Genomic DNA, 133,987 nt, shown 5'->3' with positions numbered 1-133,987 from the left:
TTCTATTCACTGAGACATGAACCGACCAAATTTCTCAGATGAAAGTAACAGCTGTTTGCTGTATACAACAAATAAATAGAAAATAGAAACAGAAAGCAGTCCATTGTATGTTTGGTAGCAATATTCTAGTCTTCTTTCTATTCTTGCATTCATGATAACCCTGAGGCCATGTTGGGTTACTGGGAAAGCAAGGTGGAAAGAACATACTAGTTCTGAACACAAATACTGCTAGTCCTGCGCAAACACAGTCAAATGGTCTATTACAATACCATCAAATGGTTGGCAATAGACATCTGATGGGGCTGCTGCCTTAACTCAATAGGTATCCCAGTCTAAAATAATCATCACTTGGCCAGGCCCCTGCTCATGAAAAAAGACAGCCACTGCACACTGCATCAGGGACTCATACCAAGGCAGGCCACTCCCCATGATGGGCAAAAGTGAACCAGGCTCTGAGGCCTAGAGTATCTCCTACTATGAGTTCCCTGACCAGACTAAGGGAAGTCAAATTACAATGTCCAGTACCCCCAAGCTCTGGGTTATAAGCCCAAGGTATACACACAAGCTTCTCCTAGAGTTGAGCCCTTAAGTTTAGCTGGATACAGTCCTGAGGAACCAAGCTACACCTCCCACCCTGGACAGGGGTAGCCAGAGTGAGAATGATTCCATGAACCCAACCGTAGAAACAGTTGCAAAAAAAAAAAAATTAGAGCTTTAGGAGAGTGGGGGGCCCTTGTACTAGAACTGTGCAAAGCCTGAACCTCCTTCCAGGAGAAGCCCTCGGAGGGGAATGAGAGCTGTCTCCAAAAGGGAGAGCTCTCCAACTGGAACTGGGAAAGCAACACAGGGCCGAGGACACCAGAGCTTGTACCACTAGGATTTCCAGCAACACCAGGGGTTCTGTCTCTTTCTGTAAGAAGCCATACACCATAATTTTCTGCTTCTCAAGATTGGAGTAGGCAAATATTTCTGTTGCTACTAATTGGATAATTCCCGGAATGGTGGAAGTCCCTCCAGAGCGTGAATCCCTTGTTACTGCCCTCTGATCTCCATGAAGGGGCTTGCTACTGCGTCACTTTCGCTGGCTGTGCCTGTGATGCCCCAGTCCTACGGATAGCTAAGGCAGCCTGTGGGGAGCCCCCTGGCCATCATCTGCAAGAAACTTCTAAAAGACATTAGGCCCACGGCAAAAGGGCTCCCCAATGTGGGACAGGTATATACTCATTTTTGAGAGTGAAGAGGTTTGGAAACAGGATAGCCAAGTCGGAAAGAACTGAGGTCCTCAAAACCGAAGGACCTGACTGGCTTCCCTCAAAGGTCTGATGCCAAGAGAGAAGTCCCTGGAGTTCCCATCACTTTCAGCAATTCTGGGCCCTCCAGACGCAAAAATGTGTGGCAGAAGGGGCCCCAGACCAAGCTGGACAATCTCAGAGTGGCTATAACAGAGGCAAAGACCAGAGAGCCCGGTGAAGTCCAGGAGTACTTACCAGGGGCAGGCGGGGCGCAGAAGATCGGGCGCGCCCGCTGAGAGAGCCGCGGAGGCCAGGAGCTGTCAGCTCTCTCATCTCTGGGACCTGGCCTCAGACTAGAGAAGGAAAGCCCCACCCCAGCACGCGAGCCGCCCCGCCCGTAGCGGCAGACGAAAGGGAAAAGCGGCAGGGGGCGCACGCACATCCTTGTCCCTGCCTGCCACGCGCCTTTGAATATTTAGGGTCACCGGATCTGAGCGACTGGATAGGGTGTCACCACTTGCTCTTCAGGTACCCGCGGTGTTTGTGCTTAAATGTGGTTTTACCCGGGCCTTTGGAGATCCCAGAGCAAGACTCCAGTTTGTGCACCAAATCCCACCTAGGCCTAAGTAGAAGTCCAGGGAGTCCTCCCTTTTACAGCGCTGTGGCTTGGGGCCCCTTGCCCCTGGGGCCAGAGAATGAGATCAGAATAGGTAACCAAGACCTAGCGTGTTCCTCCTTTCCCGCTCTACAGAGATGGTTGGAGAATAAAAATGATTAAAGATACGGTATGTTTATACTTTGCACAGCATAAAATATTAGTTTGCTACTTTCCGACACAGAATTTACCAGGAATGAGAAATATTAGGCACACTGAGGGCTTTGGGGGGACATTCTCCTCTGAAGCTTTTCAGGACACCACATGGTGGATAGGCCCAGCCCTAAACATACCTATTCTACTGCCCCACCAGTCCTAGGCATCACAACTCCTGCTAACAAGCACAAGGTGTCTCTCCTGGGGTCACTGAAGTTCTCCATGTGGGCAGTCTGCTCTCCATGTCCCACTCCTCACCAGTCCCTCCCACTTTCCACCTAGGCACCCAGTCCTGATTTTGACCCTGCCCTTGATGTTTCAAGCTCTTGGGAAGCACCCTAATGTCACTGTCCATTGCATAGGATTCCTCCAAAGTACCCTTGTTTGCTTCCTGTTCCTTAGGTTTGCACTGGCTGTTTGGTCAGAAGGCATTCTCTTCCCTAGAAAGGAACAAGGGACTAGTCCTGGGGTCTTAGAAAGAAAAGGTACCTTGCCTCTTCTGTGCACAGCTCTGAAACTGAACTAGTTTGTGAGTTTTGTCAGCGAATCTGGAAACATAAGGGTAGGCTCTATTCTATTCTCTATTCTGTAAACATTTCTGCCTGAGAGACAACAGAAGCTCAGGAATAATGGCTGGATAAATGCATTTATATTGGGTTTTTGCATCAAACAATGTGCACCTACATTGCCATATTTTTTGTTTGTTTTTGGTTTTGCTTGCTTACTTGTTTGTTTGTAGATAGAGTTTCTCAGTGTAACCCTGGTTTTCCTAGAACTCGGAGATCCACCTGCCTGTCTCCTGAGTCCTGTGATTAAAGGCATGTGCTGCCACCACCTAGTTCACTACTATGGTTTTTAAAAAATCATTAATTATATCTTGATCTGTTTTTTTAATGTAAACAATGCATAGAAAAATTTGGTCTGTTAGAACGGGTTATTGTAAATTTGTTTTAATTTTCATAGTTTGTGATTCTTGTGTATCTTTATTAACACACATGCAGTGCTTTTGGTAGTCTGGAGAAAACAGAACTACAGGTGTAATGAGGTGGTGATGGTATCCGAGAGGAGAGAGGTTCTGCTGTGCACAGCATGGTGATGGGGGGACTGACATCTATAGGTACCCTAAGAATTTGGGCTTTGCTGTTCCTTTCAGGACCTTTGGGTCTTTCTAGAAAGAGCTTGCACTCCCTCCTCCATTCTACCACTCAAGGCAAATCAGAGTCCCACCACACTTACCTTGTTCCTTCAGAAACACACTTTCACCATTGATTCCTGGACTGCAGGGCAGTGGAGGATTGCTCTACCCAGGCACAGCAAGAAACTTGGTCCTTGATACCTTCAGAGGTATAGATTTGTTCCTCATCTTTTCTCACAGTCTTGAGTCTCTGTAGAGATGAACATTCCAGAGGAAATACCATCTTTAAAACCTGAGGATCCAACAAACAAAGCACCCCATGTTAGGAGCCCCAACTCTTAAGGTATTTCACACTAAGATGGTTCTGGCTTCCTCAGCAGTGTTTCCTAAACTAGCCTGCACTTGCGACTTCCATTCATATGACTGTCTAGGGTCCCAGTATCCTTACAGATTGATCACCTGCCCATTACTGCAATGGTTAAAATTCAAATGACACCCAACACACACCCTTTCATTTGGACTATTTGCTGTCCTCTACTCAGAATGTGAGGGATTGAGTACTGCAGAGGGCTTGGGAACTATAAAGAATTCCAGGTACCAGAACCAGCCCTAGGAACTCTGCTCTGGATGTGGCAGTTCCAGAGTGTTGCTGCCACACCACCCAGATTATGGCCACTGAAAGGTACCTAAGCCATATCCAGCTCCTAGACCTGACAGAGACATCTGGAAGTGTAGAAGGATAAAACTGCTTTCTTTATAACTGAGCTTCTTTGGATATGACTTCAACTGCTCCTGGCCGCTCCCATTCATACCTTTCTGAACTGGGCAAAGAGGAGTGTGCTATACTCTTTGTGAAGGTTTGAATGAAACTGGCTGGCCCCCATAGACTCATATATTTGAACACTTGGTCCACTGATGGCAGAATAGTTTGGGAAGGTATGGCCTTGTCAGAAGGTATGCCACTTGGGGCTTTGAGGTTTCAAAAACACTATTAACAACTAGCTCTCTCCCTCTCTCTCCCTCCCTCCTCTCTCTCTCCCTCCCCCCTCTCTCTCTCCATCTCTCTCTCTCTCTCTCTGCCTTTACCTTCTGCAAGATATAAGCTCTCAGCTACTGCTCCAGTGTTATTATGCCATGCTTTATGCCATGATGATCATAGACTTACCTTCTGAAAACTGTAGCTATCCCCCAATTAAATGTTTTCATTTATAAGACAGCTTGGTCCTGGCATCCTTTCATAGCATTAGAAAAGTAATGATTCCTCTAAAATCAGGTCAGAACCCTGCATAGATGTGGGCTGCTCTCTTCACACAGGCACCTAGTGTCAAGCTTTTCCATTGTAACTGTCTTCTCCAACTTTTTTCTAAAGGACAGTAAAAAGTTCAGGTATTGCATAGAGAATCTCTGGAAAGTTCCTGCTACCCAGTGGCTGTCCCTTCTAACCAACTCATCTGCATTACAAACTGCCTCCAGCTAGATGCATACTATGTGGCTTCCCACTCTCTGGACATACTTCCTGTCATTGCAGTTCTTTGGAATTCTGGGACTGCAATCAGGGAGGTATAGACAAAAGGCTTCCCAGAAAAGATTATAGAAGTATCTGGAAGACAAAGCAATACAAAAGGTTCCACTGGCTATGACACTGAGTAAGTAAAATGTAGCTAAACTCTTAAGAACTTGGCTGTCCAGCATGGCAGTGTATATAACCTAAACTTCATGCACAAATCCATTCACTTTTCCCCCCTCTCTCGCTAATTCCCATGGATTATTCCTCCATCCATCTGATGAAAGGAGTCAGGTGAGTCAGAAACACATTCTGTCTCAATAACTGCTCTGAGAACTCCCAAACCTCTGCAAAACTTGACTAGATCTGGGGCAGTAGCTATGTGGCTACCTCTGGCAACCCTATTCATTTGCTCTAATCTTAAGATCCATTCCTGTGAGCTGAATCCAAGCTGTAGGCTGCAGCCGTGCCCCTATATACTAGTGTTATAATCCAGGTGAGGAAGGAGGGTTCCATACCTGATTGATAGATACCACATCTTGCTCATCCACATAACAGATACCAGATGAGAGACAGGACTTATTCAGGAATAGTTTTCTGGTATAGCAAAGATGTCTAGCGGCTCTACTCCAGTATGGCCTGACACCCTGCTCCAACATGACTTCTGATAACCTATGCTAGCATACTTTTGACATGGTTTCCACCTTGACCACTGGCATTACCTGGCTCTTGGAGCCTCTACCTACTTCTTGTTTTCTTAGAATGCTGTTTTCAAGGCTGAATGTTCCCCCTTCACAAACTTTTTCTGTCTTTATTGCTTTTACTGTAAAAGCTCCCCCAGCAGAAGCCTTATGAGAATTAGGCTTTGCCCCAGGGCAGGCTGACAACTGTATATTATAGACACAACACAGAGGCGGGAAAGTCAGAGGTTGAAGGGACATGTTGGAAGTGCAGACAAGAAAGCAGATTTTCTGTGATGTGTTTCCTTTCGCAGGCACTGCAGACTAAGCAGTGACTCTTTGCTTATTTTTCTAAGTCAGTCTTTACCCTCTCACATCTCAGAGCTCTTCAAGTGCTTCTCAGTGAATCTCCATGGTCCACCATGAACCATGTCTTAGCCTCACCCTATTGGAGGGAGCATTTCCCTCCAATGCTCACCCTGATTCTTAGCTATCTAACCTCTCCACTAGTCTACTATCTGAATCATAGGGTTTTCTTTTTCTGGTTTTATCACTGATTTTTTCTTGTGTATACTTGCCAGAAATTACCTAGGTAAAAAAGTAACAGGAAAGTCTATGGTTCATCTGACCACTTGGCCCAGGATAGAAAACAATTTCCTTGCATAGACCTTAGAGTAGATGTGGTGTTAATGCTGGGAAGATACAGCTGTTCCAAGTCTTGGTCTCCTGTGACCTCTTGGAAGCCTTGGGAGGTTTCCTACCCTGGGGATCAAAGTGCCCTAATTTGATAATTTTCTATAAGCTGCTCTGGGCACCCTGTTGGCCCATCTAAACCAGTCTCTCATTGAGTTCTAGAGGAAAAAATGCCCCCCTTTTTAGACCATTCCTGTCAGATGTTTTTCTACCTCTACAGCTACTTCCTATTCTGTGACTCTAGAGATTCTGTTTCAAGGATGACTATCTTTGTCCATCTCTCTGAGGTAACAAGTATAGATTAAATGGGCTTTAAGGTGTCTTTTCAGTTCCCAAATTACCTCTTCTACAAGTATACATTAAACTTTGCCAACTTGGAAAGGTAGTGTGTGTCAGTGAGGCTTGCACCATAAAGGTGTTGAGACTAAGCAATATGGAGTAGTTTATAATTCCCCACAAGGGAGTCCTAAGAATCCATCTTATGTGGAACTAGAGAAATATCATCATGAGTAAGGTAACCCAGACTCAAGCCGGGCAGTGGTGGCGTACACCTTTAATCCCAGCACTTCGGAGGCAGAGGCAGGTGTATTTCTGAGTTCGAGGCTAGCCTGATCTACAGAGTGAGTTCCAGGACAGCCAGGGCTACACAGAGAAACCCTGTCTCAAAAAAAAAAAAAAAAAAAAAAGTAACCCAGACCCAAAATGACATACATGGTATGTACTCACTTATAAGTAGATATTAGGTATAAAGTACAGGATACCCATAATATCCACAGACCCAAAGAAGCTAAGCAAGAAGGAAGGCCCAAGCGAGGATGCTTGCATCTCACTTAGAAGGAGGAATAAAATAGTCATAGACAGCAGATGGAGAAGAGGAACTGGATGAGACAGGGGATGGAGAGGGGAATGGAGGGGTCAAGATTAGGTGTGGGACCCAGAAGATTCCCCAGCATGTAATAAGGGCACATGCTCCACTATGTTCATAGCAGCCCTATTTGTAGTAGCCAGAAGCTGGAAACAATCCAGGTGTCCCTCAGCAGAGGAATGGATAAAAAAAATGTGGTATATTTACACAATGGAATACTATTCAGCCATTATAAACAATGAATTCATGAAATTCGTAGACAAATGGATGGAGCTGGAGAACATCATACTAAGTGAGGTAACCCAGTCTCAAAAGATCAGTCATGGTATGCACTCACTGATAAGTGGATAATAACCTAGAAACTTGGAATACCCAAGAAATAATCCACATATTAAATGATGTCCAAAAAGAACAGCGGAGTGGCCCCTGGTTCTGGAAAGACTCAATGCAACAGTATAGGGGAATACCAGAACAGGGAAGTGGGAAGGAGTTGATGGAGGAACAGGGGGAGGGAAGAGGGCTTATGGGACTTGCAGGGAGTGGGGACCCAGAAAATGGGAAATCATTTGAAATGTAAATAAAGAATACATCGAATAAAGAAAAAAAAGATTAGGTGTGGGGAGAGACATAAGAGAAGGCCAGAGGGACAGGAGAATGAATGGAAATCTGCAGTAGGTGGGGTGGGCGGGGGGGGGGGGGCGGAAGGCATCTCTAGTCCATGCCAGAGACCTGAGATAGAGGTGGTTTCCAGAAGTCAATGCAGGTGACCTTAGCTGAGATGCATAGCAGTGAGGATATGGAACCTGCAAAAGCCACCTCCTGTAGCCAGGTAGTATCCCCATTGGAGAGGTATAAGGACACCAATCTACCCACAAAACTTTCAACCCAAAATTTGTCCTGCTTACAAAAACTACATGAACAAAGATGGAGCAGAGTATGAGGGAATGGCCAACCAATAACCATCCCAACTTGAGACTCATCCCATGGACAAGCACCAGTCCCTGATACTATGAAATGATACTATGTCATGCTTGAAGACTGGAGCCTAGCAAACTGTCCTCTGAGAGGCCCCAACTAGCAGCTGACTGAAACAGATGCACAGACCCACAGCCTAACATTGGACGGAGTTCCAGGAGTCTTATGGAAGAGTTCGGGGAAGGATTAAAGGCCCTGAAGCAGATAGGAACTCCACAGGAAGAACAACAGAGTCAGCTAACCTGGACCTTTGGGGTCTCTCAGAGACTGAGTCATGAACCAAAGAGCATACATAAGCTGGTCTAAGGCCCTTAGTACATACAATCTTCATGTGGGTCCCCCAACAACTTGAGCAAGGGCTGTCCCTAAAGCTGTTGCTTGTCTGTAGAATTTATTTCCCTAACTGGATTGCCTTGTCCGGCCTCACTTGGAGAGGATATACCTGGACCTGCAGAGATTTGACTTACCAGGGCATGGGAATATGAAGGAGGACTTCCACCCTCTCATAGGAGAAGGGGTTGAAAGAGGGAGGAGGGATTGTGTGAGAGGGGACCTTGGCAGGGGCAGCAATTTGAATGTAAAATGAATGAATGAATGATGAATGAATGAATGAATGGGAACAAAAGAATTTGTAATTGTTTGTATATGCTTGGCCCAGGAAGTGGCACTATTAGGAGATGTGTGCTGAAATAAGTGTGTCACTGTGGGTGTGGGCTTAAGGCTCTCATCCTAGCTGCCTGAAAGTCAATCTTCCACTAGCAGCCTTCAGATGAAGATGTAGAACTCTTAGCTTCTCCAGCACCACGCCTGCCTAGATGCTGCCATGTTCCCGCCTTGATGAAATGGACTGACCCTCTGAACCTGTAAACCTGCCCCAATTAAGTGTTGTCCTTATAAGAGTTGCCTTGGTCATGGTGTTTGTTCACAGCAGTAAAACCCTAAGACAGAATCCATCCTAGGAAGGTGAAGTCTGTTTGTAGTGGAGTAATAGAATACTTGATATGTAAGAAATATGGAATATTCACGAAGGAAAGCTGTAGGTTAGTGTGTGCCACAAGCAACAGATCTAGAAGCACAGGGCTACCCAAAGCTCCTAGAGTACAAATAATGCCTAAAAGAGCTCCAGATGCTGAGCATGGACCTACAATACTTGGATTTGCACTGTTGTATTTTATTATGGATGTTCCAATTGTTAGAGACATAATGGCAGCTTCCTGAAACTTCTGATGGAGAATCAGATATCCATCAAATTCTACTGCTTTTTCCCCAGCTCACTTAGGCATAAGCTATATTCAAACATGGGAACAAGAAGCCTAGTAATATGGTACTGGGCCCTTAACCAGTATACTGTCAAGTTGTGGGAAGATGAGAAGATTGTAATAGGAAGCCCCACTCTTAGCTCCTTCTAGGGTGGCAGGGAAGCCTATGTTGCTTGGGTTATCTGAAGATGTGGAGCCACAAAAGAGAACCATGACAGAGGCATCCTGGGCACTGATCCCACAGCAGGTAGAACAAATCCCAAACTCATTAACCTGGAGGCCCCATTCCTCTTGGGGAAATACCCCCACATTCCCCTATCCTGAACCCACTTGTTTCCCATAGTACCTGCTCACATGTATAGGTGCAGGTAAGTCCCTACCTGGCTGAAAGACTAGGGGTGCCTTTGTTTGTGTGGTGTGTATGGATGTACACATAAGTATGTGGGGATGTGTGCCTATGTGTGTGCATGTGGAGACCAGAAGTTGAAATAAAGGTTCTTCCTCTGTTAATCTCCATTTTATACCATCTCTCCATGCATCTGAGTCTCACTGGTTGGCTGACTCAATGCTCAGTGAGCCTCAGGGATCTTCCTGGTTTTTCAGCATTTGGAGTCCCGCATCACCACATACAGCTTTTTATGTGAATGTTGGAAATCCAAATTCAGGTCCTCATGCTTTATTCACCGAGGCATCTCCCTAAGCTCAAGGGCCAGATCTTCTTGTCACCACAGGGGTCTCTGTCATCTGGAGGGATAGACAACCTTAACCATTTGTTTATGCAGGATCCTCTGAAGTTTGAAACTGGGTGACACCTTCAGCGTCTCAACCAGTTTCTTACCACACAAAGTTGTGAAGTGTTTAATCGTGTGTATATTGTTTATACGATGAGTCAGCATGGGGGAGGGTGCGTATCCTGGTCTCTCCTTCCTATGGCTGCCTCCTCCTTAGCAGGGTGTAGTTCACACCATGGCCAGCTCCTCAATCATACTTTCCTAATTGGCTATCTATTCACTACATGCTAACAACCAGTCCTGAATGAACAACAACAACAAAAGGAAACAGCAAAGGACACAAACTACAAGAAATTCTCTTGACACCCATCCTTCCCTAGGCCAACCCTAGGCAGGCCTTCTGTTGATTCTGCAAATGCCCTGAGATGGGCAGAGTCTGTTTCTGATGTGACTACACTGCCCTCGTGTGGCCAGGCTGAGCACAGATTATAAACATTCTTCTGCTCAATGGTTTTCCCAAGGCAGGCTTCTTAGCTTACTCTACTAAAGGTCAGGGGTCTGTTCTGGGCAGTTGGTGTTCTAGAGGCTCAGAGCACCACTTCTCTTAAGGTGGGAACCTGCCTTGTTAATAACCCTTCTACACCCCATGAGCCACCTCCTTCCCTGGCCTTTGAGAGAACAAGAAAGTCCCCACTCCACAAACAGCCCTCAGTCTACCATATCACTCTGCCGCCCTCAGTTGGAATCCTGACTCCAGGACATTTTCAATTTCTGAAGCAACCCAACCAAATCACACCCAGTTCAGGTCAAGAATCCAAGCCTAGGCCTTCCTAATGACAGCACTGGGCCCTGGCATGTACTCTACTTGTGGTTATGGCACAGCCACACCCAGATATGTGGTACAGATACTTCATTCTTGGGTGTGGCACACTCCCAGGAGTGTGGTACAAGCTCACACATGTACAATCAAGGCACTTCATTCTTATGTGAAGTACAGATACTCAAGCATATGGAGCAGGTACCCAGATGGACAGTGCCAGCTCTCAGGTATGTAGTGACTATATTCAGATATGTGATATAGAAGCTCAAGAGTGCAGTGCAAGTTTGGTGCAGGTTTTGAGGTGTGCAGTACAAGTATTTATACGAAGCAGATAAGTATGTTGTGTGATGTACACAAGTACTCAGATGTATACAGCAGTTCCTCAGGTGTGCATGGTGGGTGGGGGTACTCAGGACTATGGAGCAGGTTCAAAGGTGTATTGCTGGTACAGGTACTTTAAAAAATTATTTATTTTATGTATATGAATACACTGTAACTGTCTTCAAACATACCAGAAGAGGGAGGGCATCAGATCCCATTATTGTAAGTCACCATGTGGTTGCTACAAATTGAACTCAGGACCCTTGCAAGAGCAGTCAATGCTCTTAACCTCTGAGTCATCTCTCCAGCCCGGTGCGGGTACATAGTACAAGGGTGACATATTCAAGAATGCAGCACAGGCACTAAGGTATGCCATTGAAAGGCTCATGTGCAATGATACTCGGATTTGGTGTATGCATATATAAACAAGTGAGCACAGGAAGGACAAACACTGCAGTCCTGCAGACTGAGGCTGGAGGAGTATGGGTGCATACAGAGATAGGGGAAGCAGAGATGGAATGGTGGCTATAAATGGATGAGTCCAGGTAGCCTCTACACAAATGGAGGAATCATTTACCATTGAATTTATGAACTTCATTGCATATTGGTTGGCCTCACTGGACTAGGGTCATCTGCTAGTGTGGGTCGATGTCTGGTAGATAACTGACATGGATGGACCCATGGAGCACACCCAGAGACATCCATAAAGGGGCCACAAGGTCAATGCACAAGAGGCAACTCTGCCACCACAGAATATAGGCTTTCCCGCTGATCCCACAAACTAGAAACCACAGGAAACAAACCCTCAGTGGCATCCTTGGCCAGAAGAGGACCTTAATGGATCTGTTTCTCTTCCTTGACACTTACCCAGTTGTCTTCATACCCTGCCCCTCCTAAAGTACAACCTACTTCTTTCAACTTGAGCTGACAAGCAGGGGGCATGAAGGGGTTCCTATCGCCAGAGCTGTAACACGGTTTAGTTGTCCCTGTCCTGCTCGTCTGTTGGACAGGAGAGTACACGTGAGACAGTAACTTCAAGAAGAAGGGAATCAGAACAGTCCAAAGGTGAAATCATGTAAGAATTCTGAGTGCTTGTCAGAAAACAAAACTCTCCCAAGTTCACATAGCAGCTAAGCTGCAACAAAGGGTACATCTCTTCCATCTGTTTGGTTAAAAAAACAAAAACAAAAACAGCCAAAACCAGTCTGTATCATTACTTTATTGCTTATGTGATGTGACCTGTTTCTTCAATACACAGAACTGGTCCCGGAATGTGTTTTTGTGCTCCTCCCAGGTATGGCAGACAGGACTAAGTTTACTGTAGCTGTTGTTATTCATATGCCTTTATGGAAAAAACATGTTTTTGCCACATGTGGCTTGTCTTTATGACTGAACATCTTACTCATGTGATTCTTAACCCTCAGAACATAAATTTTTGATGCTTTAAAGTTGGCTATTGCATGAGACTTTAGTCTGCCTCATTTCTAGGCCCCACTCTCCCAGGTTCACATAGCAACTTGAGTAGTGTAACAGAGGGTACATTTCTTCCACCTGTTTGCTTAAAACAAAACAAAACAAAGCAAAAAACAGCCCAAACTAGGCAACCAGTCTGTATCATTACTTTATTGCTTATGTTACATATTCCAATGAATAAATTTTTTTTTAAAAAGTAAGGCACATGAAAAGCCTTCTGTGCAAGTTCCATATTATTTTCAAATTCTATTGGCTAATAAAAGCATTACAACTACAGAATTAGAGGCATCTAGAAAAGAACATGATAGTTTAAGAGCAAAATCCTGAACCATTATTAGGTTTCATGGCACAATTAGTCAGCAAACCCAAGGTTTGTATTATAACAGTGTAGCCACTACAGAATCACTGACCAGCTTATTCACATATGTACAGCCAGGTCCCCAAGTATTAACTATACAGCCAACGGGAAGGACAGCATCTCACTGCAGCTGCACCTGTTCTATAACAGGTAAGGGATTTGGCATCTTCAGTCTTTTGCATGCTGTGCTTGTTGTTCACAAGGCCTGGTTATACAATGCTGAAGACCATGGAGAGATACTGCTCATAAGACACCTGAATCCATCCATCCTGATCCGTGTCATAGCGTCTGAATATGTCTGTCAACCTCTGGGAGAAACAGATATTGAGAATTTACTGTACAGAACAGTGTTCTTAGATGAAAGGCATCGTGAAGACCCAATCTCAGAAGCACATGCATTTCCCACATCTCCTAAAGGGACACTGAAAATTGTATTCACACAGGAAAGAAAGCACAGGTTGGGTACTCTTAAGTAACTTTAGTCAGCACCATTATGAACAACAAATACCTCTATAGGCAAGAAAGTATACAGCATGTCTAGCCAACCTTATACCACCTAGGCCCTTCTTTACATTTCACAACCACCTCATGGACCTGGTCTAGGTGACTTAGGACAGAGACACTACAGTTTGTATTTTGAATATAGTCCAGAAGGGCCCATGTGTTGAAGGGCCCAGTGGAGGAAATGCCAACTTCATGCAGTGTGTGAGCATCATGCAGGGATCAGCCTCTATAGCCCACCTCTCCTCCAGCAGACTTTGGATCCAGACAGGTCAGAAGTCGAACAGCAAGACTGTTCCATTCCATTTATTTTGTTGTTTGTTTTATGTTTTTTGAGACAGGGTCCCACTGTGTAACCCTGGCCTGGAACTAGGTCTGCAGACCAGGCTGGCCTTGAATCCACAGAGATCTACTTGCCTCTACCGTTAGAATTATGGTAATTAAAGGCGTGGTGCTGCCATGCCCAGATTCCATGCATATTTTATAAGACTAGGTTACATACATGCCAGTTTTAGATAAACTTATGAATTCCATAATATGCTTTCAATAATTATTAAAAAAAAAAAGACACAAGAGAGTTCCATATGGTAACAGAAAACAACAGCCCCAGCACATCAAGCAAACCTTAACAGTGGGTGGTCTACCTCCATCAGACATGAGTGGTTATTATGAAAACGTGCTAGCATAGAAGTGCACACACCTGAATCTCAGCACTCAGGAAGTTGAGGCAAGACCATCCTAGGCTATAAGCAAGAGCCTGTCTAAATGCTCCCCACCTTCCACAAGACACTATTAGCATAAAACAAACTACTGTCATGTGGCCGCAAAACTGTGTTAATCAGTGGTAGACACAAGACACTACAGCCTGAATCTTAAATATCTGCTAAAAAGATAGATACTATGGTAGCCATGTGTTAGGAACCTTAAAACAAAACAAAACAAAACAAAACAAAACAAAACAAAAAAAAAACAAAGAATAATGAATTGCTAAGAGTGCTGTTTCAAGCCTGTAATCCCAGAACTTGAGAGGTGGAGGCAGAAGGACCAGGAGGTCAAGGCCACCCTGAGCTACATGGGGGGTGGGGGGGGGGGGAATCAAAGCCAGGCTGGGCTTTTTAGGGAAAAAGTCCAAACAACCAAAACCACATTTCTAAAGAAATTTTTACCTATAGCCTAAAGCTTTCTCTTTCCTTTAAGATTCTCTACCTCTCTATGACTTTCGGTCATTCTTCAGAGGTAATGATCCAAGAAACTGGCTGTCCACCCCATCCCACAGGACACATACCAACAAAGTATAGGGTATAAGGAATAGAGAGCTTCTTATGAACTTAATTAGGTTATTTAGGAGTCTGATAAAACTCCCAAATCTTTGCATATTCAAAAATGTAAGGATTAAAACTTTAGTTACAAACAAGAACTCTTAACTTGATAATAATTCAGACACAGTCTATAAGATTTCATATCCATCTCTTTTTGAAGTGTTCAGAGAACACTGTAAGCATCCCTAACCTCATGGGAACCCTTGAGTAGTGGCAGAGATAGTCTCTTTCAGAGACTTGGAGCTTGAATACTAATAAACCAATTCTCCAACAGCGTAAGAAACAAAAAAAAAAATTTTTAAGCAGAGTACTGTTATGTAGCCAGGCTTGCCTAGAACTCATGAAACTTATTGCTTCTGGCTCCTGGGAGCTAGGAATATAGTCTTATACCATACCAAGCTCTGAATAACTTGTTGTTGTTGTTTTTGAAGATTTATTTTTATTTTATGTGTATGAGTGTTTTGGCAGACTTTCTGCACACCATGGACACTCATTGCCAGTGAAGGAGAGAAGAGGCCATTGGATCCTTCAGACCTGGAGTTACAGATGGTTGGTTGTTAGGTGCCATGTGGGTACTGGGAATCAAACCTGGATTATCTAGAATAGCAGCTACTGCTTTTACTCCAGCCTCTCAGATTCATTTGTAAAGGAATCATGGAGTATTGTAATTAACAGTCAAATCAAAGGAGATGCACATTTATTGCCTTTCTTTGAATCAGAACAACACTCTAAGATTATTTTTCAAAATTCTACATTATATATCAAGATTTAATGCTGTCCACATCTCTCAAAGGTTCTGTAACCAACAAAAGTAATCTGAGCCTAGGATCAATATCTAAAACCTTCCATCTTAGAGAAGGGTTCTACTGAAGTATTAATGGTGAAAACATTTGCTTTCTATGTACTGAATCTATTTCAGAAAAAGGACTGGAGCATGAAAGTCTCATACAGGCCATTGTGAGCTAACAACTGTAAAGTCTGGTCATTAAACTGTTATCCTAATTGCTGCTTTTGTTTGAAAATTCCATAGCAAAAACTTAAAGATACATAGGGCTTATCAGCTTAACACATTTCCAAAGCTTAAACCTAAAGAACCTGGACCTCTATCTAAAAACAACAGTAGGGCCTACTTTGACAGGAACATGCACTGGGCAATAATGGCTGTCTATACACCCTTATCATGTTTAGAGAGCACAGGTCATCAGATGCTTGGTATGGCTGCTTGGCATAATCAAGGATCACAGTGAGAATCAGATATAGGTGGCTAATCATGGAGTAACAATGCATGCTCTTTCTAGTATATTGTATTTTGTTCGTTTTATATTGGAAGGTATATTTACTGTAGTGAATAAAAAAGTAAAGCATATGGTACACAGCTATAATTCCATTATTTTGAAGGGTGAGTTCAAAGCCAGCATAGGCTACATAGTGAATTTAAGGCCAGCCAGAGGTATAGAGACCTTGCGTCCCCAAATAAAAAGTATAGTATTTCAATTATTATCAAGGATTATGTACTATACATATTACTAGACTTACATATGACTGTCATCAAGGTTCACCATACCAGCTTTACCATAAAAATACAATGTCTTACTCTTAAAAGGTCATAACAGCTATGACAACAATAGGGAACAGGCACATTCCAGGTCATTATAATCTTATGGAACAAATACTAAAAGATTACTATTAGGCACGTTCCAAGGGTTTAAAATAAAACGTTTTGCTAGCACCAAAACTTAGACAGAAGGGAAGTTAAGTACTCACTCTATGATGGCTGATAGTTAATCTCTTTCTACCCCCACCTCCAACTCCCACTTCTGCATGTCACAGCAAACCCACATGAAGCTGCTTGGTCACCTGCAAGACGATGCAGCCCTGGATGAAGTCATCAAATGCGATCTGCCCTCGTCCTTGCCTGTCAAATTTTCGGATGAGGATGTCATGGAATTGATCAGAGAGCCGGTAGCCTTGGAAAGGAAAGATTAGAGTCAGATCAGAGACAAACTAGGGGAGGAAGATTAAAGTATGAATCACTGCCTAAACTCTCCTTTCTAAAACTCCAGAGTCTTAGATCAACAGTAATTAGGTGGAAATAAGAGGGGAAAAATGGTAAATATTTATTGAAAGGCACTCTGGAAACTAAGTATACTACCTAAGTACAATATTTTGAAATAAATATGTTGTCAGAACTGTGAAGTGATCCTAAACACCAGTAACAATGTGCAAGTCCTTTTGCTGTCTTGCTTCTTATGAGCTCACTGGCTTATGTTAGCTAACTGTACTCATTCTGCTTGTGCCCAAGAAAACACCCACAAGGCAGTTAAACTTGGTAATCTTGAACCTAGTAGAGACACCTCACTATGTCATATCTAGATATGAGTATTCTCAGTGACTTGCTAACCTTGGTTGTTCATCATTACACAATGCTCTGAAAGCTAAAATGTCATTAACAGTCCTAGTTACATGTGTCTCAACATAAACAAATTATTTTGTTTGGTGTCAGGGTTCTGAAAATATAGCTAATCAGTCTTATAAAGATTAGAATCAATAATGTGTCCCTAGTCATTATGATTCTAGGTTTCTGAGTGTGCTGTTAATTAGTCTCATGAAGTTCAGGATCAGTGACAAATCACTGGGCATTATAAGCCATTTCTAATTTACTGAATGAGTTTGAAAGGTCTTTAGCAGGGGATAATGGGATGAAGATGTGTGGACACACCAGACATACAAACATCACCAGAGGCCACGTTTAAGGAGGGCACCACTCATCTGCTTCCTTTCCTTACCACCTCTATGATCGTGGTAACCTTATTAATTCAGGAAACAAAATCGAGGAGACAAAATATTTTTCCTGGTTTTCAGTCTTGGTGAAAGCTTTGTAGATTGTGAGATTAACTGAATCTCACAGTTAATTACTGTATGAAACTTAATCATTATACTGATAATTGTTCAAATACAAAAACATGTTCATAGCACCTTCCAGAGTAATTGTGGGGAGAGAAGACAGGAACTTATATTCAGGAATCCTACACAAATGTGTGACATCAAAACTGCTACAGGAGCCCCCTTCCTTACAAATCAAACAGAAGATAGGATCCCCTCAGTTGAAGTCTGAAAGAGGGAGTATGTAGGAAACAGCTATCATGCCTCTCTTACACCTAACTTGTGAGATAGTAATGCCCTGGCTAAGCCCTGACTCTGCTGGAATAGAGCTTCAGGCCCAGGTGTAGACTAAGAAAGACAGGCACTGCAGGTCTCCTGCCAGGATAAGAAATGACAGATGAAATGAGAACAAATATATAAGATTTCCTGTCTGTGCATGGAAGCAATCCCATTGCTGCTAGAATCAATTTGCAATTTCTCTGACCACTGGCATTCTTGTAGGTAACACAAAGCGAAAGACAAAAGAATGCTACAAAAGAATGCTCAAAAGAAAATGCTACAAAAGAAAGCAGACTACAAAAGAATGCTCCATAGAGGGGCCAAAAATTGACAGCAAACTGATCTCCAGAGAGCTCCTTCAATACAAGGGCACACAAGAACAGCATTGCCAAAGAGCTTTGTGCTCAGCTCTGTGGCCTGGTTGGGACTGATTAGTGAGATATATATTAGATCTGGCCTGCTAACTGCAAGATTACACCTCAATTTGCATCCATCTAATAGGATAAGGCCACCCGGAGGCCTCCACTTTTGCACAAGTAGCAAGATCAGATCCTAATTTTCAACCAGGGGAATGTCTTGGACTTAATCATGATCATCTCAGGAAAGATAGAGCAGGTGGAATGCCCTCACAAGAGGGTTGAAGGTAGTACAAAGACATATCAACTCTCCAACTCTGCCAGGGATATTCTTCTGTAGTCCTAGAGGTGAGAATCTTACTGGAAATGGAAATAGAAATACTCTATGTCTACTTCCAATAGCCTTTGGTGAGAAGCAAAGTCCTTTTCTACCAAGAAACTAATAGAAGGTATGATACTACCAGAAAAATGATTCCACTGACACCACTGGTCCAGGCCACTGATCTATGGGCAGCAAGCACCTAGACAATCAAAAGTTCCACTACCAAAAGCAATATTCCCCTGTGCTTCTGGAGGAATCCCAATGGAGTCACAATCCAATTAAAATCAATGACCCCCCCCCCATAGATACAGGAATAATTTGCATAGTATTAATCTATGTTCCTCCAACCAGTAAATGGCCTAAAAAAGGTTGTGAGTGGGTCTTGCCTGATCCTAACTCAAGTAAAGCATTATTATTATTAAAAACCATTAACCTTGCAAATGAGTCAATGATAAGCAACCACATTTTTTACTTGCACATTATGGTAGAGGCTTCAGATTTGCCCTAAGCCTCCACCATAAAGGAGATATGCACATGCACCAAGATTGAACATGGCTAAAAATATAGGTAAGTGGAAATTTGTTATATTTTCATAAGTTTTTATCATTTAAAAAAAGAAAAAACAAACCGAAACTGCATAGTTGCCAAAGGCTAGATGGAAAAGGGGATGCTCAAAGAGAAGCAGGGTTTAGGGGTAAGGGATTGTTCATGCCAACTGTGCTGCCTAATAGAACAGTTGGCTTTACTGCAGGTGAAGTAAACAACAACTAACCAAAGCCACACCTAGGAAGGTGTAAGTGTCCATCCAGACCTCTGTACCTGGCTATAGAACTAGTAGCAAAGGTTTAAGTGACCAGAAGAATCATTAGACTCACCAGGTATCCTATCAGTCATAGGTACCACTGGGTTAGCCTGAAACATCACCAATGCTCTTATTCTCTACTAAGCACCTGTTTACCCAAAAGCAACAACCCATTGGAAGTCAGAATAGGAATTTTTACTTCTACAGCCAACTCCCTAATAGATGCCACCAAAAATATTCCAAATTAGTATGCAAACAGATATTTCCTTTTCCTGGACAGTTAAAGAGTAATGTCCTGTATCGGGACAAACAGGAAAAACCACAGCAGGACTTCACCTGGATAATACACAGAAATGTTTAGAAAGTGAGGGAGATGCTGGTACAGTCCAAGATATCCCACTGGCCCATAATCAGACACACTTTTCCACTGTTTTCCTTAGAAAATCCTGAAATGTCACTGGTCTGATCAGGACACAAAGGGTCTAACAACAAACCGAGAAGGGAGAGGACAGAAGAAAAGAGGTGGTCACTGTCAGGCTGGAAGAAGAAATAGCAGACTTTTAGAAGCCATATAAGTAGGAAATAACATACTTTAGGAAAGTAAAACTCAAGATATTCACAATACATTAGATTATAATTCACTTTTTAATAAAATTTTTCTGGAAGACATCTATTAGCAATCTTTTAAGCAATAAAACACAAAAGGATTTTGTAAGGGCAAAAGGACAGAGTACTTGTGTTGTGAATCTTGGTGTAACCATGACAAGTCATAGATGTGCTTCAAACAGTTCAGGAATTCCTTTGTAGGTAAAAAAAATTCCACTTTTCTTTCAGACTCAAGGCTAGTTCTGGGGGCCTATTATTACGTTCTGGACAGGTACTATGAATACTTGTGAGAAACACGGCACACTTTGCATGCCTAAACCCACACCAAACACACACGCACTAAATGCATTTGAGAATGGGCACACACACTTTCTAATTTCCCACTGAAGCAAAATTTGGAATCGATTAATACATTTTATTATTTATAGAATTAGTCTTACTGTTATTTTATCACTGTGTCCATGTAATTTGACAAACCACTACATGGTATGCTGCCAACTACCCCACATAATTATGTTTTCATTTTTCTACTTTAAATTGTTCCAGAAGCCACATTCTCAATTTTGCTCATGACACCATCTCATTTCACAAAAAAGTAGATGATTTGCATAGCCCTTATCTCATTTTGGATGAAACACTGTGTGAAAGACTCCATGTCACATATAAATCTTCATGACAAAAATAGAATCAAAATATGAACCTGTATAACATAAACAGAAATTTCACATGGACTGGGTTAAAAGAATCAATAAATGGAACATAGTAAAACAAAGCTTGAGGGATTCCTATATTCCAAAATGAAATATGCTATACAATCAAGACAAGTGAATTACCAAAACCTGAGAGTGCTTGTTTGAGCTCGTTCTTGTCAATCATCCCAGAGTTGTCCCTGTCGTAGGTCCGGAAGACATTCTGCCAGTCTGTGATATATTTCCACACACCTGTGAATTCACTGAAATTCACACCAGCCTTGTTTTCTCGGTCAAACATAGCTGAGATGAAGAAAAACAGCAGGCACATATTAAGTTCGCATGTTCAGCAGCAAAAGACAACCAACCATAGAACATTACTCATAGTTTCATGCCACCTCGAAGACCTTCAGGTGCTAGCATGGAACCAGCTGCCTAGTTAAAGGTTAGTTTGTTGAACAAATTACTATATTCCTAAAAGCCTACTTATCCCTATCTAGCTGTGGAGGGAGTGTGGACATTCATCTAATACTAGCCCCTAAGTAATGACCACCAGAACACCACTGTGTAGAAGGTAGACAGTTATGATAGAACATATTCTGAAACACAGAAACACTAAGTACTCTCATTTTATCAGAAGGAAAATGGAGTGCAAAGGTTAAGGCCCAATTTCCTAGCTCCAAGTCCTGAGCCAGAGTAAACCTTCTTACTGCCCAAGTATCACACCTCTAGAGGGAGACTTAGAAGAGTTCTCCTTGGTCAAGAAATACCTGTTTTAATTAGAAGATGTCCTAGTCTATTACGATATTAACTTTAGATTTTACTTTTAAGACCTCAATCACTCATAAGCCACCTTGACAAATTTACCTACATCAATCTTTTGGAGTGGATAGAGCACAATTAACCTATACCAACATACTGTGTGATATGCTGATGAGGTCATGAGATATAGTGTACTTCAAAAGGGCACAGGAAAGGTAAAATGGAAAAGGCTGGACATATGCCTTGTCTCCTGTGGTAGAAGGGACTTGGTCATAAGATTCCATATTAAAGGAAACCAGAAAAGGAAAAAGAAAGAAAAACTCTACCTCCCAGGAAGGAAACCTACAAATCAAAAGAACAGTAAACCTCTCCTAAGAATGTACTTGGAAGTACCATCATCTTTTTCATCTGAATCTTAACCCTTGTTTACACATGCAACCACATTGTGGTGGTTTAAATGAGAATGACCCTCACAGGCTCATTTGAACATGTGGTTCCCAAGTGACAGTGCTGGCCAGAAGAGATTTAAGAGGTGTGACTTTGAAATTTCAAAGTGGTCTTTCACTCTCTTTCCCCTTCAGGCTTGCAATTTAAGACCAGGCCTGCTACCTTTTGCCAGGCTTCCCACTACTATGGACTCTAACCCTGAAACTTCCGATACTGTAAGCCCAAATAGTGTCTTTCTTTCTTCACTTTAGTCAGGGTGTTTTATCATAGCAATGGAAAAGTGACTAACACACAGAAGGAACCAAAACTAACAACCCACATCTTGGTAAGAAAGAAATGATGGAAATCCTTCCTGGAGGGCCCACCTCCAGCTCCAACTCCAGCTCAGACCTTAGTACATGCATATTAAATTCAACCAAATACTAGCTCTCAAAGCAAATTAAAATGACTAAAACATGAAGGTAATCAGTTACATGCATGGAATTCAGCAGGAAGAATTATTAGATGCAGGCTGCCTTCTTACAAACTTTGAAATCATCCATAACACAAGATAAAGTAGATATAAATTAACACATGTAATTCTTAAATAAAAACATTCTTTAAAGTTTAAAAGGCTATTACATATAATAATTAAATAAAAGAATCACAAACACGAATTTTAAAAGATACTACCAAAATAACAAAATATGGCTTAAAGAAAACTGTCTGCGTGGATACTTACAAATGATTGACCTCACAGTCACTGGATTAAATGGTGTCCATGTTCCTGAAAACAAGTGACATAATCTCAATTAGACCAAAGAAGATTAAATTACAAGAAGCTCTAAGTGCCTGGTCTATTGTTAGTCCAGAAGACCCAGTGGCCTGCTCTGGAATAGAGTTTGCAAGCAGGGACCTGCTTCCTAGGAGTAAGCACCAGGAGATCTGGTTGCCTTAACCTGTATGAGCTCTGAGTAATTCTGGTCAGTACCTAGTCTGTACTGCCTAACCTATTTGTAATTACCAGAGGCTGGATGCTGCTTCTCTGTAGAGCTTCACTTGTGTGAATTTCTAGGGAGAACATATGTCAGACTGTGCTGGGGTCCAAAGACCACCTTCAGGCTTGGCCATGCTCTGGGACTGTTAATGACTGAATAATAATTTTACAGGTAATTATCTTGGGTAGATAGAGGTATGATTTCCTTCAGTTCTTTTTTTATCCTAAACTACAATTCTATTTGATAAAAATGTCTTCAAAAGAATTTTTTTTAAAAAAGAGAAAATAAGACTGTTTTCAAAGTACAACTAAAACATGCACCTCAAATCACTAATATATTCAGAAAGTCAAATCTAGTTCAAAAGCACTAAAAAGAGGTGAGCACAGTGACAGGTGCCTATAATTCCAGCATGAAATTAGGAGTTCAAAATCATCCTTAGCTAAGCAGGAAGTTTAAATAAAAGTCAGCCTGGGCTAACCAACCAACAAACGAAACAAAAAGGAGATTGAGAAAAATTAACTTTTAGTCTATAACCCAAGAAGTTTGTGACACATTATTTCATAACAGTAAGAGAAATCCTATGATAGCTGATCTTCATTGTCAACTTGACTGGAGTTAGAAACAATCACCTAGGAGATTAGTACAATATATCTTTATGTTTCCATACATATCTGGGTATTTCCAGATAGAATTAACTTGAGGGAAAGACCCACCCTGAATTCCATGGAGTGGGGTGCAGACAGAATAAAAAGGGAAGAGGAAAGCTAGAGGAACAGGGAACACCAGCATTCCTGTTTTAGGCTCGCTGGCTGCCAGGAAGTAAATGGTTCTGTTCCACCAGAGCTTCCCCTCTGGATGGACTGAACCCAAACTGTGACCTAAAACAAATTTTTCTTTTCATGAGTTGCTTCTAGAAGGTACTGTGGTCACAGAGATGAAAAAACAAATCCTGTTCTAGGCTCTACCTGTCTACTGACCATATTCTTCTATGTAAGTAAGTCTCACAGAGGCCCAGTGTACTCATAAACACTCGTAGCATGGTGTCAACTACACAGCAACAAAGAGGTCTTAGAGATGACTAAATTGAAGTTAGAAACCGTATTATTTTTAACTTCACGCTTCCCTTCCAAAAGCATATTAATTAAATTTCCTAAAATAGTTTAATCTTATTCCAAAATCAAAACAGAAAAACAACCCTAGAAGACTGATTAGAAGTAAAAATAGTTTAAAATCACATAAACACAGCAATTCTGAGAAAGGTAGTGAGAACTCATATGCAACTATTCAATGCTAACTGTCCCTGCACAGTACAGGGTGAGCCTTCTTCATGAAGCTTATGTCTAAAAGCCAGATTGAGCTAAAGTTTGAAAGTTATTCCCTCTGAAACTGAACGTAGCAATTTAGTTGCCATGGCTAACAGTATTAAAAGGTAAGAACTACAGCCTTATGAATGGGAGAGAGGAGAGAGGAGAGGAAAGAGGAGGGAGGAGGGAGGAGGGGAGAGGGAGAGGGAGAAGAAGAGGGAGAGAGGCACACAGAGCCCTCGTTTGTGTCACAATCACTTTGAAATTGGTGCCCAAGTTAAGTAGGAAAAACTCTTGGTTTATGCTCAGGGCATAAGAAATGGTCCCATGTGTGCAAGCAGACCTACAAGTTTTAATAATCTGTGTGTCCCAAAAGGCTTTAGTAACTATTTGTTTTTGTCTGTATTTTGGAAAAACCAAGATTATATTAACTGAATACATTTTTCTCTTTGCATTAGCTATTAAAAATTTTAAAGTCAGATTTATGATTTACTGGTAACCTTCCTTTCCTTTTTACCACCTTATTTTCGTTTCTCAGTTAACATGATTAAATTTTATTTAATTTTTGTATTCTAACTATTTGGAACACAGCAGGCAACACATGACAGACACCAGTATTTCTGTCCCGATATGAGGTGTTGTTGTCACTTCCTTTCACCCTGAAGCCTTTGCGCTTTTTTACCTTGTCTGTACCAGCTGTAGGTCACTAAACTTGTGAGCCAAACCACTAGACACCTATTTTCCTGCCTACATGCCTCTCTTCATTGGAAGATGTACCTCATACCACATGGGTGTGGCTTCCTCTACCTTCAAGCCAGACTTCTCTTTTTCCCTGATAACTCCAAAGTCTACCTCCATAATACTGTAATAATATAACACAGTAGCTAATTTATAGACCATCATTATACCATTAGGTGATAGGAAACCACCAAGATTTAAAGTGGCCCCTTGACAACAGCATCTTGTAGTCCCCACAGGTTAAGTAATAAAAATTGTGTCAACTCTATCACTTTTGTGTAAGGCAAAGGTCACTCTGAAAACACAAATGAACCAAGAATGTCTAGCATAAGGGAATGGCAGAAATGGAAAACACTTTCCTTTAATTTTGACACCAAGACTATGAGGCACTATCTAGCATCTCACTTGCCTTCTCCCTTCATCCAATCAAATTACAAGAAAATGTTCCCCATGAGAATAAAAATGAGCCTTTTAAATTTTCCATCATGTCTTGAAAGTAATCCCTTTCTAAGCTTATATAGAACACCTGAGGAAAAACAATCTCTAAATACAATAATTAGAGAAGAAAGCCACACCTAAAGAATTACAAATAACATTTAATAAGAAAAATATCTCATTTAATAAGAAAAAATATGTAAATATGGATGTACTCAGTTAGTAGGGTATTTGTCCACTGGACATATAGTTCTAGGTTCTATCCTCAGTACAGAATAAACCAGCACTAAGTGCTCAGGAGTTAGAGGCAGGAGGATCAGAAGTTTAAGGGTCATCCTTGAACTTGAGTACATAGAAGTTCAAGGCCAGTCTAGGACTCATGAGTTGGTCAAAAAACAAAAGGAGGGGTCAGGATGAGGAGGCTGGAGAGACAACTCAGCAGTTTAGTGCACTTGTTGCTGTTGCACAGGACCCAGGTTTGATCCTCAGCAACTACATGGTGGCTTACAACCATTTATAACTCCAGTTCGAGGGGATCAGATGCCCACTTCTATCTTCCACAGGCAGCAGGCAGACACTTGGTGAGCTCACATACATATAAGCAGGTCAAACATTCATACAAATAAAATAAATAAATCTCAAAATTAAATAAAAATTTTTAAAGAAAAAATATTGTTGCTGGGAGGTGGTGGTGCACGCCTTTAATCCCAGCACTTGGGAGGCAGAGGCAGGTGGATTTCTGAATTCCAGGCCAGCCTGGTCTACAGAGTGAGTTCCAGGACAGGCAGGGCTATACAGAGAAACCGGGTCTAAAAAAGCAAAACAAAACAAAAAAACAAACAAAAAAATTGTCTTTAATGGTACCACTAAATAACAATGACACCAGCAAGAACATGACTCCATGAAGAGCTCCATGCAAAAGTCACAATCCTCTCAATTCTCCTGGGACACAGTGTTCCTCACATTATACAAATATCTCTCCATGTTCCTGCTGACAGCATCTCCCATATCTCTATTTCCTAAATTGGCCCCAGAGTTTTAATGTTTATATTTATGTGTGTGTGTGTGTGTGTATGTATGTATGTATGTATATATATATATATATATATATATATATATATATATATATATATATATCATCTTATTTTATAATAAACATTATTATATAACAAAATATATAATGTAATCTTATTTTATAATAAACATATTAATATATTATATAACAAAATATATAATATACAATCTTATTTTATAATAAAAATAATCTTATTTTATATTAATTGGTGTGAGGGTGTCACATCCTCTGGAATTGGAGTTACACACAGTTGTGAACGGCCATGTGGGTGCTGGGAATTGAACAGAAGCCTTGACCTTAAAACTCTTGACTTTTAAGCCATCTTTCCAGGTCCCCCAACTCAGTGTATCCTTTTTTTAAGTTTTAGCAGTTCTTACAGCAAACATATTTCCACAAAAGTACCTAAAGACCATCTTGAAGCCTTTCAAAAACTAAACAATTACTTCTAAGTGTCACCTGGCAATTTGTCAGTGTCCCTGATGATCCTCTTCAAAACAGTTTTGCTAATACTGATAATAGGTCAAAGGCCTTCTAGATAAGTAAGGAACCTCTGTTGCACAGAGCTAACCTTCTTAACTCTCTGGCATGGCCTACACTGTAGCTCCCATTTCTCAGCAGTTTCTGAGGCTCACATACATTTGTTCTGGAGCTTGGCAACAATGATAATCAAGAAAATATGGACACAGTAGCTTAGAAACACCTTTACCTTATACTGGTAATGGCAGTTTAGTCTTAAGGACTACCTTGGGAATAATTCCAGGAAAGAAACTTACTGTGAACGAATCAGGCTTCAACTCACCATTGGATAATGCTTGCTGAAGCTCATTGTCTGAAATCACTCCACTCCTGTCTTTATCAACCCTACAAAATAAAAAAAGACCAGGTAAGTTGGTGATTAAAAGTAAAGGAAGCTGGGCGGTAGTGGCGCACGCCTGTAATCCCAGCACTCTGGGAGGCAGAGGCAGGCGGATTTCTGCGTTCGAGGCCAGCCTGGTCAACAGAGTGAGTTCCAGGACAGCCAGGGCTATACAGAGAAACCCTGTCTCGAAAAAAACCAAATCAAAAAAAAAAAATTAAAGAAAAAATAAAACATAGCCAAAGTATCATTTCCATCAATCTACACTAGATCTGGATCTTCCTCTTAGCTCAGCTGGAATGTCACACGCCCCCAGGTGTGCCAGAGATTAAGGAACGACCAGAAGCAGTATGAGGGGTTGAATCATCTTTTCTCTATTCCTTCTCAAGCTTTCTTTTAGCTCTTCAAGTCTGCTTAATTTATACCTGCACGGGTTCATGTTTTTCGTAACAGGTAACGATTCTCTAGGACGAATAAGTCATTCTTTGGCACGAGTTAATAGAGAGACAACAAGTCACTCAGAAGGACGACCAGGGACAGAAGACATGCAATAGGAGGCAGCTCTTTTCACTGATGCGGTTTTCCTGACTTAAGATTTGTCCTGTTTCTAACGCCAAGCACCCCTGACCCTGTAGGGCGACTGATCCGCGCCCTCCGGCCCTGGGCAAAGTAACTGCCAACATGACCCTGAACCTTGTGCTATTGTAGAAGAGAGGAAGTCGGGATGGAGTAGAGTAAAAAGGACTGGGAAGGAGGTGGGGGGGGGGGGGGATGGAGGGTGGGGAGAGGAAGAACGGGAGGATAGGCCCTGGAAACTGAGGACCGACCCTAGGGCCGAAGGAGCTGGGCGGCGCTGGGCTTACCGCTGGAAGACGTTCCACAGGAAGCTCTGGTCTGGCAGTGCAGCTCCAGCAGCAGGGCCAGGGCCAGCACCTGGGCCTGGGCGGTAGGAGTAGGCAGCCATGGGCTGATGCACAGCAGTAACGCGGCCCAGCTCCACAAGCTAAGCTTCCGCCTCAGTTAGGGGCAGGACCAGGAGCCCACAACTTCCTGGGAACAACGGAAGCGCGTGCTTTTGAGTCACTTGGCAGGCGTGGTCAGTTGCCACGCAACGTCTGGATGACTGGGGCCGGGGCTGAGGGGGAGGTTAGTCTGAGCTCCGCCTCCTACTCAGGTAGCTGCGCCTTGGGTGTCCCTTGCCTTTTTGCCCTACCCTGCCCCGCCCTTCTGCGCGTCTCGGCTCGGAGCTGCGGCTGGTGAGCTCAGAGACCACACCGCGAGGGGCTGACCTGAGCTTATAAAACGCTTCGACGTGTAATGGAAAGTGGTGAAAGCTTTCACTCGGGTCGGCGGCTTCCCTTTACGTCTACATTAGTATTTAGTGCACCAGCACCATGAAGTTCTCAGCAGAAACTCAAAGTGATATTTTGTGCACTCTGGAGCTTGTCCATCTGTCCGTACTCCACCTTCCCACTTGCTTAAAAAGGTTGATGCCCAGGCTCCCTAGGTTTGCCTTGACTTCATTTGTAAATGGCCCCAGTGAGGTTTAGTCCTGAGGTGAGAGCTTTGTTTTCTCGCCACCCCTTACTTGGACCTCAGAACTTTTGGTAGTTACTCCTTTTAATTATAAGCATTCCTACCTTCGTTCTAGATATTAATTCTATAGTGCTTTTATAGTTTGGGATGTTCCTGAATGGGAAAATGCACAGCATCGGGGCAACTACCAACCGGTCACATTTACATGCAGTCGGTTCATCCTTCCACCTAGATCTGTATGTTGTGAATAGTTCAAGATACAGGTTACTCAGGTTCTGCCATAAAATTATTCCAGCTTTCCTATTCCTCATCCAGGGACAAATTTATCATAAGAACTGCTGTGCTGTCTTTATGGGGTTTTAGTTTACTTGCTGAGGGTGAAGAGACCAAGGGCCTTGTACATCTGAAACTTCCATGTGGACAATCATCCATTATTTAGTACATCTGTAGATCTGATCAACTTCCAAATGTATCGTTTTCTGCTCCATTTCTCTTGTTCTTGTCCATCAAGCATTCTACTTAAGAGATTTTCAAATTCTTCAAAGAAACATTTGGTATTTACTTCAAAATCAACAAAATTCTTTAAGAAAGGTAGAGTTTCTTCCATGAATTGGTGAATTCCTTTAAATTTTCTCAAACTGTTCATCTCACTTGTTGAATAATCTTTTAGACTTTTCTGGTTCTTTTATTTGAAAAGAATCTGAAATCCATTTTTATTCTGTGCCATCCCTGGCTCCTTTTCTTTATCAGAAATACAAAAACATTAACCATAATTTTCCTACTTGAACTGGAAGTTTTCTAGTACAGAGAAACTTACTTCAGCATGCCCAAGGCTGCTGAATCCGGGACTCTACCAGCTGTTTGATAACTTTGGAATGCTATAAAGGTCCAGTCCGAAGTAGACCACCTTCTACAACAGCTTACAGCTGTCTTCCAGGCACCACCACCTATCTCCTTACCCTATCTCAGGTTTAGTTTCCTCCTAACCAGGTCTGTTCTAAGCTTTCCAGGAGTAGAGAAATAAATGAGATAACCCTGTCCTCCTATGTTAATCATATCATGTGTCTGCATATTGGGCCACTCTTTCCTTTAGCCTAATTCTCTGAGCTACTTCTTTGAGCTACTATTTAAACAAAATTCTTGCTTTCCTTTAGAACTTTTCTAAACATTGGCTCTTTCTGGGAACTGGGGTGCATGAAATGGGTAAGTCATTGTCATATGTTTTGCATAAAGATCTTTTTGTGCATGCACAATGCATGCATGTTTTTATACATATCTAATTTAGGTGTACCTCTAAACCACATTGGTTCCTTTGCTTACTTTCCCAGGTAGATTGCAGCACTGAACATTTGCACATGGAAGACAAACTTAGTTACCTTTCATGAAACAGCCTCTGGGGCAGAGCCAAATATGCTCAGCACATCCATCTTTCTTAAATTAATGTTGAAACTTTGTCCCTTGGCTCCAATATTATTCCGGTTTGAATTTAATACCAAAGAGAACCTATCACCTTTTTAATGTAACTCAGGCTTCTTAGTATTGGTGTGTGTGTGTGTGTGTGTGTCAAATATGCACTAGATGGTGTGAGAAAGCAGAAAATGTACACACAGCACCACTGGCCAAAGATGAACTTGTTGACATGCTTGCTCTGACATAGCCACTTGCCAGGGGGCGACAGAGCACTGAGACAGACCAGTGTAACTAAAGTAGGTTTAAATTTCGAGTTAATTAAAATGTAACTAGCTACATGTGGCTATGATAAAGCATTGCTCAGTGCAACTCTAAATGTATCTTCTTATTTCCTTCAAGGTGCCATTATACCTGGCACCCAACTTTCTTTACTTACCTGGTTTGCTGCTTCTTTTACAATGTTTAATTTTTGAAGTTCTGAGACCTGTATTTTGAAAGATTTTGATTCCTAGCTCATTAGTGAAGTACAGAAATTTACATTTGTGGGCTGGAGAGATGGCTCAGCGGTTGAGAGCACTGACTGCTCTTTCAGAGTTCAAGTCCCAGCAACTACATGGTAGCTCACAACCATCCGTAATGAGATCTGATGCCCTCTTCTGGTATGTCTGAAGACAGCTACAGTGTATTTACATATAAATAAATTTTTTTTTAAAAGATTTTTATTATTATTATATGTAAGTACACTGTAGCTGTTTTCAGACACTCCAGAAGAGGGCATCAGATCTCATTACAGATGGCTGTGAGCCACAGTGTGGTTGCTGGGATCTGAACTCAGAACCTCTGGAAGAGCAGTCAGTGCTCTTAACCGCTGAGCCATCTCTCCAGCCCTCTTTTTTTTTTTTTTTTTTTTTTTTAAGAAATTTACATTTGTGATTACTAGGAAACCATCACATTTGCTTCAGGGGACTCTTGTGTTTCAAATCCTAACCTTCAATATTGCCCTGACACTCTAGCACTCCTACAAAGCTTTGCATACTCATCAAATGTTTTGAATGGAGCCATGCTATTCAGAAGTCACAACTTTCCATTGCTATCCTGCCTTTTCATGGGCCATGTTATTCTAGAGTTTTCAAACTCCTTGGTCATTCTATAAATGCAAATGTTGGGGTGCAACCAGAAGCTTAGGAATTGAAATTCCTGGCACAATAAAGCAGGTCAATCTTCTGTTTCTCTTCTTGCTAGTGATTTTGTTGATTTTTTTTAAAAGCAAGCAAACAAGCATACACTTATACTGTATGAAATATAATGCCATTTATGTGTGTATTTGTGTGAGATTCTTCCTATATAGCACAAACTATGTTTAAACTTTTTTTTTTCATTTTCATTATTTTTAACTATGTATGTGTTTGTGTGGGTGTTGGCCTAAGTGCAGGTACCCAAGGAGAACAGAGGAACCAGATACCTCTAAGAATAGTTAAAGATAGTTATGAGCTACCCCATGTGCTGGGGATTCAGGTTCTCTGAAAGATATAAACTTTTAACCTCTAAACTATCTCTCCAGTCACATCTCAATTTTTTTATCCTCACACATCAGTCTCCAGGGTAGTGGGAAAACAGGCATAGACCATACCTAAGATCTTCCTCATTCATTCTTTCAGCTATACAGTACCTCCTCCATAGATGAATGCACTGATCTCCCCAGCAAGGAACTGTTGTTTTTAATATTAAAAAGACAATAACAAATGGTTAGAAGCTTTGCAGTCATTTAAGGCAAGTGTAACTGTGGGCTTTTGCTCCCAGCCACTTTGTTCCCAAAAATAACGACTCTGAGACCAATTATTTATTAATAAATGATTAGGCCACAAGCTTTGGTGTATTCCCTGACTAGCTACTTACTTATGACACATTTAAATTATTCTGTCTCCCACATAATTAGTTACCTCTCCTCAGGTTTATGCGACTATCTCTTCCAGAGTTCAAGGCAAATCTTTCACAGACTTCTCTCTCTCCCTGCCGGATGTCCCACCTTTCTAATTCTGCTTTAGCTCATTGGCCATAGGCTTTTTTATTGACAGGTGATGCTTCTACACAGCATGTAAAGATTCTCTACACATTCAGGCACTAAACTAAAATTCTCCTGCCTTAGCTTGAGTTCTAACATTTTTTTATAGGTATATGCCACCATGCCCCGCTTAAGTTTCATCCTGCCCTCTAATTGGATTATGAAAAATATGAGCTCCACTTTCATTTTTCTGAAGACTCAATCTTAAAGCTCATTTCATTTCTTAAGTAGAGTCCTAGAACTATTGAGACAAAGAGCAAATGCGTAAGTAGTTTTGTTAGATGTTGCCAAATTCTCTTCTACCAAAGCTGTAATGTTTTGCATTCCCATCTGCCATGTACAAGAGTCCTTGCATATCATCACTTTGCGTGTTGTTTAGAGTGTTTACCAATTTTATAGGTGAGGAATTTTCTTTTCCTTATTGTTTTCTGGAAACAAAGTCTTGCTAGATAGACCTGGCTGGCCTCCAACATGGGGCAATCTTCTGCCTCTCAAGTGCTGGGAGTATAGGCAAGCTGTACCATGTCTGCCTACGGTCGTTTGAATATGCCTGGCCCAAAGAAAGGCACTTGGAATAGGTGTGGCCTTGTTGGAGGCAGTGTGTCACTGTGGAGATAAGCTCTGAAAGCCTTCTCCTAGCCATGTGGGAGCCAGTCTTCTCTCTTTTTTTAAAGATTTATTTATTATTATATCTAAGTATAATTAGGGTTATATTAGATCTAAGTATAAGACAGCTGTCTTCAGATGCACCAGAAGAGGGTGTCAGATCTCTTTTACAGATGGTTGTAAGCTACCATATGGTTGCTGGGATTTGAACTCAGGACCTTCAGAAGAGCAGTCAGTGCTCCTGACTGCTGAGCCACCTCTCCAGTTCAGGAGCCAGTCTTTTCCTAGTGATCTTCAGATCAAGATGTAGAACTCTCAGTTCCTTCTGTGCCGTGCCATGCCTGCCTGAATGCTGCCGTGTTCCCGCCTTGATGATAATGGACAGAACCTCTGAACTAGTAAGCCAGCCGCAATAAAATGTTGTCCTTTATAAGAGTTGTCTTGGTCATGGTATCTGTTCACAGCAATGGAAATTTGACTAATCTACTGGCTTTCATATAGCTTTTCTTTTCTTCTTTTTTAAGTTTTGAGGTATAATTGGCAGAAAATAACAAACATAATTATCACAAAACTTTCCTCCTAATCTTTGGGACCTCCTCCTTCTCCAAATCTGTGTAGAGCTACATTCTTTGCTACATTTCAGTCTGCAGTTTCTAGACTTCAAATGGAATTAGTGTGTACCTTCTTAACTTCTTACCCTTGTCAATAACACTGAGATTCATTCATGCTGCTGTGTATACCAAAGCCCATCCTTTTCTAGTAGTGATGAGCACTGTGTGGACAAAATACAATCATTTTTTTCCTGGATGCAAAAAGCAACTTTTCTGTGGCTACTTTCTATAACAGACATAAAACTTCTAGGTCATTTTTAGCGGCTAGCTTCCTATCACCTTTCTTCTTTTATTTCTGGCCTTACAACCCTAATGTCAAGCTCTAGTCTCCATATAAGCATTCACTATGCTAGTTTCATTTCTTCTGCTGTGATAGAACACCTTGACCAAAAGCAACTTTGAAAAAGGATTTATTTGGCTTACAATTCCTGGTTAAAGTCCTTCATTTCAAGGAAGTCGGGGCATGAATTTGAAGCAACTAGTTACATTCACAGTGAGAAGTAGACAATGAATAAATGCATGCATGGGGAATGCTCAGCTTGCTTTTATATAGTCCAGACTCCTTTGTCTAGAGAATGGTGGTGCCCACAGTGGGCTGTCTTTCCTTAACAATTAACATAATCAAGCCAATCCCTCAAAGACATGCCTATGGACCAGGCTAAATGAAGCAATCCTTCATTGAGGCTGTCTTCCTAAGTGATGCTAGATTTTGTCAAGGTGACAAAGCTAGCCAGCACATACTCCCTCAAATATACATGGACATATGCATATACCTTTCCCCACCAGGAACCTAAACAAGGCACTGGCTCAATACTTAACATTTCCAAACTTTCCTTCAAAAAGGACCTGCCCTACTTCTTTTCCATTTATATTCTAACATTCCCCAAAGTCTTGTTTAGTATATGGCACAGAGAATAAACCAAACAATACTTGAAAAACAGAACTTCTGCGGCTAGACAGGGGAAGAAAATTGTATTTGCTATTTCAGACCAATAGATAGGACTAAAATCAAATACTACATGGTTTTATTGGAAATAAAAGATTGTTCATTTGTACTTCATGCAAGAATTATACCAGTTTTATCACTGCACAAGAATAAAGAGACAAAGTCTCGTGCAACTCAAGACCCTTACAGCAAGTACTACCAAGCTGTTGATCATAATCTATGAAGTGACTCCTTGTTCATGAGAGCAGAATTTTAACAAGACAAGTATGAGAGGAAACCTAGGTAAGCTATGATATATTATCACAAAAGCTGGTCCTGTAGCTGTCAGGTTTTATTAGTAGGAACGGATAGCAGGAGGTACGGTGGCACAGTCAGTCTCATTCAAGGTCTTGTCAATAACAGGTCTGTACTCCAAAGTAACCTTAGAGAAAAGAGTCAGGGTGAATCAAGGCATGACAATTTACAAACAGCCATTTCTTCTGTGCTTCTGTAAAATTAAACCATTCAAGTACATTTACAGGCATGAGAACTTTAAGACAAAGGAGTCATAAATTGGCTATGTAAATTATGGTAATTCCTCCTACCCCATATCTCTCTCTACAGCTTATACTGGCCTCCAACTCAAGCTTCTCCTGCCTTAGCCTCCTGCTACCAGGTGAACAGCTGTCTCTGTCATGACATTCTGCTTAATTGAATGAGTCCACACAACAATGAACTTAACTTTTTGAAACCAGGAGAAAAAATAAATCTTTAATTCTTTAAGTTATTCATGTCAAGTATTCTATCACAGTAATATAAGGATACTAATGATAGTCACCACTAACTCCCTACCACAAGCATCAGACATCTGATTATTGCCCAATGCCCTTTATCTGGTACAGAAGATGAGAGGCAGTCCTATACTAAGGGTCCCTGTGAACCACCCAGGTACTGGTTTCTGTTTCTAGCAAGAAGCATGACTCACATTACTCTTTTTCAGTGATATCTTGGTTCTGCTAACAACTGGCTTAAAACTAGGTTGCTTTCTAAACTGGTCAACCATCAAAGGCCAAATAGAGTGGTTCAACACATCCCTAGGCTGATGCATGCCCACATACCTTCCCAGTCTTGATGTCCACATATGAGAGGGTGTGCTTCCTCCAGTGTTCCCCAAATGGCCTCTTCTGCTGTCCCTGGATGGGCTTGGAATAATCATACTCATCGACCCGCACCTGAGATAAAAACATACCTCCATATCTCACCAGAGAATAACATTAAAACCACAGAAAAGATTAAAGATGCACAGACAAGGCCAGGAAGTGGACACTATGGCAAAAGGCTTTTGGAGTCAGGAATGTAAATATACAACATCCACTTCTGCATTTTCTCTTACAACTCTGTTAATAGATATTAGAATTAAATATCATTTATTTAATTTTTCCTTTGGTTCCATGCAGTGAGATTTCTTTTCAGCATTTTTAATTTAAATGGCCTTTTGTTTTATTTTGAGACAGGGTCTCTCTACATCGCCCTGGCTGTCCTGACACTATGTAAACCAACCAGGGTGGCCTCAAACTTAGAAATCTGTTTGCCTCTGCCTCCCAAGTGCTAGGATTAAAGGAACATGCCACTACATCCAACTTAACTGTTTTCTAAGGTTAACATTTATACTGAAGAACTTTTAAGTGTCAGTACACTGACTGCTAATGAAGAAAACTTTGCATATGGGAATAGGTTAGATGAGCAAGAGGTTCTTCACATAAAAACCAAGATCAGATACCTTGCTGTTTCTACTGAAAGCAAATATGGGAGGAGAGGCAAGAGGAGGTTCCTTACCTGAGCCACAGGGCTAAAGCACAGCCCTAGCTGTACATTCCTAAGTACAGTGTAAGCTGCTAAAAGTAAACAGGATCTACCTCACATCTTCAAAGCCTTACTTATCTCTGTTCCTAGTGGTTAACTTTGAAGATGCTCCTTGGTACATACTGGAGTTAGGCTTGCCCTTGTCTCTTTCTCATCCACTTAATCACTGCAGGTTAAGTCAATACAAGTTCATAGCAAATGAAAACTTGTACTTAGCTCACTTTTCTATTTACTCACCATCCTACACTGTCCATACCTTGTGTACACATCATGGAAAGTCTAATTCTTTAATTGATGTATTCATCCTGAACTTGGAGCTACACCCAAGCTTCTTGTGTTTTTTTTTTTTTTTTACCATCAAATGTAGAATCCAACATGCGTGTTCTGTACAAACAATAGTCTGCATAAAAACCATGGCCAGGGAAAATCTCTAATTCCTAGTTTTTGTTTATTTTTTGTTTTGTTTTGTTTTGAGACAGGGTTTCTCTATATAGTCCTGGCTGTCCTGGAACTCACTCTGTAGACCAGGCTGGCCTCAAACTCATAACTCTTTCCCTTTTCAAGCCTCAAAACAGGTCTGATCTGATCACTCAGTGAGTCAGCATTTCCTGCTATGGTCACTGGCTGCACTTTACTATTAGCCCTGTTAAGAACCAGGCCTGTTCTCCTTATAGATGCTGCATGGGCTGATTCAATGCAAGAAAAAGGTCTGAGAATAAGAATATGAATAAAAGATATTAAAGGAAAAAGTGTTTTCCTTGATTCTGTTTTGGGAAAATAAATGAAACATAGAAAGCAAGCAGGGTTGAAAAGAATTGAGTGGACAATGTCACATCGATGTGATGTATCTTGGAGACGTACTTTGTAATCTTCCCTGGCATGAGCTCCCCTTGACTCCTTCCGTGCTTCTGCACCATATATGGTCTGCAGTGCGCATAGCATCAGATTCTGCAGCTCCAGGGTCTCCACCAAATCTGTATTCCAGACCATTCCTGGGGATACACAAGAACCCATGAGAGACAAATAGGACCCAGTCACATAGGTGCTCTGACTTACTAACAACATAAAGCTGTTGGAAAGAGACAGCTGGACAGCAAGCATGCAATAAGACAGTAGTAAATGGGACCAGATACCAACCTAACCCAAAGAAGGCAGTATCTTCTCAGAGTATTGTTGACTCACCCCTGTCAAATGTCTTTAGATGCTTTAGGTCTCCATATAGCTGGCTGATTTTTTCACAGCCTTCTTGTAATACACTTCCCACACGGAACACTGCAGCATGGTTCTGCATCGACTATCATAAAATAGCATTACAAAGTTTTAGTGCACAGAAAACTACGGGCAAAAACTCTTACAACTTTAGATTTTCTTTTTTGTTTGTTTGTTTGTTTTTTCAGGACAGGGTAAGACAGAGTTTCTCTGTATAGCTCTGGCTGTCCTAGAACTCACTCTATAGAGCAGGCTGGCCTCGAACTCAGAAATCCACTTGTCTCTGCCTTCCAAGTGCTGGGATTAAAGGTGTGCGCCATCACTGCCTGGCAACTTTAGATTTTCTACATTTGATATATTTATACAACTTAAACTGGGAAATTCAGGCTGTGAATTAAATTTAAACTTAATGTACTTTTATCCTGGAGAAAGGGTCTTACTATATATACATGTGATCTTCCTATTATAGTCTTCCGAGTATGCCACTTTACCTTAGTGAAAATGAAATTCTGATTAAACTTAAAATATGTTTCTATGTATATTATGTATCTCACAAATCTATATGTCACTTCAAATTATTTTACTTCTCTGGCAGCATTTCTGGAACATAAGAAGTGTCCAAGAGATCAAGTGGGCTAGCAGTGATAGGTACAGAACTGGGAGGTCATGAGAGTAAGAGGAACCAAGGCCTGAGAACCCTGGGGCCAGGTACTGTCCCACTGTCTTTGGGGCTAGGTTAGCTCCTGCCCACTTCACTCTCTCTAATTTCTGACTTTGTTCCAATACAAGATTCAGTCTGAGGACATCTCTCTCAGAGATGAAAGGGCTAAGTAAAGCAGCACAATTAGCTCTGGGCAATGAAAGGTGAGTAAGGGAGTTATGGTGGCTTCTAAGTGACTTGAGATGCAGTTTCTGATGGTCTTCCCCTTCCTACTGGCTGTAACACACATGATAGGCAGTACTAGTCTGAGGATGGATGTCAAGCTCACATAAAGGAGTGCCAAAGAAAGTCAAGTCCCTGATGCTAAAGCTGCAGTTTATTTCTGCCCTAAGTTAAGAACTCCAATGTTCCATGGAGAAAGAAACACTTCTGCATGAGAGGCTCCTGATCACTTCTATACTCTGCTTGGCAAAATCAGGAACAGGTTCTCCTGCTGTCAACTTGAAGCATTCATGCAGGGTGGTTGTCACTGTGTCTGCTCCTACCTTCTGCATGCTGAGGCGGAGTTCTGATGTTCTTATACTTCCATCAGCAAATCTCAACTTGTCAAGATTCATAACCGACTCTTCTCCAGCATTTGCCTTAATTGGAGGAATTTTATCTCCTTAAAAGAAAGCCAGAATTTAACTTTCAAAATCACTAATGGGGAGAAAAAAGGAAAGAGATTTTAAATGCCACTCACATTATATCATAGCCATTCCAGGAGTTTGGAAAGCATAGACATAATCTGAGCCAACACCGTCTAGGCATCAACCTAAGGAATGAGATACTGACTCAAGAGTCAGTTCTTAAGAACATATACAGAAAGATTTTGCCATTAAGTAGATAACCATTTTTGAAACTAAGAGACTATATGTGATCAGACTTACTGTTACTCTAGTGAGGAAACTGGTTACCCTTAAGATATTGGTCTCAATTTGAGACATTAACCTCACACTTTTTCTCATGAAGAAATAAACAGGCAGCTATCCTATGTGTCTTAAAAAGCTACCTACTGGTCTTGACTCTTGGGTTCTCTTAACAACACCTCAAGATCATGACTTTTAGGCATGGAGGTACAACTTAGATGTAATGGTTAGCATTGGTGAGGCCCCGGGTTTGAGTTCCTGTACCACCTACCCCACCCCACCCCAAATCCCCCAAAATGAAAGAATCCTCTCTACTTTTAAAAAAAAAAAAGTTCTGAGCGAGGCATTTAAAAAGTTGGCATATGGGGGCTGGAGAGATGGCTCAGTGGTTAAGAGCACTAACTACTCTTCCAAAGGTCCTGAGTTCAAATCCCAGCAACCACATGGTGGCTCACAACCATCTGTAATGAGATCTGAAGCCCTCTTCTGGAGTGTGTGAAGACGGCTACAGTGTACTTACATATAACAATAAATAAATCTTTAAAAAAAAAAAGTTGGCATATGCATTTTCTAATGAGAAATGCAGGCAACAAGTGCTTCCGGCTACCTCCTTTCCAAGGACTTCAGGTAACTAGCTCTTATGTTTCATCCCAGGCTTGCAACTTGTTCATTTTTCTTCCTCTCTCTCTTCTCTGAGAGACAGTCATGAACTCAGTATATAGTTCAGAGCAGTCTTGAACTAACAATCTTTTACCTCACCCTTCTAAATATGCAAATTATAGGTATATGTGCCTGGCTCCTTTTTAGTGTTTAAAAAGATAATCACTCAATAAAACCGACTTTTCTGATGATGTACATTTTTAAAATTTCAATGTTACTATAAACAGACTTGTACTTTAAAACTATGAGATCATTATTCTTTGGGGGAAAATATTACAAACCTTTTCATTTTTAAAATTAAAGAATTAAAGACACAGTGAAATTTGTTGTCTTTTTGTTTACATTTTTTAGTAGAGCTTTTCAGGTTTTAGTAAAGAGTCCTGTTTAAGTAAAACCACCACCACAACAGCCTAGCAACCATTATCTGTTTCTTCCTTACAGTTTGCTATTTCCAGAATTAAAATCACATGTTCAGCCTTTTGAGTCTTACTCTAAATATTTAGTCCTTTCACTGCTGAATTTAAAAATTATTAATGTATTTGTAGAACTTTTGCATATATTCTTTTATAAACTTAATTTTTCTCATTCTCAAAGCAGGGAATCTACTTAGTTTCTACTTTGCTCTAGATGTGATTCTGATCCTCCCAAAGGCTACTTTTAGTGTCAAAGATCCTTTGAACCCTGCTTATGCAGCTGGATAGCACTAAGGACCAGGAATTGTCTTCACATTCAGACTTTTACTATGGCATGACTAGAAGTGTGAAGATGCAATATGTAAAATTACCCACATTATTCTCTTTACCAGTGAGGCAAGGATGTGCTGGTCTCTGCATCATCATTACTGTTCATCCATAAAGCACCTGCTCTATATAAACTACAACCGATATCCACAAGTAGCAAGAGGAAAGAATAATGGATGGAACAGGGAGAGGGGTCTCTATCCCCCCTCATGAGGTGTTCTTTCATACTGCTATTCTGAGCAAATAGACAAAACAGCTACCATGAAGGCTCCTGAGGTTGGAACTCTGGTAACCTCCTGGTTTTGGTGTGTACAAACAAAACTACACTCCAACACAAGGTACATTTTTCTTTTACAGTTTTAAGCTACCATAAGAAAACCTCAACTGAAATTCATTCTATCCCTAACAGGTAGGGCCTATGTCATTCTTTCATAATGGAGTTCTAAATCTTGTTTTAAAAACATTCTAAAATTTTTCTATAATTACCAAGAAGTTACAGATTCATTTTTACTATTAATATTGGACTGAAAACATAATTTATAACAGGCAAATAATATATAATCAACTTTCCCTCAAAATATCAATTTCTTTCTTATTTTTATTTTTCAGCTTTTCAAGACAGAGTTTCTCTGTGTAGCCCTGGCTATCCTGGAACTCTGTAAACCATGCTGACACTGAACTCATAAAGGTCCAACTGCCTTCTGCCTCCCTACTGCTGGGATTAAAGGCACTTGCCATCACGGCCTGACAAAATACCAATTTCTTTCTTTTTTTTTTTTTAATGTTTTTTGTTTGTTTGTTTGTTTGTTTGAGACAGGGTTTCTCTGTATAGGCCTGGCTGTCCTGGAACTCACTCTGTAGACCAGTCTGACCTCGAACTCAGAAATCTGCCTGCCTCTGCCTCCCAAGTGCTGGGGTTACAGGCGTGCGCCGCCACTACCACTTGGCTAAAATACCAATAGTGTCTTAAGGACATAAAGCAACCAAGCCAGGAAGCAGAAACAGGTTGATCTCTATGAATTCAAGGCCAGCCTGGCTGATTTATCAAGTTCTGGGCCAACCAGAGCTATATAGTGAACTGTCTTTTTGTGCCTCAAATCCCTTAGTTTCTTGACTATTAGACAGACATCAATACTGTTTTTATGGGAAAAAGCAGATTTCCTCTATGATCACTAAGCATATTTCCAGGAACAAATAAACACTATGCAGGCTCCTAGAATAGCTTGAGGGCTTGAAAAGAACACATACCAGGCCTGCAAGATTCTGCAATGCTCAGGGCACAGGCTCGGCCAAACACTACAAGGTCCAAAAGAGAATTTGCTCCAAGCCGGTTGGCACCATGCACTGAGGCGCAGGCAGCCTCCCCACAGGCATACAGACCAGGCACAATCTGATCCTGGCCATTCACATGCTTCAGCACCTGCAGGAATATTTCAGATAAGGCAACAAAATACCTATGCTTCCATATGCCTGCTTCCCTGGCAGACTTCCCATGCATGAAGTAGCAAAAGTAAAGACTATATCTTCTCTATTTCATTCTCTTTAGTACATCCCCAGTTCTCCTTTTGCTCTAGAACTCTTGCTGTTACCAACAGGTAAAGGATGTTTTAGGTTCCCCAGAATGTCAGTCACCACCTGATTTAACTAAGGAATGTGATAGGTGATGGAACACTAAAGTGATGAGGAAAACAGGATCATCTGTGAATGGGGGTAGTGATCCCTACCCTTTATCCTGACCAGGAGTCCAAACCAGGACCAGTTGATAAGCACTTTGAACTGCTTATAACCCAAGTACCAACTGTATATATAGATCACTAATTTATAAGTTCAATGTAAAAGTAGTAAATAATATAGAAAATCAACTGTAAAATGGAAACAGTGCATAGTATTATAGGTATAGGGAAACTAACATTCTATTGGCTATTACCAAGTAGCTGCAAACCCAAGAACATAACCTAGCCTCTCACTGCCTGACAGGTATGGCATTTTATAATTAACATTATACTATCAAATACACTGCATTCTCTAAGCCCTAAGAGATTTTTGTGAAGTAACCTTGTCACCATCACCTGTCCCTTGTAGTTAGTGGGAATCCCACCCATGTTGTAATGCACAGTGGGGAGGACTGGGATGGGCTCCTTAGTGACATCCACACCAGCAAAGATCATGGCTGTCTCTGAAATTCCAGGCAGACGTGTGGCCAGCTGCTCAGGGGGCAGATGATGCAACTGCAGGTAGACGTGATCTTTCTCAGGGCCACAGCCTCTGCAAATACAACACTGTAACATGAGGCAAAGAATGGCAAGAAAGAGCTAACTGAAATCACTATGGAAGATGGAACAGTCATTGATCTTGAGGAAAATTTCAACTTCATCTATGGTCAGTGTCCCATTGATACTTTTTCTCCTTTAAGTATTTTTTAATCATAGTGTGCCAGGAACACTTCTGTGCGAGGACACAGCCAGGAATAGAAGCCTATACTCACCAATCTTACATCCTTGCCTTGAGTATTATGATTTCCTATGTTTTCCTTAGTAAATATATTAGAAAGTTTCCCATAACCCACCAGACTTCTGAGTTTTAAATTGAAGTGTCAAACCCAGATTAAGTACCTAGATTAAAGCCAGGTACTTGGAATCTAAGGCAATTTCACTAAAAGACAAGTGACACACAAGCCCTGAAGAACACCTGCCAAGACATTTGTAATATTGAATAAAACAAAGTAACTCCTAAGACTGAGCAATAGCTGAGTCTGTGAATCTCAGCTCATACCAAGAATATATGATGATACCCTTACACACACACTGTGAAGACTATCATAATGTATGAGATATGTATAAAGATATACGTATCTTTAAGGATATACCATAAACTAACATGTTAGTCAAAAAATAATGGAGTAGCTTTATTCTCTAAGCCTAACCCTGAGGGCAGGCTACCTGTCTACAAAGGTAGATGTGACCTAAAGGTTACCAAAGAGGACATGTTTATCCACCTGCCTAAACTCCTGTATCCCTGGAAGAGAATTACAGACCTTCCTTCACGGATCTCAAGAGTCATGGATCGAGACACAACATCTCTTGATGCCAGGTCCTTGGCAACAGGGGCATATCTCTCCATGAACCTTTCACCTTGACTGTTGATGAGAATACCTCCCTCTCCACGACACCCTTCTGTGATGAGGCAGCCAGCACCATATATACCTGTAAAAATTCAGGTAATTAAATGTTTATAAATGAATGAGGACTAGGAGACTACTTCAAATAGTTAATCCTTTTTTAGAAGTCACATTTTGGGAGGAAAAGGAAAGGAGACACAAAAAACGTTAAATTCAAAATAAGAAGAAAAGTCAAGTAGGAGGAAGAATGTGTATTGACAAGCAGCAGCGACAAACCAGAATGCACAAGTGATCCAGGAACAGCAGTTCACTCACAGGGTCTAACCCATATTCTGATTAAATATCATCCATGCTTAGTAGACTTAATTTTTTTAAAATATATCTTTATATCAAGAAATGCAGTAACAAGTTTAGGCAGGGATAAAACAGTTTAGAGAATTTCTATTTTAAGTCCTGAAACAACAAAAAGTATTTTAAAATATTTATGTTTGCATCAAATCTATATATTCACTCATTTCAGGTCTATGATAGCTACTAAGAAGTTTATCCTTAGAAGCAAAAAAAAAAAAAAAAAAAAAAAAAAAGAGGTTTAGTAACTCTTTTAAGTCACAGAGCTATTAAAGGACAAAGCCCAAATTCAAACCTGAGGAGCATAATGAAGTTTCTTAATATAATTCTGTATCCTTCAGTGTAAAGAAAAACATGGAATGTCAAGTACTAAGTTTTAAGGGAAGAGACTAAATAAGGGTTATTTTAAAGCTAAAAGTGAAAGTGCTTTTCACTTTTCATAGTTTCAGTAATATCCATTGGGTAGTTTATTTCTTATATATTGTAAAGGAAGCATTAAAAAATGAAGTGCTAAACACAGTTCATGACTGGCTCCAGAGGTTCAGAGACACTAGACAGAAATTGAAGTAAGAAAACTAACTCACTTACTTTTCAATCTCTATCTCTGCTTATCTCTCTCCTCTGATAGGAAGAGTTAATTTCTCCCATAACTAGTTCTTTCCCACTTCCAAATCCAAACTCTAACTTTGGCATCAGGTTCAGTCTGGCCTGTTCTAACTTCATATCCCTCTTACCACAGGTACCTAAACCCCTGAAACCAAAATCTATTATGAACTGCCTTTATGGAACCAGGAGAAACTCCTTGAGTACTCAAGGTGGGAGAAGTACACCACAAAGCAATGAATAGGTACTGCATGCTTAACATACACAGAAGAGCCCAGAGTCAGACAGGCATCCTGTCTTACCTGTGGGGTGGAACTGAACAAATTCTAAGTCCTGGCAAGGCAAACCTGCCCTAGTAACCATGGCTGTACCATCCCCTGTGCTGGTATGGGCAGATGTACAGCTGAAGTAAGTTCGCCCATAGCCCCTGAAAACAGAAAACAGTGACTATAAGCATCAGTCCACACCAAACCTCTTCTTATATAGTGCAGTCTCTGGGGCACCAACCTCTAATGACTTCTTGCTTGTAATCTACTCTGACCCATGCATATATATATATATATATATATATATATATATATGTATATATATATGTATATATATATATATATATACATATATATATACATATATATATATATATACATATATATATATATGTATATATATATATATATATATATATACATATATATATATATATATATATATACATATATATATATATATATATACATGGCACACAATACTTGGAGGCCACATTTGTGATGTTTTTACCATGGGATGGAGGCTGGGAGACAGAGAAAGAATTCTGTATTTTCTGTATTTTGGTACTCTGTACTTTATCTTCAAAGAATTTTCCTGATATGATTATATAACTATGAGTCTTAGTTAGGGTTTCTATTGCTGTGAAGAGACATGACCATGGCAACTCTTATAAAGGAAAACATTTAACTGGGCTGACTTACAAGTTTTAGTTCATTGTCACATGGTGGGAAGCATAGCAACAAGCAAACAGGCATGGTGCTGGAGACAGAGCTGAGATCTCATCTTGATCTATAGGCAGCAAAAGGAAACTGCCACACTAGGTCTAGCTGGAATACATGAAACCTCTAAGCCTGCCTCCACAGTGACATACTTCCTCTAACAAGGCCACACCTCCTAACAGTGCCACTCCCTATGGGCCAAGCATTCACACACACACATAGTCTCATGTTGAAAAAGCCTGGTCCATGGCTACTTGCATTATTTGGGAGGTCATGAAGCTTTAAGGGCATGGGGCTTTATTGGTATTGAAGAAAGCAGATATCTCCAGGTATGTCCTTTGGAATATATACAGTCTTGGGCTAATGTCTTTCACTTTTTGTCATAAAGAGCTGTCTCCTACACATACTTGTCCTGCTCAAACACATGAATCCATATTCCATGGACTGAGTCTGCTGAAAACATTAGCCAAAATAAACCTTTCCCTGAATATTGTTCTATTTGGTTACAGTGACAGTCTGGCCATGGTGAGTACTACAGCAAACATTTGCATAGATGATATATTCATGATGTGATTATGCTGACTTCATCCTCTTTGCATATACTGCTATAATGGGACTGCTACACCATGTTAGTTTCACTCTTCTGACTTCAGGTATGGGTTTGTGTTTGTAGGCATGATGTTGACAATGGGTCTCTTTCTTGATTGCACTATATTTTATTGAAGCCAAGAGCTCATCCACTAGCTAACTAGTCTCTCTAGCCAGCATATGCTGGAAAACCCCTACACTGCCTCCTAAGTCACTGAACTGCAGACAGGGCCACACTTGCTCAGTTTTATGTGGGTCCTGGACATTCAAGGTCTGATTCTCATGTGTAGGTAGCAAGTACCTTGTCTATTAAGCCATCTCCTCAGTCTTCTTTAGTTTTTTGAGGAGCTTCCACAGTAAATACCAATTTATATTCCCAATAGCCTTTAGACTTTTAAGGCACTTTTTGATATATCTTTCTTTTTTTCTGTTAAAAATATTCTATGTTTATGTGTCTGTGTGAGTTATGCAACATATGTCCCAATGCCCGAAGTGGCTGCCTCAAAGCTGGAGTTACAGCGAGTTGTAACCTTCTGAAGGGAATGCTGGGACCAGAACTTAGGTCCTCTGCCACAGTAGCAGCTCTAAATACTGAGCAATCTCTCCACCCAAAAAACAAACAAGAAGCAACAAAAAACAGGCATTCCCATGGCATGTGTGTGGGGGAGTTTATTTGTTGTTCTACTATAAGTTCAGGAGATTATTGCCAGACTTGTATAACAACTGCTTTTATCCAGTATGGTGGTTTAATTAAAAATGGCCCCATAAGCTCATATATTTGAATACGTTGTCCCCAACTAGTGAAACTATTTGAGAAGTGTGTCACTAGGGTGAACTTTGATGTCTCAAAAGACTCCGGATTCTCTCTGCCTTGTGGTAGTGGATCAAGACTGAGCTCTTAGCTGCTCCTTTACTCCACCATCAGATTCTTGTCCTCTGAAACTGGAGGCTAGATTTAACATTTTCTTTTATAGGTTGCCTTGGTCATCGTATTTTATCAAGTAACTTAGAAGTAACTAGGACAGCTGGCTGCTTTTTCTCTACATCTTCATCTGTATCATTACATTAACTATCCTCACAAATGTGGATGTTACTTGAACTCTCCAGATGTTTAATGGTGCTGAGCACTTTCATACCATGTATATTCCCTCCAACCTGGGAAAAACATCTATTCAAGGTCAATACCTATTTAAAAATGTTGGTTTACTTAAACTTTCTTTCCTTTCCCTTTTTTTTTGAGGGGGGGGGTGTATGGTGGTAAAATAGAATGAATCCAAAACCATGTGGATTCTAGACAAGCAAATACTCTACAACTAAGATATATACCTTCAGCTTATAACTTTAAAAACGGTAAAAATGAAATCATATATGCTGAAATGTACTTATTTTCATCACGCAAGCAGATAATACTTTTTAGTACTTCTTGATTCTAAGAATCAGTATACATAGTAAACAAGAAAGCAGGAAAATTTACCTGAAAATACCATGTGACTCTCCAAGCTTATTATTTATATAAGAACAGGTAAAATAAGCTTTATAATCCCATATTTTGCCCCATTATGCTCAGAAAACATTTATATTGTGACAAAGATACAAAGGCTGGGAAAGGTTACCTTCCACATGAGGTGACATGCAGGCTACATTGACCCATTGCTTGAACCATTTTACTTAACAAAAAAGCAAACTCTTCCACTCCCAACTTTTATATAAGAATTAAATTCAGTAAAATCCTACCCAGTAGCAATAACAGTGTTTTTTGCTCTTATTCGGTGTATGGACCCATCTTCTATGCATAGTGCAATAACACCACGGCACTCCCCATTTTCCATCAGAAGATCCAGTGCAAAATACTCCACAAAATAACTGGTGTCATATCGCAGAGACTGTAAGAAAAGGATCCTACATTTCAAACTGCATTTAAGATTAAGATTAAACCAATACCCCAGAGAGTATGGCTAGACTCTCAAAACAGCCACAGAACAAGCACATACTGTCCTATTTTTCAGTGTCCTCAGCCTAAAAGAAGCTACTGGTGCTCTAATATTTGCCTATTAACCAGTTGTCACTACCTTCTGAAGACAGAGCTCAGATTATTGATTATCTGGACATGCCAAAATAGACTATCTAGTGTAGTGTTTCTCAACCTACCTATTGCTGCAACCCTTATTACAGTTCCCTCATACTGTGCTGACTCCTAACCATAAAATTATTTTTGTTGCTACTTCATAACTATAATTTTGCTACTATTATGAATGGTAATATAAATAGGTGTTTTCTAGTGGTCTTTTGTGGGTTGCAACCCACAGGGTGAACCACTGATCTAGTGACTACTCTCCCTCAAGACTTCATCTGGTTAAGTATTGAAGTATTAAAACATACCAATCAGTTCAGTAACTTAGAGGTATTAATATACTTAGTGCTCTTTAAGCGGCTGGCTACTGGGAGGCTGATCACACATGCCCCAGTGAGTATATGGGCAGAATAAAGTGGACTTGTTTTCCTTTTTGGTGGCAGGAATCCAGGAGGTTGCACGGGATGGGGGGCAGACCTGGGAAGACTGAGAAGTGAGTGTGACTGGGATACATGATGTGAAACCACCCCCTAAAAAATCAGTAACAATATTATGTTAGAAAGAACGAATAGTTCCTCTGTTCTTGGCATGTTATGAAGCACAAATTCAAAATTGTAAGAAATGATTACCAACTCAACTTTCCAAATATTTTAAGGAAAAACATACTGTCTTAGAGTCAGCTTTCACAATATCTGTTCAATACTTTCAGATTAATAATTATTTCAGGTACCTACTAGTGTTAGTTTTTTGTCAATTTAACAGGCTAGAGTCATTGAAGAAAGAACCTCAACTGAAAAAATGTTACCATAAAATTGGACTGGAGGCATTTCCTTTACTGATGATATGAAGAGGCCCATCCCATGGGTGTGGTTCCAGGGCTGTCTAAAAAGTAGAGTGAGCAAGCCATAGGGAACAAGCCACAAGTACTGTTCTTTTCAAGGATCCCACAGCAATCCCTTCCTCAAGTTCTTGTCCTGACTTCCCTTCATGATGGTCTAAAACTACAAAGTGAAACAAACCCTTTCCCTAAGTTGATTTTGGTAGTCTTTGTCACCAAAGCTATCAAGGTAGAACATTACTGTTTTCTTAAAAAAAAAAAAAAAAACAAAAAAAAAAACCCAAGGGGTGATTGCCTCCTATCCTATGACATTTCCACTGTTACATAAACACCATCCTTTACCACCAAGTCAGCCTTACTCTTCCATACAAGGTGTGTAAGAGTGAGTGGCCTGTCCGATCAGCCACACAGCAACACCGATGAGCCTGCCCGCCTTTTCCAAACTTGAGGCTCTGTCCACCAAATGCACGTTGATAAATCTTCCCATCTTCAGTTCTGCTAAATGGCATACCATAATTTTCTAGCTGTGAAACACAAAACAAGCAGAAATATATTATTTTAAACAAGTAAAAATACTCATTTTTGTACCAAATTTGCACCAAACCCAAAACCTAAAATTTTAATACTAGCATATCAGTGAAAACACTGATACTTCAGGGAGAAAAAAAAAATCTTAGATGAACAGAAGTCACAGGAAAATTTTTCCTCATTGGTTCTTTATTACCAGGGATCAATTGCAGTAGGCATGCATTCTCTAAGAGCTCTATCCCCAGCCCTCTTTTATTTTTACACTGATTCTTTTGTAATACAAGCAGAGCACATACACAATCACCCAAGAGTTTCCCTTCAGTTACCTCAACCACGGAGGCAGGAGCTTGCTCTGTCATGTAATGGATGGCATCCTGATCACCCAGCCAGTCAGAGCCTTTCACAGTGTCATAGAAATGCCATCTCCAGTTGTCCTCTTCCATGTTTCCCAGAGCAGCATTGATACCTCCCTGGAAAAACCATACAACTGCTTACATGTCTTAACAGCCTCTGCAGCCCAGCTTCCCCCTTAGATCTGATTCAGAGAAAGTAAACTCTGTATGTGGTGACTCTTCATGAGGGTTAAGGAGCAGTAAGGCAGGACAGATTCCAAGTCATGAGACCTCCCTGAGTAGACAGGTGGCTTAATCTTTATTTGTGATGGGAATGTTGCATGATCTCTAGGCCTGTAAAAACTAGAAAAGATCCTTGTAACTTACCCATTGCTTATCTACTTAACACCTAAAAGTATTCAACAAATCTATCTGGAAATCTTGTACATAGAGTCTCGCTATATAGCCTAGCTTAGAACTTACTTTGTAGACAAGACTGGCCTTGAACTCATAGAGATTCTCCTGTCTCTGCTTCTACCTCCTTCCAAAGTACTAGAATTAAAGGTTAGGGTCGCCATGCCTGGCCTCCAACTTACATTTCAATTCATCCTTTTTATATAAACTTTTTACAATAGAAGGTACCTGAGTATGATTTGATTGTTTCTCAATGGTTTGTGTATTGGAAGGGTACACAATACACAGTATAATGGTGGACCCTTTAGCCTTTGGGGATATGTACTCTTGAGAGGAATTAAAGTAGTGTTTACTAGACCTTAGATAGTTCTTATAAGTGTTCCTGTAAAAAAGCAAGACTAGTCCAGTCACTGAGATACTGCTGTGGACTCAGCTGCCTCCCCCTCCAGTCTCCTAGCTCCTGATAATCCCTGTATATTATATCCTGTCCCCCTCTTCCTCCCCACTTTTGAAGCTGCCTTCTGCAGGGTTTCTATCAAGGAAAAGAAATCATATCCTATGTCTGCTATCCAGAACCTCCACTCTTTTGACTCCTTTGCTGATGTAAGTAAGGGTGATGACATCCTTTCTGCAGGCACTAAGGATTACACCCATATAAGAATTCAACAGAGAAATGGCAGGAAGACCTTTACTACTGCCCAAGGGATTGCTAATGATTACCATATAAAGGAACTAGTGAAGGTATTTAAGAATAAATTTTCCTGCAATTATACTGTAATTGAGCATCCAGAATATGAGGAAGTAATTCAGCTCCAGGTGACCAGCACAAGAACACATGCCATTTTCCAATAGAGACTGGACTGGCTAGGGACAATCAGGTGAAAGATCATCATCGGTTTTAACTGCTGTGACTCTCTGAAGCTTAGGTGAGAATTTTCTTGCAACGAGTAGAATTTCCCTTCTTTCCCTTGTCACAAGTTTAAAAACATCAAAGCCTGATAATGTAACAATTTGGGGTCCCCTTTTAATCTGGACTAGTGTAACTCCTTCATGCAATAAACTGAAAAGAATCTTGTTGCTTGGTCTTTAGGTCCCTCACTTAAACAGGTCAAGCAGTACACCTAGCAGCTTCCATCCTGAAACAAAGTGATAACAATGTTTCAGCTGAGCATAGAGTCCACTGCTGTCACCACTTGAATGGCCCAGGTGAAAGAGAAGCTGGTTAGTACCACACCAGCTATACCACTAGAGGGAGTCCCTGACAGTAAAAAGAACCCCTGGTGTCTGACTAGATAGGCAGATTTCAGAAAAGGCTACCTTCTCAGAGAGATCATAAACAGCTTGCTGGCCACCAGGGTCATCTTTTGAACCAGATATATCCTAGCTGAGGGATACTGAAACAACTGAAGGGTGAAGCCAGCCTGTTATAAGTTAAACTTATGACAAGAAAAAAACAAACTGATGCCATAGGTTATGTGGCTAGCAGCAGACATTTCAAATCACTAGCAGCAGCTGCCCAGTATCATATGAAGTAACAAACTTTTTTTGCTGTTGTTTCAGTTTGTTTGTTTGTTTTTGTTTTGTTTTGCCTTCCAGGTTTTTTTTAAAGATTTATTTATTACTATTGTTAAGTACACTGTAGCTGTCTTCAGACACACCAGAAGTGGGTGCCAGATCTCATTACTGATGGTTGTGAGCCACCATGTGGTTGCTGGGATTTGAACTCAGGACCTTCAGAAGAGCAGTCAGTGCTCTTAACCACTGAGCCATTTCTCCAGCCATCCCTTCCAGTTTTAATGTTGTGTAAGGTATTTAAACCTTTATTTAAATAAAACTTGTTTTCAAGAGAAAAAAAAAAAATCTAAGACTATCTATTCAGTTTCTGGTCTCCTGTCTGGTAACATGACTTCTTCCTCTCATAAGATCATATCATGGTGGAATCTGCCATGCTACATTGCTGGCAAGGGATCCCTCACCAAAAGCCAAATTATTTTTGGACTTTAAAAATCTTTCTTTATATGTTACCAAACATTGAATATTGTTTTATAACAACGGGAATAAATACACATATCTTATTTCCTTCTCTTCTCAATTGTTGTTCAGTAAGCTTTGTAAAAGCTGACCTAAACTGAATTTTTTCCCTTTTCATTACTACTCTGCCTTAGTATTTCCAGTTATGGTATCTTTTAGTTTGGATGAGTCACAAGGAAGAACTACAATGTTAGTTACTTTCTTTTCTTTTTTATTCAACCCCTCCAATGTAAAGCCAAGATGATCCTGATAACTTTTAGTTACATATTTATAGTAGGATACAAAAGCTACTTTGAAATAAAATATGTAACTGATAGTACCCATCACTTTACTGTTGCCTGAAAACCAGGCCACAAATGCTGGTCTTCTGAGAACTATCAAATCTCCAGAACTACAGTTTTACTCTACCTACAGTGAATTCTCCTTAATAACTAGTTGCCCAACTATTTTCTCCCACTCTGTTACAGCTACACATTACATAATAACTTTACAACAGTAATAAGAATGATTTATTCAGGTCTCCTTTTTCCTCTAGGCCATAATTTCTTCCAGTATGTTTTAATTCTTTAGCTTACAAACCACCTTTGTAACTAAGTGCTCAATGCATGCTTCAGCAAAAACAGATAAGGGAGGCCTTTTCCAGCTCCCAGAAGCTATCAAACTTTTCTACTGGCTTAGAAAAAACTACTCCAGATACCAGGAAAGACAATCAAATGTGATTCTGCTACCCATATAGTGTTATTAACAGAGGTCCCAGTGATCCAAGAATAAAAATCATTGTAATTTTTCTCAACTTGAGAGAATCAAAGGCCAGTATTTTTCTATTCTTTCCATCCATGCCATCAAAGCTCATTATTATCCCTGTTTAGCAAGGTACTATAGTATAGATTTGATGACACCCAAAAAGGCACATGAGCTAAAGGCACATGGTGCTACTGGTAGATGGTGGATGCTTTAGGAGGTGGGGCCTGATGAGAAGAATTTAAGCATTGGAGTATGCCCTTGAAGGGGAAATAGTACCCTGACGTCTCTATCGTTTTTTACTTCCTGGCTGCCTTGAGATGAGGAAAGTAGCATCCTGCACCATACACTCCCTCAGTGATATAATGCGCTGCCATAGACTCAAAGAGCTTAGCCACATGATCTTGGCTGGAATCTCTGAATCCACAAGTCATACTAAGTCTGCCTCTTTTTAAGTTTAGTATCTCAAGTACTTGTCTCAATGATAAAAAGCTGCCTAAACTTAAGATCTACCCTGTGAAAACGTAGATATTTTTTAACCAGGGAATAAATGTGGAAGAAAATGTGTCTCCATGACAGGGAGACATACAGGAGGCAGGGCAGCTGGAAAAAGACCCATGTATGAAAATAGCAATGAGATGCCAACCCCACAATGGTCCCGAGGAAAAGATTACAAGCAGTGACTTGGAAAGTGAAAATGAATGATGGACAGGATACCAACAACTGTGGATGAAGCTTAATAAGAAGGCAAAACTTTGTATTACAGGAGAGTAGTGCTATACAAGATCTGTAGACATCAAAAAAGGGCCTTTTTTCTTACCTGTGCTGCAACAGTATGGGATCGGGTAGGGAAGAGCTTTGTAAGGCATGCAGTATTAAATCCTGCCTCAGAAAGGCCAAATGCAGCTCTCAAGCCTGCCCCTCCAGCACCTACAACCACAGCATCAAATTCATGATCCACCACTGGGTATTGAGTAGAAATCTGAAAAGGAAATTCAGCTGTTCATTACATATTTAACTTCATAAAACATCAAGACTATAATTACAAAATAATCACAGGAAAGAATAGCTGCTGTGCACAGAAAAGGATTCCAATACTGCTCTGGCCTGAGTGTGAATTTTTGGTGTTGAAGTCTGGTATAGACAATGAACCAGCAGTCAGATTTCATGGACAATAGATGGACTGCTACACACTGACAGACAGACAGACAGACACACAGGCAGGTAGGCAGACAGACAGACAGACAGACAGACACACACACACACACAAATTATTTTTATTTTATTTTATTTTTTGGTTTTGAGACATCTTTTTGCTCAGGCTGGCTCAAAGTTCGTCATCTTCCTGCTTCTGCTTCCCAAATGCTGGGACTAAAAGTGCATTCTATCATACCTAGCTTTAAAAAAAAAAAAAATGTGTTTTTGAGAGCACTTCAAATTTTTAAGATTCCAATCTTTCTAGTCTGCTTCCAAAGCAAGAAAGTGTAAAAGCAGAAGAAAACATCAACACAATGAGCTCTAATTATGTCTTTTTTCTCAATGGTTTTACTCCTATGTCCAAAACCATATCCATTTGTCTATAGGAACTCAATGTACAGATGATTCTTCTTCACCTGTGATGTACAAGTCTCTCTTGAAAACAATGTTGCCTTTAAGTTAGCACATTTCAGTTCGCCTGGGCACAGACCACAACAATATTTCAGGTCAATATTTAGGGAGAAAGTCTGTGTGGGAAGATTTACTGAGAAATTGTCCAGCAATATTCTATAACCCCACTAGATCATATGATAAAAACTTGTGAGTAATGTTCGTATTTTTTAAGCAGAAAACAAGACAGCCTAAATACAGAGGAGTCTCAACTCCAGTAGCCATATTTTGTGCAGGAATTCCACTGTTCATCACAGCATATACAGCTCATTAATATTTTCTTATTTTGTTACTTTACTTGAATTTAGAGTTTAGTCTAGATAAAGATTTACTAGCAAAAATGTCCGTGTTTATATAAGTTTTTGTAAGTATTACTCTACACACATTTGAGCATACAATTAATGTACAATGTACTTTAAATATGTACAATATTCAAATATATTAAAATGATTATAGATCATAATCCTTCAAAACAAGAAAAGTTGTTTGCAAGCTGGGCATAATGGTGTGCACCTTTAATCCCAACAGAGTTAGATGTATTTCTATGAGTTTGAGGCCAGTCTGATCTACATAACAAATTCCAGGACAGCCAGAGCTATATATTGAGACCTTGACTTGAATAAAACAAAAACAAGAATTGTTTATAATTGAGCAATAAACTTACCGCATCTGAAACTTTAGCTGATGCCTTCTTGCTCTCACCAACAGAGAAGTGAAAGCCATGAGTCTGTGTTTGGAGTGTTCCTGGCCACTGCAGAGATATGAACAATGTTAGGTCTTAAAGGAACAGAAACAGAAGGGAATGAATTATATTTTTCCTTCTAAATTGTTAACCTTCCTATATATCAAATTGTTCTCATTCTTCTAGAAAGTTTACCTGGGACCCTGACTAAAGGCAAAGACTCAGGTCTTGTCCTCTCTACTGACTTGGCATTCTAGGAAAAACCTTTTCCAAAAAAACCCTGTTTCCCAACAGGGTACTACTGACCCTTGCTTTGCAGTATATTAACCAAGTTAACTCGGTAAAGAATGACAAAGAAACCCATATTGCTGTATTTTCTAAATATGAAGCATTTTTACTAGCTCCATCTTAACCCTTTCCACACTAGTTTTCTGCATGTCCTTTAAGAATTTTGGTTTTGCTGGGTGGTAGTGGCACACACCTGTAATCCCAGCACTCTGGGAAGCAGAGGCAGGTGGATTTCTGAGTGCGAGGACAGCCTGAGTTCCAGGACAGCCTGAGTTCCAGGACAGCCAGGGCTATACAGAGAAACCCTGTCTCAAAAAAAAAAAAAAAAAAAAAAAAAAAAAGAATTTTAGGTGGTGGAGCACACTTTTAATCCCAGCACTTGGGAAGCAGAGGCAGGCTGATTTCTGAGTTTGAGGCCATCCTGGTCTACAGAGTAAGTTCCAGGACAGCCAGAGCTATACAGCAAAAACAGAAAACAAAAAACAAAAAAGAAAGGGGAGGGGAGGGGAGGGGAGGGGAGGGGAGAGGAGATAGGGGGAGGGGAGGGGAGAGGGGAGGGGAGGAGAGGGGGGAGGGGAGGAGAGGGGAGGGGAGAGGGGAGGGGAGGGAAGGGGAGGAGAGGAGAGGAAAAAAAGAAAAGAAAAAAGCAAAGCAAAGCAAAGCAAAGCAAAGCAAAGCAAAGCAAAGCAAAGCAAAGCAAAGCAAAGCAAAGCAAAGCAAAGCAAAGCAAAGCAAAGCAAAGCAAAGCAAAGCAAAGCAAAGCAAAGCAAAGCAAAGCAAAGCAAAGCAAAGCAAAGCAAAGCAAAGCAAAGCAAAGCAAAGCAAAGCAAAACCAGATAGCATACTGGGAGACTTGTACTCTGGAACAGGCTACCACTTACTGAAACAAGGGAAACATTAAGCTTAGGAATGAAATCAGTTATCCCTTTACCATATATAACCAAGACTTGAGCCACATCCTCTCTCATGGATCAGGCCTGTTCTCCTGTCTGGTCCTTAGCCTTCCACAGGCAACTTCTGTAACTCTCCACATCCAAGGTTAAGATAAACATATATTCAAGAAACCTTGTATCAGTAAAATCAGTCCACTGTGGATCCAGTCAGCCATTAAGGGAATAAATTTTTCATTTTACTTGCTCTATTTAAAAAGACCAAAATATAATCAAGAGACTTGGACATATCTTTCCAAAAGTTCTAAGTAGTCAAGTACACTTAGTAATCAGAAAAGGGGAAGTCACGAATGATCTTAAGAATTGCATGTTTTTACTGGAGTAGATGCTGTCCCTAAAGCTGTTATTCGTCTTAGAATCTGTTCCCTAACTGGTCTGTCTTATCTGTCCTCAGTGGGAAAGGATGCACGTAACCCTGCAGACTTGATGCTTCAAGGGGATACTGGGGGGGAGGGGGGAGCTCACCCCTCAGAGGAGAAGGGGAAGGGGGATGGGGAGAAAGGAGTGTGTGAGGGGAGGACTGGGGGCAGCAATCAGGATATAAAATAAATAAATAAATTAAGGGGAAAAATCGGACTAGAGAGTTAGCTCAGTGGTTAAGAGCACTGACTGCTCTTCCAGAGGTCCTAAGTTCAATTACCAGCAACCATAAGGTGGCTTCACAACCATCTGTAATGGGATCTGATGCCCTCTTCTGATTTGTCTGAAAACAACAGTGTACTCATATACTTAAATAAATGTTAAAAAAAAAAAAAGAAGAAGAAGAAGAAAAAAGAAAAAATAAATTAAGGGGAACAAATATTAGAAAATACCTGTGACAACTAAAAAAAATCCCTATGTTTTTGAAGAGACATTAATTATTATATGACATGAAAAAAATCTGTAAGACAAGTAAGGGGGATCAGAGAAAGAAATCTGACAATGTAAAATGAGTAACTTCTTTGTAAGCTGGAAGGCCTCAAGTCATGGTAGGTGTTAGCATTCTGTCTAAACTCCATCCCACAGTTACCTGGCAACAGCTCAAACTTTCAAAGACTACCTCACTAGTCTCATAATATACACAAAAAAACTGAAGGTCACTAGGAACTATGGACCCAAATTGTGTACTTTCTCTACTATCTAAAGATCTTTGGGGCAAATCCCCAAGAAACTACAAATTCAGATTAAAATCCTGGCTATGAATAAATACTAAGCCAGAAGTCTTCAAATGAACCAAGAACCACATCACAACATACAGAATTGAATGTCACTGGTTTTATGATGATCCCAAGAAGCCAAAGAAAAAGGTTTGACTATAGAGGCCTAACTAAATCATATAATTATAGGCATACCAATAAAACATTAAAAACAACTCATCCAAAGAAAAGATGCATTCTACTATGATGCTTCATGTATTTTTCCTAAGAATTTTTACAAACTTTATAGAAGTCAGCCGTCCTTGTTCTTAATTTTCCTATGAATTAAAAAATTTTAAATGTTTGTGAGTGACATCAGTGTATTGGGACCATGCAAAGCAAAACAAAGGCAAAATAAATCTGATGAATTGATAACTTGAAACATTTGTCAATACAGAAAACCTTGACAGGGCAAAACAATTCCTTGTCTTCAGCATTTCTCAGTTGGTAGCCACAAATTTCTTTTTCTGCTAACTTGATTCTGTTCTTTTGTAAACTCAAATTCCTCATTTAAAAAAACAAACAAACAAACAAAAAAAACTTAGCCGGGCAGTGGTGGCGCACGCCTGTAATTCCAGTACTCTGGGAGGCAGAGGCAGGCGGATTTCTGAGTTTGAGGCCAGTCTGGTCTACAGAGTGAGTTCCAGGACAGCCAGGGCTATACAGAGAAACCCTGTCTCCAAAAAACCAAATCCAAAAAAACCAAACAACAACAACAACAACAACAACAACAAAAAACCAAAACCAAAAAACAAACAAACAAAAAAAAAACCAAAAAACCAACTTCTAATGTCAATGAATATTCAGTTAGAGGGCAGAATTTTGATAGGAATAACCATCCTCATGAAGTGATTTTCTTAAAACCTAAAGGCATATTTTGAGAGGCGCCATTTGTGTGTCAATTCTGTTTTTCCTGTCTTATTATCCTGCTTACTGATACTTAACCACGGAACAGTTATGAAGCACCATTACAAAAGAAGGTAAAATGCTGGCAGCTAATATGATTCACCCAATGTAGGTTTGAAAGAAATAGTTTCCAATTATGCCCCTATGAAAAGAAAGTTATGCAGCCTGGTCTCATATGCTTAGAACCTTATTTTCACTTTCAACTGGAATTTTACTCCAGTCTTAATAAAAGTCGGTATCTAGGTCTTAGTCTCCAGAGAAATCACTGGGCACTAGCCTAGAATGAGGACACACTGATAGAGAGGAAATGAAGTAAAAGAACTGATTTTATAAAGGATTTATTAATAGGCTTGCTTAGGAGGCATTAAGTCACACACAATAGTATTTAGCCAATGAAGTGTTGCCTCCAAAAATACCTCAAAGATATGACTATAGTAACCAGGCCTGTTGGACAAAGTAAAATTAAAGATTCTGGGATGTAAATGTTTCTTCAGCAGGACTAAGCAGCCATTAGGCTCCATTCCCTTAACAAAGGAGACAAACCAACTTACAATTATTAAGCCCATTTCTCCCTCAAAGACCATTCCTCTAGGAGGTAGCCCTAGGTGACAATCATCTTTAAATATGGTATTCCATAAAGCCCCACTTCTCTTCTTAACAAAAGCCTAATGCAGCCGTGTGGTGGTGGTGCACGCCTGAGGTCCCAGCACTCTGGGAGGCAGAGGCAGGTGGATTTCTGAGTTCGAGGCTAGCCTGGTCTACAGAGTGAGTTCCAGGACAGCCAGGGCTATACAGAGAAACCCTGTCTTGAAAAAAAACAAATCCAAAAAAACCAAACCAATAAATAAATAAATAAATAAATAGCCTAATGCTGACAGCTGCACAAGATGGCCATAGGTAGCAACAATAAAGATGTACTTAAAAATAATTCAGGCAATATGGAATACCTCTGCTGTGTAAATCTCCCACCTGCCTAAGTGACCAGACTTCCAGTCTCCTGTCTCTGTCTAAATTGGTCAAAGCATAAACTGGATCTGGAATATGAAAGGAATTTAAGGATGACAATATATGTGGTATGCATAAACCTAAGGTATATACAAGTTAGTAAAAATCTTCTATCCTTGACTGTTCCTTTTTGGACATTAGCCAGAGCTGGGCTCAGACTATCGTTTTTTTGTTTTGTTTTGTTTTTTGTTTTCCTGAGTTTGAGGAGTGACTCCTGGGCATGGGGTAGGCTCACCTATTTCTGCTACAATACAATTCTGTTACAATTATAGGTTGCTGATTTATTATTTCCTGTAAAAGGCTTCTATGATCAGTACTTAAAACCCTTCTTGCAGGGCCCAAGAGATAGAGGTGAAAGTAGGAGTCTGTGGCAGCCAATACAAATCATAGAAATTATCAATATTTGAAAATGCCTTCCGGTCTTGCAAGAATAGCTGCCAACTAACCCTTGCACATTTAATTGAACATGCATTTTAAAATCTATTTCAGAAAGTAGACAACTGCAGCCATAAGTATATACACAACGCAAATCGATACTGTTCAATGTCTTGGGGCTTTTACTTCGTAATTAAATTATTAAGTAGGTAGGTGGGACAGTTCTCTTTAAAGAACCCAGCCTGTCAAATTTAGTTTGCGTTACTAAAACCCTAGGAATCTGACGAATAACCTGTGACCGGCAAAGAGTACACTGAGACAAGATCTGACAATCTGGGGAGGCCAACTCAGACCCCTGCAGCCCTGAGCCACTGTGTGTCCTTCTTCCAATGCAAAAAGAAGTCGCAAGATTGGATGAACACAGTGCAGAAGTCTCACCTAGTATTTTCAAATATCTCTCTGATATTTAAAAACAGTAGCTAAGGCCACTACACAAAACCTATAAACTCATCACTTAAGTCTTAGTGTCGACACCCAGATTACCAGCGGATTACTCGCAGACCTGCCCGCATCCAGAGTGCCAAGGACCGGTTCCTCCCGTTAACCTTGGAGAGCTTAGCTAGAACAAGACAGGGAAGGCCAGACTCCACGCCCGCGACCTCAGGGCCGTGACCTTCGCCGGAAAGCAGTCGGCTTCGGCCCACTGCACCTTCCTAGACCCAGCTCAACTCGGGTGGGATTGCAGGATTAGGCGCACTCCTGGAGCCCGCCATTCCGTGGCACTAACTCACCGCCCCAGCTAGCGCCAAGCGCCGCCCGCGAAGAAGCCTTGAAACCGCGCTAACCCCGGCCATGTCTGCCTTCCCGCAAGCCTCAGCGATAGACTGCGCTTGCGCACCGAGCCGCGCTGGTGTCGCGCTTGGAAGATTCTGCGCCTGCGCAACACGCCCCTCCTGGCTCGCGAGAGTGGTGGTGCGCCTGCGCTCTGCAGACGCGGTGGTGGCAGTACCTCTGAGGAAGCGTGTTAGCTTCGCTGATGGGCTTTGCTTCAGGGGTAAGTGAGGTGCCAAAGTCTTTAAAGTGCTTCTTGGGTTGGTTCTTCTTGTTTGCCAAAACAGAACGGGTCGGAGGATCCGGACAGATGAAAGTAGGGTCTTAGGAGCAGCGATCGCAAGCTCCTTAAGAGCCCATTTTGTTGGGGCACTTGAATCTCAACTAATGTGCGGGAGCTACCGCCCTGGACTTCTAGAGTGGGTAGGAATGATCTCTTGGTGGCTGGACAAGGAGCAGCTGCACTGGGCTACGTAGAAGCCAGGATAAACTAGAAAGTATATCCAAAGCTTTCATCTTCGTTACAGCTGCTGGGAAGCTGGAGGCCCGGCCTGTTGTCATCCTGAAAGCTGCTTAAATCGTGGCTAGCATCCCTTAGTGCAAACGCGCTCTGATTTAATCACTTGCAGATAGTTTTTCTATTTTTTCTAGTGAATATAGCTGAAAATTTCGGTGGAATTAAATGACATAAAAAGTAAACCAATGAGCCAGGCAGTGGTGGCACACTCCTTTAATCCCAGCACTTGGGAGGCAGAGTGAGTTCCAGGACAGCCAGGACTATATAGAGAGCCTCTGTCTCAAATAAATAAAAATAAAATAAAAAGCACCCACGTTAGATGGGTTCTTTTCTTTTCTTTCTTTTCTTTCTTTTCTTTCTTTCTTTCTTTTTTGTTTTTTTTCGAGACAGGGTTTCTCTGTGTAGCCCTGGCTGTCCTGGAACTCACTCTGTAGACCAGGCTAGCCTCGAACTCAGAAATCTGCCTGCCTCTGCCTCCCAAGTGCTGGGATTAAAGGCGTGTGCCACCACCGCCCGGCTTAGATGGGTATTTTCATAATGTAAAGTCATAAAAACACTCAGCTTGCTTATATGTACAAATACAACACAAAATAGTTAACCAAGATGCATGTAAGAAATACGTAATTCAACACAAGTTTTGAAAGTTTGGGTGTGGCTGGTAAGATGGCTCAGTGGTTAAGAGCACCGACTGCTCTTACGAAGGTCCTGAGTTCAATTCCCAGAAACCACATAGCAGCTCATAACCATCTCAGCTCATATAAAGCAAATGCCTATTATAAATTCACTTTTATTGTTTTATCGTTATCAATGTATAGCTGTATTACAGAGACAACCAATAAGAAACCAACCAAGTCCCAAAACATAATCCACACATCAAATGAGGTACAAGAAGAAAGGAGGAGTGGCCCCTGGTTCTGGAAAGACTCAGTGAAACAGTATTCAGCAAAACCAGAACGGGGAAGTGGGAAGGGGTGGGTGGGAGGACAGGGGAAGAGAAGGGGGCTTGCGGGACTTTCGGGGAGTGGGGGGGCTAGAAAAGGGGAAATCATTTGAAATGTAAATAAATTATATCGAATAAAAAAAAAAAAAAAAAAAAAAAGAAACCAACCAAGTTATACATCACTTACTTAATAGTGGAGATAGATTCTAAGAAATGTTTTGATAGGGGATTCCAATTTAATGTAAATCCAAGAGTGAGCTGAGCCTGCTCTGACATTAAGCAATATTAATGTGGAACTATTATATGTGTAGTTCATTGTCAACCATAATTTTTTAGGGTTTGTGATTGTATATGTATAGTAAAAGTACATTTGACTTATTATAAGTAATCATTATAGGTACTCAGATGCTTACCAATCATACAGAAACACTTCTCAGGTACTCCTCGAATGATGTCTAACCAATCTGGTCCTGCTGAGATGCCTTCTTTTGGTCATGTTGATACACAAGATAATAATCATTACAACAATCATACGTCTAAACTTGAAGGGAGAAATCACCACATCCTACTTGTACTTCACTTAAGACATGCCTCCCACACTATGCTATGACTTCTTGAAATCACATAGGATGTGATGCTGTGTAGCACATAAAACTAAAAAATATTTTCTTGACTAAAAAATATAGAGAGAGATAATATAGTCATACTCTTTTATATAGTTAATATTTTTTCATTTTCTTCAAGGTATAACTCCATGAATAACTTAAACGACCCCCCAAATTGGAATATCCGGCCCAATTCCAGGGCTGATGGGGGTGATGGAAGCAAGTGGAATTACGCTCTGTTGGTGCCAATGCTGGGATTGGCAGCATTTCGTAAGTTATGGATTTTTTGGAACTTTTTTGTTTTCTGATCCAAAATTATGCCAGTAGTACCTGGGTTGCTGCATGGGTTGGACACTAGAAGATTGGCTTTAGGACTTGACCAATACAGTGTGGTTTTATCCTATACAGCGACTCTGTGACAGAGTTAGCCTTTCTGATCATCAGTTTACCTGTTCCTAGAAGGTAGCTTATCCTGCCTCAATGCATTGTAAGGATTAAATAAAGCAGAAGCATTTGGCATGGGTTAGATTTTAATAAGCTTTAGCTTTCTCCCACTGCTTGACTGTTCTAAGGGGACTTCTTTGCCTTAATTGCCTTCCTCGGGATCTACAGAGAAACTGACCTGAAAGAAAACCAGTTAGGATGTATATTTAGTATATTTAAAGTCAGTATTTGGGCGAGTTTGCCCATAAAAAAAACCTACAGGCTAGAAATCCTCACATTTAAATTGACTAAACACTACTGAGTCTCTTACCAGTCATACATGTCTCTCTCTCTCTCTCTCTCTCTCTCTCTCTCTCTCTCTCTCTCTCAACCCCACCCCTACCCCCTTGGAGCTATACCTTGAAGAGAATGAAAAAGATACTAACTATATACAAGAAAGAATATGGCTCTTATGATTATATCATCTATGTACATTTTAGTCAAGAAAACATTTTTCAGCATCCTGTGTGATTTCAAGAATTGTAATGTGGGAGGCATGTCCCAAGTGAAGTATATCTCCACTGGTGATGGGGACACATCACTGATGTAGAACTAGCTTATATTTCTTCATGTCTGTGGTCCTGGTTTTCATCTGAGAATATAAGAACTGATGATTCAGTAAATCAGAAGCAAATACTGTCCCATATGTGTAGTGATCATTCCTGTACAGTAGCTTTTTATGTGCCTGAATTTCTCAATTCAGAAGTTTGCCTTGGGGGGGGAGGGGTGTCTGAACATTTCCTGCAGCCAGTCTAGGACCATCCCAGAGGGTGCCTTCTAAAGGCTCCTGCCTGTCTTCTCTCAGTGTACTGTTTAGAAAAGCCATCTGTTGTTGTGGTCCTTTGAGTAGCTTGGAAGCCTTAAGATCACATAACTATTATAAGTAGATTCTCATTCATCAGTGATGTTAGCCACTTTGAGTGGATGAGTTAGCTTTGAAACTATGAGAGGCCCCGTCATTTTCCATGAATTTTTCAGACTTATGTGTAGCTTTAATACCAACACATTACTCCCAAATTCATGCTTTTTCTTTATGTATGTTCAAGTTGATAAGTTTTGTACTAAGAAGGATTGAAGAATGTTTTATGTTTCTGAATTGATTATCCTGGTTAAATAATGTATTCATGGATAACTGTTGGGTTTTTATTACTTTAAATCAGGGTTTCACTATACTGGCCTCAAACTCACAATCCTCATGCCTCAGCTTCTCAATTGTAGACATTATAGGTGTATGCCAGGACAGCCTAAACCAGAGGTAAATTTTTAGCTTTGCATTCTTACAAGGATTTTCTACAAGTAAGTTACTACATGTTTGAGAAGGTGTATTGCAACATGCAAATATCAACTAGCCTTCATCATGATCTTGAAGTAACAGCAGATGAATACCTTACTTAACTCATAGCCATTGATGGATGAGAATCTACTTTTATTCTGATGATTTAAATTTCACAACCAATCCCCCTACCCCTGCTTCTTCCTTTATTCCCATCCTTCCTTCCCTTGTGCTTCTCTCTCTCCTTTCCTCCCCCCCCTCTCTCTTTCCCTCTCTCCCTTCCTCCCTCCCTCTCTTTCTCTCTCTCTTTCTTTCTTTCATTTCTTTTGTGGTTCTGATGATCAAGCCAGGGACTTTGTATATGCAGTACAAGAACTCTATCTCTGAGCTACATCCATAGCCTAAAATCTTATAACTTTTAATACAATTCAGAAACTGGTAAAGTTGTGCTTTGAAACTGTCTGGTATTTTAGCAGGCTTATATCTCCTTGTCTCTGCTGTGCCTTCTCATTCCCTACCTCTGTTCATTTTCCCCCTCCTCTCTCATCCCTCTCTCTCCCTTACCTTCTCTTCTCTTATGTAGTAAAGAAACTGTCTTAGATCTAAAAATTGAAGTGTCTGGTATATCAAGCTAAATCACTTAGTACAACTCAGTTTAGTCCAAAGAGACAGTTTTGAGATCATTGTAGACCACATACAATTGTGAAAAGTGACAGAGAGATAATATTGTTTACTCAGTTTTTCTAGTGGTTACTTCATACAGATTCAGCATGGGACTCAGGGTCTTGTGTTTGTCAAGATAATATCACATTTTGAAGGGACACCTATTACTTCATAGCCACATTTTCCTTTGAAACCTGATATCCACTTATCGGGGAACCTATTGGTTCAGAATGTTATTTAACTGGAGGTTTGAAGTTATGTGGCTGTCTTAAAGTCTTTCTCAGATTCATCAGATAACACTAAAATTTGATATTTCTGGGTTTGATATGACTTTCTTTTTTTGCTTTGACACCTGCACAGTTTGGATGTCCAGGCTGGTCTTGGGTTTGGAATCCTCCTCTCACTCAGCCTACCAAGTACTAGGATTACCAGCACTTGCTACGCCCCGTGGTGGCGCACGCCTGTAATCCCAGCACTCTGGGAGGCAGAGGCAGGCGGATTTCTGAGTTCGAGGCCAGCCTGGTCTACAGAGCAAATTCCAGGACAGCCAGGGCTATACAGAGAAACCCTGTCTCAAGAAAACCAAATCCAAAAAAAAAAAAGCTCTTGCTACTAAGTCCAACCTAAGGTTGAACTTCTTTACCTAATAGCAAACCCACCAGACTTAAGCTATATACAGATGATAACTGGACTTCCAGCAATATTTGAAGCCCATCCATATTAATTTTTTTAAACATTGGCAATAAGTCATGGAGCGCTGTGGCAGAGCACATAAGTAAAGAAAACAGTGGTGAGTTTTTCCAGCCATGAATATTAGACACTAGAAGAGGAACAACTTATGTGCTGCTTTAAGTGCCCAGCACTGGTCTGATTTTAGGATAAGAACTTTGTCGATTTTGTTATCTACAAAGTTTTAAGGTCTTAGCATCTTTGAATTCTTAGGCTTTTACTGAAATACTGTCATTACTGTATTATGTATTTCATACTGTATTATGTATTTTCTTTAAGTAGTCATAGGAATTTAGTTATGTCTCTTCATGTGTCTTCCTCATCTTTTTTATTCATGTCAGGTTGGATTTGGTCTAGGGAATCCCAAAAAGAAATAGAAAGAGCAAGAAAAGCATATCATCAGAGTACAGCTGCTTTCCAACAGGATCTTGAAGCTAAATACCATGCTATGATCTCTGAACATCGCCGCGCTGTTGCTCAGCTGTCTTTGGAACTGGAAAAAGAACAAAATAGAACAGCTAGTTTTCGAGAAGCCCTTATCTCTCAGGGGCGTAAGTTGGCAGAAGAAAAAAAGCTTCTTGAACAGGAGCGGGCTCAGATAAAGCAAGAAAAAAGCCGGCTTCAGCCTCTGAGAAGTGTCTATTTGAGCTGCCTGGAAGAAGAGGATGACTGGCAGAAGAGAGCCCAGCTTGTGCTGAAGGAGGTGGGAGAAGCTCTTGAAGAACGCCAAAATATCTATTGTAGCCTGATTCTTCCCCGTAGTGCACGGCTACAGCTGGAGAAGAGCTTACTGGTGCGCACATCTGTTGATCCAGTGGCTGCTGACCTAGAAATGGCAGCTGGCTTATCTGATATATTTAAGCATGATAAGCATTGTGGAGATGTCTGGAACACCAACAAACGTCAAAATGGGAGGCTTATGTGGATGTATCTTAAATATTGGGAACTACTTGTCGAACTTAAAAAATTTAAGAAAGTAGAGAAGGTCATATTAGAAAAATAAGAATTAAATGAAACTCAAGGCCAGAGGGCGTCATTCACCATGGCACTCTACATTCTGATGTTTCTGATATTTACTGTGTTCCTTTGCCACCAAAAGTGGCCTAGTACAGCTATCCTTTGTGAGAACTCAAGTCTTTCCACCCTTTGAGCAGTGCAGTAGGGCCTTAGCAGATAATGTTTTTCTATGATGCTATGCAGCTATTAGAGATACATTTTTGAGCTGCTAATATTTAGCAAAACAAGTACAACTATATATTTTCGTTCTGGGGGAAAATTACAATATTCTTACTCTAAGAAATGTTCTGTCAGTTTTTTTACCTCTCTAATAATTGTTCTCCCTTTCTTGCTTTCATATAGGAGTTGTTGAGTAGTATAGTAGTTATATTACCAAGATTTATATTGTTTGGAATACCTCCCCACCAGGAAAAAAACAAAACACCAAGTATTTCTTATACACAACTGGTACCCCAGTGAATATTTAGAATTGAGCTGGTCTTGTATTCAATAAGCATGTTATTTATTAGCAATGATATGCAATCAATAATATTTGTCATTTAAAAGTAATAGTGTTGCTTTTTGTATGACTCTTTACTATTCTTTTGTGACAGTCTTACTGCATAGCCCAGGTGGGCCTCATATGTGCAGTCTTCCGTAGGCTCCCATGTGCTGTGATTACAAGTGTGTATTACACTCTTGGGCTGATAATTTTGCATGTATTGATAAGTACTTATAATTCATTTACATACAGCTTATATGAGTTGACCCTTTGTGCATAACTTATATAATCCTTACTCTGGTTTCATGAGCTAAGTGCTATTATCTTGTAAACAGTAATTTCTCAAGATGCCCAGATTCTATGACTTGCCATAGTTTCTAAGACTCTACCTATGGTTGCCCTCATGACCTAAGATTTGTGATAGCAAGAAAGATAAAATCAGCAGAGAACAGGCATGTAGAAGAGTCTAGAGGGAGCCACCAAGGGTTACACTATGGAAGCACAGAGAGCATTGTTTAGTTTAAGGGTATGACTAGAAACATGACAAGTTCCCAGGAAAGCTCATTGGAGACAAGATTTTGATAGAGTGAAGGCTATTCATGTGACCCTTCACACCAGTTCCATTCCCACAGGAAGGCAAGTGGTAGAAATCACTCATAGTTTGTAAGCAGTTTAAGTATGGTGACCCACTCTTGCTAGTTACCAGCACTAGGAACTCCCAGCATCTAGACACCTATTATGGACTAGCCTTGTGTGAGGATGCACTATGAAGTCTGTTAAGTGAGCTTTTCTACATAGCCTTATTTTACAAGAGGATGGGGATATGAAGCTTTGCTATAGAGAAAGCAATCTGTCATAGGTAGTCCTTTGTTGGAGTGGATCTGAGTTGGGTGTTTGATTTACAGACATAGGAACCTGTGTGTGGTTATTTGTCAGTGGCCATGCAGGAAGTGAACAAAGTCAGTTTGTGTTCAGAACCTATATTCCACCCAATGCGTATCTTTCTGTGTAGAGAGATGGCAAACTTGAAAATACTTACCCAGAGAACAATTTGGTTCTACAATGGTTAAGGAACACTTGGTTCATGCTTCATATTCCACATTAAGTTCTCAGAGCCATCTTCACAGAGTTGACAGCAGGCTCTCTAAGCCAAAGCCAGGTGATTCCACCTTCAGATAAAGCCCTTGTCAATAGGTGTTTACCATGCCTTTCTGCTGTGTTACTAGTATTTTGAGATGTTATTTTTTTCTAGTATATCTAAAAAACACTTTTTTTAGATTATGTTTCCTAATTCATTATATCCTTGAAGGAATATAGTAGGCTCTAGTTTTGTTACCTCACCGATTTTCCCATATGATCTTAGACCACTTCATGACTTTCTTTAAGGTTTATCTTTTAAAATGACACATTTTCCATGGGAATCACATCAACTGTTTAAGTCTTGCATGGCCACCTTCCATCCTAAGTCTGCTTTCTGTCTTTTTAAACTGAACATGTTAGTAGCCTATTTTTATTGCTGATCAGGGTCAAGTGGAAGTACTTGGTATGGAGACAGACCTTGGAGGTAGAGATGGCATGGGAGGATCTGGGATGGTTTACCTGTATCACAGGAGGTCCTGAAATGGGGAGGTACCTGTAGAGAGGGTTCACATGGAGAAGAACTACAAGTGGGAGGCAAGTGCCTTGGTTGGCACACAGGTGGTTATAGTGCTCAATTTTTTCTTCAGTCACAAAAGAATTATTTTCATACTCTAAGTTTTAAAGTATAGATTGTTAATTAAATAAATTGTACTTAAGCCACACCCCTATTTTATTAGCATTTAATTACAGTAGTACTTTGGCAAAGCAAATACTGGAAATGAAGTCTAAACAAGTCTTTCTTGTGTGATGATTTGTTTCTCAAAGGAGTTGCAAAGCCATTCTGAGGAGCAGTGATTTGGGTGCATTATAAATATGTTATCATCTACAAAGTTCATTCTTGAAAACTGAGTCACAACAAACTTCAAAAAATCATCTCAGTGTCTTCAGTAAGTTTACAGCTTTGTAATGGGCTACATTCATATCTATTCTCTGCCACATGTGACTGCATATACTGTTCAGGTTGGACATGCCTGACTTAGGGTCTGAACTCTGAGCAGAAAACAGGATCAGAGTATGTCAAGAAACATTGGGTATATTTTAGTGACTAGATATCCTCAGTCACCAAAAGACAGTAAAATTCTGCTTCAATTGGAAACAAAGCCAAAACAGCCACCAATAGAAAATTGATCATCACCCCATCCCCCACATTTCTGTGTAGGCAGATGTCATCTGGTAAAATGTACAGCAGATAGAACATAGCTAAACTGCTAGCTCAGGGGTCTGGTTCACTTTTATTTTCAGTGTCTACTTTTTTATGGGCTGTTGCTTCTATACATTTTCTGTGATGAATTTTCTCATTTCTCCCCCTCACAGCATCAGAGTTAGTTAGTTGACCCTGATCCCACTACATTCTACCCTGGTGATCACATTCTCCATCTTCCATCTTAGTTTGAGGTGGCTTCTCCTCTGCTTTAGGATCTTGCTGTGCTAACACACAGGAGCACCTCATGTCTCATTTACATATCTGGCTTCCTCTTAGAGCATGTAATGAGTATGCCTGCAGTTTTCTCTAAGGAAACCTTGTGGCAGTTTCTGCAGGTGACAAATGGTTGAGCCTGATCTTCTGGTCCAGGACTCACCTCAGGGCACTAGAAATGCACAGCCTCTTATGGCATGATTCCAGGACCTACTCCATTTGTTCTAGCGCTCTGGAAAAGTTTTCCAAAGCAGTTTTGAAAGCTTGCAGCAAGAAAGTACCAAGTTCATTGCTGGTTTCATGAATCTCTGGATCAAAACTTCCAAAAAGTGGCGTGGAAGCCTGGATGTCCTCCCGGTTAGCTCGAAGCAGTACTGCTCGAAGATCCTCTGCAATCATGTCATATTTCTGTTGGTCGAATTTGGACACTGACAGCTCATCCTGGGGGTAGATAGCACCCTCAGGGTAACAGTCCTTTGGCACTGGGAACTCAATGTTGCGCAGGCTAGGGAGTTCACAGAGTGCAGCAAAAAGGCGCCGGAGAGCACTGCCTGACAGCGGGTTCCCAAGGAACTTGAACTGCTGGAGCTGGCTGCAAGGGCTAAGGCCCAGAATCATCATGTTAACATGGCTGTCTGTGATGTTGCACTCCTCTAGGGTGAGCACTCTCAGCGTTTTGGCAGCCTGGCTCAGCAGCCTGAAGAAGGTAGAAGGGTACAAATGTACCAGGTTGTGTCCACTGAGATCCAGCACCTCCAAGTGGGCAGTGTGGTTACAGTCTGCTAAGAAGGATATGTCTTCATGATTAAGGGCACAGTTGGCTAGGTCCAGCACTCTTAGTGGGGTCTTCAAGGGACTGTGAGGTAGGCAAAAAAAATCAGAAATGTTCAGGGTCTCAGGTAAGCTGGAGTTTTGGTGGAGGTGAATAATCTAACCACTTTTCTATCTTAGAGATCACTGACTGCAGCCTGCCAAAAACTCCAGCTGATTTCATTTCACATTGGCATATGAGATAAAATGATATTTTTAAGCAAAATTTAAAGAATCAAAATAGTTTGTGAAAATCACATTTTTTTTTTCTAGAAGTCTACAGCAGCTGGGCCTGTTGGGCAGTCAATAATTGAACCTAAAACGAACCAACACCACCTTTCAAGTTAGGCAGGGAAATTATGCCCATGATCTCAGAACTGTCAGAATATTGACTGTAAGAACAGCAGGACAGAATTAGCTTGAAAGAGTACTGCCACTCTGATGACAATAGGACCAATTCAGTTTACAGGGCTGAGAAGGAAGTCCAGCAGCCTGAATGTGAGCTCCATAATCCTGAATTTACTATTCATCCAGTATCACTGGGGATGGGGGGTATAGGGAGAGGTATGTCTGGAATAACTTCCCCACCCAGGGTTCATGAGAATATGCATTTTTTTGGCACCCTGGACCTTCCTGGGAACACCCTCTTCACTGCCCTTGTTAAACAAGGCAGTATGTGGTGGGGTCTTGTTCCATCCCTACTATCCTGTTCTTGCTGCCTCTCTACTGTTTGCCCATACATAATAATCTATTACTGGGACAGTACTCTCCACATGAAACCACCCTGACTTCAGAACTACATGGCAGCTATCCTCCTGCCCTTCTTCATAGTACAGTTGCTGAGGAGGAGATAGCAGTACCAGGATTTCAGGTGAGACAATCCAGCTAACAGCTGACAATGTTCTCGCTATGATAAGCTATCTTCTCATCCTTATCTTGAGAAAATGTTTTAAGACACTAAATATTGGGTAATTTGTTATACAATACTAGTCCATAGAAGGTCTTATGACTTCTGTGTGGTTTACTTTCCAGTTAGCTCCCTCCTTCCTCTTTGTCTTATGTCTTCTTGCTTCTACCTCCTCCTCCCTCCCTCTCTGATGCTGAGAACTAAAACTAGGGTCCTGCTTGTTGGTATCAGGAATCGGCTCGGCAGATTGCCTCCAAACCCAGTGATGTCACCCATAGGGACAGGGACCTGCACATCTGTTGCCATGGCAATTGCATACATTCCCAGAGTCCACTTCCCATCCTTACCTGCGGGCTGTTACATCACAGCCTAAATAAAAGGCAGACCCTTCCTGTCCTTCACCCCTTTCTTTTCTCTCTTTGTCTCTGCCTTCCCCCATCCCTCCCCCCAATAAACCTCTGCCATGTGGAATTGCATTGGCCTGGTGTGGTCTATCCAGATGCCAGCTGCCATTCCAACACAACACTGCTACTCAACTACCCTATACTCTCAGCCCTAGTTTTTTTGTTTTTGTTGAAATAAGGCCTCTCTTTGTAATTGACCTCAAACTTAAATGCTACTGGCTATGCCTTCTGAGCACTGGGATTATGTGCAAACCCCATGTCCGAGTTTTGTTAATTGAAAGACATCTTCCAAACTGGTTCAGTGTTCTGATTCTTTCTTAATGGCTCTTAACTCTTGCTGATCTACCCAACACATTCCCAGAGAACATTGTGTAAACAGATCCTATCCCTATCCCTATTCCTCAGTGACTCCAGCATGCTTTACCAGATCCTGTACCCAATTATTTAAGACTTACCTAAGCAATGTTTGGATCTTCCCAGTCAGTGTAGAGAAAGCTACACTTAGTTCAGTGAGCTGGTTCATCTGGCTGAGCTCCCAGGCAATAGAGGTAAGGAGGAGATCCTCACCCTCTGGATTTGGGGCATATGTTGGGGGAGCATCGAAGGCCTTGGTGGGCAAGGTGAGTGAGGTCAGCTGAGGGAAGCCCACCTGGGCCAGCAGCTGCTGCACATGGCCAGCATGCAAGCGTACATTGTGTACTACCTCCAACTTTCTAAGGTTGCCTGGCCCAGCCAGGCCAAGCACTTGTAGGAGCTGCCCAGGACTCAGGCTGTCTGCCCGGAGTGAAGGGCAACAGACCTGCAGAGGTGCTGGGCCTGATGGCTTCAAGGCCTGCACCACCATGTCAAAGTTCCCTTCTGTGACAAAGAGGTCAGCAAAGACTTCAATGGGGTGCCCAGCTGTACAGTGCTGTCCATGGAGCTGGCAGCAGGTCCTGGCCAGCACCTTGGTACGGCCCCACCTTCCTAGTGCCCTCCCACAAGGACATTGCTGCACCTGAACATCCTGGATGCCAGTGAAATCAGCTACCCGAAGGCGGTTGCTCCCACTTTTCAGCACATGGTCAGCTATGCCCTGTATACAGGCCTCCAGGCAGGCCTTACAGGCACGATCACTCAGGTCTTCAGCGTGGTCAGTGTTTGGCCTCAGCAGCACAGCCAGCCGGAACTCCTCTAGTGGCCAGTGACTCAGCAGAGCACGGGTTACTTCTGCTTGCTCTAGCAGGTAACTGGCCTTGAAGAGAAGTGGGTAGAGGTTGTAGGCTATATTGTTCAGGTTCTCCTGGACCATCTTGGGGTGGGACACTAACGCTTCAGCAGAAATGAAACGAAGCGACCTCATGGTGCCCCTGGTCAGAATGGTGCTGTCGCTGCTGTTATTCCCAAAGCATGTGGGGTTTGTGGCTATTTTTAGCTGCTTCTGCTTCTGGGCTCAGGACAGAAAGTGGTAAACTGGCCCTTATGGTCATCTGACTGCTATTTTGGTCCTTAGGTACCAGTTTGGCTGTAACTGTAGGCATCTGTCTGTCTTATGGCACCCTGCTGGTGAAAGCAGAGCTGCTTGGTTTTGTTGGGGGTGGGGGAGTGGGACCACTAAGAGGCTAAGCTCTAGGAACTTGCATAAGTAGCTTACAATACAAATGAATATTCTACCCAGCTGGGGCCTATCCCAGTCAAAAGATCTGAGTGAAGCAAAATCCTGAGCTGCACTTGGATGGATGAAACAATGATCTAATGGGTAAAACCCTTCTTTTCCTAATACCTAGGAGTCAGGAATGCAAGGGCCAGGTTTGTGGTTTTTCAGACAACTCTTTTCATATTTTAAGAATACTGGCGTTAATTGTATGTCTTATACTTTTTTATCTTAGAACTCACCATTTAAGAAAGGTCCTGAAACCTTAAGTACAATATACAATGAAAGTTCAAGTACAACACAAACTATAAATTTCTAATTAAAAAGGCATCTACTAGCCGGGCGGTGGTGGCACACGCCTGTAATCCCAGCACTCTGGGAGGCAGAGGCAGGCAGATTTCTGAGTTCGAGGCCAGCCTGGTCTACAGAGTGAGTTCCAGGACAGCCAGGGCTATACAGAGAAACCCTGTCTCGAAAAAACCAAATCCAAAAAAAAAAAAAAAAAAAAAAAGGCATCTACTCCTTTTAATCCTACTTTTAAAAAACTGTGATTTTTGGGAAAAATATGCTGTGAAAATGTTTCTAATATTTATACCAAGGTGAAAACTACAATTTCTCCCAAACTATGTCTCAACAAATAATTTATAAAAAAGAATTAGAAATATGTTAATATAATCTATACTGTTAAATATTAGCATAATTGTTATATATGAACACATCATATAATATAGTAGCATAGAAATATAGATTAAGCCGGGGGTGGGGGGATGGGGGGTGGGGGAGTGGGGGGGTGGCAAACGCCTGTAATCCCAGCACTCTGGGAGGCAGAGGCAGGCAGATTTCTGAGTTCGAGGCCAGCCTGGTCTACGAAGTGAGTTCCAGGACAACCAGGGCTATATAGAGAAACCCTGTCTCGAAAAAACCAAATCCAAAAAACAAAAAACAAAAAACAAAAAAACAAAAAACAGATTAATGCTTGAAGTAACAGTAAAGCTATACATTGGCTCATTGGCTGTAAATTTTCTGTTAAATTCTCATATTATTCTGTAAAAAAGAAAAATGGATGATTACATAAGTTAAAATCCATTGTTATTCCATAAAACCTGATTTTTTAAAATCAAGTTTTTTTTAAACCAACTGAAAGATCTTTAAAAAAAAATAAACCAACACATTAAAATGTATTTTTTGAGCTTAAGTTTAACAGACCTGAGCTAAATTGAACTATAAATAAAATTACAAACCTTAAAAAAAAAAAAAAAAAAAAAAGAATACTGGCCATGAAGCTGCACCATCTCTTATCCCCAAGATCCTTCTTTGTAGAAGAGAGAGAAACAATTTCACTGAAAAAGAGATATGAACTGGGGCTGGAAAGATGGCTCAGCGGTTAAGAGCACCGAATGCTCTTCAGAGTTCAGTTCCAAGCAACCACATAGTGGCTCACAACCATCTGTAATGGGATCCAATGCCCTTTTCTGGTGTTTCTAAAGAGAGTGATAGTGTACTCATATGCATAAAAATAAATAAATCTAAAGATAAATGTGATATATATCTCCAGTGACACTCAATTGGAGAAAACTAATTTTAAAAAGGGTGGGGAAAGATATACTAGTGAAGGTGATGCTGCAAATAAATGCAGGTACCTATAGGCTGTGGGTTTGCATCCCTAGCATAGGTAGGTATTAAATGATTAGATTCTGTCCTTTCATCATCCCTATCACCTGGAATAGGTAGCACATCCTGGCTCATAGGTCCCCATGGTGTCAGCTTTATAGGAGAGTCATAATAGAGAAAGAGTGAGAGGGAGAGGTAGGAGACAGACAGTGGCCATTCCAAGTGAGTGTTCTGCCCTCGGGTGTGCCCCAATTTTCCTATGTGACCTTCTTTGACTTCCTCATGATACAGAGCTTTATCTCTCCCAGAGACTCTGCCATGGACAGAGATGGAAATATGCTGCCATGGTGGAGCCCCAAGCACTGCTAGGTGGGTAGGATCAATATGGAAGGTAATCCATGACAGGACTTTGCCCTAATGTCTTACTCCTTCCCCAATCTTGGCCTCTGAAGTATTACCATGTCTGCTAAATAAGAACCCAAGACTAGTAATACCAAATTCCATCATTTAAGGTGTAAACTTTTTTTTTGTTTGTTTTTTGGTTTTTCAAGACAGGGTTTCTCTGTGTAGTCCTGGCTATCCTGGAACTCACTCTGTAGACCAGGCTGGCCTTGAACTCAAAAATCCGCCTGCCTCTGCCTCCCAAGTGCTGGGATTACAGGTGTGAGCCACCACACCTGGCTAAACTTTGAAGTACTTGTAACTAAGTTATTACTGATCTATGTCTAGATTCACTACTGTATGAATCACTTTGAAATGTGTCTGGAAATATGAGTATATATAATGAATTATCTAATTTTTACATGTTCCATGAGTACCTTGAATTTCCTGCCATGTTTATGGAATTTCACAAACGAAATGGTGGATACTTCAACTATTATACTTATTTGTATATGTACATGTGTATGTGTTTGTACACAAGCACAGGCATGTGTGTGTGCCACAGTATGCATGTAAGGTCAGAGAACGGCTTACATGAGGTAATTCTTTCCTTTTACAATGTGAGTTCTGGGGATTTAACTCTGGTTGTCAGACAACAAATACATGTGCCTACAAAACCACCTTGTTGGCCCTGAAATGGATAATTTGACATCATATATCTGCTTATGCAATAAAGTTTGTTTTTGTATTGATTCTCATTGTGATTGCTTCTCAAAGTTGTATTGCAAAGTTTGTATTCTTTTATTGTCTGTAACTTCTCATGATTTCATATTTCTGATTGTAAGTGAAACCAAGTCTCCAGCATTCACTTGAAATTTCCAAATTTCAACTTGAAGAGAAATAATTGCTTTCTCTTTCTCTCTCTCTCTCTCTCTCTCTCTCTCTCTATTTTGATACAGAATTTCATGTAGCCCTGGGTAGTCTAGAATGTGCCATATAAATTTGAACACCTGATTCTCCTGACTCTGCCTCCCAAGTGCTGGTATTATCGGGATGCACCCCCATACCAATCTAAGAAACCTCTTTTGAGCTTAATTTCTAAGCCACCTTGCCCTTTCTCTTTACAATAAAATTTAAAGAACAGTTAGCATTTCTTCCCAATTCAAGTAAGTTTTGACTTGCAAAGCTCTCTCTCTCTCTCTCTCTCTCTCTCTTTCTCTCTCTCTCTCTCTCTCTCTCTCTCTCTCTCTCTCTCTCTCTCTGGTTGCTGCTTCATCAATATAAGCAACCCCTGAATGTTTCTATTTTTATCTTACTTGGCATGAAAGAAAGTTGGGCCAAGAGAATTATTTGTGATAATTTTGTGATTATTTTTCTTTAAAAAATTATAAGATTCTTGTACATTCATACAACGTGTTTTGATCCAGTCCATACCTCATTCCCTCTGCCCCAATTCCCTTCTACCCCCACCCCATCTCAACTATTTTCTCCCAATTTAGTGTATTCCAACATTGCCAATGTGTATATAGGTATAAGACTATCTACTGATGTATGTGTAGCTGAAGTGGAAGTTTCCATTTGGGTCATGTGATGTAGACTTATGTGATGTTTTGCTGAGATAGACTCATGTGGTGTTTTGCTGAGGAAAGATCTGTGAGAGGACATGTGATGTTTGGAGAAAGTAAATGGGACTCAACTGTTAGTAACAGGGTACTTGCATAGCTAGCCTTGTAACATTTCATTGATCTCATGTCTTTGCTGTTCTTCATTTTGTTGAGAGAAGCATAGCAGAGAACTTTTCCTGGCATCCCTCTGGTTTTGGTTGCTCCTGCTGACTCATGCCAATTGAGAGGAGGCCTAGCTGTTTCTATTGGATTGTACCACTGCTGCTGATTCATGTTTGGTAACCTGACATTACCGAACTGGGCAGCTGGTATTGTTGTGATCATAAAAAGATAAAGAAATATAAGAATATGGTTTATGGGGATGTGGTGAGGTGTGAGGGAAGGGGGTGTCAGCGGACTCATGCAGAGACATCCCTTCCCCCTGAGGGACCAGCCTCACAACAGTATAGCATAGAATAGTTTATTTAGGGCATGGGAAAGGAGTTAAGAGAGTAGTAGAGGCAAAAAAGGCAGAGAGGAGAGAGGAGAGAAGTAGAGGCCGGCCATGACCATATGGAGAGAGGGGGGAAGAGAATGGGGAGAGATGGGGAGCAAGGGGACAAGAGACAAGAGAGTAAGGGGATAAGAGAGAACAAGAGTAAGAGAGAGAGGAGGGAGCAAACATCCCCTTTTAGAGTGGGCCAGGCCTATCTGGCTGTTGCCAGGTAACTGTGGGGGTGGAGTCCAGACAGAGTACCAACAGGTATCCTGACAACAGATATTGGAACCACCTCCAAAGGCAAACAGGAGAAGACTATTTTCTTCCAGGCAGCTAGGAGAGGGTATCAAAGCCCACCCCCATAGTGACACACTTCCTCCAAGAAGGCCACACCCCTTAATAGTGCCATTCCTTGGGCCAAGAATATTCAATCCACCACAGAATAGATGCAAGGAAGAAACTGGGTGGGAGATGGAACAGGGAGGGAAATGGGGGGGGGCAGGGAATCCGGTGTAAGGAGAATTGGGGAGAAAGGCTGGGAGAATGAATGTAAATGGGGGGATCTCTGGGACATACCACAGACCTGGGATGGGGAGGCTCCAAGGAATCTATTGAGGGTGACTCTAGCTGAGACTCATAGCAGTAGGGATATGGAATCTGGCCACCTCCTGTATGCAGGACTCTCAGAGGAGGAATAAGGACACCCACCCAACCCACAAAACCTTCAACCCATAATTTGTCCTACCTACAAGTGGTGCAGGGACAAAGATGGTATAGAGATTGAGGGAGTGGCCAACAAATAGAGGGTTCAATTTGAGATCCATCTCATTGGCAAGAACCAATTCCTGGTACTATTAGTGATACTGTTAGGGTTGCAGACAGGAACCTAACATAACTATCCTCTGAGAGGCTCCACCCAGCAGCTGACCAGACAGATGCAGTGACCCACAGCTTAACATTCAGTGGAGCTCAAGAAGCCATGTGGAAGAGTTGGGGGAAGGATCGAGGAACCAGGAAGGGACAGAGACACCACAAGATCAACCGTGAATTAACCTGGATACTTGGGGGCTCCCAGAGAGCCCCCAACCAAAGAGCAAGCATGAGCTGGACCAAGCCTTCCCCCACAACATATGTAGAAGATGTGCCGCTTGGTCTTTATGTGGGTTCCCCAACAAGTGGAGCAGGGGCTTACCCTGGCTCTGTTGCCTGCCTGTGGATCCTGTTTCTTTAAATGAGTTGTCTTGTCTAGCTTCATTAGGAGAGGATGTACATAGTCCTAAAATGACTTGATGTGTCAGGGTGAATTGGTACCCAAGGTGGACCTCCCCTTTCTCAGAAGTGAAGGAGAGGGGGAAAAAGGGAGGGGCTGTGGGGGGGGGAAGGGCAGATTGCAATCAAGTTGTTAAGTGAATAAGTAAATAAGTAAATAAATAAGTAAATAAATAAATAAATAAATCAGAAAAATTGAGTGGTATAATCAAATCTGAAATAATCCAAATATCTGAATTATATTGTAGATTCTTTTTGGTTCAAGGACACATATAAGATGATGCTAAAAAGATGGAAAATATTTTGTGTAAATAGTGATCAAAAGGGATAGATATTTTGTATATGATAAATTTAACACAAATAAGTCATGTCAAAAAAGTATCTATTAAAATATTTAAGTGTGTGTGCATGTACTGCATATGTGTGTGTGCATATGTGTTCCTATGAAGGCCAGAGGTGGCAGAGCACTCTGGAGCTAGATTTGCTTTGGTTGTAAGTTGCCTGACTTGTATGCTTGGAAGCCAACTCAGGACCTCTGCAAGAACAGTATGTGCTCTTAAAACATGTCATTCCTTCAGGCCCAGAAAATATTTATGTAAAAAAACTATTTGAATAAGATAATCAAGACTATTCTATGATAGTAAAAAGTATCTCTCTCTAGGATAATATAATAATGTGTATAAAACTCACTTCATATTTCCTATATATAGGAAGCTGTTGTAAGTAAAACTGAAGAAAGAAAAATTACCACAATATCTAGTAGGAGACTTGAATCTCCCAGTTTGTTTATTGAAAAAAGAACCAAAAGAGGCTTTTAATCAAGAAACAGAAAAACCTTTAAAACTCTCTTGTTATTCTGCACTCTCTGAGTCTCTGTACTTGACAGTACAGAGGAACTCTGTGTTATTTGCTACTACTGTATAAAGAAGCTTTCTGGAGGCTGGAGAAATAGCTTAGAGGTTAAGAGCACTGACTGCTCTTCTGAAGGTCCTGAGTTCAAAATCCCAGCAACCACATGGTGGCTCACAACCATCTGTAATGAGATCTGGCACCCTCTTCTGGTGTGTCTGAAGACAGCTACAGTGTACTCACATATAATAAATAAATCTTTTTTAAAAAAAAGAAGAAGAAGAAGCTTTCTAATGAGGGTTGAGAGAGATACTAATCTATGGCTGCAATGATAAGTCATCAGTCAGCTAATATTGCCTTAAGATTCTTTTTGTTTGTTTGTTTGTTTGTTTGTTTGGCTTTTCAAGACAGGGTTTCTCTGTGTAGCCCTGGCTGTCCTGGAACTGGTAGACCAGGCTGGCCTCGAACTCAGAAATCCGCCTGCCTCTGCCTCCCAAGTGCTGGGATTAAAGGCGTGCGCCACCACCACCCGGCGCCTTAAGATTCTATTGCTGTGAAAAAACACCACAACCAAAAGCAACTTTGAGGACAAAGGATTTACTTCACCTCACAGGTCTCAATCTATCAAGGAAAATCAGGCAGCAACTCAAAACAGAAAACTGGAGGCAGAAACTGAAGCAGAGACCATGAGGAATGCTGCTTATTTGCTTGCTACCAGGGCTTGATCATCCTGCTTTTTTATGCACTCCAGGATTACACATCAAGGAGTGGCACAGCCAACAGTGGACTGTGCCCTTCAATATCAACATTAATCAAAAGAATGTCCCACAGGCTTGCCTACACTCCAATCTGTTGGGGGCACTTTCTCAATTGATGTTCCCTCTTTACAACTCTAGCTTGTGTCAAGAGACAAAAAAAAAAAGTCATGAATTAATTGTAAAAAATAGCTGTATCACCCAAAATAATGTATAGATTCTATGTAATCCCCATCAATGTCACATGACATTTTCCATAGACTTAGGGAAAAAAATCCTAAAATTCAGAACACAAAGGCTTTGAAAGGCTAACACAATCCTTAGTGGAAAAACAATGTTGGTGGTATCATAATACATAATCTTATATAGCTATAGCAATAAAACAAGCATGGCACCAGCACAAAAAGACTTGTAGACCAATGGAATAGAATACACAATCTAGATGTAAATCTATATTGTTTTAGCTACTTAACTGAGAAATTTTAGATGCATTTCTATGTGTTAAATTGTTTTGCCTTCATGTATGTATGAGTATCATGTGCATGCCTGGTGTCCATCTATGTCATAAGGGGGAGGGGATCAGATCCCCTTAAACCGGAGTTACAAATAGTTGTGAGCCATGCGATTTGGGTATTGGGAATAGAATAATTGTCCTCTGCAAGAGCAATAAGTATTTTTAACCATTTATAAGTCATCTCTCCATCCTGTTAGTTTTTTATAAAGCTTTATAATGTACATTGGAGGAAAGATGTCCTCTTTATTGAATTCTGCTGGAGTAAATAATAAAATGTGACATATATCACACATGGGTGATGTATTATTATGAAAATATCCCTTACATCATGTGTTGTTTGAATAGAAATGGCCCCTGTAGACTCATGTGTTTGTGTAAATAGATTTCTTTTCTATCTGGGTCAGTTGGGTTCAATTGGAGTCAATGACTTGTAAAACTTTGTTAAAGATTCCTATTAAGGATACTTCATACCTTCCCTATGTGATTATTTCTATGTAGACTGGGCAAGGGCTTGAATGTTAATCTAGACACATATTTTTACTTCTAAAGTTGGTTAGAAAAGGTGATTTTTATTTTTTGTTTTAGTTTAGGTTTAGTTTTTTTTTTTGAGAGAAGAAGAACATAAAATTCTTATGTAAGGAGGGAAAGGACTACATCAGAGGTATTCAGGGAGGAGAAAGAATAGGAAAGGAAGAAACAAAAAATTCCAAGTAATTAAAAATTTTTGAAAAAAAATTATGTCATATACAACAGTAACTTCCAAGTATTAATATTCTTGAAGAATATTAATACTGGTCAAAGAATGACAAGTTATTTCACTAATCACCAGCAATATAGAATTAAAGTCTGTATCCTTGAGAAAAGTGGAATACTTTTATTTATGATAGAATTATATGTCATCCAATATACAACAATGATGATACATTAAGAAATACGGTGTGCGCCCAGAGGCAGTCTGGGAGCTCACAGCACAGCTCGTTCCAGCTTGGGCTTTGGTCCTGAGGCCTCTGGTGGTAGCCCTCCGACCTCTCCTCTTCCAGATCCAGATCGGCCTGAGCAGCAGTGCCACATCTCCAGGTCCTGAAGGAGGCAGGTGGTGCTTCCGGGCAGCCAGCGGGAGAGGTCAGTGTGCTCCGGGGAATCCTGTGGGCCCCAGCAGGAGCCTTCAGGTGCCTGCTTTGGGATCTGGACAGCCTGGGCCACAGCGCTCTGTCTCCAGGAAGTGCGGGGGACCTGGTGTGCGCCCAGAGGCAATAAAAAGACATAGACTAACTGACTGGATACGTAAACAGGACCCTACATTTTGCTGCTTACAGGAAACACACCTAAGGGTCAAAGACAAACACTACCTTAGAGTAAAAGGCTGGAAGACAATTTTACAAGCAAATGGTCTCAGGAAACAAGCTGGAGTAGCCATTTTAATATCAGATAAAATTGACTTTCAACCCAAAGTCATCAAAAGAGACTCTGAGGGACACTTCTTGCTGGTCAAAGGAAAAATACAACAAGAAGAACTCTCAATCCTGAACATCTATGCTCCAAATGCAAGGGCACCCTCTTTCATAAAAGAAACTTTATTAAAACTCAAAGCACACATTGCACCTAACACAATAATTGTGGGTGACTTCAACACTGCACTTTCCTCAATGGACCGATCAGGAAAACAGAAACTAAACAAGGACACAATGAAACTGATTGAAGCTTTGGACCAATTAGATTTAACAGATATATATAGAACATTCTGTCCTAAACCAAAAGAATATACCTTTTTCTCAGCACCTCATGGTACCTTCTCCAAAATCGACCATATAATTGGTCACAAGACAGACCTCAACAAATATAAGAAGATCGAACTAATCCCATGTCTCCTATCAGATCACTATGGAGTAAAAGTGGTCTTCAATAGCAACAAAAACAACAGAAAACCCACATACACGTGGGAATTGAACAATATTCTACTCAATGATACATTGGTCAAGGAAGAAATAAAGAAAGAAATTAAAGACTTTTTAGAACACAATGAAAATGAAGACACAACATACCCAAATCTATGGGACACAATGAAAGCAGTGCTAAGAGGAAAACTCATAGCCCTGAGTGCCTCCAAAAAGAAAATGGAGAGAGCATACATTACCAGCTTAATGCCACACCTGAAAGCCCTGGAACAAAAAGAAGCTATTTCACCCAGGAGGAGTAGAAGGCAGGAAATCATCAAACTCAGGGCTAAAATCAATCAAGTAGAAACAAAGAGAACCATACAAAGAATCAACAAAACCAGGAGCTGGTTCTTTGAGAAAATCAGCAAGATAGATAAACCCTTAGCCAGACTGACCAAAGGGCACAGAGAAAGTATCCAAATTAACAAACTTAGAAATGAAAAGGGAGATATAACAACAGAAACTGAGGAAATCCAAAAAATCATCAGATCCTACTACAAGAGCCTGTACTCAACACAACTGGAGAACCTGGAGGAAATGGACAATTTCCTTGACAGATACCAAATACCAAAATTAAATCAGGACCAAATAGATTATCTAAACAGTCCCATAATGCCTAAAGAAATTGAAGGAGTCATAGAAAGTCTTCCAACCAAAAAAGCACAGGACCAGATGGTTTCAGTGCAGAATTTTATCAGACCTTCAAAGAAGAGTTAACACCAATACTCTTCAAACTATTCCACAAAATAGAAACAGAAGGAACACTACCCAATTCCTTCTACGAAGCCACAATTACGCTGATACCAAAACCACAGAAAGATCCAACAAAGAAAGAGAACTTCAGACCAATTTCCCTTATGAACATCGATGCAAAAATACTCAATAAAATTCTTGCCAACCGAATCCAAGAACACATCAAAACGATCATCCACCATGATCAAGTAGGCTTTATCCCAGGAATGAAGGGTTGGTTCAATATACGGAAATCCATCAATACAATCCACTACATAAACAAACTCAAAGAACAAAACCACATGGTCATTTCATTGGATGCTGAAAAAGCATTTGACAAAATTCAGCATCCTTTCATGCTTAAAGTCTTAGAGAGAACAGGAATTCAAGGCCCATACCTAAACATAGTAAAAGCAATATACAGCAAACCGGTAGCCAGCATCAAACTAAATGGAGAGAAACTTGAAGCAATCCCACTGAAATCAGGGACCAGACAAGGCTGCCCCCTTTCTCCTTATCTTTTCAATATTGTACTTGAGGTACTAGCTCGGGCAATTCGACAACATAAGGAGGTCAAAGGGATACAAATTGGAAAGGAAGAAGTCAAACTATCATTATTTGCAGACGACATGATAGTCTACCTAAGTGACCCAAAAAACTCCACTAGAGAGCTCCTACAGCTGATAAACAACTTCAGCAAAGTGGCAGGTTATAAAATCAACTCAAGCAAATCAGTGGCCTTCCTATACTCAAAGGATAAGCAGGCTGAGAAAGAAATTAGGGAAATGACCCCCTTCACAATAGCCACAAATAGTATAAAGTATCTTGGGGTGACTCTTACCAAACATGTGAAAGATCTGTATGACAAGAACTTCAAGACTCTGAAGAAGGAAATGGAAGAAGACCTCAAAAAATGGGAAAACCTCCCATGCTCATGGATCGGTAGAATCAATATAGTTAAAATGGCCATTTTGCCAAAAGTAATCTACAGATTCAATGCAATACCCATCAAAATCCCAACTCAATTCTTCACAGAGTTAGAAAGAGCAATTATCAAATTCATCTGGAATAACAAAAAACCCAGGATAGCTAAAACTATTCTCAACAACAAAAGAAATTCTGGGGGAATCAGTATTCCTGACCTCAAGCAATACTACAGAGCAATAGTGTTGAAAACTGCATGGTATTGGTACAGTGACAGGCAGGAGGATCAATGGGACAGGATTGAAGATCCAGAAATGAACCCACACACCTATGGCCACTTGATCCTCGACAAAGAGGCTGAAAACATCCAATGGAAAAAAGATAGCCTTTTCAACAAATGGTGCTGGTTCAACTGGAGGTCAGCATGCAGAAGAATGAATTGATCCATCCTTGTCTCCTTGTACTAAGCTCAAATCCAAATGGATCAAGGACCTCCACATAAAGCCAGACACTCTGAAGTTAATAGAAAAGAAACTGGGGAAGACCCTTGAGGACATCGGTACAGGGAGAAAGTTTCTGAACAGAACACCAATAGCGTATGCTCTAAGATCAAGAATTGACAAATGGGACCTCATAAAATTACAAAGTTTCTGTAAGGCAAAGGACACCATCAAGAGGACAAATCAGCAACCAACAAATTGGGAAAAGATCTTCACCAATCCTACATCAGATAGAGGGCTAATATCCAATATATATAAAGAACTCAAGAAGTTAGACTCCAGAAAACCGAACAACCCTATTAAAAAATGGGGTACAGAGTTAAACAAAGAATTCTCAGCTGAAGAACTTCGGATGGCGGAGAAGCATCTTAAAAAATGCTCAACTTCATTAGTCATTAGGGAAATGCAAATCAAAACAACCCTAAGATTTCATCTTACACCAGTCAGAATGGCTAAGATTAAAAATTCAGGAGACAGCAGGTGTTGGAGAGGGTGTGGAGAAAGAGGAACACTCCTCTACTGCTGGTGGGGTTGCAAATTGGTACAACCACTCTGGAAATCAGTCTGGCGGTTCCTCCGAAAACTGGGCACCTCACTTCCAGAAGATCCTGCTTTACCACTCCTGAGCATATACCCAGAGGATTCCCCACCATGTAATAAGGATACATGCTCTACTATGTTCATAGCAGCCCTATTTATAATTGCCAGATGCTGGAAAAAACCCAGGTATCCCTCAACAGAAGAGTGGATGCAAAAAATGTGGTATATCTACACAATGGAGTACTATTCAGCCATTAGAAACAATGAATTCATGAAATTCTTAGGCAAATGGATGGAGCTAGAGAACATCATACTAAGTGAGGTAACCCAGACTCAAAAGGTGAATCATGGTATGCACTCACTAATAAGTGGATATTAACCTAGAATCATGGAATACCCAAAACATAATGCACACATCAAATGAGGTACAAGAAGAAAGGAGGAGTGGCCCCTGGTTCTGGAAAGACTCAGTGAAACAGTATTCGGCAAAAGCAGAACGGGGAAGTGGGAAGGGGTGGGTGGGAGGACAGGGGAAGAGAAGGGGGCTTATGGGACTTTCGGGGAGTGGGGGGCTAGAAAAGGGGAAATCATTTGAAATGTAAATAAATTATATCGAATAAAAAAATTAAAAAAAAAAGAAATCCCGCAGTGTGTGAAATTATCATGTTTTTCCTAAACATCATGTGGTAACTTTATTTGCCATGGTGTTACATGTATGTCTAAGCGTGTATCTTCCCCAGAGAATGCACAGTACAGTTTTATCTCGAAAGTATATGTGCGAATATGCTATTTTAAGGAAATACAGTGTTGTAGAGCAAAGACAACCACGAATGTTTTAGAAATACTTAATCTGGCCGAGAAGAAATCTCTCATTGTGCGAAATTATCTTGTTTTTCCTAAACAACACGTTGTAACCCTATGTGCTTTGGTGCTGTGTGTATTTCTAAGCGTGTATCATCCACAGAGCTGCACTGTACAACTTTCTGTCTGATGAATATATGCAAATACCACATTTATAGAAATACAGTCTTGCAGAGTAAAGACAACCATGATGTTTTAGAAATAATTAATCTGGATGAGAAGAAATCCCTCATTTTTGGAAATTATCTTGTTTTTCCTAAACAACAAGTTGTAAATCTATGTGCTTTGGTGTTGCGTGTATGTCTAAGCATGTATCTTCCACAGAGAATGCACTGTACATTTTTCTCTCAAAAGAATTTGTGCAAATACCACATTTTAAGAAATAAAGTGTTGCAGAGTAAAGACAAACACGAATGTATTAGAAATACTTAATTGTGCATGTTGAAATCCCTCAATGTGCGAAATTATCGTGTTTTTCCTAAACAACATGTGGTAACTCTATTTGCATTGGTGTTGCGTGTACGTCTTAGAATTTATCTTCCACAGAGAATGCACTGAAGAGTTTTTTTTTTTCTGTGCCTTGTCTTTCTTGATTTTTTTTATTCGATATAATTTATTTACATTTCAAATGATTTCCCCTTTTCTAGCCCCCCCCCACTCCCCGAAAGTCCCGTAAGCCCCCTTCTCTTCCCCTGTCCTCCCTCCCACCCCTTCCCAGTTCCCCGTTCTGGTTTTGCCAAATACTGTTTCACTGAGTCTTTCCAGAACCAGGGACCACTCCTGCTTTCTTCTTGTATCTCATTTGATGTGTGGATTATGTTTTGGGTATTCCAGTTTTCTAGGTTAATAACCACTTATTAGTGAGTGCATACCATGATTCACCTTTTGAGTCTGGGTTACCTCACTTAGTATGATGTTCTCTAGCTCCATCCATTTGCCTAAGAATTTCATGAATTCATTGTTTCTAATGGCTGAATAGTACTCCATTGTGTAGATATACCACATTTTTTGTATCCACTCTTCTGTTGAGGGATACCTGGGTTCTTTCCAGCATCTGGCAATTATAAATAGGGCTGCTATGAACATAGTAGAGCATGTATCCTTATTACATGGTGGGGAATCCTCTGGGTATATGCCCAGGAGTGGTATAGCAGGATCTTCTGGAAGTGAGGTGCCCAGTTTTCGGAGGAACCGCCAGACTGCTTTCCAGAGTGGTTGTACCAATTTGCAACCCCACCAGCAGTGGAGGAGTGTTCCTCTTTCTCCGCACCCTCTCCAACACCTGCTGTCTCCTGAATTTTTAATCTTAGCCATTCTGACTGGTGTAAGATGAAATCTTAGGGTTGTTTTGATTTGCATTTCCCTAATGACTAATGAAGTTGAGCATTTTTTAAGATGCTTCTCCGCCATCCGAAGTTCTTCAGGTGAGAATTCTTTGTTTAACTCTGTACCCCATTTTTTAATAGGGTTGTTCGGTTTTCTGGAGTCTAACTTCTTGAGTTCTTTATATATATTGGATATTAGCCCTCTATCTGATGTAGGATTGGTGAAGATCTTTTCCCAATTTGTTGGTTGCCGATCTGTCCTCTTGATGGTGTCCTTTGCCTTACAGAAACTCTGTAACCTTATGAGGTCCCATTTGTCAATTCTTGCTCTTAGAGCATACGCTATTGGTGTTCTGTTCAGAAACTTTCTCCCTGTACCGATGTCCTCAAGGGTCTTCCCCAGTTTCTTTTCTATTAGCTTTAGAGTGTCTGGCTTTATGTGGAGGTCCTTGATCCATTTGGATTTGAGCTTAGTACAAGGAGACAAGGATGGATCAATTCGCATTCTTCTGCATGCTGACCTCCAGTTGAACCAGCACCATTTGTTGAAAAGGCTATCTTTTTTCCATTGGATGTTTTCAGCCTCTTTGTCGAGGATCAAGTGGCCATAGGTGTGTGGGTTCATTTCTGGATCTTCAATCCTGTCCCATTGATCCTCCTGCCTGTCACTGTACCAATACCATGCAGTTTTTAACACTATTGCTCTGTAGTATTGCTTGAGGTCAGGGATACTGATTCCCCCAGATTTTCTTTTGTTGCTGAGAATAGTTTTAGCTATCCTGGGTTTTTTGTTGTTCCAGATGAATTTGATAATTGCTCTTTCTAACTCTGTGAAGAATTGAGTTGGGATTTTGATGGGTATTGCATTGAATCTGTATAGTGCTTTAGGCAAAATGGCCATTTTAACTATATTGATTCTACCGATCCATGAGCATGGGAGGTTTTCCCATTTTTTGAGGTCTTCTTCCATTTCCTTCTTCAGAGTCTTGAAGTTCTTGTCATACAGATCTTTCGCATGTTTGGTAAGAGTCACCCCAAGATACTTTATACTGTTTGTGGCTATTGTGAAGGGGGTCATTTCCCTAATTTCTTTCTCAGCCTGCTTATCCTTTGAGTATAGGAAGGCCACTGATTTGCTTGAGTTGATTTTGTAACCTGCCACTTTGCTGAAGTTGTTTATCAGCTGTAGGAGCTCTCTAGTGGAGTTCTTTGGGTCACTTAGGTAGACTATCATGTCGTCTGCAAATAATGATAGTTTGACTTCCTCCTTTCCAATTTGTATCCCTTTGACCTCCTTATGTTGTCGAATTGCCCGAGCTAGTACTTCAAGTACAATATTGAAAAGATAAGGAGAAAGGGGGCAGCCTTGTCTGGTCCCTGATTTCAGTGGGATTGCTTCAAGTTTCTCTCCGTTTAGTTTGATGCTGGCTACCGGTTTGCTGTATATTGCTTTTACTATGTTTAGGTATGGGCCTTGAATTCCTGTTCTCTCCAAGACTTTAAGCATGAAAGGATGCTGAATTTTGTCAAATGCGTTTTCAGCATCCAATGAAATGACCATGTGGTTTTGTTCTTTGAGTTTGTTTATGTAGTGGATTGTATTGATGGATTTCCGTATATTGAACCAACCCTGCATTCCCGGGATAAAGCCTACTTGATCATGATGGATGATCGTTTTGATGTGTTCTTGGATTCGGTTGGCAAGAATTTTATTGAGTATTTTTGCATCGATGTTCATAAGGGAAATTGGTCTGAAGTTCTCTTTCTTTGTTGGATCTTTGTGTGGCTTTGGTATCAGCGTAATTGTGGCTTCGTAGAAGGAATTGGGTAGTGTTCCTTCTGTTTCTATTTTGTGGAATAGTTTGAAGAGTATTGGTGTTAACTCTTCTTTGAAGGTCTGGTAGAATTCTGCACTGAAACCATCTGGTCCTGTGCTTTTTTTGGTTGGAAGACTTTCTATGACTCCTTCTATTTCTTTAGGCTTTATGGGACTGTTTAGATGGTCTAGTTGGTCCTGATTTAATTTTGGTATTTGGTATCTGTCAAGGAAATTGTCCATTTCCTCCAGATTCTCCAGTTGTGTTGAGTACAGGCTCTTGTAGTAGGATCTGATGATTTTTTGGATTTCCTCAGTTTCCGTTGTTATGTCTCCCTTTTCATTTCTAAGTTTGTTAATTTGGATACTTTCTCTGTGCCCTTTGGTCAGTCTGGCTAAGGGTTTATCTATCTTGTTGATTTTCTCAAAGAACCAGCTCCTGGTTTTGTTGATTTTTTGTATGGTTCTCTTTGTTTCTACTTGATTGATTTCGGCCCTGAGTTTGATGATTTCCTGCCTTCTACTCCTCCTGGGTGAAATAGCTTCTTTTTGTTCTAGGGCTTTCAGGTGTGTCATTAAGTTGGTAATGTATGCTCTCTCCATTTTCTTTTTGGAGGCACTCAGGGCTATGAGTTTTCCTCTTAGCACTGCTTTCATTGTGTCCCATAGATTTGGGTATGTTGTGTTTTCATTTTCATTGTGTTCTAAAAGGTCTTTAATTTCTTTCTTTATTTCTTCCTTGACCAAGGTGTCATTGAGTAGAGTATTGTTCAATTTCCACGTGTATGTGGGTTTTCTGTTGTTTCTGTTGCTATTGAAGACCACTTTTATTCCATAGTGATCAGATAGGAGGCATGGGATTAGTTCTATCTTCTTATATTTGTTGAGGTCTGTCTTGTGACCAATTATATGGTCGATTTTGGAGAAGGTACCATGAGGTGCTGAAAAAAAGGTATATTCTTTTGTTTTAGGATAGAATGTTCTATATATATCAGTTAAATCTAATTGGTCCAAAGCTTCAATCAGTTTCATTGTGTCCTTGTTTAGTTTCTGTTTTCCTGATCGGTCCATTGAGGAAAGTGCAGTGTTGAAGTCACCCACAATTATTGTGTTAGGTGCAATGTGTGCTTTGAGTTTTAATAAAGTTTCTTTTATGAAAGAGGGTGCCCTTGCATTTGGAGCATAGATGTTCAGGATTGAGAGTTCTTCTTGTTGTATTTTTCCTTTGACCAGCAAGAAGTGTCCCTCAGAGTCTCTTTTGATGACTTTGGGTTGAAAGTCAATTTTATCTGATATTAAAATGGCTACTCCAGCTTGTTTCCTGAGACCATTTGCTTGTAAAATTGTCTTCCAGCCTTTTACTCTAAGGTAGTGTTTGTCTTTGACCCTTAGGTGTGTTTCCTGTAAGCAGCAAAATGTAGGGTCCTGTTTACGTATCCAGTCAGTTAGTCTGTGTCTTTTTATTGGGGCATTGAGTCCATTGATGTTAAGATATATTAAGGAATAGTGATTGTTACTTACTATCATTTTTGACGTTATTTTTTAAATTTGATTGCTTAACTTCTTTTGGGTTTGATGAAAGGTTACTATCTTGCTTTTTTTCAGGGTGAAGTTTCCCTCCTTGTATTGGTGTTGTCCTCCTATTATCCTTTTTAGGGCTGGGTTTGTGGATAGATATTGGGTGAACTTGGTTTTGTCGTGAAATATCTTAGTTTCTCCATCTATGGTGATTGAGAGTTTTGCTGGATATAGTAGTTTTGGTTGGCATTTGTGTTCTCTTAGAGTCTGCATGAGATCTGCCCAGGACCTTCTAGCCTTCATAGTCTCAGGTGAAAAGTCTGCTGTGATTCTGATAGGTCTTCCTTTATATGTTACTTGGCCTTTTTCTCTTGCTGCCTTTAATATTCTTTCTTTGTTTAGAACATTTGGTGTTTTGATTATTATGTGACGGGAAGTATTTCTGTTCTGGTCCAGTCTGTTTGGAGTTCTGTAGGCTTCTTGTATATTCATGGGCATCTCTCTATTTAGGTTAGCGAAGTTTTCTTCCATAATTTTATTGAAGATATTTGCTGGCCCTTTAAGTTGTAAATCTTCACTCTCATCTATGCCTATAATCCTTAGGTTTGGTCTTCTCATTGTGTCCTGGATTTCCTGGATATTTTGGGTTACAAGCTTTTTGCATTTTGCATTTTCTTTAACTGTTGAGTCCATGGTTTCTATGGAATCTTCAGCATCTGAGATTCTTTCTTCTATTTCTTGTATTCTGTTGTTGATATTTGCATCTCTGTCCCCTGATTTCTTCCCAAGGCTTTCTATCTCCAAAGTTGTCTCCTTTTGAGTTTTCTTAGTTGTTTCTACTTCTGTTTTTAGATCCTGGATGGTTTTGCTTAGCTCCTTCACTTGCTTGTTTGTGCTTTCCTGTAATTCTTTAAGAGATTTTTGTGTTTTTTCTTTCATGACCTCAGCCTGTTGACCAAAGTTCTCCTGTATTTCTTTAAGAGATTTTTGTGTTTCGTCTTTCATGACCTCAGCCTGTTGACCAAAGTTCTCCTGTATTTCTTTAAGTGTTTTTTGCATTTCCTCCTTGTTGGCTTTTGTATTCTCCTGGATTTCTTTCAATGATTTTTGTGTTTCCCTTGCAAGGGCTTCTAACTTTTGATCCATTTTCTCCTGAATGTCCTTCATGTGTTCCTGTACCAGCATCATGACCAGTGATTTTAAATCCAAATCTTGTTTTACTGGTGTGATGGGGTATCCAGGACTTGCTGGTAGAGGAGAATTTGGTTCAGATGTTGCCATATTGCCTTGATTTCTGTTAGTGACGTTCCTGCGTTTGCCTTTTGCCATCTAGCTCTCACTGGTGTTACTTGGTCTTGTCAGTGCTGGACTCACCAGTGCAAGCTGCCCCTTCCCCGTTGGCCTCTGGTGCACAGCTTACACTCTGCACTGCCTGTAGACAGGGTGCTGTTGTCCAGGCTGTTCAGATCCCGAAGCAGGCACCTGAAGGCTCCCACTGGGGCCCGCAGGATTTATTGGAGCACACCGACTTCTCCCAGCTGGCCGCCCGGAAGCCCCCACTAGCCTCTTGAGGGACCTGGAGATGTGGCGGCCACCCAGGCTGATCTGAAGCGGAGAGAGTTGAGCTGGGGGCTTCTGCCTGAGGCCTTGCCCCAGATTGTGTCTGTGGACCAGGTGGAACCCGTGTGCACCCCCAGGGAGCTCCGAAGGTGAATGTTGCTGTGACCTCCCCTGTGCTCCGCTCACTCCGCTGGGCAGCCGATTTCCCCAACCGGGCTGGCGCACACTAGGTTAGCCTTGTCGCCCGGGCCCTGAGTCCAGGCAAATGCCTGGGAGGCCAAGGTCCGAGCAAAGTTCCCCTAGGGCTATGTCTGTTATTTGGGTCCGCCAGGTGACCGGATGGCGGGCGTGTGCGTCCGTGCTCCCCGAAAGCACCGGGAGAGTCTGTTGTGCTAATAACCTCCTGGGCAGGTTGACACACAGATGGCCCACCAAGCCGCCCAGTTCTTGGGGTCAGTCCTGTGCCTTTTGGGGCCTAGACCCCCGTTTTGTTAGCCTCAGGCTACGCTTGTTAGCAGTCTCTGCCCTCCGGAGCACTCTGGCTCCTGTAGGCAAAATGGCGGCGCGTGCGCCGGCCGGGGCAAAAAAAAACTCCTGGCTGGGTTGGCGCCCCGATGGCCACTCGAACAGCCCAGGGCCTGGGTGCAGGCCAACGCCCGTCTGGCTCAGACCCCTGCGGTGTTGGGCCTAGGATTATGTTTGTGTACCTCAGTCTGACCGATCTCTGGAGCCCGGGATCAAGATGGAGGTGAGTCTCTCCTGACTGGCGGGAAGCCGAGTTCTGAAGTGGCTTCCGTGCAGCGAAAGGCTCCGCAGAACCGCAGTTGCTTGCCGCCCGGCTGGTCAGCGAAGGTCAGTGGTCGTGGACCCTGGACCCTGTGTCGCCTTGGTTCCACCGCTGATGGCCCTTCAGCTGGAGCAGCCACTGCTACCGCTGCCGCCGCCGCCGCCCAATCGCACTGAAGAGTTTTATCTCGAAAGTATATGGGCGAATAAGATATTTTAAGGAAATACACGGTTGCATAATAAAGACAACGACGAATGTTTTAGAAATACTTAATGTGGACGAGAAGAAATCCCTCATTTTGAGAAATTATCTTGTTTTTCGTAAACAATAAGTTGTAAATCTATCTGCTGTGGTGTTGCATGTATATCTACGTGTGTCTTCCACAGAGAATGCACTGAACAGTTTTATCTCGAAACTATATGGGCGAATACCATATTTTAAGGAAATACAGTGTTGTAGAGTAAAGACAACCATGAATTTATTAGAAGTACTTAATCTGGACTAGACGAAATCCTGCATTGTGTGAAATTGTCTTATTTTTCCTAAACAACACGTTGTAATTCTATGTGCTTTTGTGTTGCGTGTATGTCTAAGCGTGTATCTTCCTCAGAGAATGCACTATACACTTTTCTTTCTGAACTATATGGGCGAATACCATATTTTAAGGAAATACAGAGAAGCAGAATAAAGAAAACCACGAAAGTATTAGAAATACTTAATCGCGACGAGAAGAAATCCCACATTGTGCAAAATTATCTTGGTTTTCCTAATCAACACATTGTAACTCTATGTGCTTTTGTGTTGCGTGTATGTCTAAGCGTGTATTTTCCACAGAGAATGCACTGTACAGTTTTCTCTCGGAATAAGATGTGCGAATACCACATTTTAAGAAAATGCAGGGTTGCCGAGGAAAGACAACCACGAATGTTTTAGAAATACTTAATTTGCACAAGAAGAAACCCTCATTCTGCGAAATCATCTTGTTTACCTAAACAACCCGTTGTAACTCTATGTGCTTTGGTGTTGCGTGTATGTCTATGTGTGTATCTTCCACAGAGAATGCAGAGTACATTTTTTTCTTGGAAGAATAAGTGAGAATACCACATTTTAAGGAAATACAAGGTTGCAGATTAAAGGCAACTATGAATGTTTAAAAATACGTAATCTGGACGAGAAGAAATCCCTCATTTTGCAAAATTATCATGTTTTCCCTAAACAAAGATTTGTAACACTATGTGCTTTCGTTGTGCTTGTATGTCTAAGATTGTATCTTCCACACAGAATGCACTGTACAATTTTTTCTTGGAAGGATATGTGCGAATACCACATTTTAAGGATATACAGGGTTGCAGAGAAAAGAAAACATGAATGTTTTAGAAATTCTTAATCTGGACGAGAAGAAATGCCTCATTTTGTAAAATTATGTTGTTTTTCCTAAACAATACATTGTTACTCTATGTGCTTTGGTGTTGCGTGTATGTCTAAGCATGTATCTTCCTCAGAGAATGCACTGTACAATATTCTCCCTGAAGAATATGTGCGAATACCACTTTTTAAGGAAATACAGTGTTGTAGAGTAAAGACAACCACGAATGAATTAGATATACATAATCTGGACGAGAAGAAGTATCGCATTGTGCAAAATTATCTTGTTTTTCCTAAACAATACGTTGTAACTCTATGTGCTTTGGGGTTGTGTGTATTTCTAAGCGTGTATCTTCCAGAGAGGTGCACTGTACAATTTTCTTTCTGATGAATATGTACGAATACCACATTTATAGAAATACAGTGTTGCAGAGTAAAGACAACCATGATGTTTTAGAAATACTTAATCTGGATGAGAAGAAATCCCTCATTTTTTGAAATTATCTTGTTGTTCCTAAACAAGAAGTTGTAAATCTAGGTGCTTTGGTGTTGCGTGTTTGTCTAACCATGTATCTTCCACAGAGAATGCACTGTAGAGTTTTCTTTCAAAAGAATATGTGCAAATACCTCATTTTAAGGAAATACATTGTTGCAGAGTAAAGACAAACACAAATGTATTAGAAATACTTAATTGTGCATGATGAAATCCCTCAGTGTGTGAATTTATCGTGTTTTTTTTCTAAACAACATGTGGTAACTCTATTTGCTTTGGTGTTGCATGTATGTCTAAGAATTTATCTTCCACAGAGAATGCACTGAACAGTTTTATCTCGAAAGTATATGGGCGAATACGATATTTTAAGGAAATACAATGTTGCATAGTAAAGACAACCACGAATGTATTAGAAATACTTAATGTGGATGAGAAGAAATCCCTCATTTTGAAAAATTATCTTGTTTTTCCTAAACAACAAGTTGTAAATCTATGTGCTGTGGTGTTGCATGTATGTCTAAGCGTGTCTTCCACAGAGAATTCACTGAACAGTTTTATCTCAAAAGTATATGGGCGAATACCACATTTTAAGGAAATACAGTGTTGTAGAGTAAAGACAACCACGAATTTATTAGAAGTACTTAATCTGCACAACAAGCAATCCTGCATTGTGTGAAATTGTCTTGTTTTCCCTAATCAACTCGTTGCAACTCTACGTGCTTTTGTGTTGCATTTATGTGTAAGCGTGTATCTTCTTCAGAGAATGCACTATACACTTTTCTTTCTGAACTATATGTTTGAATACGAAAATTTAAGGAAATACAGTGATGCAGAATAAAGAAAACCACGAATGTATTTGAAATTCTTAATCACGACAAGAAGAAATCCCGCATTGTGCAAAATTATCTTGTGCTTCCTAATTAACACATTGTAAGTCTATGTGCTTTTGTGTTGCATGTATGTCTAAGCATGTATCTTACACAGAGGATGCACTGTACAGTTTTCTCTTGGAATAATATGTGCGAATACCACATTATAAGGAAATGCACGGTTGCAGAGGAAAGACAACCACGAATGTTTTAGAAATACTCAATCTGGGCAAGAAGAAACCCTCATTTTGCGAAATCATCTTATTTTCCTAAACAACACATTTGAACTCTATGTGCTTTGGTGTTGCGTGTATGACTAGGTGTGTATCTTCCACAGAGAATGCACATTACAGTTTTTTCTTGGAAGAATATGAGAGAATACCACATTTTAAGGAAATACAAGGTTGCAGAGTAAAAACAACTATGAATGTTTAAAAATACGTAATCTGGACGAGAAGAAATCCCTCATTTTGCAATATTATCATGTTTTCCCTAAACAATGCATTGTAACTCTATGTGCTTTGGTGTTGCGGGTATGTCTAAGCATTTATCTTCCTCAGAGCATGCACTGTACAATTTTCTCTCTGAAGAATATGTGCGAATACCACATTTTAAAGAAATAGAGTGTTGTAGAGTAAAGACAACCACGAATGTATTAGATGTACTTAATCTGGACGAGAAGGTATCTTGCATTGTGCGAAATTATCTTGTTTTTCTTTCTTTTTTTTTTAAAGATTTATTTATTTATTTATTTATTTATTTATTTATTTATTTATTTATTTATTATATGTAAGTACACTGTAGCTGTCTTCAGACACACCAGAAGTGGGTGCCAGATTTCATTTTGGATGGTTGTGAGCCACCATGTGGTTGCTGGGATTTGAACTCAGGACCTCTGGAAGAGCAGTCAGTGCTCTTAACCTCTGAGCCATCTCTCCAGCCCCTATCTTGTTTTTCCTAATCAACACGTTGTAACTCTATGTGCTTTTGTGTTGCATCTATGTCTAAGCATGTATCTTCCACAGAGAATGCACTGTAAAGTTTTCTCTAGATATTATTTGTGCGAATACCACATTTTAGGGAAATACAGTGTTGCAGAGTAAAGACAACCACGAATGTTTTAGAAGTACTTAATCTGGACTAGAAGAAATCCCACATTGTGGAAATTATCTTGTTTTTCCGAACCAACACATTGTAACGCTATATGCTTTGGTGTTGTTTGTAAGCCTAAGTGTGTATCTTCCACAGAGAATGCACTGTACAGTTTTCTTTCTGAACTATATGTGCGAATACTACATTTTAAGGAAATACAGTGTTGTAGGATAAAGACAACAACGAAAGTTTTAGAAATACTTAATCACGAAGAGACGAAATCCCGCATTGTGTGAAATTATCTTGTTTTTCCTAAACAAAGCGTTGTTAACTCTATGTGCTTTGGTGTTGCGTGTATGTCTAAGCATGTATCTTCCACAGGGAATGTACTGTACAGTTTTTTCTCGGAATAATATGTGGGAATACCATATTTTAAGGAAATACAGGGTAGCAGAAAAAAGACAACCACGAATGTTTAAGAAATACCTAATCTGGACAAGAAGAAAACACTCATTTTGCAAAATAATCTTGTTTTACTAAAAAACACGTAGTAACACTATGTGCTTTGGATTTGCGTGTATGTCTAAGACTGTATCTTCCACAGAAAATGCACTGTACAATTTTTCTTGGAAGGATATGTGCGAATACCACATTTTAAGGAAATACAGGGTTGCCGAGAAAAGACAAACATGAATGTTTTAGAAATTCTTAATCTGGACGAGAAGAAATCCCTCATTTTGTAAAATTATGTTGTTTTTCCTAAACAATATATTGTAACTCTATGTGCTTTGGTGTTGCATATATGTCTAAGTATGTATCTTCCTAGAGAATGCACTGTACAATTTTCTCTCTGAAGAATATGTGCGAATACCACTTTTTAAGGAAATACAGTGTTGTAGAGTAAAGACAACCACGAATGAATTAGATATACTTAATCTGGATGAGAAGAAATATTGCATTGTGCGAAATTATCTTGTTTTTCCTAAACAACACGTTGTAACTCTATGTGCTTTTGTGTTGCGTGTATTTCTAAGCATGTATCTTCCACAGAGGTACACTGTACAATTTTCTGTCTGATGAATATGTGCAAATACCACATTTATAGAAATACAGTGTTGCAAGTAAAGACTACCATGATGTTTTAGAAATACTTAATCTGGATGAGAAGAAATTCCTCATTTTTCAAAATTATCCTGTTTTTCATAAACAAGAAGTTGTAAATCTAGGTGCTTTGGTGTTGCGTGTATGTCTAAGCATGTATCTTCCACAGAGAATGCACTTTACAATTTTCTCTCTAAAGAATATGTGTAAATACCACATTTTAAGGAAATACAGTGTTGCAGAGTAAAGACAAAAACAAATATATTAGAAATACTTAATAGCTCATGATGAAATCCCTCAGTGTGCAAAATTATCGTGTTTTTCCTAAACAACATGTGCTAACACTATTTGCTTTGGTGTTGCGTGTATGTCTAACAATTTATCTTCCACAGAGAATGCACTGAACAGTTTTATCTCGAAAGTATATGGGCGAATACGTTATTTTAAGGACATACAATGTTGCATAGTAAAGACAACCACGAATGTATTAGAAATACTTAATCTGGACGAGATGAATTCCCACATCTTGCAAAATTATCTTGTTTTTCCTAAACAACACGTTGTAACTATATGCTTTAGTTTTGCTTGTGTGTCTGAGCTTGTATCTTCCACAGAGAATGCACTGTACAATTTTCTCTTGGAAGAATATGTGCGAATACCCCATTTTAAGGAAATACAGTGTTGCAGAGTAAAGACAACCATGAATGTCTTAGAAATTCTTAATCTGGAAAAGAAGAAAAACCTCATTTTGTGAAATTATCTTATTTTCCTAAACAACACATTGTAAAACTATGTGCTTTGGTGTTGTTTGTATGTCTAAGTGTGTATCTTCCACAGAGAATGCACTGTACAGTTTTTTCTTGGAAGGATATGTGCGAATACCACATTTTAAGGACATACAGGGTTGCAGAGTAAAGACAACCACGAATGTTTAAAAATATGTAATCTGGACGTGAAGAAACCCTGCATTGTGAGAAATTATCCTGTTTTTCCTCATCAACACGTTGGAACTCTATGTGGTTTTGTTTTGCTTGTGTGTCTGAGCCTGTATCTTCCACAGGGAATGCACTGTACAATTTTCTCTTGGAAGTATCTGTGTGAATACCACATTTTAAGGAAATACAGAGTTTCAGAGTGAAGACAACCACGAATGTTTTAGAAATACTTAATATAGACGAGAAGAAATCCCTCAATTTGGGAAATTATCTTGTTTTTCCTAAACAACACGTTGTAACTCTATGTTCTTTGGTGCTGCATGGATGTCTAAGAGTGTATCATCTGCAGAGAATGCACTGTACAGTTTTCTCTAGAATTTATATGTGCAAATACCACTATTTAAGGAAATACAGTGTTGCAGTGTAAAGACAACCACGAATTTATTAGAAGTACTTAATCTGGATTAGAAGAAATCCCACATTGTGCGAAATTATCTTGTTTTTCCGAACCAACACATTGTAATGCTATATGCTTTGGTGTAGTGTGTAAGCCTAAGTGTGTATATTCCACAGAGAATGCACTGTACAGTTTTCTTTCTGAACTATATGTACGAATACTACATTTTAAGGAAATACAGTGTTGCAGGATAAAGACAACAACGAAAGTTTTAGAAATACTTAATCGCGAAGAGACGAAATCCCGCATAGTGCAAAATTATCTTGTTTTTCCTAAACAAAGCGTTGTAACTCTATGTGCTTTGGTGTTGCGTGTATGTCTAAGCATGTATCTTCCACAGGGAATGCACTGTACAGTTATCTCTCGGAATAATATGTGGGAATACCATATTTTAAGGAAATACAGGGTAGCAGAAAAAAGACAACCACGATTGTTTTAGAAATACGTAATCTAGATAAGAAGAAAACACTCATTTTTGCGAAATAATCTTGTTTTACTAAACAACACGTAGTAACACTATGTGCTTTGGATTTGCATGTATGTCTAAGATTGTATCTTCCACAGAGAATGCACTGTACAATTATTTCTTGGAAGGATATGTGCAAATACCACATTTAAGGAAATACAGGGTTGCCGAGAAAAGACAAACATGAATGTTTTAGAAATTCTTAATCTGGACGAGAAGAAATCCCTCATTTTGTAAAATTATGTTGTTTTTCCTAAACAATACATTGTAACTCTATGTGCTGTGGTGTTGCGTGTATGTCTAAGCATGTATCTTCCTCAGAGAATGCACTGTACAATTTTCTCTCTGAAGAATATGTGCGAATACCACTTTTTAAGGAAATACAGTGTTGTAGATTAAAGACAACCACGAATGAATTAGATATACTTAATCTGGATGAGAAGAAATATCGCATTTTGCGAAATTATCTTGTTTTTCCTAAACAACACGTTGTAACTCTATGTGCTTTGGTGTTGCGTGTATTTCTAAGCATGTATCTTCCACAGAGATACACTGTACAGTTTTCTGTCTGATGAATATGTGCGAATACCACATTTATAGAAATACAGTGTTGAAGAGTAAAGACAACCATGATGTTTTAGAAATACTTAATCTGGATGAGAAGAAATACCTCATTTTTCAAAATTATCCTGTTTTTCATAAACAAGAAGTTGTAAATCTAGGTGTTTTGGTGTTTCGTGTATGTCTACGCATGTACCTTCCACAGAGAATGCACGGTACAATTTTCTCTCAAAAGAATAAGTGCAAATACCACATTTTAAGGAAATACAGTGTTGCAGAGTAAAGACAAACACGAATATATTAGAAATACTTAATAGCTCATGATGAAATCCCTCAGTGTGCAAAATTATCGTGCTTTTCCTAAACAACATGTGCTAACACTATTTGCTTTGGTGTTGCGTGTATGTCTAAGAATTTATCTTCCACAGAGAATGCACTGAACAGTTTTATCTCGAATGTATATGGGCGAATACGTTATTTTAAGGACATACAATGTTGCATAGTAAAGACAACCACGAATGTATTAGAAATACTTAATCTGGACGAGAAGAATTCCCACATCTTGCAAAATTATCTTGTTTTTCCTAAACAACACATTGTAACTATATGCTTTAGTTTTGCTTCTGTGTCTGAGCTTGTATCTTCCACAGAGAATGCACTGTACAATTTTCTCTTGGAAGAATATGTGCGAACACCACATTTTAAGGAAAGACAGTGTTGCAGAGTAAAGACAACCATGAATGTTTTAGAAATTCTTAATCTGGAAAAGAAGAAAAACCTCATTTTGTGAAATTATCTTGTTTTCCTAAACAACACGTTGTAAAAGTATGTGCTTTGGTGTTGTGTGTATGCCTAAGTGTGCATCTTCCACAGAGAATGCACTGTACAGTTTTTTCTTCGAAGGATATGTGCGAATACCACATATTAAGGAAATACAGGGTTGCAGAGTAAAGACAACCACGAATGTTTAAAAATATGTAATCTGGACGAGAAGAAACCCCGCATTGTGACAAATTATCTTGTTTTTCCTGAACAACACGTTGTAACTCTATGTGCTTTGGTAGTGCATGTATGTCTAAGCGTGTATCTTCCACAGAGAATGCACTGTACAGCTTTCTCTTGGAAGAATATGTGTGAATACCACATTTTAGGGAAATACAGAGTTTCAGAGTAAAGACAACCACAAATGTTTTAGAAATACTTAATATAGATGAGAAGAAATCCCTCAATTTGGGAAATTATCTTGTTTTTCCTAAACAACACGTTGTAACTCTATATTCTTTGGTGCTGCATGTATGTCTAAGAGTGTATCATCTGCAGAGAATGCACTGTACAGTTTTCTCTAGAATTTATATGTGTAAATACCACTATTTAAGAAAATACAGTGTTGCAGTGTAAAGACAACCACGAATTTATTAGAAATACTTAATCTGGATTAGAAGAAATCCCACATTGTGCGAAATTATCTTGTTTTTCTGAACCAACACACTGTAATGCTATATGCTTTGGTGTTGTGTGTAAGCCTAAGTGTGTATCTTCCACAGAGAATGCACTGTACAGTTTTCTTTCTGAACTAAATGTGCGAATACTACATTTTAAGGAAATACAGTGTTGCAGGATAAAGACAACAATGAAAGTTTTAGAAATACTTAATTGCGAAGAGACGAAATCCCGCATTGTGCGAAATTATCTTGTTTTTCCTAAACAAAGCGTTGTAACTCTATGTGCTTTGGTGTTGCGTGTATGTCTAAGCATGTATCTTCCACAGGGAATGCACTGTACAGTTATCTCTCGGAATAATATGTGGGAATACCATATTTTAAGGAAATACATGGTAGCAGAAAAAAGACAACCACAAATGTTTTAGAAATACCTAATCTGGACAAGAAGAAAACACTCATTTTGCGAAATAATCTTGTTTTACTAAACAACACGTAGTAACACTATGTGCTTTGGATTTGCGTGTATGTCTAAGATTGTATCTTCCACAGAGAATGCACTGTACAATTTTTTCTTGGAAGGATATGTGCGAATACCACATTTAAGGAAATACAGCATTGCAGAGAAAAGACAAACATGAATGTTTTAGAAATTCTTAATCTGGACGAGAAGAAATCCCTCATTTTGTAAAATTATGTTGTTTTTCCTAAACAATACGTTGTAACTCTATGTGCTTTGATGTTGCATGTATGTCTAAGCATGTATCTTCCTCAGAGAATGCACTGTACAATTTTCTCTCTGAAGAATATGTGCGAATACCACTTTTTAAGGAATACAGTGTTGTAGAGTAAAGATAACCACGAATGAATTAGATATACTTAATCTGGACAAGAAGAAATCTCGCATTATGCGAAATTATCTTGTTTTTCCTAAACAACACGTTGTAACTCTATGTGCTTTGGTGTTGTGTGTATTTCTACGCATGTATCTTCCACAGAGATACACTGTACAATTTTCTGTCTGATGAATATGTGCAAATACCACATTTATAGAAATACAGTGTTGCAAGTAAAGACAACCATGATGTTTTAGAAATACTTAATCTGGATGAGAAGAAATCTCTCATTTTTTGAAATTATCTTGTTTTTCCTAAATAACAAGTTGTAAATCTAGGTGCTTTGGTGTTGCGTGTATGTCTAAGCATGTATCTTCCAAAGAGAATGCACTGTACAGATTTCTCTCAAACGAATATGTGCAAATACCACATTTTAAGGAAATACAGTGTTGCAGAGTAAAGACAAACACGTATATATTAGAAATACTTAATAATGCGTGATGAAATCCCTCAGTGTGCAAAATTATCGTGTTTTCCTAAACAACATGTGGTAACTCTATTTGCTTTGGTGTTGCGTGTATGTCTAAGAATTTATCTTCCAAAGAGAATGCACTGAACAGGTTTATCTCGAAAGTATATAGGCGAATACGATATTTTAAGGAAATACAGTGATGCATAGTAAAGACAACCACGAATGTATTAGAAATACTTAATTTGGACGAGATGTATTCCCACATCTTGCAAAATTATCTGGTTTTTCCTAAACAACACGTTGTAACTCTATGTGCTTTATTTTTGTTGTGTGTCTGAGGTTGTATCATCCACAGAGAATGCACTGTACAATTTTCTCTTGGAAGAATATGTGCGAATACCACATTTTAAGGAAATACAGTGTTGCAGAGTAAAGACAACCATGAATGTTTTAGAAATTCTTTATCTGGAAAAGAAGAAAAACCTCATTTTGCGAAATTATCTTGTTTTCCTGAACAACACGTTGTAAAACTATGTGCTTTGGTGTTGTGTGTATGTCTAAGTGTGTATCTTCCACAGAGAATGCACTGTACAGTTTTTTCTTGGAAGGATATGTGCGAATACCACATTTTAAGGAAATACAAGGTTGCAGAGTAAAGACAACCACGAATGTTTAAAAATATGTAATCTGGACGAGAAGAAACCCCGCATTGTGACAAATTATCTTGTTTTTCCTGAACAACACGTTGTAACTCTATGTGCTTTGGTAGTGCGTGTATGTCTAAGCGTGTATCTTCCACAGAGAATGCACTGTACAACTTTCTCTCTGAAGAATATGTGAGAATACCACATTTTAAGGAAATACAGTGTTGCAGAGTAAAGACAAACAGGAAAGTATCAGAAATACTTAATTGTGACTAAAAGAAATCCTACAGTGAGCGAAATCATCATGTTTTTCCTTAACAACACGTAGTAATTCTATGTGATTTGATGTTGCGTGTATGTCTAAGAGTGTATCCTCCACAAAGAAAGCGCTGTACAGTTTTAACTCGAAAGCATATGTGCGAATATGATATTTTTAAGAAATACAGTGTTGCAGAGTAAAGACAACCACCACTGTGTTAGAAATACGTAATCTGGACGAGAAGAAATTCCGCATTGTGCGAAATTATCTTGTTTTTTTCTAAACAACATGTTGTAACTCTATGTGCTTTGGTATTGCGTGTATGTCTAAGCATGAATATACCACAGAGAATGCACTGTACAATTTTCTCTCTGAAGAATATGTGCGAATACCACATTTTAAGGAAGTACAGGGTTGCAGAATAAAGACAACCATGAAAATCTTTGAAATACTTAATCTGAACAAGAAGAAATCCCTCATTGTGCAACATTATCTTGTTTTTCCTAAACAACACTTTGTAACTTTATGTGCATTGTGTTGAATGTATATCTAAGCATATATTTTCCATAGAGAATGCACTGTACAATTTACTCTCGGAAGAATATGTGCGAATACCACATTTTAAGGAAATACAGGGTTGCCGAGTAAAGACAACTATGAATGTTTAAAAATACGTAATCTGGACGAGAAGAAACCCCACATTGTGAGAAATTATCTTGTTTTTCCTGAACAACACGTTGTAACTCTATGTGCTTTGGTAGTGCGTGTATGTCTAAGGGTGTATCTTCCACAGAGAATGCACTGTACAACTTTCTCTCTGAAGAATATGTGCGAATACCACATTTTAAGGAAATACAGTGCTGCAGAGTAAAGACAAACAGGAAAGTATTAGAAATCCTTAATTGTGACTAAAAGAAATCCCACAGTGTGCGAAATCATCATGTTTTTCCTTAACAACACGTGGTAATTCTATGCGATTTGATGTTGCGTGTATGTCTAAGAGTGTATCCTCCACAAAGAAAGCGCTGTACAGTTTTAACTCGAAAGCATATGTGCGAATACGATATTTTTAAGAAATACAGTGTTGCAGAGTAAAGACAACCACCACTGTGTTAGAAACACGTAATCTGGACGAGAAGAAATTCCGCATTGTGCGAAATTATCTTGTTTTTTTTCTAAACAACATGTTGTAACTCTATGTGCTTTGGTATTGCGTGTATGTCTAAGCGTGAATGTTCCACAGAGAATGCACTTTACAATTTTCTCTCTGAAGAATATGTGCGAATACCACATTTTAAGGAAGTACAGGGCTGCAGAATAAAGACAACCATGAAAATCTTAGAAATACTTAATCTGAACAAGAAGAAATCCCTCATTGTGCAACATAATCTTGTTTTTCCTAAACAACACTTTGTAACTTTATGTGCATTGTGTTGAATCTAATCTAAGCATATATCTTCCATAGAGAATGCACTGTACAGTTTACTCTCGGAAGAATATGCGTGAATACCACATTTTAAGGAAATACAGGGTTGCAGAGTAAAGACAACCACGAATGTTTTAGAAACACTTAATCGCGATCACAAGAAATCACTCATTGTGCGAAATTATCTTGTTTTTCCTAAACAGCACGTTGTAACTCTATGTGCTTTTGTGTTGCATGTATATCTAAGCATATATCTTCCAAAGAGAATGCACTGTACAGTTTTTTTCTCGGGAGTATGTGTGTGAATACCATATTTTAAGGAAATACAGTTTTGCAGAGTAAAGACAACCACATATTTGTTAGAAATACTTAATGTGGATGAAAGAAATTGTGCATTGCACGAAATTATCTTGTTTTTCCAAAACAACACGTTGTAACTCCATGTGCTTTGGTGTTATGTGTATGGCTAAGCGTGTATCTTCCAAAGAGAATGCACTCTACAATTTTTCTCGGAAGAATATGTGGGCATACCACATTTTAAAGAAATAAAGGGTTGCAGAGTAAAGACAAACATGAATGTTTTAGAAATTCTTAATTTGGACGAGAAGAAATCCCTCATTTTGCAAAATTATCTTGTTTTTCCTAAACAATACATTGTAACTCTATGTGCTTTGGTGTTGCGTGTATGTCTAAGAGTGTATCTTCCTCAGAGAATGCACTGTACAATTTTCTCTCTGAAGGATATTTGCAAATACCACTTTTTAAGGAAATACATTCTTGTAAAGACAACCATGATGTTTTAGAAATAATCTGAATGAGAAGAAATCTCTCATTTTTCGAAATTATCTTGTTTTTCCTAAATAACAAGTTGTAAATCTAGGTGCTTTGGTGTTGCGTGTATGTCTAAGCATGTATCTTCCAAAGAGAATGCACTGTACAGATTTCTCTCAAACGAATATGTGCAAATACCACATTTTAAGGAAATACAGTGTTGCAGGGTAAAGACAAACACGAATGTATTAGAAATACTTAATAATGCGTGATGAAATCCCTCAGTGTGCAAAATTATCGTGTTTTCCTAAACAACATGTGGTAACTCTATTTGCTTTGGTGTTGCATGTATGCTAAGAATTTATCTTCCAAAGAGAATGCACTGAACAGGTTTATCTCGAAAGTATATAGGCGAATACGATATTTTAAGGAAATACAGTGATGCATAGTAAAGACAACCACGAATGTATTAGAAATACTTAATTTGGATGAGAATTCCCACATCTTGCAAAATTATCTGGTTTTTTCTAAACAACACGTTGTAACTCTATGTGCTTTATTTTTGTTGTGTGTCTGAGGTTGTATCATCCACAGAGAATGCACTGTACAATTTTCTCTTGGAAGAATATGTGCGAATACCACATTTTAAAGAAATACAGAGTTGCCGAGTAAAGACAACTACGAATATTTTAGAAATACTTAATGTGGACGAGAAGAAATCCCTCTTTTGAGAAATTATCTTGTTTTTCCTAAACAACAAGGTGTAAATCCATGTGCTGTGGTGTTGCATCTATGTCTAAGCGTGTCTTCCACAGAGAATGCACTGAACAGTTTTATCTGGAAAGTATTTGGGCGAATACCACATTTCAAGGAAATACAGTGTTGCAGAGTAAAGACAACCACGAATGTAATAGACATACTTAATCTGGACTAGAAGAAATCCGGCATTGTGCGAAATTATCTTGTTTTTCGTAATCAACACGTTGTAACTCTATGTTCTTTGGTGTTGCGTGTATGTGTAAGCCTGTATCTTCCACAGGGAATTCACTATACAGTTTTCTTTCTGGACTATATGTTCGAATACGAAATTTTAAAGAAATACAGTGATGCAGAATAAAGAAAACCACGAATGTATTAGAAATACTTAATCACACTGAGAAGAAATCCCGTATTGTGCGAAATTATCATGTTTTTCCTAATCAACACGTTGTATCTCTATGTGCTTCGGTGTTGCGTGTATGTCTAAGCATGTATCTTACACAGAGAATGCACTGTACAGTTTTCTCTCGGAATAATATGTGTGAATACCATATTTTAGGGAAATGCAGGGTTGCAGAAAAAAGACAACCACACAAGTTTCAGAAATTCTTAATCTGGACAAGAAGAAAACACTCATTTTGCGAAATTATCTTGTTTTTCTAAATAACACGTAGTAACACTATGTGCTTTGGTGTTGCGTGTATGTCTAAGATTGTATCTTCCACAGAGAATGCACTGTACAGTGTTTTCTTGGAAGGATATGTGCGAATACCATATTTTATGGAAATACAGGGTTGCAGAGTAAAGACAACCAAAATGTTTAAAAATATGTAATCTGGACCTGAAGAAATCCCTCATTTTGCGAAATTATCTTGTTTTTCCTAAACAACACGTTGTAACTCTAAGTGCTTCAGTAGTACGTGTATGTCTAAGTGTTTGTCTTCCTCAGAGAATGCACTGTACAACTTTCTCTTGGAAGAATATGTGCGAATACCACATTTTAAGGAAATACAGTGTTACAGAGTAAAGACAACCATGAATGTTTTAGAAATATTTAATCTGGACGAGAAGAATTCCCACATCTTGGAAAATTATCTTATTTTTCCTAAACAACACGTTGTAACTCTATGTGCTTTAGTTTTGGTTGTGTGTCTGATCTAGTATCTTCCACAGAGAATGCACTGTACAATTTTCTCTTGGAAGAATATGTGCGAATACCACATTTTAAGGAAGTACAGTGTTGCAGAGTAAAGACAACCACGAATGTTTTAGAAATACTTAATGTGGACGAGAAGAAATCCCTCATTTTGAGAAATTATCTTGTTTTTCCTAAACAACAAGATGTAAATCTATGTACTGTGGCGTTGCAAGTATGTCTAAGTGTGTCTTCCACAGAGAATGCACTGAACAGTTTTATCTCGAAAGTATATGGGCGAATACCACATTTGAAGGAAATACAGTGTTGCAGAGTAAAGACAACCACGAATGTATTAGAAAAACTTAATCTGGCGAGAAGAAATCCCGCATTGTGCTAAATTATCTTGTTTTTCCTAATCAACACGTTGTAACTCTATGTGCTTTTGTGTTGCGTGTATGTCTAAGCGTGTATCTTCCACAGGGAATGCACTATACAGTTTTATTTCTGAACTATATGTTCGAATACGAAATTTTAAGGAAAGACAGTGATGTAGAATAAAGAATACCACGAATGTATTAGAAATACTTAATTGCAATGAGAAGAAATCCCGAATTGTGCGAAATTATCTTGTTTTTCCTAATCAACACGTTGTAACTCTATGTGCTTTTGTGTTGCGTGTATGTCTAAGCATGTATCTTCCACAGAGAATGCACTGTACAGTTTTCTCTCGGGATAATATGTGCGAATACCACATTTTAAGGAAATGCAGGGTTGCAGACGAAAGACAGCCACGAATGTTTTAGAAATACTTAATCTGGACAAGAAGAAAACCCTCATTTTGCGAAATTATCTTGTTTTCCTAAAAAACACGTTGTAACTCTATGTGCTTTGGTGTTGTGTGTATGTCTAAGTGTGTATCTTCCACAGAGAATGCACTGTACAATTTTTTCTTGGAAGGATATGTGTGAATACCACATTTGAAGGAAATACAGGGTTGCAGAGTAAAGACAAACAAGAATGTTTAAAAATACGTAATCTGGACGAGAAGTAATCCCTCATTGTGCGAAGTTATCTTGTTTTTCCTAAACAACACGTTGTAACTCTATGTGCTTCTGTAGTGCATGTATGGCTAAGCGTGTATCTTCCACAGAGAATGCACTGTACATCTTTATCTCTGAAGATTATGTGCGAATACCACATTTTAAGGTAATACAGTGTTGCAGAGTAAAGACAAAGAGTAATGTATTAGTAATACTTAATTGTGACTAAAAGAAATCCCACAGTGTGCGAAATTATGTTGTTTTTCCTTAACAACACCGGGAAAATCTATGTGCTCTGGTGTTGCGTGTATGTCTAAGCGTTTATCTTCCACAGAGAATGCACTGTACAGTTTTCTTTCTGAACTATATGTGTGAATACTATATTTTAAGGAAATACAGCGTTGCAGAATAAAGACAACCACGAATGTATTAGAAATACTTAATCGCGACGAGAGGAAATCTCGCATTGTGTGAAATTATCTTGTTTATCCTAAACAACACGTTGTAACTCTATTTTCTTTGGTGTTGCATGTATGTGCAAGCATGTATCTTCCACGGGGAATGCACTGTACAGTTTTCTCTCAGAATAATATGTGCGAATACCATATTTTAAGGAAATACAGGGTTGCAGAAAAAAGACATCCATGAATGTTTTAGAAATACTTAATCTGGACAAGAGGAAAACCCTCATTTTGTGAAATTATCTTGTTTTCCTAAACCACACGTTGTAATACTATGTGCTTTGGAGTTGCGTGTATGTCTAAGTGTGTATCTTCCACAGAAAATGCACTGTACAGTTTTTTCTTGGAAGGATATGTGCGAATACCACATTTTAAGGAAATACAGGGTTGCAGAGTAAAGACAACCACGAATGTTTAAAAATACGTAATCTGGACGAGAAGAAATCCCTCATTTTGCAAAATTATATTGTTTTTCCTTAACAACACGTTGTAAGTCTATGTGCTTCGGTCGTGCGTGTATGTCTAAGCATGTATCTTCCACAGAGAATGCACTGTACGACTTTCTCTCTGAAGAATATGTGCGAATACCACATTTTAAGGAAATACAGTGTTGCAGAGTAATGACGAACAGGAAAGTATTAGAAATACTTAATTGCGACTAAAGGAAATCCCACAGTGTGCGAAATTTTCGTGTTTTTCCTTAACAACACGTGGTAAATCTATATCGAAAGTATATGTGCAAATACAATATTTTTAGAAATACAGTGTTGCAGGGTAAAGACAACCACGAATGTATTAGAAAAACTTAATCTGGCGAGAAGAAATCCCGCATTGTGCTAAATTATCTTGTTTTTCCTAAACAACACGTTGTAACTCTATGTGCTTTGGTGTTGCGTGTATGTCTAAGCGTGTATCTTCCACAGAGATGCACTGTACAACTTTCTCTCTGAAGAATATGTGCAAATACCACATTTTAAGGAAATACAGTGTTGCAGAGTAAAGACAAACAGGAAAGTATTAGAAATACTTAATTGTGACTAAAAGTAATCCCACAGTGTGCGAAATCATCATGTTTTTCCTTAACAACACGTGGTAATTCTATGTGATTTGATGTTGCGTGTATGTCTAAGAGTGTATCCTCCACAAAGAAAGCGCTGTACAGTTTTAACTCGAAAGTATAAGTGCGAATACGATATTTTTAAGAAATACAGTGTTGCAGAGTAAAGACAACCACCAATGTGTTAGAAATACGTAATCTGGACGAGAAGAAATCCCGCATTGTGCTAAATTATCTTGGTTTTCCGAAACAACACGTTGTAACTCTATGTGCTTTGGTGTTGCGTGTATGTCTAAGCATGTATCTTCCACAGAGAATGCACTTTACAATTTTCTCTCTGAAGAATATGTGCGAATACCACATTTTAAGAAAGTACAGGGTTGCAGAATAAAGACAACCATGAATATCTTAGAAATACTTAATCTGAACAAGAAAAAATCCCTCATTGTGCGACATTATCTTGTTTTTCCTAAACAACACATTGTAACTCTATGTGCTTTTGTCTTGAATGTATATCTAAGCATATATCTTCCATAGAGAATGCACTGTACACTTTACTCTCGGAAGAATATGTGTGAATACCACACTGTAAGGAAATACAGGGTTGCAGAGTAAAGACAACCACGAATGTTTTGGAAACAATTCATCGAGATCACAAGAAATCACTCATTGTGCGAAATTATCTAGTTTTTCCTAAGCAGCACGCTGTAACTCTATGTGCTTTTGTGTTGCATGTATATCTAAGCGTATATCTACCAACGAGAATGCACTGTACAGTTTTTTCTCTGGAGTATATGTGCGAATATCTTATTTTAAGGAAATACAATGTTGCAGAGTAAAGACAACCACAAATTTGTTAGAAATACTTAATGTGGTTGGAAAAAATTGTGCATTGCACGAAATTATCTTGTTTTTCCTAAACAACATGTTGTAACTCCATGTGCTTTGGTGTTACGTGTATGTCTAAGCATGTATCTTCCACAGAGAATTCACTCTACAATTTTTCTCGGAAGAATATGTGTGCATACCACATTTTAAAGAAATACAGGGTTGCAGAATAAAGACAAACATGAATGTTTTAGAAATTCTTAATCTGGACGAGAAGAAATCCCTCATTTTGTAAAATTATCTTGTTTTTCCTAAACAATACATTGTAACTCTATGTGCTTTGATGTTGCTTGTATGTCTAAGCCTGTATCTTCCTCAGAGAATGCACTGTAAAATTTTCTCTCTGTAGAATATGTGCGAATGCTACTTTTTAAGGAAATACAGTGTTGTACAGTAAAGACAACCACGAATGACTTAGATATACTTAATCTGGACGAGAAGAAATATCGCATTGTGCGAAATTATCTTGTTTTTCCTAAACAACACGTTGTAACTCTATGTGCTTTGGTGTTGCGTGTATTTCTAAGTGTGTATTTTCCACAGAGATGGACTGTATAATTTTCTATCTGATGAATATGTGCGAATACCACATTTATAGAAATACAGTGTTGCAGAGTAAAGACACCATGATGTTTTAGAAATAGTTAATCTGGGTGAGAAGAAATCCCTCATTTTTCGAAATTATCTTGTTTTTCCTAAATAACAAGTTGTAAATCTAGGTGCTTTGGTGTTGCGTGTATGTCTAAGCATGTATCTTCCACAGAGAATGCACTGTACAGTTTTCTCTCAAAAGAATATGTGCAAATACCACATTTTAAGGAAATACAGTGTTGCAGAGTAAAGACAAACACGAATGTATTAGAAATACTTAATTGCGCATGGTGAAATCCCTCAGTGTGCAAAATTATCGTGTTTTTTCCTAAACAACATGTGGTAACACTATTTGCTTTGGTGTTGCGTGTATGTGTAAGAATTTATCTTCCACAGAGAATGCACTGAACAGTTTTATCTCGAAAGTATATAGGCGAATACGATATATTAAGGAAATACAGTGTTGCATAGTAAAGACAACCACGAATGTATTAGAAATACTTAATCTTGACGAGAAGAATTCCCACATCTTGCAAAATTATCTTGTTTTTCCTAAACAACACGTTGTAACTGTATGTGCTTATTTTTGGTTGTGTGTCTGAGCTTGTATCTTCCACAGAGAATGCACTGTACAATTTTCTCTTGGAAGAATATGTGTGAATACCACATTATAAAGAAATACTGAGATGCAGAGTATAGACAACTACGAATGTTTTAGAAATACTTAATGTGGATGAGAAGAAATCCCTCTTTTGAGAAATTATCTTGTTTTTCCTAAGCAACAAGATGTAAATCCATGTGCTGTGGTGTTGCATGTATGTCTAAGCATGTCTTCCACAGAGAATGCACTGAACAGTTTTATCTGGAAAGTATATGGGCGAATACCACATTTTAAGGAAATACAGTGTTGCAGAGTAAAGACAACCACGAATGTATTAGACATCCTTAATCTGGACTAGAAGAAATCCTGCATTGTGCGAAATTATCTTGTTTTTGGTAATCAACACGTTGTTACTCTATGTTCTTTGGTGTTGCGTGTATGTGTAAGCTTGTATCTTCCACAGAGAATGCACTATACAGTTTTTTTCTGAACTATATGCTCGAATACGAAATTTTAAAGAAATTCAGTGATGCAGAATAAAGAAAACCACGAATGTATTAGAAATACTTAATCACGCCGAGAAGAAATCCCGTATTGTGCGAAATTATCTTGTTTTTCCTAATCAACACGTTATATCTCTATGTGCTTCGGTGTTGCGTGTATGTCTAAGTATGTATCTTACACCGAGAATGCACTGTACAGTTTTCTCTCAAAAGAATATGTGCAAATACCACATTTTAAGGAAATACAGTGTTGCAGAGTAAAGACAAACACGAATATATTAGAAATACTTAATAGCTCATGATGAAATCCCTCAGTGTGCAAAATTGTCGTGTTTTTCCTAAACAACATGTGCTAACACTATTTGCTTTGGTGTTGCGTGTATGTCTAAGAATTTATCTTCCACAGAGAATGCACTGAACAGTTTTATCTCGAAAGTATATGGGTGAATACGTTATTTTAAGGACATACAATGTTGCAAAGTAAAGACAACCACGAATGTATTAGAAATACTTAATCTGGACGAGAAGAATTCCCACATCTTGCAAAATTTTCTTGTTTTTCCTAAACAACACGTTGTAACTATATGCTTTAGTTTTGCTTGTGTGTCTGAGCTTGTATCTTCCACAGAGAATGCACTGTACAATTTTCTCTTGGAAGAATATGTGCGAACACCACATTTTAAGGAAATACAGTGTTGCAGAGTAAAGACAACTATGAATGTTTTAGAAATTCTTAATCTGGAAAAGAAGAAAAACCTCATTTTGCGAAATTATCTTGTTTTCCTAAACAACACGTTGTAAAACTATGTGCTTTGGTGTTGTGTGTATGTCTAAGTGTGCATCTTCCACAGAGAATGCACTGTACAGTTTTTTCTTGGAAGGATATGTGCGGATACCACATTTTAAGGAAATACAGGGTTGCAGAGTAATGACAACAACGAATGTTTAAAAATACGTAATCTGGACGAGAAGAAACCCCGCATTGTGAGAAATTATCTTGTTTTTCCTGAACAACACGTTGTAACTCTATGTGCTTTGGTAGTGCGTGTATGTCTAAGCATGTATCTTCCACAGAGAATGCACTGTACAACTTTTTCTCTGAAGAATATGTGCAAATACCACATTTTAAGGAAATACAGTGTTGCAGAGTAAAGACAAACAGGAAAGTATTAGAAATTCTTAATTGTGACTAAAAGAAATCCCACAGTGTGCGAAATCATCATGTTTTTCCTTAACAACACGTGGTAATTCTATGTGATTTGATGTTGTGTGTATGTCTAAGAGTGTGTCCTCCACAAAGAAAGTGCTATACAGTTTTAACTCAAAAGTATAAGTGCGAATACGCTATTTTTAAGAAATACAGTGTTGCAGAGTAAAGACAACCCCCAATGTGTTAGAAATACGTAATCTGGATGAGAAGAAATCCCGCATTGTGCTAAATTATCTTGTTTTTCCTAAACAACACATTGTAAGTCTATGTGCTTTGGTGTTGTGTGTATGTCTAAGCATGTATCTTCCACAGAGAATGCACTTTACAATTTTCTCTCTGAAGAATATGTGCGAATACCACATTTTAAGGAAGTACAGGGTTGCAGAATAAAGACAACCATGAATATCTTAGAAATACTTAATCTGAACAAGAAAAAATCCCTCATTGTGCGACATTATCTTGTTTTTCCTAAACAACACATTGTAACTCTATGTGCTTTTGTCTTGAATGTATATCTAAGCATATATCTTCCATAGAGAATGCACTGTACACTTTACTCTCGGAAGAATATGTGTGAATACCACATTGTAAGGAAATACAGGGTTGCAGAGTAAAGACAACCACGAATGTTTTGGAAACACTTCATCGAGATCACAAGAAATCACTCATTGTGCGAAATTATCTAGTTTTTCCTAAACAGCACGTTGTAACTCTATGTGCTTTTGTGTTGCATGTATATCTAAGCGTATATCTACCAACGAGAATGCACTGTACAGTTTTTTCTCTGGAGTATATGTGCGAATATCTTATTTTAAGGAAATACAATGTTGCAGAGTAAAGACAACCACAAATTTGTTAGAAATACTTAATGTGGTTGGAAAAAATTGTGCATTGCACGAAATTATCTTGTTTTCCCTAAACAACACGTTGTAACTCCATGTGCTTTGGTGTTACGTGTATGTCTAAGCATGTATCTTCCACAGAGAATGCACTCTACAAATTTTCTCGGAAGAATATGTGGGCATACCACATTTTAAAGAAATACAGGGTTGCAGAGTAAAGACAAACATGAATGTTTTAGAAATTCTTAATCCGGACCAGAAGAAATCCCTCATTTTGTAAAATTATCTTGTTTTTCCAAAACAATACATTGTAACTCTATGTGCTTTGATGTTGCTTGTATGTCTAAGCCTGAATCTTCCTCAGAGAATGCACTGTACAATTTTCTCTCTGAAGAATATGTGCGAATACTACTTTTTTTTTGTTTTCGTTTTTTTTTGTCTTTTTTTTATTTGATATATTTTTTATTTACATTTCAAATGATTTCCCCTTTTCTAGCCCCCCACTCCCCGAAAGTCCCATAAGCCCCCTTTTCTCCCCCTGTCCTCCCACCCACCCCTTCCCACTTCCCCGTTCTGGTTTTGCCCTATACTTCTTCACTGAGTCTTTCTAGAACAAGGGGCCACTCCTCCTTTCTTCTTGTACCTCATTTGATGTATGGATTATGTTTGGGGTATTCCAGTTTTCTAGGTTAATATCCACTTATTAGTGAGTGCATACCATGAGTCACCTTTTGAGTCTGGGTTACCTCACTTAGTATGATGTTTTCTAGCTCCATCCATTTGCCTAAGAATTTCATGAATTCATTGTTTCTAATGACTGAATAGTACTCCATTGTGTAGATATACCACATTTTTTTGCATCCACTCTTCTGTTGAGGGATACCTGGGTTCTTTCCAGCATCTGGCAATTATAAATAGGGCTGCTATGAACATATAGAGCATGTATCCTTATTACATGGTGGGGAATCCTCTGGGTATATGCCCAGGAGTGATATAGCAGGATCTCCTGGAAGTGAGGTGCCCAGTTTTTGGAGGAACCGCCAGACTGATTTCCAGAGTGGTTGTACCAATTTGCAACCCCACCAGCAGTGGAGGAGTGTTCCTCTTTCTCCACATCCTTTCCAACACCTCTGTCTCCTGAATTTTTAATCTTAGCCATTCTGACTGGTGTAAGGTGAAATCTCAGGGTTGTTTTGATTTGCATTTCCCTAATGACTAATGAAGTTGAGCATTTTTTAAGATGCTTCTCCGCCATCCGAAGTTCTTCAGGTGAGAATTCCCTGTTTAACTCTGTACCCCATTTTTTAATACAGTTGTTTGGTTTTCTGGAGTCTAACTTCTTAAGTTCTTTATATATATATTGGATATTAGCCCTCTATCTGATGTAGGATTGGTGAAGATCTTTTCCCAATTTGTTGGTTGCCGATTTGTCCTTTTGATGGTGTCCTTTGCCGTACAGAAACTTTGTAATTTTATGAGGTCCCATTTGTCAATTCTTGATCTTAGAGCATACGCTATTGGTGTTCTGTTCAGAAATTTTCTCCCTGTACCAATGTCCTCAAGGGTCTTCCCCAGTTTCTTTTCTATTAGCTTCAGAGTGTCTGGCTTTATGTGGAGGTCCTTGATCCATTTGGATTTGAGCTTAGTACAAGGCGATAAAGATGGATCAATTCGCATTCTTCTGCATGCTGACCTCCAGTTGAACCAGCACCATTTGTTGAAAAGGCTATCTTTTTTCCATTGGATGTTTTCAGCCCCTTTGTCGAGGATCAAGTGGCCATAGGTGTGTGGGTTCATTTCTGGATCTTCAATCCTGTTCCATTGATCTGCCTGCCTGTCACTGTACCAATACCATGCAGTTTTTAACACTATTGCTCTGTAGTATTGCTTGAGGTCAGGGATACTGATTCCCCTAGAATTTCTTTTGTTGCTGAGAATAGTTTTAGCTATCCTGGGTTTTTTGTTATTCCAGATGAATTTGTTAATTGCTTTTTCTAACTCTGTGAAGAATTGAGTTGGGATTTTGATGGGTATTGCATTGAATCTGTATATTTCTTTTGGCAAAATGGCCATTTTAACTATATTGATTCTGGTGATCCTTGAGCATGGGAGGTTTTCCCATTTTTTGAGGTCTTCTTCCATTTCCTTCTTCAGAGTCTTGAAGTTCTTGTCATAAAGATCTTTCACATGTTTGGTAAGAGTCACCCCAAGATACTTTATACTGTTTGTGGCTATTGTGAAGGGGATCATTTCCCTAATTTCTTTCTCAGCCTGCTTATCCTTTGAGTATAGGAAGGCCACTGATTTGCTTGAGTTGATTTTATAACCTGCCACTTTGCTGAAGTTGTTTATCAGCTGTAGGAGTTCTCTAGTGGAGTTTATTGGGTCACTTAGGTAGACTATCATGTCATCTGCAAATAATGATAGTTTGACTTCTTCCTTTCCAATTTGTATCCCTTTGACCTCCTTATGTTGTCGAATTGCCCGAGCTAGTACCTCAAGTACAACATTGAAAAGATAAGGAGAGAGGGGGCAGCCCTGTCTAGTCCCTGATTTTAGTGGGATTGCTTCAAGTTTCTCTCCATTTAGTTTGATGCTGGCTACCGGTTTGCTGTATATTGCTTTTACTATGTTTAGGTATGGGCCTTGAATTCCCGTTCTTTCCAAGGCTTTAAGCATGAAAGGATGCTGAATTTTGTCAAATAGAAATACAGTGTTGCAGAGTAAAGACAACCATGATGTTTTAGAAATACTTAATCTGGATGAGAAGAAATCCCTCATTTTTCGAAATTATCTTGTTTTTCCTAAACAACAAGTTGTAAATCTAGGTGCTTTGGTGTTGCGTGTATGTCTAAGCATGTATCTTCCACAGAGAATGCACTGTAAAGTTTTCTCTCAAAAGAATATGTGCAAATACCACATTTTAAGGAAATACAGTGTTGCAGAGTAAAGACAAACATGAATGTATTAGAAATACTTAATTGTGCATGATGAAATCCCTCAGTGTGCAAAATTATTGTGTTTTTATTAAACAACATGTGGTAACTCTATTTGCTTTGGTGTTGCGTGTATGTCCAAGAATTTATCTTCCACAAAGAATGCACTGAACAGTTTTATCTCGAAAGTATATAGGCGAATACGATATTTTAAGGAAATACAATGTTGCACAGTAAAGACAACCACGAATGTATTAGAAATACTTAATCTGGATGAGAAGAATTCCCACATCTTGCAAAATTATCTTGTTTTTCCTAAACAACACGTTATAACTCTATGTGCTTTAGTTTTGGTTGTGTGTCTGAGCTTTTATCTTCCACAGAGAATGCACTGTACAATTTTCTCTTGGAAGAATATGTGCGAATACCACATTTTAAGGAAATACAGTGTTGCAGAGTAAAGACAACCACGAATGTTTTAGAAATACTTAATGTGGACGAGAAGAAATGCCTCATTTTGAGAAATTATCTTGTTTTTCCTAAACAACAAGATGTAAATCTATGTACTGTGGTATTGCAAGTATGTCTAAGTGTGTCTTCCACAGAGAATGCACTGAACAGTTTTATCTGAAAAGTATATGGGCAAATACCACATTTGAAGGAAATACAGTGTTGCAGAGTAAAGACAACCACGAATGTATTAGAAGCACTTAATCTGGACTACAAGAAACCCCGCATTGTGCGAAATTATCTTGTTTTTCCTAATCAACACGTTGTAACTCTATGTGCTTTGGTGTTCCGTGTATTTCTAAGCGTGTATCTTCCATAGAGATGCACTGTAAAATTTTCTGTCTGATGAATATGTGCGAATACCACATTTATAGAAATACAGTGTTGCAGAGTAAAGACAACCATGATGTTTTAGAAATACTTAATCTGGATGAGAAGAAATCCCTCATTTTTCGAAATTATCTTGTTTTTCCTAAACAGCAAGTTGTAAATCTATGTGCTTTGTTGTTGCCTGTATGTCTAAGCATGTATCTTCCACAGAGAATGCACTGTACAGTTTTCTCTCAAAAGAACATGTGCAAATACCACATTTTAAGGAAATACAGTGTTGCAGAGTAAAGACAAACACGAATGTATTAGAAATACTTAATTGTGCATGATGAAATCCCTAAGTGTACAAAATTATCGTGTTTCCTAAACAACATGTGGTAACTCTATGCTTTGGTGTTGCGTGTATGTCTACGAATTTATCTTCCACAGAGAATGCACTGAACTGTTTTATCTCGAAAGTATATAGGTAAATACGATATTTTAAGGAAATACAATGTTGCATAGTAAAGACAACCACGAATGTATTAGAAATACTTAATTTGGACGAGAAGAATTCCCACATCTTGCAAAATTGTCTTGTTTTTCCTAAACAACACCTTGTAACTCTATGTGCTTTAGTTTTGGTTGTGTGTCTGAGCTTGTATCTTCCACAGAGAATGCACTGTACAATTTTCTCTAGGAAGAATATGTGCAAATACCACATTTTAAGAAAATACAGTGTTGCAGAGTAAAGACAACCATGAATGTTTTAGAAATACTTAATCTGGACAAGAAGAATTCCCACATCTAGCAAAATTAACTTGTTTGTCCTAAACAACACGTTGTAACTCTATGTGCTTTAGTTTTGGTTGTGTGTTTGAGCTTGTATCTTCCACAGAGAATGCACTGTACAATTTTCTCTCTGAAGATTATGTGTGAATACCACATTTTAAGGAAATACAGTGTTGCAGAGTAAAGACAAACAGGAATGTATTAGAAATACTTAATTGTGACTAAAAGAAATCCCACAATGTGCGAAATTATCTTGTTTTTAGTAAAGACAACCACTTGTTTTTCCTTAATAAGACGTGGTAAATCTATGTGCTTTGGTGTTGCGTGTATGTCTAAGCGTGTATCTTCCACAGAGAATGCACTGTACAGTTTTCTCTCAAAAGAATATGTGCAAATACCACATTTTAAGGAAATACAGTGTTTCAGAGGAAAGACAAACACGAATGTGTTAGAAATACTTAATTGCGACTAGAAGTAATCCCACAGTGTGCGAAATTATCGTGTTTTTCCTAAACCACATGTGGTAACTCTATTTGCTTTGGTGTTGCGTGTATGCATAAGCATCTATCTTCCACAGAGAATGCACTGAACAGGTTTATCTCGAAAGTATATGGGCGAATATGATATATTAAGGAAATACAGTGTTGCATAGTAAAGACAACCACGAATGTATTAGAAATACTTAATCTGGACCACAAGAATTCCCACATCTTGCGAAATTGATTTGTTTTTTCTAAACAACACATTGTAACTCTATGTGCTTTAGTTTTGCTTGTGTGTCTGAGCTTGTATCTTCCACAGAGAATGCACTGTACAATTTTCTTTTGGACGAATATGTGCGAATACCACATTTTAAGAAAATACAGAGTTACAGAGTGGCAGAGTAAAGACAACTATGAATGTTTTGAAATACTTAATTTGGATGAGAATAAATCCTGCATTGTGCGAAATTATCTTGTTTTTCCTAAACAACATGTTGTAACTCTATGTGGTTTGGAGTTGGGTGTATGTCTAAGCATGTATCTTCCACAGAGAATACACTGTACAGTTTTCCCTCAGATGAATATGTGCAAATACCACATTTTAAGGAAATACAGTGTTGCAGAATAAAGACAACCACGAATATATTAGAAATACTTAATCTGGATGAGAAGAAATCCCTCATTTTGCGAAATTATCTTGTTTTTCCTAAAAAACACGTTGTACCTCTAGGTGCTTTCGTGTTGCGTGTATGTCTAAGCGTGTATCTTACACAGAGAATGCACTGTACACTTTTCTCTCAGAAGAATATGTGCGAGTACCACATTTTAAGCGAATACAGTGTTGCAGAGTAAAGACAACCACGAATGTATTAGAAATAGTTAATCTGGACGAGAAGAAATCCCTCATTTTGTGAAATTACCATGTTTTTCCTAAACAACACATTGTAACTCTATGTGCTTTGGTGTTGCGTGTTTGTCTAAGCCTGTATCTTCCAGAGAGAATGCACTGTACAATTTTCTCTCAGGAGTATATGTGTGAATACCATATTTAAAAGAAATACAGTGTTGCAGACTAAAGTCAACCACGAATGTATTGGAAATACTTAATCTTGGAGAGAAGAAATCCCGCATTATGCGAAATTATCTTGTTTTTCCTAAACAACACGTTGTAACTCTATGTGCGTTGTTGTTTGGTGTATGTCTAACCGTGTATCGTCCACAGAGAATGCACGGTACACTTTTCTCTTTGAAGAATATGTGTGAATACCACATTTTAAGGAAATACAGTGTTGCAGAATAAAGACAACCACGAATGTATTAGAAATACTTAATCTGGACAAGAAGAAATCCAGCATTGTGCGAAATTTTCTAGTTTTTCCTAAACAACACGTTGTAACTCTATGTGCTTTGGTATTGCATGTATGTCTAAGCGTGTATCTTCCACAGAGAATGCACTGTACAATTTTCTCTCGGAAGAATATTTGCGCATACCATATTTTAAGGAAATACAGTTTTGCAGAGTAAAAACAATCACGAATGTATGAGTAATACATGTTCTCTACGAGAAGATATCCAGCATTGTGCGAAATTATCTTGTTTTTCATAAACAACACATCTTAATTCTATGTGCTTTGTTGTTGCGTGTATGTCTAAGTGTGTATCTTCCAGAGAGAATGCACTGTCCAGTTTTCTCTTTGGAGTATATGTTTGAATACCATATTTAAAGGAAATAGAGTGTTTCAGAGTAAAGAAAATCACAAATGTATTAGAAATACTTTATCTGGCCGAGAAGAAATCCCTCATTTTGCGAAATTATCTTGTTTTTCCTAAACAACACATTTTAACTCTATGGGCTTTAAGTGTTGCGTGTATGTCTAAGCGTATATCTTCCAGAGAGAATGCACTGTACAGTTTTCTCTCTGGAGCATATGCGCGAATACCATATTTAAAGGAAATACAATGTTGCAGAGTAAAGACAACCACGAATGTATTAGAAATACTTTATCTGGCCGAGGAGAAATCCCTCATTTTTCTGTTGTTTCTGTTGCTATTGAAGACCACCTTTACTCCATAGTGATCAGATAGGAGGCATGGGATTAGTTCGATCTTCTTATATTTGTTGAGGTCTGTCTTGTGACCAATTATATGGTCGATTTTGGAGAAGGTACCATGAGGTGCTGAAAAAAGGTATATTCTTTTGTTTTAGGATAGAATGTTCTATATATATCTGTTAAATCTAATTGGTCCAAAGCTTCAATTAGTTTCATTGTGTCCTTGTTTAGTTTCTGTTTTCCTGATCGGTCCATTGAGGAAAGTGCAGTGTTGAAGTCACCCACAATTATTGTGTTAGGTGCAATGTGTGCTTTGAGTTTTAATAAAGTTTCTTTTATGAAAGAGGGTGCCCTTGCATTTGGAGCATAGATGTTCAGGATAGAGAGTTCTTCTTGTTGTATTTTTCCTTTGACCAGCAAGAAGTGTCCCTCAGAGTCTCTTTTGATGACTTTGGGTTGAAAGTCAATTTTATCTGATATTAAAATGGCTACTCCAGCTTGTTTCCTGAGACCATTTGCTTGTAAAATTGTCTTCCAACCTTTTACTCTAAGGTAGTGTTTGTCTTTGACCCTGAGGTGTGTTTCCTGTAAGCAGCAAAATGTAGGGTCCTGTTTACATATCCAGTCAGTTAGTCTGTGCCTTTTTATTGGGGCATTAAGTCCATTGATGTTAAGAGATATTAAGGAATAGTGATTGTTACTTCCTATCATTTTTGACGTTATTTTTTAAATTTGATTGCTTAACTTCTTTCGGGTTTGATGAAAGGTTACTATCTTGCTTTTTCCAGGGTGAAGTTTCCCTCCTTGTATTGGTGTTGCCCTCCTATTATCCTTTTTAGGGCTGGGTTTGTGGATAGATATTGGGTAAACTTGGTTTTGTTGTGAAATATCTTAGTTTCTCCATCTATGGTGATTGAGAGTTTTGCTGGATATAGTAGTTTTGGTTGGCATTTGTGTTCTCTTAGAGTCTGCATGAGATCTGCCCAGGACCTTCTAGCCTTCATAGTCTCAGGTGAAAAGTCTGCTGTGATTCTGATAGGTTTTCCTTTATATGTTACTTGGCCTTTTTTTCTTACTGCCTTTAATATTCTTTCTTTGTTTAGAACATTTGGTGTTTTGATTATTATGTGACGGGAAGTATTTCTGTTCTGGTCCAGTCTGTTTGGAGTCCTGTAGGCTTCTTGTACATTCATGGGCATCTCTCTCTTTAGGTTAGGGAAGTTTTCTTCCATGATTTTATTGAAGATATTTGCTGGCCCTTTAAGTTGTAAATCTTCACTCTCATCTATCCCTATAATCCTTAGGTTTGGTCTTCCCATTGTGTCCTGGATTTCCTGTATATTTTGGGTTACAAGCTTTTTGCATTTTGCATTTTCTTTAACTGTTGAGTCCATGGTTTCTATGGAATCTTCAGCATCTGAGATTCTTTCTTCTATTTCTTGTATTCTGTTGTTGATATTTGCATCTCTGTCCCCTGATTTCTTCCCAAGGTTTTCTATCTCCAAAGTTGTCTCCCTTTGAGTTTTCTTAGTTGTTTCTACTTCTGATTTTAGATCCTGGATGGTTTTGCTTAGCTCCTTCACTTGCTTGTTTGTGCTTTCCTGTAATTCTTTAAGAGATTTTTGTGTTTCCTCTTTCATGACCTCAGCCTGTTGACCAAAGTTCTCCTGTATTTCTTTAAGTGATTTTTGCGTTTCCTCCTTGTTGGCTTTTATATTCTCTTGGATTTCATTCAATGATTTTTGTGTTTCCCTTGCAAGGGCATCTAACTTTTGATCCATTTTCTCCTGAATTTCTTTAAGTATGTCCTTCATGTGTCCCTGTACCAGCATCATGACCAGTGATTTTAAATCCAAATCTTGTTTTACTGGTGTGATGGGGTATCCAGGACATGCTGGTAGAGGAGAACTGGGTTCAGATGTTGCCATATTGCCTTGATTTCTGTTAGTGACGTTCCTGCGTTTGCCTTTTCCCATCTAGTTCTTACTGGTGTTACTTGGTCTTGTCAGTGCTGGACTCACCAGTGCAAGCTGCCCCTTCCCCGTTGGCCTCTGGTGCACAGCTTACACCCTGCACTGCCTGTAGACAGGGTGCTGCTGTCCAGGCTGTTCAGATCCCGAATCAGGCACCTGAAGGCTCCCGCTGGGGCCCGCAGGATTTACCGGAGCACACCGACTTCTCCCAGCTGGCCGCCCGGAAGCCCCCGCTAGCCCCTTGAGGGACCTGGAGATGTGGTGCGGCCGCCCAGTCTGATCTGAAGAGGAGAGAGTTTAACTGAGGGTTTCCGCCTGAGGCCTTGCCCCAGAATGTGTCTGTAGACCAGATGGAGCCCGTGTGCACCCCCAGGGAGTGCCGATGGTGTATGCTGCTGTGACCTCCCCTGTGTTCCGCAGCCGATCCGCCAACCGGGCTGGCACACACAAGGTTAGCCTGGTCGCCCAGGCCCTGAGTCCAGGCAAAAACCTGGGTGGCCAAGGTCCGAGCAAAGTTCCCCTAGGGCTATGACTGTTAATTGGGTCCGCCAACCCGGATGGCAGGTGTGTGAGTCCGCGCTCCCCGAAAGCACCGGGAGAGTCTGCTGTGCTAACAACCTCCTGGGCGGGTTGACACACAGATGGCCCACCAAGCCGCCCAGTTCTTGGGGTCAGTCCTGTGCCTTTTGGGGCCTAGACCCCCGTTTTGTTAGCCTCAGGCTACGCTTGTTAGCCGTCTCTGCCCTCCCGAGCACTCTGGGTCCTGTAGGCAAAATGGCGGCCTGTGTGCTGGCCAGGGCAAAAAAACCTCCTGGCTGGGTTGGCACCCCGATGGCCACCCGAATAGCCCAGGGCCTGGGTGCAGGCCAATGCCCGTCGGGCTCAGACCCCTGCGGTGTTGGCCTTGGATTATGTTTGTGTACCTCAGTCTGTCCGATCTCAGGAGTCCGAAATCAAGATGGAGGTGAGTCTCTCCTGACTGGCGGGAGGCCGTGTTCAGAAGTGGCTTCCCTGCAGCGAAAGGCGCCGCACAACCGCAGCTGCTTGCCGCCCGACTGGTCAGCGAAGGTCAGTGGTTGTGGGCTTAGGTCCTAACTGGACCCTGTGTCGCCTTGGTTCCATTGCTGATGGCCCTTTAGCTGGACCAGCCACTGCTGCACTGCTGCCACCACCGCCGCCGCCACCGCCGCTCCGCGAATACCACATTTTAAGGAAATACAGGGTTGCAGAGTAAAGACAAACATGATTGTATTAGAAATACTTAATCTGGAAAAGAAGAAATCCCTCATTGTGTGAAATTCTCTTGTTTTTCCTAAACAACATGTTTGTAACTATATGTGCTTTGGTGTTGCATGTATGTGTAAGCATGTATCTTCACAGAGAATGCACTGTACAGTTTACTTTCGGAAGAATATGTGCGAATACCACATTTTAAGGAAATACAGTGTAGGAGAGTAAGACAACCATGAATGTTTTAAAAATACTTAATCTGGACGAGAACAAATCCCTCATTTTGCAAAATTATCTTGTTTTTTCTAAACAAGACATGGTAACTCTATGTGTTTTGGTGTTGAGTGTATGTCTAAGAGTGTATCATTCACAGAGAATGCACTGTAGAGTTTTCTCTCAGAAGTATATGTGCAAATGCCACATGTTATTGAAATACAGTGTTGCAGAGTAAAGGCAACCACGAATGTATTAGAAATACTTAATCTGGATGAGAAGAATTCCCGCATTGTGCGAAATTATCTTGTTTTTCATAAACAACACGCTGAAACTCTATGTGGTATGCTGTTCCGTGTATGTCTACCCATTTATCTTTCACAGAGATTGCACTGTACAATTTTCTCTTGGAAGAATATGTGTGAATACCACATTTTAAGGAAATACAGGGTTGCAGAGTAAAGACAACCACAAATGTTGTAGAAATACTTAATCTGGTTGAGAAGAAATCGCTTATGTTGTGAAATGATCTTGTTTTTCCTAATCAACAAGTTGTAACTCTATGTGCTTTGGTGTTGCGTGTATGGCTAACCGTGTATCTTCCACAGAGAATGCACTGTAGAGTTTTCATTCAGAACTATATGTGCATAAAGTACATTTTAAGGAAATACAGTGTTGCAGAATAAAGACAACCACGAATGTATTAGAAATACTTAATAGCGAGAAGATAAATCCCGCATTGTGCGAGTTTATCTTCTTTTTCCTAAACAACACGTCTAACTATGTGCTTTGGTGCTGCGTGTATGTCTAAGCTTGTATCTTCCACAGTAATTCATTGTACAATTTTCTCTCGGAAGAATATGTGCGAATACCAAATTTTAAGGAAATAAATGGTTGCAGAGTTAGGACAACCACGAATGTTTTAGAAATACTTAATCTGGACAGGAAGAAATTTCTCATTTTGAGGAATTATCTTGTTTTTCCTAATTAACACGTTGTAACTCTATGTGCTTTGGTGTTGCGTGTATGTCTAATCGTGTATGTTCCACAGAGAATGCACTGTACAGTTTTCTCTCGAAAGTATATGTGCGAATACCACATTTTAAGGAATTACAGTGTTGCAGAATAAAGACAACCACGAATGTATACGAAATACTTAATCTTGACGAGAAGAAATCCTTAATTGTGTGAAATGATCTTGTTTTTCCTAAACAACAAGTTGTAAATGTCTGTGCTTTGGTGCTGCCTGTATGTCTAAGCTTGTATCTTCCTCAGGAATGCACTGTGCAATTTTCTATCTGAAGACTATGTGCCAATACCACATTTTAAGGAAATACCGGGTTGCAGAGTAAAGACAAGCATGAATGTTTTAGAAATACTTAATCTGGACGAGAAGAAATATCTCATTTTCAGAAATTATCTTGTTTTTACTAAACAACATGTTGTTACTTTATGTGCTTTGGTGTTGTGTGTATGTCTAAGGTGTATCTTCCACAGAAAATGCACTGTAAATTTTCTTTTGAAAGTATATATACGAATACCACATTTTAAGTAAATCCCACATTGAGCGAAATTATCTTGTTTTTCCTAAAAAGCACGTTGTAACTCTATGTGCTTTGGTGTTGCGTGTATGTGTAAGTGTGTATCTTCCACAGAGAATGCACTATACAATTTTCTCTCAGAAGAATATGTGCGAATACCACATTTTACGGAAATACAGTGTTGCAGAGTAAAGACAACCACGAATGTAATAGCAATACCTAACTGGATGAAAAGAAATCCAGCATTGTGTGAAATTATCTTGTTTTCCTAAACAACACATGAGTATATGTGCTTTGTGGTTGCGTGTATGTCTAAGCGTGTATCTTACACAGAGAATGCATTGTACAGTTTTCTCTCGGAAGAATATGTGTGAATACCACATTGTAAGGAAATACAGCGTTGCAGAGTAAAGACACCAACGAATGTATTAGAAATCCTTAATTGCGAGGATAAGAATTCCTGCATTGTGCCAAATTATCTTGTTTTTCCTAATCGACACTTTGTAACTGTATGTGCTTTGGTATTGCGAGTATGTCTAAGCATGTATCTTCCACAGAGAATGCACTGTACAGTTTTCTCTCAGAAGAATATGTGCGAATACCACGCATTAAAGAAATACATGGTAGCAGAGTAAAGACAACAAGGAATGTTTTAGAAATATTTAATCTGGACTAGAAGAATTCCCTCATTTGGCGAAATTATCTTGTTTTTCCTAAACAACACCTTGTAACTCTATGTGCTTTGGTGTTGCGGTAGGACTAAATGTGTATCTTTCACATAGAATGGACTGTACAATTTTCTATCGGAAGAATACGTTCGCATACCACATTTTAAGGAAATACAGTGTTGCAGAGTAAAGACAACCACGAATGATTTAGAAATACTTATTCTGGAAGAGAAGAAATACCTCATTTTGGGAAATTATCTTGTTTTGCCTAAACAACACCTTGTTACTCTATGTGCTTTGGTGTTGGTTGTATGTCTAAACCTGTGTCTTGCACAGAGAATGCACTGTACTGTTTTCTCTCAGAAGAATATGTGCGAATACCACATTTTAAGGAAATACAGTGTTGCAGCGTAAAGACAAACACGAATATATTAGAAATACTTAATCTGGACATGAAGAAATCCCTCATTGTGCGAAATTATCTTGTTTTTCCGGTGTATCGGTATGTGCTTTGATGTTGCGTGAATGTCTAAGAGTGTATCTTCCACAGAGAATGCACTGTACAGTTTTCTCTTGGAAGAATATGTGCGAATACCACATTGTAAGGAAATACAGCATTACAGAATAAAGACACCAACGAATGTGTTAGAAATCCTTAATCGCGAGGATAAGAATTCCTGCATTGTGCCAAATTATCTTGTTTTTCCTAATCGACACGTTTTAACTGTATGTGCTTTGGTATTGCAAGTAGGTCTAAGCATGTATCTTCCACAGAGAATGCACTGTACAGTTTTCCCTCAGAAGAATATGTGCGAATACCTCGCATTAAAGGAATACAGGCTAGCAGAGTAAAGACAAGGATGAATGTTTTAGAAATACGTAATCTGGATGAGAAGAAATCCCTCATTTTGAGAAATTATCTTGTTTTTCCTAAACAACACCTTGTAACTCTATGTGCTTCGGTGGTGCATGTATGTCTACGCCTGTATCTTCTACAGAGAATGCACTGTACATTTTTCTCTCTGAAGAATACGTGTGAATACCACATTTTAAGGAAATAGAGTGTTGTAGAGTAAAGACAACCACGAATGTTTTAGAAATACTTAATACCAACAAGAAGAAATCACTCATTGTGCAAAATTATCTTATTATCCCTAAACAACACGTTGTAACACTATGTGCTTTGGTGTTGGGTGTATGTCTAAGCGTGTATCTTCCAATGAGAATGCACTGTACAGTTTTCTCTCCAAAGAATATGTGTGGATACCACATTTAAAGGAATACAGTGTTGCATTGTAAAGACAACCACGAATATATTAGAAATACTTAATCACGACTAGAAGAAATCACGCCTTGTGCGAAATTATCTTGTTTTTATAACAACACGTTGTAACTCTATGTGCTTTGGTGTGCGTTATGACTAAATGTGTATCTTTCACATAGAATGCACTGTACAATTTTCTATCGGAAGAATATGTGCGCATACCACATTTTAAGGAAATACAGTGTTGCAGAGTAAAGACAACCACGAATGATTTAGAAATACTTATTCTGGAAGAGAAGAAATACCTCATTTTGTGAAATTATCTTGTTTTTCCTAAACAACATGTAACTCTATGTGTTTTGGTGGTGCGTGCATGACTACGCATGTATCTTTCACAGAGAATGCACTGTACAATTTTCTCTGGGAATAATATGTGTGCATACCACATTTTAAGGATATACCGGGTTGCAGAGTAAAGACAACCTTGGATGTTTTAGAAATATTTAATCTTGATGAGAAGAAATTCCTCATTTTGAGAAATTCTCTTTTTTGTCCTAAAGAAACCATTGTAACTCTATGTCCTTTGGTGTTGCGTGTATGTCTAAGCCTGTATCTTCCACAGAGAATGCACTGTACAATTTTCTGTCTGAAGAATATGTGTGAATACCACATTTTACAGAAATACAGTGTTGCAGAGTAAAGACAACCATGAATGTTTTAGAAATACTTAATTTGGATGAGAATAAATCCTGCATTGTGCGAAATTATCTTGTCTTTCCTAAACAACACGATGTAACTCTATGTGCTTTGGAGTTGGGTGTATGTCTAAGCATGTATCTTCCACAGAGAATGCACTGTACAGTTTTCTCTCAGAAGAATATGTGCGAATACCACATTTTAAGGAAATACAGGGTTGCAGAGTAAAGACAACAACGAATGTTTTACAAATATTTAATCTGGACTAGAAGAAATCCCTCATTTTGCGAAATTATCTTGTTTTGCCTAAACAACACCTTGTAACTCAATTTGCTTTGGTGTTGCTTGCATGTCTAAATCTGTATCTTGCACAGAGAATGCACTCTACTGTTTTCTCTCAGAAGAATATGTGCGAATACCACATTTTAAGGAAATACAGTGTTGCAGAGTAAAGACAAACACGAATATATTAGAAATACTTAATCTGGACATGAAGAAATCCCTCATTGTGCAAACTTATCTTGTTTTTCCTAAACAACACCGTGTATCGATATGTGCTTTGATGCTGCGTGAATGTCTAAGAGTGTATCTTCCACAGAGAATGCACTGTACAATTTTCTCTTGGAAGAATATGTGCGAATACCACATTGTAAGGAAATACAGCGTTGCAGAGTAAAGAGACCAACGAATGTATTAAAAATCCTTAATCGCGAGGATAAGAATTCCTGCATTGTGCCAAATTATCTTGTTTTTCCTAATCGACATGTTGTAACTGTATGTGCTTTGGTATTGCGAGTATGTCTAAGCATGTATCTACCACAGAGAATGCACTGTACAGTTTTCTCTCAGAAGAATATGTGTGAATACCACGAATTAAAGGAATACAGGGTAGCAGAGTAAAGACAAGGACGAATGTTTTAGAAATATGTAATCTGGATGAGAAGAAATCCCTCATTTTGAGAAATTATCTTGTTTTTCCTAAACAACACGTTGTAACTCAATGTGCTTCCATGGTGCGTGTATGTCTATGCCTGTATCTTCCACAGAAAATGCACTGTACAGTTTTCTCTCAGAAGAATATGTGCAAATACCACATTTTAAGGAAATAGAGTGTTGCAGAGTAAAGACAACCACGAATGTATTAGAAATACTTAATCTGGACGAGAAGAAATCTCTCAATTTGAGAAATTATCTGGTTTTTGCTAAACAACACGTTGTAACTCTATGTGTTTTGGGGTTGCGTGTACGTCTAAGCGTGTTTCTTCCACAGAGAAATCACTGTACGGTTTTCTCTCGAAAGTATATATGTGAATCCCACATTTTAAGGAAATACAGGTTTGCAGAGTAAAGACAACCAGGAATGTTTTAGAAATACTTAATCTGGACGAGAAGATATCCCTCATTTTGCGAAATTATCTTGTTTTTGTTAAACAACATGGTGTAAGTGTATGTGCTTTGGTGTTGCGTGTATGTCTGGCGTGTATCTTCCACAGAAAATGCACTGTTCAATTTTCTCTCTGAAGAATATGTGCGAATACCACATTTTAAGGAAATACAGGGTTGCAGAGTAAAGACAACAACGAATGGTTTACAAATATTTAATCTGGACTAGAAGAAATCCCTCATTTTGCGAAATTATCTTGTTTTGCCTAAACAACACCTTGTAACTCTATTTGCTTTGGTTTTGCTTGCATGTCTAAACCTGTATCTTGCACAGAGAATGCACTCTACTGTTTTCTCTCAGAAGAATATGTGCGAATACCACATTTTAAGGAAATACAGTGTTGCAGAGTAAAGACAAACATGAATATATTAGAAATACTTAATCTGGACATGAAGAAATCCCTCATTGTGCAAAATTATCTCGTTTTTCCTAAACAACACCGTGTGTATCGGTATGTGCTTTGGTGTTGCGTGAATGTCTAAGAGTGTATCTTCCACAGAGAATGCCCTGTACAGTTTTCTCTCAGAAGAATATGTGCGAATACCACATTATAAGGAAATACAGTGTTGCAGGATAAAGACAACCACGAATGTATTAGAAATACTTAATCTGGACGGGATGAAATCCCGCATTGTGCAAAATAATTTTGTTTTTCCTAAACAACACGTTGTAACTCTATGTGCTTTGGTGTTGCGTGCATGTCTAAGCATGTATCTTCAACAGAGAATGCACTGTACAGTTTTCTCTCAGAAGAATATGTGTGAATACCACATTTTAAGGAAATACAGGGTTGCAGAGTAAAGACAAACATGATTGTATTAGAAATACTTAATCTGGAAAAGAAGAAATCCCTCATTGTGTGAAATTTTCTTGTTTTTCCTAAACAACACGTTATAACTATATGTGCTTTGGTGTTGCATGTATGTCTAAGCATGTATCTTCATAGAGAATGCACTGTAGAGTTTACTCTCGGAAGAATATGTGCGAATACCACATTTTAAGGAAATACAGTGTAGGAGAGTAAGACAACCATGAATGTTTTAAAAATACTTAATCTGGACGAGAACAAATCCCTCATTTTGTGAAATTATCTTGTTTTTCCTAAACAAGACATTGTAACTCTATGTGTTTTGGTGTTGAGTGTATGTCTAAGCGTGTATCATTCACAGAGAATGTACTGTAGAGTTTTCTCTCGAAAGTATATGTGCAAATACCACATTTTATGGAAATACAGTGTTGCAGAGTAAAGACAACCACGAATGTATTAGAAATACTTAATCTGGATGTGAAGAATTCCTGCATTGTGCGAAATTTTGTTTTTCCGAAACAACACGTTGAAACTCTATGTGCTATGCTGTTCAATGTATGTCTACGGGTTTATCTTCCACAGAGATTGCACTGTACAATTTTTTCTTGGAAGAATATGTGCGAATACCACATTTTAAGGAAATACAGGGTTGCAGAGTAAAGACAACCACAAATGTTTTAGAAATACTTAATTTGGTTGAGAAGACATCCTTTATGTTGTGAAATGATCTTGTTTTTCCTAATCAACAAGTTGTAGCTCTATGTGCTTTGGTGTTGCGTGTATGGCTAACCGTGTATCTTCCACAGAGAATGCACTGTAGAGTTTTCATTTGGAACTATATGTGTATAAAGCACATTTTAAGGAAATACAGTGTTGCAGAATAAAGACAACCACGAATGTATTAGAAATACTTAATAGCGAGAAGATAAATCCCGCA

At 39.5% G+C, this 133,987-nt stretch overlaps 4 protein-coding genes and 1 pseudogene across 5 annotated transcripts; 2 read left to right on the top strand and 3 right to left on the bottom strand.

Annotated features, from left to right (window-relative positions):
- Positions 1–12,623: 12,623 nt before the first annotated feature.
- Positions 12,624–28,258, bottom strand: Pdcd6 (programmed cell death 6). 2 transcript variants are annotated; one of them, XM_052159834.1, is made up of 6 exons: positions 28,072–28,258; positions 27,152–27,213; positions 22,545–22,589; positions 20,765–20,917; positions 16,535–16,644; positions 12,624–13,165 (listed from the first exon to the last, which is right to left on the bottom strand). In XM_052159834.1, exons 1-6 carry the CDS (start codon positions 28,170–28,172, stop codon positions 13,067–13,069), a joined length of 570 nt encoding a protein of 189 aa, XP_052015794.1. In that variant the 5' UTR covers positions 28,173–28,258; the 3' UTR covers positions 12,624–13,066. The 2 variants fall into 2 exon arrangements, with proteins under 2 accessions (XP_052015794.1, XP_052015793.1); XM_052159833.1 differs by having other exon boundaries at positions 20,759–20,917; positions 28,072–28,257.
- A 6,183-nt stretch (positions 28,259–34,441) lies between these two features.
- Positions 34,442–60,925, bottom strand: Sdha (succinate dehydrogenase complex flavoprotein subunit A). Its single transcript, XM_052159511.1, has 15 exons — positions 60,817–60,925; positions 55,309–55,395; positions 53,818–53,979; positions 49,806–49,949; positions 49,311–49,475; positions 47,777–47,925; positions 44,771–44,895; positions 43,434–43,602; positions 42,469–42,664; positions 41,648–41,819; positions 38,637–38,755; positions 37,404–37,515; positions 37,083–37,213; positions 35,477–35,590; positions 34,442–34,800 (listed from the first exon to the last, which is right to left on the bottom strand). The coding sequence occupies exons 1-15, from the start codon at positions 60,877–60,879 to the stop codon at positions 34,714–34,716; spliced, it is 1,995 nt and encodes a 664-aa protein (XP_052015471.1). The 5' UTR covers positions 60,880–60,925; the 3' UTR covers positions 34,442–34,713.
- LOC127666866 (eukaryotic translation initiation factor 1-like) lies at positions 50,784–51,127 on the top strand (annotated as a pseudogene).
- Positions 60,926–60,985: 60 nt separating the features above from the next.
- Positions 60,986–68,040, top strand: Ccdc127 (coiled-coil domain containing 127). The gene is made up of 3 exons (XM_052159783.1): positions 60,986–61,079; positions 63,058–63,188; positions 66,408–68,040. Exons 2-3 carry the CDS (start codon positions 63,068–63,070, stop codon positions 67,067–67,069), a joined length of 783 nt encoding a protein of 260 aa, XP_052015743.1. The 5' UTR covers positions 60,986–61,079; positions 63,058–63,067; the 3' UTR covers positions 67,070–68,040.
- Positions 68,041–70,307: 2,267 nt separating this feature from the next.
- Positions 70,308–73,584, bottom strand: Lrrc14b (leucine rich repeat containing 14B). The gene is made up of 2 exons (XM_052159784.1): positions 72,698–73,584; positions 70,308–70,977 (listed from the first exon to the last, which is right to left on the bottom strand). The coding sequence occupies exons 1-2, from the start codon at positions 73,582–73,584 to the stop codon at positions 70,332–70,334; spliced, it is 1,533 nt and encodes a 510-aa protein (XP_052015744.1). The 3' UTR covers positions 70,308–70,331.
- Positions 73,585–133,987: the final 60,403 nt, after the last annotated feature.

The sequence above is a fragment of the Apodemus sylvaticus genome, chromosome 16 (genome assembly GCF_947179515.1).
Source record: "Apodemus sylvaticus chromosome 16, mApoSyl1.1, whole genome shotgun sequence".
NCBI lineage: Eukaryota > Metazoa > Chordata > Mammalia > Rodentia > Muridae > Apodemus > Apodemus sylvaticus.
This window is presented reverse-complemented; position numbering and strand designations above follow the sequence as displayed.

Excerpts from the sequence above, each read along its gene's own strand:
- Pdcd6 (XM_052159833.1), bottom strand. The coding sequence starts at position 28,172 with ATGGCTGCCTACTCCTACCGCCCAGGCCCAGGTGCTGGCCCTGGCCCT. Across the intron at positions 20,918-22,544 it reads GACTGTGAGGTCAATCATTT|CTATGTTTGACCGAGAAAAC; the intron begins GTAAGTATCCAC and ends TCTTCATCTCAG. Across the intron at positions 13,166-16,534 it reads AGGGCTGCATCGTCTTGCAG|AGGTTGACAGACATATTCAG; the intron begins GTGACCAAGCAG and ends TGTTTCTCCCAG.
- Sdha (XM_052159511.1), bottom strand. The coding sequence starts at position 60,879 with ATGGCCGGGGTTAGCGCGGTTTCAAGGCTTCTTCGCGGGCGGCGCTTG. Across the intron at positions 47,926-49,310 it reads TACACACCTTGTATGGAAGA|TCTCTGCGATATGACACCAG; the intron begins GTAAGGCTGACT and ends CTTTTCTTACAG. Across the intron at positions 43,603-44,770 it reads TGTTCAGTTCCACCCCACAG|GTATATATGGTGCTGGCTGC; the intron begins GTAAGACAGGAT and ends GAATTTTTACAG.
- Ccdc127 (XM_052159783.1), top strand. The coding sequence starts at position 63,068 with ATGAATAACTTAAACGACCCCCCAAATTGGAATATCCGGCCCAATTCC. Across the intron at positions 63,189-66,407 it reads GCTGGGATTGGCAGCATTTC|GTTGGATTTGGTCTAGGGAA; the intron begins GTAAGTTATGGA and ends TATTCATGTCAG.
- Lrrc14b (XM_052159784.1), bottom strand. The coding sequence starts at position 73,584 with ATGAGGTCGCTTCGTTTCATTTCTGCTGAAGCGTTAGTGTCCCACCCC. Across the intron at positions 70,978-72,697 it reads AAGATCCAAACATTGCTTAG|TCCCTTGAAGACCCCACTAA; the intron begins GTAAGTCTTAAA and ends CCTACCTCACAG.